The sequence below is a fragment of the Periophthalmus magnuspinnatus genome, chromosome 23 (genome assembly GCF_009829125.3).
Source record: "Periophthalmus magnuspinnatus isolate fPerMag1 chromosome 23, fPerMag1.2.pri, whole genome shotgun sequence".
NCBI classification, from domain to species: domain Eukaryota; kingdom Metazoa; phylum Chordata; class Actinopteri; order Gobiiformes; family Gobiidae; genus Periophthalmus; species Periophthalmus magnuspinnatus.
The window spans coordinates 4,146,875-4,291,053 of record NC_047148.1 but is presented as its reverse complement, the minus strand read 5'-3'; positions in this window follow the sequence as shown (position 1 = coordinate 4,291,053).

Here is a 144,179-nt window from a genome sequence, read left to right as displayed (position 1 = left end):
TATTTTTGTGTTTAGTTCAGAGTTGACACATTTTGTTGTTGTAACTGTGTGTTAACGTAACTGCTATGTGACACTTGGTTGCTATGCCAAGTTGATGTGCAGGTTCAACTCGACAGTTACCAGTCCATTTTAGAGACTGGGTTTACTGATTTGAGACTGCTGTTTTGTTCTTGTTTCGGCGTGGGTTCTGACCTACAGTAGCCCTTCAAAAAAGAAACCACCAGAAGAAATTTGGGGTGTTTCCCTACACCAGAATGCTATAATACGATTAGCAAATTTGTAAATACTCTTATGGTTAACACCAAATTTTGAATAGATTTTTTTATAGAATCTACATTAAACTAAGGCTTGTGAAAAAACAACAACAAAAAAACAAAACAAAAACAACAACCAAATACCTCTCAAAGCAGAAATTTCTAATAATTTAAAAGTGAAAATTTGACAAAAAGTAGTGTAAAATGACCCAACAGGACACAAAGGAGATTCTTGAAAGCTGCCATGCTGTGCTCTTGTTTATAATTGGTCTTACAAGTTTACCTGCAGACTGGACAACAGTGTCTGACTCCTCTTCCAAGAACAACTCTTATTCAAAGCTAATTACCAGCACATAAATCCTCTCCAACTGTCATAGTGTGACAAAGGAATGAGTGCATTTTCTTTTCTCTAATTACCACCATGACTTTTGCTGCCTGGTACAAGTACGCAAGCTAATACCAAAGCAGATCACAAAGGGAACAGACGCGTGTTCGTCCAGCTTCATTAGGACGGATTCAGAACAACTTGGCTTTTATTAGAACACGACAGGGTTCCAGTCACTGCCTCATTCTTCATTGTTTTTAATCTTGACTAATTAAATTGAAGAGGTCTTGATTAAAATAATGGGATTGTTGCTGAGAACAGAGCAAGCTTATATGAGTCCATGGTGCCTGTGCCCAGTTCACACACACTTAAACTTGTATTGTTATTGCGTACTTACAGAACAAAGCTGGCAGGTGTTTTCAGTAGTTTCTTTTCAATAGCATTATAATCGGTTTTTCAAAGTTTTTTGTCAGTCTGTTTGCTTCCATGTAATGCCACTTGGTGTACAGAACCACAGCTGTAAGCAACAGGTAGGCAATCTGATTTGTATAGAAGGCAGATTAACAAAAATATTACTCTAACAAGGATTTTCAAGTCTTATTAAAGATTGTATTGTAGACTTGTTTCATTTGCCTGGGATTCAGAATAAACTCTTCTCTATTATAGGCCTGTAACAATAAATACTATATAAACTTATTGTTCAAAATATGATAGATAAAATAATATTTTTGGGGGCTCAGTATTTATCATCTATTGAAATTTTTTTTGTTATTCTTTGGCTATGTGATTTGAGCCATAGAAGGTTGAATTAATAATTTCTATGACTCATTACAGATGCAAACTAACTACTTAACTTTTTCCTTGTGCTGTTTATTTATTGAATTATATATATATATATATATATATATATATATATATATATATATATATATATATATATATATATATATATATATATATATATATATATATATATATATATATATATATATATATATATATATATATATATATATATATATTTTTTTTTTTAAACAATACTGTACATTTACAATAGATAGAATAGTATAGATTTTGAATATTTTTTGTGGTATAGATCTGGTCTTGGCTTAGTGTGTCAGTACATAAATTAGTTTCCATATTATCTTTTATCGTCTGTATTTTCTTCAACAATATATTGCACTTCAAATTTGTTGTAATTTGTTACCACCTACTCTAATATACCAAATGTGAGTCGGGTCACTGGCATGATTGACAGGTGGATTAGGCAGTCAGGGAAGTATGATCCATCCATATCAAAACAAATATGGCTGCTTATGACAAAAAAAAAAAAAAAAAAAAAGAAAGGGAAAAAATATCACAGTATACAGGGTATTTCTGCAGAATTGAAGAGCAAACCAATAAACTGCTAATCGGAGTTGAGAGACATGTCATTCTATTTAAAATTATGACCAATGAGCTCCTTCAGTTCATGTACATCACTGAAATAAACCAATCTGATTGCAGGGGCGTGTTTGAGCTTGACTTGAGGTGCAATAGAAGGCGCTGGGACCAGACATATATCTTTCTGTATAAAAAAAAAAAAAAATACAGCAAGATATCATTTTGGACTTGCCAGACATACAGAGGAGCATTCTAGTGAAAATGTATGAAGCATTTTACTAAAATAGCATATTGCCACAGAAATGAGCTCTCTATAATTTTTTTTTTATCACCAAATCGCCCAGCCCTATTTGAGTGTGAACATTTTGGACTTGGACAGTGTGTGTTGAAATCCATTTATATAATTAGCCACAATGAAAGCCTTCCCATTACAGTTCATATTTGTATCTGGGGCCCCTGGAGATGGTGCTTATTTGCCCAGTACAGACAGGACGTTCTGCTCAGCTCTGTGCGTGTGTTTGTGTGACAGGCAGCGGCTAAAAGCTCATTTTGGGGACACGGTGCCAGGAAACATGGAACCTGTTTTTGGTCTCCGTGGGGACATCTCGTGCTGACAACAGGACGTCCCTCCAGCATCACTGCAGCTGGCCATGACTGATTTCTCCCAGGCAAAAGCAGCCACAGGAGGCTGCTGTTTTGGCTCGTCCATTTTGATTTGCACCAAATGCACGGCTGTTTGACAGTTTGTCGTTTAGTGTGGGCTGTCTATAGAGATTGCACTGCAGTAGTCTTGATGTAGCGCACAAGCTAGGTAAAAGAGGCATATTGACCAATCAAGTCAAGTGGTTTAAGGGTACAGCTCCAACTCAGTACATTGTGTGGTTGTGTCTTTTGTTAAGTGGCCATTTCTATTTCAGGGTTAAATGCTATGCTTGTCAGCCACCCATCTCTGAACTTTTACATTAAAGCTGCACTATGTAGCTTGTTTCCATGGAAATATATTATTACTTTTCCTTAAATGTTTCATGGTTAAAGGGTTCATATTATGCTATGCTCTGTTATGATGTTGTTTCATTCACACATCCTTAACACTCAAACCCTGCATATTTAAGCTGAGTTATTATCTTAGTGAAACCACTCTGTTCCACTTTGTGATGTCATGTGGTAATACAGGAAGTACTGTGTTTTTAAACTCTATCACTAGACCTTCACTAGAATCATTTGGATAATTTCTGCCAAGGAATTGCCAATCTCTACAGAAGTAAAGGCAAAAGGTAGCTGTTAATTTGAAAACTACCACTTCATAATATCACAAGGTGGAACAGAGCATTTGAGCTTTGGAGATGCAGACAGACTAATAATAAAGGATTACTCAAACATGTGTGAATGAAACAATACACCACTTAATTTATGTTTTTGTTGAGGTAACAGCATTATAGAATAGCTTAAAGCTAACAAGAGTCAGTTGACTGTAATATAGGACCTTTAATTTATGTATCTCCATTGAGACAAGCAGGTGATACCAAGGCCAAGTTACAGATCAGATCTGTGGAAAGGCATCATGTAGGTTAAATGCCATAGTGTGGAGCCCCACCAGAAAAATTACATAAGGCGCTTTTAAATATAAACAACTAAATCACTTTTTGGTATTCATTTAGCAAAGTTGGATACAATCAAGATAGACTAGATCATCACTGTTGCTATCTTTTTAAAAATTCATTATTTGAAAAATATTTTTGGTGACACTTGTGCACAGTATGTCCTAGTTGGCCATGTAGTAGTAGTCAAAATCTCCACTCATAGTCAGATGACTTATTATAGCTTATTTTACATTTACCTGCTCATTTTAAACACTGACGGAACATCATGAACTTGGAGGGAATGTAACACCCCCATTCAATGTAGAGGTACTTCATCCAATCTTAATCACCAAAAAGTCTTTAAGCAGACAGTGGTCAAAAGTTAGCATTGTAAATCTCAAATCAAATGGAAGAAACAAGTTTAATATCCTTATCTAGTAATTGCTCTTTGATGCATTTTATCTGTATTTGAAAGAAACGTTCAGTTTAGCCAGGAGGAAACAGACAGATCCCCACATCTTTTATCACATTTGTGCATCAGCTTGAGTAGAAAATAGGATAGTTATTTGCCTTAAAGTGCACTATAGGGGCATGTTTACTGCAACCGCCTGCCAATAACGCACTACACGTCATCAGGGCTTAAAAGCAAAACAACTTAAGCTGAGGGACCTTATAGATGGCTTGTCTTGTCTGTATCGTGGTCTACAAATCCCTGCAATATTTCCAGTTGTTTTTGCTGAAATTGAGGTGACAGATAGCGTGATGCCAGCAAGAAGTCCATTATTGATCAACATAAGACCCGACTTGTTCCCATTGCCGATGTTTTCCTATGGCAATCCCAGGGGCCTTGGATTGAGAAAAGCACAGGGCTATATCTAGTTTGATGGTGGTTTATAGGAGCTGTCACTGGGATGTGAAAGGATGTATGGAACAACAAGACAGCCCCTGGAGGAAAGGGGAGCAATGTGGAGGTCAAAGTTCATACAAAGGAAAACAGTAATGAAATGGTTAAGAGATCCAGGTTGATGCTTGTGATGGGTTAGTTTGGGTTTCTGGTCAATACAAGACAATAGATTTGACTGGTGACTTTGAATACATGATTTTTTTTTTTTTTTTTTTTTGTCCTTTACAAAATATATGTCTTGTAATTTTGTAAACTTGATTTAAATAGATTAGGTAGGCTTTAGATAGAAGGTAGAGAGCAATTTGATTGATTTCTGGTCTACTTCTATTATATTCTATATTTACTGTATAAGGCTTACTATTCTAATACATGTCTAGAAAGAAAGAAAACCAGTAAAATAACTAGACTAACTATACCTTTTGTTTGTTTTTTCCCTCATCAATGTCATGCACGTTTGAGTAATTTTGCCATCTTGCCCTATTCAAACCCTACTTATGGTTAGCACTAAGATTCTTTTGAATGCTCCGCCCACAAGCTTAAGTCACTCATGCGTCTACACGACATGATACACAACGGTACACAGCAACTTGACAAACTTGATGTGATGTGCAGTAGCTTCATTAGCACGCTGACCATGTTGTGATAGCACTCTGAAGGGGGAGTGACTTAATGCGAGAAAAGGGAGGGGACTCAGAGCATCAAAAATGAAAGTGAAACTTATAAAACATGTTAATGCGTTGTTTTCAGTGAATTTTCAAAACAATAAAAGGGAATATGGTGATCTAAATATGTTATGTGTTAGCAGTTAATACCCCATAGAACAAAGACTTAATTTATGATCAACAACAACAACTTAATTTACAAAAAAGAGAAACTTGGCTATAGTGCACAGGTTGCTAATTAAAATGAAAGGATATCGATTCGAAAAAAATAAAAAATAAAAATATGCATAAACAAAAAAGAGATTAACTTCAGTGAAAACTATTATGCTTTTGTATTTTATTACTCTTCAAAAGCCAAATAATTTTCTAAAGTGCTTCTTGGTGTGAAAAGTTTGACAATCACTACATTAGACAAAGTTGGGTGCGACGATATTGCGCCCTGAAGCTAAATCCATTACAAGAAAACCCACCAGTCTGCAACACTATATTCTGCAAGCCACGGAGAGAATCCATCAAATCATAGTGAGGGCTATTTCCTTCCCAAGTTACAAAGACTTTAGATAAAACCTCCCATTTTTCCTCTCATCCAACACAACAGACAAGCCCCTTTAAAACAAGAACCGGTGCAACACTCTTTTATAACCCGTACAGAGATGGCCTTCCCCCTTTTGCGGAAGATATATTAGACAGCCGATACAAAGCCAAGGTTCTTAATAAAAATCATCCATTTTTGTCACAGTAGACCAGGGAGATTTCGCACCGCTATCAATAGACGCTTTTTTCAGTCCTATCTTCTTTCTATCTTTCTCCTCCTAAGCAGAGAAGAGAGGGAGGCAGGATCCCATTGTCTGACACTATCTTCTATATCATCCAGTGTCTTTCTGAAGGCTGACCTCTTCGCTGTACGTTTTGGGGGCTATCAACTTCTCACCTGCAGAAAGGATGGCTACCCTGATGCCATTTATTTCTCTATTTCGCTGCGCTGTGTCGACGTGATTGAATCTGCAGCATCTGGTACTCTTGGGCACACGGGCCATCCCAAGAGAAGTGAGCCTCCCACACCCCAAAACAGAGCAGGGCATTTCTCAAAGTAGATTACGGAGATTTGTTAGTGTCTCGGGTTGGAGTTGATTGTCAGTATGGAAAACAAATGAAGAAATATTGTCCTCATATGATTTCAGATAATGTGCTGTTGTTGTTTATCATATTGACTGGATGTGATAAGACCGGAGGTGGGTGCATCAGCCAAAAGTTGTACTGTAAAGTTGTGGACTTGGGCTTTTTCTGGGGTACACAGAATCTGTTGGTAGGAATGTGTCATTTGAAAAGTTTGCATCTGATTATTGATATTTAATCTCATTCTTTTAAGTCTACAGGCAGGAAAACGGTAACTATCATACAAATATAGTGTTGGCCAATATAGACAAAATGTAATCTTTTGATTATCTTGGTTAAGGTTTACAGCGGATGTATTATGCAAAATCAACTTTTTAGAGCTTTTAACCGTGTTATAGTTGTTTCCCCTTCTCATTTATTCACTTGAAGTTGTATTTGGAATAATTCATGTTTGAGTAATCTTTATTCTCCTGTATTCAAGACGTCATTGCAACGATCTACACCAGTTTTTACCACCACTGGTACACATCCACTCTGCTATACTTACTTCGTTCTTCAATTTTATTTTCTTGACAGTGATACACATAGGATTCTGCAGCATAGCCTAAGCATTTTGGTGCAAATGAGAAAAAAACAAAAAAACAAAAACTTGCTAGGGTGATGTGCAGCTATCCATAGGAGGTGCCCACAACTCCGTGGCTCTTTGTTGTAATGATGTTTACGGCCATGTCAGCTCCAATTGAGCACCACAGTTTTTTTTACAAGGAAGTCAACGGATTTGTTTCTTTTATAATGATCCATGTCCTAGATTGTAACTATGTAGCAGACACAGCACAATATGTCTTGTTTAAGTATCACTCAAGTGAATGTGAACAGTAAAATTAAACACAAAAGTCCATATTAACTTGCCCTTGAAAGACTGCACTACAAGCTTGTTTGTTTTTTTGTATTGACTTTGCAAATGCTTTTGAAAATGTTTTACTAACGATGATATACTCAATATTCTAATTAACAATTCTCCAAAACAGAAATTAAATATCTGTTTTTGATATATCCCACATAATCTGATTGAATACCATGAATTAAATGTTGAGCCCCCACAATGACTGGTGAGACCTTGTCTGCAGACCCATGTCATAAAAAAACACACAAACATATGTAAAACATTTTGACACAGTATGATGTGTGGGTTGCCGCTTCTGCAAAAACATTGATTCATTAATCTGCCATATGCCATCGTACTCACTGATAATCTGTAGCAATCCATAGTGTGTCATATATTTGGACAATTAGTTTCCTCTTTCTCATCGTAATAACTTCAACTTTACTGCCCATCTAAATGCACCCTTAGGACACTGAATCCTAAATTATTCATCGGCTTGTCAAATTTTAGTTGCAATAAAGTTTCCCTAATGGACCTTTTCAGTCTGGAAATTAAACAATAAAATGCAACAGAATTAACAACTTGACAACCTATCTCACACTATTAAAATTCTATTCATGTTACCACTTTAAATTTTGTATTGAAAACCCTATACCTGATTCTGAACCATGAGGGAGGAACATGTTTCGAAATGTTAATCCCACCCATTTTCTTCACACTCTGGAGTAAGGCAAGTGCGGCGTGAACACGGCTGACCTCAGGCCAACCTAGGCCATCGCCTGTGACAGTAAAAGTGCTTGGAACTGGATTAATTTAATATCAGCGACAGACTCCTCCTGCCTCTGTCTGCGCAGGTTAGCCTGGGTCTGTCGTTCAAAAAGCTTTTCCTCCTCCACCACCATCCCTCATCTGCGTACAGTCCTCACTTTGTATTTAGCCACAGGTGAAAGAAAAGACCACTGGATATAGAGGAAGTGAGCGTGTGCATGTATTCATGAAGCTCTGTCTGCTTAAAGCATATTATGGAAATAAGTTCTTTGATTAGCTGATGGACTCTCACATGGCTCATAGTGTTTGGGGTGAATGATGTGTATGTGAACAAGGAACAAATTAAGTAAAGAGACCTAAATCTAGTGTGCACTGGGGTCGTTCCACAGAGCACACTAACATGTGAAAATGACCAGAGAAACTCCTGTCAGGCAGTTGTTTACTGTAGATGTGTTTTTTATCCAACAATATCTGTCCGTAGCTGTTGCTTCCTTATGGTTTTCAAATAATACAAAATATATAGTATAGTAGGGATGTATATAAAAATTATTATAGCGTATCGAGTAGACCTGACGATAACACATTTTGAAGGGCAAGTAAATAGAGACGCTAAACGATAATATTGAAACTAAACCATGAATTATCCCAAAAAAATGCTACTCTAAATGTACAATATTAAAACAAAAAAAAGTGATGAAATAACAAAATAGCTGAATGCAACACATTCTACATCTACATCTCAAATTGTATCATATTGCAAGAAAAAAATACCCCACTACTGCAAAGAAAAAGTACCCACGATAAATACTGACCGCCAAAAAAGCCTTTTCCTCAGTTTCCTTAGTGTGAAATTTTAGTATCGTGACACTATCCTGAAGTAGAATAGACAGATTCAGGTTATGACCCTTGAATAGCCAAGGTGTTTACTGAATAATTGTATACATTATTTTTCATTTAGAGCCTTTAGAGCATTGGTTTAATTGCTGTTACTTTGTCATTATACTGTGTTCTCACCTTCTAGCTCGCATCATGCCCCCTGTCTCTGCTACCATGGTTACAGTCAATACACACCTTTTTACCCCTCTGAAGATCTGTGCTACCATCACGCTGTATCCTTCTACACATGCCCCACACGTAGAAAGCACTAGCCGCATGTTTTATTCTTTTCCGCTTGTCAGATTGGATATGTAAATTCCCACCAGCTAAACTGATAGAGACTTTGTTCGCCCCTAACCTCTCGAAAATGGCCGCAAATGCAGTTGAAGCTCCTGTCTAGTGTGAAATAAGATGCAGCAGATGCCCACTAATATGATCTGTTCCAGTCTGTTGAAAGGCAGAGAAAATATGAGACACGGGATGGCTTACCTTGATAAGCAGAGCGGGGCTGTCTTGCTTTTACATGATTCAAAGGCGTACAGAGATGGCCCTCCTCCCACTAGGCGCATGTTTTTCAAAGCGCTATGGCCTTTCTAATGCTCTCCGCCCTCCACTCAAGCTGCTGTATTCTTCCCCATTGTCATCAGTTACTAGCTTTTCAAATGAGCCGCTCTCGATCTTTGCCTGTCCATGTAATTTTCATGAATCCATTAGAGTGAAGTGGGTATGCTAATTTAACCGTGTTTATTGTAGTATTGTTTGTTAGTAAATTTGTTTTGATTGCAAAATCGATAAATAAGGTAAGCTTGAATTGTTGTGAATTATAATGTAAGACTTATACATTATAGATTCAGATTATTATCAATCATTTGTATTATTATTAGTGTCTTATGTTTACTTTGGAATTGTGTAGATTTAAATTGTCAAACTTCTGGTGCTATCTACAACCTGAACAATTTCCACATCTCAAAAATAGCTTTTACTTTCAGTGATGCTTTTTAATTGTTCTATCAACCAATTCTGTGGCAGTAGGTTGTGGTTTTGGAGAAAATTACATATTTTGGAGGAACAAATGTTTTTCTTTTCTTTTTTAATAGCATAAAGCATTTTGTGTGCTCATTGACCTTCATATTTATTTATGAAATTTTGTACATGGAAATCATGACAGATCAGGTCAGGTTGGTGGTGTGATTCCAGCTCCCACAGATGATTGCTGATGTTGTGTTCTTGGGCAAGACACTTAGCCCACCTTGCCCCTAGTTTCTGCATACATTGGTCTATGAATGTGTGTGTGTGAATGCATGATTCCTTAACGCTCTGAGTGCCTTGAAGCTGGAAAAGTGCTATATAAAAATGTGTGACTATTAACCACGCAGCCAACCTGATATTTCTTCTTAATATGCAAAATACGGCGTACCATTTATACATTTTAGTCACTATATATCAAAGGTTTTGCTATTATTGTACTGCCTTAGTGGACAAAAAGCAATAAATCTAGACACAAGAAACCCCAGGCCCAAATGTGTGCGCCTGCTGCCTGCTGGGCCTGGTGACACAAAATGCAAATGGTTTTTGCAGTCTATCTTAGTCTGTGTCTAGACGCTCTGCAATCTCCTTGACTTTGAAGACACCTTTTGCCTTTTAATAACGATCAAATAAACTGTATGGAGAAGAGGTTCTGAAAGTCCATGGGTCATTCCTTCCAATATACGATACCAATCATTATGCAACCGGCACAGTCAACATATCTGGTTGGGAATCTTGAAAAGCAATAGAATCTATGTTAGATGCTAATCAATGAATTAATTACTTTTCGCTGTTCTCTGCACATCAGTACTTCCAGATGCAACAATACAAAGATTGCATAGGCTAGTTTTTGGTCATGACTGGAATTTAAAAGCATCAAACCTGTGCGTCTTATCACAACAATATTGACGAACATCTACATCCAATATGTTGCACGGCTGATTTTTCATTATTTTTATTCCCGGGACTGTTTCACTGAGGCTGAGTGCAGAGATGTACACAATTAATTTGCGCTTTCTATTAAAACGGAGTCATTAAAAGCATGCAGCTCAACAGTTTATAATTAAAAACAGCGGCAGAACCAAGAGGTGAATGCTCATTAGTATGATGTGCCATGTGCGATTCATTTCCTTGACTAATTTATGCTGTCACCATTCCTCTGATTAGGGGCCATATAGTAAAAGGTTTCTTATGAAAACTATCTAGGTCAGTGCTTCCTCTGTGTTAAGGGACTGGACGCCAAGCAGTACCACCAAGTATCCTCTGCATTAAGTCTGATGTATCATCTGTGTTACCTGTATTAAGTTTGATGTATCCTCTGTGTTACATGTGTTAAGTCTGACGTATCCTGTGTTACCTATGCTATGTCTGATGTATTTTTTGTGTTACCTGTGTTAAGGCTGATGTATACTCTGTGTTACCTGTGTTACCTGACGTATACTCTGTGTTATCTGTGTTAAGTCTGATGTATCCTCTGTGTTACCTGTGTATATGCTTCCTGCTTCTGAAGAGTGCAGACACAAACTTTGCTTGCTCCTGTTGCTTCCTTCTTTACTTTCTTTTTAATCATTTTACCTTTTCCAGTGCTGGGAGATTTGTTAAGTTATGATTTTCGTTTAAGTAAATCAAAACTTTTAAACCATTTTTACATTTTTTAACTACATTTTTGACGAGCCAGCGACATGTCCGGGGGAAGAAACAAAAGGAATTCTTTCTACAAATGCTGTCGGAACTATCAACAAATTAATGAGCTACTAGCACAGATATTTATTTTAGAGTCTGAAAAAGGACTTCACCGGATGCTCCCTGTGACTTCCAGTGGTAAGCAGCCCACAGTTGCTTTTAGAGAAGAGGATGAAAAAACTGCTACTTTCAACTTAAACCTGAGTGATACGGTGTCTTTTCCAAAACTTTGTAAAGACAAGAATGCCAAGCCAATGTAACAAGTGATAAAAGACAATGCAAATGTAGTTACATCACTCAAAATACAGCTTACAAACAGATTTTTTACCACTGTCACAGACTGATGTTGATGTTAACATACAAAGACAAAATGGATTTTTGTCACAAAACAAGAGTGATGAAGTTGGAAAACATGCAACAGGCAGACATGCGATCTGTGCCAAACATCAAGGTCAGAGATACACTGCTGCTAGGAGATGGTGTTATCAGAGATGTGAGCCACAGAGGAATCCAAACTTGCTCTTATCCCAGTCTCACTTATTTCTGAGATTACAAAACTCCTCCCAAAATTTTTGTCAACACACCGAGGAGTTAAAAAGCTGATTGTGCATGTGGGTGCAGTTGACACCGGAATGAAAGACTGAAATCTTGAAAAAGGATTTCATTGAATTATTCGAGGAGCTTATAAAGTGGAGATTAAGACAGTCAGTCATCAGTGGACCTCTTCCTAGCATAGACAGAAGGAAGATGAACAAATTTACCCGGCTGCTTCAGCTGAACACAGGGCTGTTCAACACATGTGTAGCCAGAGGACTGCACTACATTGAGAACTTTGATCTATTCTCGAAACGAGAGGACCTGTTCAAGGGAAATGGCCTGCACCTGAGCAGAGGTGGAGTGAGATTGCTGATGGATAACCTCCTCCACGCTCTGAGGCACCGGCCTGGACAGGGTCCTGGGCCAGTGAAAGAAAAGAGGAATGAGAGAAGCATTGCTGCTGCGCCAGCTAGAGACTGAGCCAATGTGTCAGCACCACCAGTAGCACCACGATTACCACAACCACCTCCCCTAGCGAAGGAGTCACCTCCCGCAGCATAACCATGTCCCCCAGCAAGGGATTCAGCAGCACCACCACCTCCCCCAGAGAACAAGTCAGCAGCACAACAACCTTCCCAAGTGAAGGATCCATCTCCAGCATCTGTGTGACAGCCCCAGCAGAGCTTTCAGTCCCAGCAGCACCCCCATCACCTCCCCTGTCCACAGACCAGCCCTGGGTCCCCTTTGCTACATCTACTCCCTCTAGGGACTCTTTCCTCTCTTTTCCTCCCCACCTTCACCTACAGTATGGCCCTCCCAACCATCTAGAAAGCCTCATCAGATCAGGAATTAAGATTAGATGAAGCTATATCTACAGTTACAGCACATGGACTGACTAAAAGATGGACAGTTAGACTGTCCTATCAGAAAAATTTAGTTCATAACCACAGTTAGTACATAACCACAAATAATCATCATAAAATTACCATTAAAACAGAAGAGTGCAACATAAAACCTTTCAGTCATATGAACAGCTAAACAACTCTTTTGAGCCTGGATTTAAACATTGTCAAAGTAGAGGCCTGTCTCACATCTTCAGGGAGACTGTTCCAGGTTTTAGCTGCATAAAACTGAAATGCTGATTCTCCAGCAGGAGGCCTGCCCTTGAAGTCCTCAGAGTGTGAGATGGTTCATATGGCACCAACATGTCAGAGATGTACTTTGGTGCTAGGCCATGGAGAGACTTGTTCACAAGCAGAGCTACTTTAAAGTCTATTCTTTGAGCTACAGATAGCCAGTGCAGAGACCTGAGCACAGGACTTATGTGCTCGTACTTCCTGGTTCTAGTCAGGACCCGAGCAGAAATGTTCTGGATGTACTGCGGCTGTGTTAACGCACATTTGGAGAGGCCAATGAGCAGGTCATTAGAGTAGTCTAACTTACTGGAGACAAATGCATGCTAAGTCTGGCTTTGGCAGTATACCTTTGATTTTTGCAATGTTTTTTAGATGGTGAAAAGCTGCAGATGTTACTGATTTGATGTGGCTTTTAAAGTTCAAGTCTGAGTCCATTTTTACCCCTAGGTTGCTAGCCTGATTTGAACGTTTTAGAGAGAGAGACTAGAGGTGACTTTCTCTCTGTTTCTTCCTGACAAACCCCACAATGTCGATGAAATGTTCTGCACAAATATCAGAAACGCTTTGGACTTAAGTGTTTCCCTGCACGGGGAGGCCGCCTCTGCGGACACAGCTGGAGCAGAGGCACATGAACAACAAAATCATCAAGGAAGGGATCTCCCTCTCTCTCTATGTATATATGTGTGTGTGTGTATATATATATATATATATATATATATATATATATATATATATATGTGTGTGTGTGTGTGTGTGTGTGTGTGTGTGTGTGTGTATATATATATATATATATATATATATATATATATATATATATATATATAAAATCTCACTCCAGACACGTCCTCTAGCTCCTCTGGTGGGACCCAAAGGCGTTCCCAGGCCAGATGAAAGACATCCAGCGGGTCCTCGGTCTTCCCCTTCTGGTGAGACGGGCAGCCCTGGCGGAGTTCAACATACACTGAGAACAGGTCTGACTTACTGCCAGCAATGCAAACACAGCTCCTGCTCTGGTCATACAGGGACCGGACAGCCCTTAGCAAATGGAGCTTACCCCATACTCTCGGAGCACCCCCCAAGGGACACCACGAGGGACACAAGGGTCGAATGCCTTCTCCAGGTCCACAAAACACATGTGGACTGGTTGGGCAAACTCCCATGAACCCCCAAGGACCCAATGGAGAGTAAAGAGCTGGTCCAGTGTTCCACGACCGGGACAAAAACCACACTGTTCCTCTTGGATCTGAGGTTTGACTATTGGTCAGATTCTCCTCTCCAGTACCCTGGAAAAGACCTTACCGGGAAGGCTGAGGAGTGTGATTCCCCTTTAATTGGAACACACCCTCCGGTCCCCCTTCTTATACAGAGGGATCACCACCCTGGTCTGCAAGTCCAGCGGTACTGTCCCTGACCGACACGCGATGTTGCAGAGATGTGTCAGCCAAGACAGTCCCACAGCATCCAGAGGCTTAAGGTATTCGTGACGGATCTCGTCCACCCCCCGAGCCTTGCCACCGAGGAGCTTGCCAACCACCTCGGTGACTTCAGCCAGGGTGAACGAGTCCACCTAGTCCCTAGTCTCTGCTTCCTCCTCGGAGGACATGAACGGGGTATTGAGGAGATCCTCAAAGTATTCCTTCCACTGCCTGACAACATCTCCAGCCAAGGTCAGCAACTCTCCACCCACACTGTAAACAGTGTTGGTGAAGCACTGCTTCACCCTCCTGAGGTGTCAGACAGTTTGCCAGAATCTCTTTGAGGCCGTTCGATAGTCCTACTCCATGGCCTCCCCGAACTCCTCCTGACCCCGAGTTTTTGCCTCTGCAACGGCCAGTACCCGTCAGCTGCCTCAGGAGTGCCACGAGCCAACAAGGCTCGATAGGACTCCTTCTTCAGCTTGACAGCATCCCTTACTTCTAGTGTCCACCACCGGGCTTGCGGATTGCCGCCGCGACAAGCACTGAAGACCTTTCAACCACAGCTACAAGCGGCCGCATCGACAATAGAGGGAGAGAACATGGCCCACTCGGAGTCCATGTCCCCAGCCTCCCCCGGGATCAGGGAGAAGCTCTCCCAGAGGTGTGAGTTGAAGACCACTCTGACAGAGGGCTCTGCCAGGCGTTCCCAACAGACCCCTATGATAGGCTTCGACCTGCCAGGCCTGTCCGGCTTCCTCCTCCGCCAGCGAATCCAACTCACCACCAGGTGGTGATCGGTTGACAGCTCTGCCCCTCTCTCTTCATCCGAGTGGCCAAGACAGAGGTCAGATGACAGACAGAGGTCAGATGTCACGACAACAATGTTGATCATCGACCTCTGACTTAGGGTGTGGACACCCTTGTGCTCAAACATGGTGTTTGTTATGGACAAACTGTGACTAGCATAGAAGTCCAATAACAGAACACCACTTCGGTTCAGGTCAGGGAGGCCGTTCTTCCCAATCATGCCCCTCCAGGTGTCACTGTCGTTACCCATATGGGCATTGAAGTCCCCCGGGAGAACATCGTCCCCGGTCGGTGCACTGTCTAGTACCCCTCCCAGGGAATCCAAGAAGACCAGGTACTCTGCACTGCTATTTGGCCCATAGGCCGCCACAACAGTGAGAGACCTGTCCCCGACCTGAAGGCACAGAGACATGACCCTCTCGTTCACCGGGGTGAACTCCACCACAAGGCAGCTGAGCTGTGGGGCTATCAGCAAGCCCACACCAGCTTGTCGCCTCTCCCCGCGGGCAACGCAAGAGAAATGGAGAGTCCCTCTCAAGGAGTTGGGTTCTAGAGCCCAAGCTGTGCGTGGAGGTGAGGCTGACTATATCTAGTAGGTAATGCTCAACCTCCCGCACAAGCTCCGGCTCCTTCCCCCCCAGCGAGGTGACATTCCATGTCCGCAGAGCCAGTCTCCATGTCTGGGGATCCGGTGCCTTCGACTGCCACCCAGATATCTCTGCACCAACCCCTTACAGATCCTCCCACCGAGCCCTGTGGGGAAAGTCCCGGCCACCAGGCGCTCGCTGTCGAGCACCCGCCCCAGGCCTGGCTCCAGGGTGGGGCTCCAGGGTGGGGCCCCGATAACGCCGGTCCAGGCAATGTAACTAGCCTTGATTGATCTATCGTCATAAAGGGCTTCTGAACCGCTCTTAGTCCGACCCATCCCCCTGGACCTGTTTGCCATGGGTGACCCTACCAGGGGCATGAAGCCCCCGACAACATAGCTCCCAGGATCATTCGGTTGCTCAAACCCCTTCACCACGTTAAGGTGGTGGTTCAGGGAGTTTTATATATATACATATATATATATATATATATATATATATATATATATATATATTTATATATTTATATATATATATATATATATATATATATATATATATATATATATATATATATATACGTTCCATGTCACTACACCAGCCCACCTTTGAGCCCATTGGTCAGAACCAATCACATAAAAGGAAAGACTACATCTTAGCCTAGGGCCACAGCTCCTATGAACCACACAAACCCAGAGGTCGGACACATTTCAGCATAAATACATTTTTGTTTTTTGTTTTCAAGCTTCCTCCATGTTGTTTGTTGGAAATATTTCTCCAACATCCCATTTTGAATTGTTTTAGTTAGATGGTGTTAACTGCATTGATTTAACACATCAAGAACCTTGGTCTACTGCCAACCAATCAACCTAACAATGATTCGTTAACTACTTAGCCACAAGCTGTTTAACATATGAATACAAAATAAATATTGCATACTCAATATCCCCTAGCTTTACAACATATGTTTGACATTAGCTTTGTTCTGTGTTATTACTAGCATTTGTGGCAAAAGGCAACAATAATTAGCTCTGTCTTGGTTGATGGATTGCAATTGAGCTGAAGTCAAATATGCACAATTATAACTTGGACTGCCTGTGAATGGTTAAAGTGTATATGACAGGTTTTCATATTTTTCAAATTACTATGTTAGCAACATCAAAAATTACATCCAAAATGTATGGAAAATTTACAAAGAAAACATTTTTCTGGCAGTTTAAACCTTCATTTAACAAAATAAAAGTATCATTTATTCGGCATGTTTTGCCCTTGTTAGGTAACACTTATAGAATTACCTCTTTGTATATTATGCCCGTGTCTGTGTCTAGTAATGTGACATTTGTGAATGAGTCGCCTCTTTTGAATGGTTCCTTAACGTGAACAAATGGACCTGGATCTCTGTTTTGAAAAGAGCCAGATATTTTTCTTGATAATTCTCATGCAATTTTCAGCTGATTAACACTGACTGAAACTTTTTATTTACACTCTCACTTTGAACCATTTTTAAACACATCTGAGCCTTGGGCGACTCTTTGTGATTAGTTTGCAGATAAATTGAGTTCTCACATTGGCTTCTGTCATATATTTTTTTTTTTTTTTCAAATCTTAAATCTAAATATGTTTTAGCTTAGAATACTCTTTCACTGACATTTGCACTAGTATCAGGCCTTTATATGTTGCTTGTGCTGAGTCTCGGATGTTCTAGCGGTGGATCCATGTAGTGATAATGAGTCAGAATTGATTAGCTTTGCTTCTTGAACAAGCCCTTCATGAGGTGATTGTAGCGCGCGCTAAAGTACATGGACATGATTAATAGTGTTTTCATGTGGGTTCTTGGGCTGTTTTCATAATCAGCAAAATGAAATTAGCCGTTTTCATTTCACTGTGAACAACGTCCTTCCACTAATTTGAGTGAGGCACCTGATTTTGCAGCGTTGTCATAAATCATAAAGTTGTGCTACGCGATAATGGAATTGGACTGTTTTCCTCTATATTGATACTAGACTCACCTAAAGGATTATTAGGAACACCTGTTCAATTTCTCCTTAATGCAATTATCTAATTTGCTCAGTTACTGGGATTTTCACACACAACCATTTCTAGGGTTTACAAAGTATGGTGTGAAAAGGGAAAAACATCCAGTATGAGGCAGTCCTGTGGGCGAAAATGCCTTGTTTATGCTAGAGGTCAGAGGAGAATGGGCCGAGTGATTCAAGCTGATAGAAGAGCAACGTTGACTGAAATAACCACTCGTTACAACCGAGGAATGCAGCAAAGCATTTGTGAAGCCACAACAAGCACAACCTTGAGGCGGATGGGCTACAACAGCAGAAGACCCCACCAGGTACCATTCATCTCCACTACAAAAAGGAAAAAGAGGCTACAATTTGCACGAGCTCACCAAAATTGGACAGTTGAAGACTGGAAAAATGTTGCCTGGTCTGATTAGTCTCGATTTCTGTTGAGACATTCAAATGGTAGAGTCAGAATTTGGCATAAACAGAATGAGAACATGGATCCATCATGCCTTGTTACCACTGTGCAGGCTGGTGGGGGTGGTGTTATGGTGTGGGGGGTGTTTTCTTGGCACACTTTAGCTTCCTTAGTGCCAATTGAGCATCGTTTAAATGCCACGGGCTACCTGAACATTGTTTCTGACCATGTCTATCCCTTCATGACCACTATGTACTCATCCTCTGATGGCTACTTCCAGCAGGATAAAGTACCCATCCTCTGATGGCTACTTCCAGCAGGATAATGCATCATGTCATAAAGCTCGAATAATTTCTAATTGGTTTCTTGAACATGACAATGAGTTCACTGTACTACAATGGCCCCCACAGTCACCAGATCTCAACCCGATAGAGCATCTTTGGGATGTGGTGGAACGGGAGCTTCGTGCCCTGGATGTGCATCCCACAAATCTCCATCAACTGCAAGATGCTATCCTATCAATATGGGCCAACATTTCTAAAGAATGCTTTCAGCACCTTGTTGAATCAATGCCATGTAGAATTAAGGCAGTTCTGAAGGCGAAAGGGGATCAAACACCATATTAGTATGGTGTTCCTAATAATCCTTCAGGTGAGTGTATATGGCACTGAACATATTTGATATCACATTAAATATTAATCAACATTAATTTGAATGAGAAAATGGAGACATTAATTAGCCTTGCAGTACACATACAATAATGTTACAAATTCAGCTATTTAAAGGGCCAATATAACACTATTTTCTGATCTAATGTCATAATGCTGTTTCCTCAGCACAAACATACCTGGAGTTTGGTTTTGTTTCATTCGCACATATTTAATGCACAAACCCTGCATATTTAGGCTGAATTCTTCTCTCAAACAGAAAACTCTCAAATACAAGAAGCGCTCCACTGTAGAATCATTTGGATGATTTCAGCTCTAAATTGCCTATTTCTATTGAACTGAAGGAAAATGGCAGCTGTTAACTTGTTAACTTAACTGTGCTTCATGACATCACAAGGTGGAACAGAGCGTTTTGAGCTTTGGAGATGTAGAGAGACTAATAATAAAGGATTACTCAAACATGTGTGAATGAAACAAAACACGACTTCAGGTGTGTTTTTGTTGAGGTAACAGCTTTATAATATGACTTAAAGCTCACAAGAGTTTTGCATAATATAGGACATTAATATCTGCTACATTTTGCTTATTTATATTTATGCCAGCAATAACTGCTGTTGCACTTACCAGTGTGTCTTGCTCAAAAGCACAACTATGGTACAAATAGAAAATGTAACTAACTCATCCTCTCCTCCTGCATTGCCCTTTTTAGGGGAGACATTAATAAAAAACACTGTATTTAGAGATATAAATATAGATTTCTTTTTCAGTAGTTCACTTTGCGAAACTATAAGAAAACATTGATGCGGGAACTTTTAATACAAGATCTCATGATTGTATAAGTCTAAGGACTAGCCACACTAGAACTGACACTGCTTTTAATGTTTTAAATGGACCTATACATTTATTAGTTTTGTTTTTATTTTTCTCTATTCGAACAGGGCACCCATAAAAAGGAGAGTCTGAATGTTTTCATTGGTCTCTCTCTGTACAAATAAAGATTTTTTTTTTTTTTTTTAAAGTTGGCATTTTAAGTGTAAAATGCCAAAATGAAGTACTGTTTAGTGCTAGATGTAAAATTCTTCGTTCAATTTGTTACCATATTAGATCCAAAGAAAAAAAGGACAGTGGCTGTTTCAGATGTCATATTTAGTATTTGAGTAAACTAAATATTGCTGAAAAAGCTTTAAGAATTTAATTATCTCACCTTATATATTTAAATGTATGATGATATAACTTAGCTGAGGTTCAGATGATTAAATGAGTAAATCTATAGTGCTGTAGTATTTGTTATGGATGGGCCAGCGGATTTACTATTGTCTATTACCATTACTCTCCCTGGCATTTCATATATCTTGGTGTTTTATTGTGCTTTCCTGTATCGTGTTAACTTTTTATTTTATTTATTTATTTATTTTTACTTTTATGTGAAGTACTTTGATCAGCTAAGCTAAGAAGTTGTCTTTAATGCTGTTACCTCCTCAAAAATATACCCATAGTTGTGTTTTGTTTCATTCACACATGTTTGAGTAAGCCTTTATAATTAGTCTGTCTACATCTCCAAAGCTCAAAATGCTCCCCCTCCCTGGAGCCACTTAAACAACCAGTCTCAGCCCTGGCTCTTAATGGGAGGCTACTGGCCAGGGTTACACATATTACCAATCTGGTTACCTTAGTCTTGTCCTGGAATCACCATGAAACCAGGCGCTTCTATGTCATTTCTGCTCCCACTATGCCGTTTATTCTGGGTCACCCCTGGCTGATAACTCACAACCCCATAATTGACTGGGCTAGGCGGAAAGTGTTGGAGTGGAGTTCTTTTTGTCCTGTGCGAACTGCCTACAATCTGCTCTGTCTCCAGCAGGGGGTGCCAACTCATACTCCAGTCGCCCTCCGGATATGGCGGACCTCTCCTTCATGCTGAGTTAATGCCATGACTTAGGGGACGTTTTTAGAAAAAGTCGGGTGCTGTCTCTTCCTTCCCACATACCATACGACTGCACTATTGACCTCCTGCCCGGTGCACCCTTGCCTTCCAATCACCCCTATAGTCTCTCCAAACCGAAATGGGAGACTATGGAACAATATATTCGGAACTCCCTTGGCACTGGTATTATCCGTCCATCCTCTTCACCCTTCACCCTGGATTTTTCTTCATCACCAAAAAGGATAAAACATTCCGCTTTCACGCCACCCATGTGGCCACCATCTTTACTAAGCTTGACTTTAGAAATGCACATCACCTGGTGCGCATAAGGGAAGGTGATGAATGGAAGACTGCCTTAAAAACTCCTCTTGGACACTTTCAATACTTGGTAATGCCTTTTGGATTAACCCAATGCTCCAGCCATCTTCCAAGCTCTCATCAATGACGTGCTACGGGACTTTCTCAATCATTTTGTGTTTGTGGATTTGGATGATATTCTGAAGTCCCCACAGAAACACCAGCGCCACGTGTGCCAGGTCCTTCAGAGACTACGAGAGAACAAACTCTATGTGAAGGTGGAGAAGTGTGAGTTCCAAGTGGATAAGGTCAGTTTTCTGGGATTCATTGTGGGATGCGAACAGGTGAAAGCTGATCCGGAGAAGGTTAAGGTGGTACCTGAGTGGCCTACACCCAACAACTGGAAACTTACATTGGTTTATTGGGTTTGCTAACTTTTACCGATGCTTTATCAGAGACTTTAACCGTGTCGTGGCTCCCCTCACTAAATTCACCTCTCCCTCCAACCAGTTCTGCTGGACTGCAGAAGGACAGTCTGCCTTCAAGAAACTGAAGACCCTATTCACCTCTGCCCCGGTTCTACATCAGCCCGATCCCTCTTGCCAGTTCATTGTAGAGGTGGATGCCTCAGACACAAGCGTTGGAGCCGTCCTCTCTCAAAGGTTTGACCCGCACAATCCGTCATATCCCTGCGCCTTCTTCTCAAGTCGTCTCACACCAGCAGAGAGTAACTATGATGTGGGAGACAGAGAATTATTGGCAGTTAAACTTGCCCTGAAAGAACCTATGTGTGGTTGCTGCTGTTCACTGGGAGCTTAAAGACATGGTCCAGGAGGCTCAACCTTATCAGCCTGACCCAGGTAATGGCCCCTCCGGTACCCTTTTTGTTCCAGATCCGGTTTGCTCCAAGGTACTTGCGTGGGTTCATTGCTCACAATTTGCGTGCCATCCAGGGGTTAATCGGACACTTTCCCTATTAAAATGACATTTCTGGTGGCCCGCGATCGACAGAGATGCTAGGGCATACGTTGATGTGCCAGGTCTGTGCCAGGAGCAAAGCCTCCCACTTGATGACCTCCGGCCCGCTGCCTGTTCCGAGGCGTCCTTGGTCTCACGTGGCAGTGGACTTCGTGACTGGTCTTCCTCCTTCTCAAGGTAACACAGTCATTCTCACAATCATTGACCGGTTCTCCAAGGCAGCTCATTTCATCGCCCTACCGAAACTACCGACCACCAAGGAGACTGCAGATTGCATAACCAACCATGTATTCTGACTTCATGGAATTCCGGTTGATATAGTTTGTGACCGCTGGACTCAATTCACATCACAAGTTTGGCGCTCCTTCTGTGACGGCCTGGGCGCATCAGTGAGTCTTACCTCCAGCTTTCACCCCCCAGACTAATGGACAAACCTAGCGTGCTAACCAGGATCTAGAGATGGCACTAGGTTGTGTGGTTTCCTCTTACTCCTCTGCCTGGAGCATCTTCCTCCCATGGATCAAATACTCTCACAATTCCCTGGTAAGTTCCGCTACCGGCCTAGCCCCTTTTCAAGCCTCTCTAGGGTACCAGCCTCCACTATTACCATCGGAGGAGAAGGACTTAGCAGTGCCCTCCGTGCAACATCACCTTCAACGCTGCCGCAGGGTCTGGGGAAGAACCAGGGCAGCTCTTCTCCAGTCTGGGGCCACTTTCATCAAAGAATATCCCGCTCAAAACAGACTCCCAGAAACTTTCTCCTAGCTTCTTGGGCCCCTTCAAAATCACCAAAATCATCAATCCATCCACAGTACGGCTTCAGCTTCCTCCTTCCCTGCGCATCCACCCTACGTTCCATGTGTCACAACTCAAATCCGTCCATTCTAGTGACCTAGTGACCAGTTGTTTCGACAGTCTGGTATGTTTATGTAAGATATTAACAGTTAATCAGATACGCTATGCTAACATAACCTATGCCGGCTTGTCCACAAATACTAGAGACACGGGAGTTCTTTTCACTGATGTTTACTGTGGTCTTACTTCTTCATCACAGTTCACACTGTAGAACTAGCAAACACATAAACTATAACATAAGCTCTGGTTCATATTACATAGACTCACAAAATTGCATTTGAATGCATGGAAAATATATGTACCACTTTGGCCTGCTAGTAAACAAACCGGTGAACCGAAAACTTTATAGTTTACTCAAATGTTTCTTAAATAGTGCTCTGTCGGGTAAGACTTCATATTAGCAGAAAGTAGTTTTTGCGACCTTAAACTACACTTATACAATATTTACAATTTTTATATATATATATATATATATATATATATATATATAAAATCACTTTTATGGTCTTTTAAATGAAGGGGAAATAAATAAGGGGAACTTAAATATGAAATGTATAAAAGAAAATGAGTCAACCACACCAGCGCCATCTAGTGGTCAAACAAGTCAACTGTAATATGTATAATCAACCGTTACCTAATGCATACGTAAACACGTACATGAAGCATAGACAGCGAACTGAATACATGTTTGGTATATTAATGTAATATATTATCAGTTAATCAGATAACTAAAGCATAAAAAACAAGCTTACAAGTTTACTCTCGATCTCACCCCAAATCACTAAATCCATTGAATTCTTCATCCTTGGTGTCGCTTCTGAACACCTCCGCCTGCTCCGGAAGTAGATAAAGCATCGCTCCGGAAGTAGATGGCTGCCATACTGGTACACAAGTCTAGAGTGCCCCTCACGCAGTTGTCAGGGTGACAATAAGAAAGATGTGAAATTATGTATTTTAATAATTTCAAATGTAAGTCGCATCCCCGGACAAACTATGAAAAAAGTAGTCCGGAAAATACAGTAAATATGCTGGACTTGTGTGTTAAACATGTGTGGATGAAAAAAAAAACACAACTCCGGGCATGTTTGTGATGAGGAAGTAACATAATAACATAGATCAGAAAATAGCATAATATGAGCCCTTTGAATGTGCTATATAAATAAACATGAATTGATTTGAATTGTCTACATTTTGTGGTGTGGAAAAAAGTGATCCAGTATATTATGAAATAGTATGCTATATTTCCTCTGTTTCAACATGTGTAGAGCGAGTGTTGCAGTGCGTTACAGCAAAGCCCTCTATGTGTGTGACACTTGGAGCTGACTGGAGCAGCTCTGTGCCCTGGGACGGCTCTCTGTCCTCTGCCTGTGCCAACGCTAAAGGTCACCAAGTGATTTATGCACCTGTTTGTGACGGGCACGCCGAGTGTTTGTGCTGTGGGCCACGGGCTGATCAACACCTGAAATATGAAAATGAAATCTTCTACATGATTTGATTTACAAGGTTGAGCAGGTATTAAGCGGGCCAGCTGGGACTGCTTTGATAAATTTGAACGTGGGTTTGGGCACATGTAGCATAACTGTGGTGTATCATTTGAGTTTGTACTACAGGGCAAGCGGCAATGACATACATGTTTTCTGTCATGTGTGATTTATGACACAACTGCATTATATTATAGTTTTATGTCATCTTCGTTTTGCATTATAAGGTCACAGGAGAGATAAATGTATACTATAGGTCTTAACATAAGAGGTGGTTTTTTGAGGGGTTACACAAATTACACAGTTAAATCTTTCTTCTAAAAAAATCAATGCTGTGACTTTTTACACATTTTTCGGTTTTTTTAGACTATCGAACTCCTTAAATTTGCACTATGTAGCTTTTCTGGTGGAGGATCTGTCATCTGCTGTTTCCATGAGAATGTAATTTTGTTGCCAAGAAAGTTTCACAGTATGCCATTAAAATGATGAATCTGCATGGAGACACCGCCAGGCCAAGTTACAGGTCAGATCTGTGGAAAGGTGATCTGGCTCACAGTAAGAATGTGTGGTTCTCGAGGTTTTTCTCACCAATAAAAGCACCTGTAATAGATTATGTACACAGCAGCAAATTCGCTCGCTCACTTTTATTAAAATCAGAAAACATAATTAAACAACCTGTTAAAATTCAAATTAATTAAAATAAAGACTACCCAATTATTTTTATGTCAAATACCTGAGTTTGTGATGTTGTTTTAATATTTATTATGCCTCAAAAATTGCATTAGTGTTAGCATTGAAACATTTCCCTTTCTAAACACACATTTCTCTTTCTAAACACAATTTGGTAAATTTACAAACTATTTTCACAGTACAAGTGTGTAGTTGTGAAGATGTCATAGCCCCATTTGTATTTGCTGCGAGACTGTGCAACATCTGTCTGTACACGGTGGCCGCTCTGTGTCATACATGTATTCTTTAACATGGCACCTCACTGGGGACTCGCACGAATGGTCCTGACTCTAAAGCAGCTGATGGACAGAGAAGACAGGATCCTACATGACAAGCTGAGCCAGATCTGGGCCAGGCAAGCACCCACAACACTCTATCTAATGTTTATTATGGGAATGATGGCTTCAAACTAAAATAAGACACACGTTTGCTTGTCACGGGAGACGCAGGAAACCTTCTAAAATCCTAAATATTAAATAAATGTCATTGTTAATTATAGATTATACTTTCATAATGCGTCATTTTCATTTATTTATTTATTTTTTTGTACCAGTGGGGTCATACACAATTGTTCTAGATATTTTTAAAATGTAATAACAAACTCAATTTAATAATCTGGTAACAAACTGTTATATTCACACCTGCCTCTGTTTTTAATGTTCTAAATGAACTTATATACTTATATGTTTTGTTTTTTGAACAGGGCACCCATAAAAAAGAGAGTCTAAGTGCTCTCATTTCATCTCCCTGTGTAAATAAAGACAAATAAAAAAAAAAAAATAATAATAATAAACATTAGTGAGCACTTTGTATCACACTTTTAATGTAGCATCCACTGGTTTTGAAAGGTATAGGCTTGTTTCCATAGAGATTTTACAGCTTTGCCTGGAATATTCTTCAGTATGGCATTAAACTTGTCTATCTTTATTATAGGTGTTTTTATTGTTAAAAAAATAACCTTGAAAAACATGCATTCTTACTGTCACCCCTCCACGGATCTAACTTGTAACTTGGCATATGGCGTCACCTGCTTATCTCTATTGAAATAGACATGTGAAACATTCTAAACAAAGCAATAACATCTTCATAAGGTTCCTCTACCAGGAAACATACTAGTGCACGTTAAGAAGGCCTATTGTGCTTGTGTTAGTTATAATCTATGACACCTGTGAATCATTATGTTGCAATTTGCACATTTTAAATCACAATAATCATCTAAAACGATGCAAGTTCACTGCGTTAGAGAACTGCGATGCCCAGTGGGAGCTGACGTCGCTGTAAATGTCATCATAATAAAGATCCGTTATAGCTGTCGATCCTTCCTATAGATAGCTGCAGATCACACTAGTGAGCAGCTGATTTTTTTTCATTTGTGCCAAAGTGACTACGTGAACCTGCTGAATTCTATGTGTATCGTTGATGAGAAAATGAAATTGGAGAGTAAAGTTTGTAAAGAGCAGTGGGCAAAAACAGGGGTTGATCAGCAATATGATGTCTGGAAAATAAGTAATTAAAGATTGCTCAGACATGAATGAATCACTCCAAATACAACTTTGAATGACTACATGTTGAAAAGAAACAACTATAACTATATAATAAGTTGATTTTGAACTCTTTTTTAAAAACTATACAGAAATTACTACAAGTTCTACAGTTTATTAAAAATAGCAGACACTAAAGAGTCTTAGCTGCATTACTTTTGTCTGTACACCTTTTCACTTCTGCTATGCTAACCTCAACATGTTTGCAAAATTTGCTGTGCCCATAGTTCTCACACAAGCCAGTACTTGAATATAAGGTGCCTTTGTAGTGTTATTTGCTCTTGGGTCCATTTGAAACTGCTTAGAAACTACCCCTGTGCGGCCATACTGCTGATGTTGTTTTTATGTGTGCCTTCTGTCACTTTAGAGGGTCAAACTGACTCTGTGATATCCGCTGTAGCACTTACAAGGCCAGCATTGCTGTAATGGAGGAAGCTTTTTGGGGACAGGACTGTAGGGACTGGATGGGTAACCTTTGAAATAGAGCAGGGTACGTGTGAGCTTATGTGTAAAAAGTGGGCTGCAATGAATGACAGATGAATGGCCAAGTGCAGGACACAGGAGGGGAGCAATATTTAGTACAAGGCCTGCAACACAAAGAGCAGACAGACGGATACATGGCAGAAGACCATAGCACGTACATTTCGCTTCAAAGACTTTATTTATACTGTGGTTTTGGACATTTTCATGAACACACACTCACACAATTGAAGTATTTTATTTTAAAGAGAGGGTATATTACTTCTATGGGGTATTAACTGCTATCACATAACATATTTAGATCACCATATTACCTTTTATTGTTTTTCAGTTTAGTTTTTCTACATTAAGTCACTCCCACATCACATTACAGCCAGCACCAATTAAACTACTGCACATCGCATCAGGTTTGTGAAGTTGTTATTAACTCTTTTGTATCATACGTTTGTATATTTATGGAAAGTGTTGATGATGTAGGCTTGTGGGCTGGACATTAGACAGAGGGTTCAAATAAGGCCTGGGAAAGATAACAAAATTACTGAAACATGCATGGATGACATATGGTAGAAAGCTAATTATTATATTGCATAGTACCTCCTCTTTAAGATCACACTTCACACATTCCTTGAAGCTTCAGTAGGATTGTGCCATTGTTAACATATTATCAGCCATTACTACTTTGTGTTTGTTTATTTATCTATTTATTTATTTATTTGAACCGGGACAGAGCGCATTACCGAATGTGTCAACAAGTAGCTTCAACATAAAAAGGCCGAGGTTAGCACTATTCATGGGTTTCAGAATGATGAAAAATGACGACTGTTGCCATAGCGATTAACAAATTAAAACTAAATGTTGTATCTTTTAAAAGCTTAAACCCATTGGATAGCTTTTTTTTTTTTTAATCCATTGTCCTGAAGTGAATATAAATATTAAACAGTCAATTAGATAACGAAATACACATGGCAAAACATTACACATTATCTATTACCTAATCAATTTGATTTAGACTTTTTATATCAAGTTTTGTTAATATTATTCTTTACTGCTTTTCAAATTTAAAATTACACAATTATCCCCATTACAATTGATTCATTTAGACAACAGCCAACACATGTGACCATATATTACATTATATATAGTGTAAAAGCTAATTAAACTTTGTTGTTGTGAAAAAAGTGCAGAATGTCTTGGCATTGGCTTTTTACAATAGTAAAACTTTAGAACTAGATCAGGGGTTAATCCTATTAATGTATCACTCAATGGGTTAACTATGGCATAACATATACATACATATATATATATATATATATATATATATATATATATATATATATATATATATATATATATATATATATATATATATATATATATATATATATATATATATGGACTAAACTGAGGCTAAGCACAATACTAGATCAGGATCGACCCATGCCTACATCAGGACTAAACCAAGATACCAAACCTTGTATAGCTGGATACTTTCATTACCTTATTCTACACTATGCCCTTGATATATCTATACTAAAAAGCCAAGGTAAATGAGGCACTGTAATATAATAATAATGAGATTCATAACTGAATGAATGCTGTAGTACATGGCCTTGTATCTACTACTACTACTACTACTACGTTTACTTCTTCTATTACTGCTACTATTTCTACTACTTCTACTTTTTCTACTAGAACTACTTCTTCTACTATTACTACTTCTTAACTTCTAAACTTCTACCACTACTCTGCTACTACCTAAAAGCTTTATGCTGTCCATTAATTTTTATCCAAATGGGCTGTTTTGCTAACACTCCTCGGGTTTACCAGGCCCTCCACGTCAGCTGTAGGTCCTGTCTGCTTCAGTGGCTTCATTCTGTGGTCACCTCTTTTGCTTAAGGCTTCCTGGCTCACTGTGCACACTTTAATTTACTCATTGTTGCTGTGGCTGCTCAGAGACTTCAAATCACATTTACATTCATGCATTTTGGCACTTCCCCAATGGCTTTAGCAACGGGCCAAGCTGCAGAAGAAAAAGGGAAACATGAGGTCTAAAGAAGGAGACCTGACTTTAGGTGGTCATGTGTCGTCGGTGATAAAAAGCTCTTAAGGAAACAGCTGTATTGTTGGGAGATTGCATTAGGGAGTCTACTCAATAAGAATGTGTAGGTGTCCGAGGCATTGATAAGCACAAGTTTATTGATTCTTAGGCTGTATGAGTGGAGCGTGGACATAATGATCATCCCCAATGGACCACTTAAACAAGAGTCAGACAGTGTAACCAACGTTGGCGAATCTTGATTTCTTATTTTTCTCAATTAGTTATAAAATAGTTATTTTATTTATTTATTTATTTACTTTTTCCTCTACTTTTAAATAAACTCAATACAGTCCAGTTTATATTCAATTCAATTCAATTCATTTATTTTTGTAACGCCCAAAATCACAACAACAGTTGTCTCGAAGGGCGTTCATGTTTTGGTTGATGGGGGAAACCGGAGTACCCGGAGGAAACCCATCCAGACACGGGGAGAAACATGAAAAACTCCACACAGAAAGGCCTGGTGACCCGGGGATCGAACCAGCCTTCTTGCTGTGAGACATGAGTGAGGCACTCAGTCACCGTGCCGCCAAGACACAAAAAACAAAACAACAGGAAGAATCAGACACAACAGGAAAATCAGACACAACAGGAAAATCAGACACAACAGGGAAAATCAGACACAACAGGAAAATCAGACACAACAGGAAAAATCAGACAACATAAGAAATCGGCCAGGCGAGGGGGAGGAAGACCAGACGAGGAGGAGGAGAGCCGGGTGAGGAGGAGGAGAGCCAGGCAAGGAGGAGGTCCAACTATCATCGGGGCATCTGAAAGAGATACACTCCACAGGGGGAGTGGGACAGGGGACAACATGTGAATAGCATTGCTGATGAGAAAATAGGGCAAAGTAGAGGATAGTGCTCAGGTTGCCATACTTCCCCCAGCTAGTTACTCCTACTGCAGCTTATCTTATCCCGGGTTTTAATAACCCTAACTCCCTCACTAAGTAACCTGGTCATACGCTATACCGAAGAGGAAGGTTTTAAGCCTGGTCTTAAATACAGAGACTGTGGGGGCCTGTTTAACATCAGCAGGGAGTTGATTCCGTAGCACAGGAGCTTGGTAACTGAATGCTCTCCCTCCCACTGTACTTTTGGACACTCTAGGAACCACTAATAGTCCTGCATTCTGAGAGCGGAGTGCTCTGTTTGGCTGGTATGGGACAATAGCATCTTGCAGATAGGATGGGGCCATACCGTTTAGGGCTTTGTATGTCAGGAGGAGGACTTTGAATTTGATTCTAAGCTCGACAGGAAGCCAGTGCAGATATTTTAGTACAGGACTGATGTGGTCTCTTCTTTTAGTTCCTCTTAGAACTCTGGCCGCTGCATTTTGGACCAACTGGAGGCTCCTTATAGTACTTTTGGGGCAGGCGGCAAGCAGGGAATTACAGTAATCAAGTCTGGAAGTAACAAATGCATGGATGAGTTTTTCAGCATCGTTTTTAGGTAAAATATTTCTAATTTTAGTTATATTTCGCAGGTGAAAGTATGCGGTTTTACAAGCTAGGTTTATATGGGCTGTGAATGAGAGATTTTGATCAAATAGGACTCCAAGATTTTTTACAGTAGGGCTAGAAGCTATACTCACATTGTCGACTGAGATTATCTGGTCTGACAGAGAATCTCTTTGACCTTTGGGACCAACGACAATGACCTCTGTTTTTTCAGGATTTAAGAGCAGGTAATTCAAGGTCATCCAGGTTTTGATGTCCTTCACACAGGCACTGAGTTTATCTATTTGATCAGTCTGATTTGGTTTCATTGATAAGTACAGCTGAGTGTCATCAGCGTAGCAGTGAAAATGAATGCCATGTTTTCTGATAATGTTACCCAATGGCAACATATACAGAGTAAATAGGATTGGACCAAGCACAGATCCTTGTGGAACACCACAGGCTACTTTAGAACAGGGAGAGGTGCTCTGGTTTATACTAACAAACTGGTACCTATCTGATAGATAGGATTTAAACCATTTGAGGGCGGTCCCTCTGATTCCAATGTCACATTCTAACCTCTGCAGTAGAATGTTGTGATCAATGGTGTCAAACGCTGCACTGAGGTCCAGTAGGACCAGGACTGAAGCCAGCCCGTTATCAGCAGCTAGTAGTAAATCATTTGTTACTTTAAGCAGTGCAGTCTCTGTGCTGTGGTGAGCTCTGAATCCAGATTGAAATTTTTCAAATATATTATTGTCCTGCAGGTGGCGGCAGAGCTGTTTCACCACAACTCGTTCTAGAATTTTTGAGAGGAAGGGAAGATTAGAGATAGGTCTATAGTTGACTAATTCATCAGGATTTAGGTTAGGTTTTTTCAAAAGGGGTTTAATCACAGCATACTTAAAAGACTGAGGAACGTAGCCATTTTCTAACGACATATTTATTATGTTATGGATGGAATCTATTATTAGGGGGAGGGCTTCTTTGAGGAGTCTGATTGGAATAGGGTCGAGCAAACAGGTTGATGGTTTTGACGACATGATGACTGAGGTAATCTCCACCTCATCAACAGGAGTAAATTTATCTAATATTATTAGAGGGTCCATATGGGATATTGGCATTACAGACTGGATTTGCTCAGAGCTGATTTTTGGAGTAGCTTTGTTAATTTTGTCTCTAATGGTTGTGATTTTGTAATCAAAGAAGTGAAGAAAGTCATCACAACTAATGTTCGAGGGGATAAGAGACTCATTAGCAGTGTGGAAGTTTGTCAGCCTGGCTACAGTGCTGAACAAAAATCTGGGGTTATTTTTGTTTACTTCTATTAGATTTGAATAGTATCTAGTTCGGGCTTTCCGCAGAGCGGCCTTATAAGTGAGCAGGCAGAGCTTCCATGCCTTCAGAGACTGCTCAGAGCGCGAGCGGCGCCAAAGCTTCTCTGTGCGTCTTACATGTTGTTTGAGTGTCCTGAGCTGTAACGTGTACCATGGAGCCGGAGGTCTTGGTTTAATGCTTTTCTGTTTTAGCGGAGCTACAGCATCGAGAGCAGATTTTAAGGTGAGCATTGTTCTGTCAACCAATTGATCAGTGACAATTGGATTAAAATTATTGCCATTGTCACATGACATATCTTTCAGTAATGGCTCAATAATTTCTTTAAACTCTGTAACCGATTTATCTGATAATGTTCTTTTCATTATAGTTTTTTTCTGTGGGGCTGGATAGTCTTTTAGTATAAATTGAAAGGTAATTAAGAAATATCTTTATTCTGCAAATGTTTCACTGTCCCATGTTATATTTCACATGTATTATGCACATGCTGTGTTATGCTGCCTCTTGTCTTTGCAAATGAGAAGGTGTTCTCAATTGACTTACCTGGTAAAATATTGAATAAATAAATAATATCATTTGTTTGGGCCAAATATTTTGAGTTTATTAAGCTGAAAAGTGAAGGAGTGGCGGCAAGTATATAATTATAAATCTCATAATACAAGTATGATTTGTTTTGTTTGTATTTTTCTGTATTCGAAAAGGACGCCCATGAAAAGGAGAGTCTTAATGCTCTCATTAGACTCTCCCTGTATAAATAAAGATTAATAATAATACATTTGATTGCAAAAACTATGTCCAGAAAACCTTCTCACAAACCTTCTCTACACTGTTACTGAATTATTATCTATGGACTTAAACTTACCAAGTTCATCCCTCCATGTCCTTAGGCTTGTCAGGATAACAAATTTTAAAGTACATCAGGATAACAATTTTTTTTAAATATAGACAATAAACGATAATATTCAACTCAATGCCATTATGCCACAGCCACAATCACACAATCACCTTAAACATGAGCTGCAATATATCAATGGAATACTTAATGAGTCGTAGAAGTTACTTAATGAACCTTTTACTGCTCAAATCTCCAGAAAAGTAATAAAAAAGTACCTAAGTAATAACAAAACAAGAAAATGTTCCCCACTACTACAAAGAAAGTCCCCACGATAACTATTGAGCCCAAAAAATATTGTCAACATTGCTATTATTGTTACAGGCCTACATGTCCTACCCAATTATTCAACAAAGTGTACCTCTTTTTCATTAATTTGAGGTGGTCACCCTAACCAGCAGAGACAAAACAGCAAAATGCATTTTACTGGTGAAAACAAAATGGTACCTAGTTCAAATCTCCAATCACTGTATTCTAAATACTTGGAATTCAGCTATAATACTTTCTACCACATGTCAGGCTTTACTCAAGATGCAGTCCATTTGTCCTGGTATCATAGCTTTGAGTTATAACCTGAACTGAGCCAAATTGTTAGTAGATATCCGTTCTGCTTTCGTATACATTTTTACTGCTGAACACTAGAGCTAAGCAAAACAAAAAAAAGAAAGTGTGAGAGAGAGACTGTTGTAGATGCAGGGGCAGCTCGGCAGGCAGCGACACAAGTAATGGTGTGGAATACAGAGGAGGGATTTGTGGGGCTCAGGCTCTAGATCCATCTTCTCCTGCTTAGAGCCCTGGCGCTGGGGTAATGGCGGCGCAGCGGGGGCCTTCGGAGGTCAGGACACTGGAGATGAGAGATCTGGGAGAGCACAGGCCAAACTGAGAGGTGATTTCCCCAGTAGAGCCTCTTCATTTTGGGGGTGTAGGAGACGACGGTGCTGCCTCTGCTGAGACAGAGGCCTGGAGCAAAACAAGCAAATTGCTCCCCACAGGAACCGGCCGCAGCGGCAACAAACTGGTTCTGACGGAAGAGAGACTTTGTGCCTCAGTGACTTTCATTGTTTTTATTTTATTCTAACTGTTTTAACAGAGATAAATTAACCAACGGGGATTATTCAAACAGACAAATCAGAAAGGGTAAGGGAGTATATTCTGAATGCAAGCATTTTGTTTGAAATAGGCACTTTGAAACCAGAGTCTAGTAATGACTGCCCGGGAGGGAAAAGTTTTACTACACATTATTCTGGAAAGTTTAAAAAGGGGGAAAAACATAACTGATAGTTATTAACTATGAAAGATGCACTGTTTTAAAGATCAGCTCAATTTGATACAAAAACTAATGTGCTCCAAATGTTATTTTAATAATGTACTAGATAACTACATATAACTTGTATCTATCAAACATGATATCAGCTTATGTATTTAATGTTTTTATATTTAGACCAAAAGGTGGGCTCACTGAATGAATGTTTCATTTTTGTGCCTATACTAATCTATCTATTTTAAGGGGCAGGTGTTTTAATATATTTAGCATATTGGTGAATTGTGGAGAAGCCCAACCAGGGACGGGAGTTGAGAATTAGCTTTTGCTATAAACTCTATATGCATCACATCAGCTGCAATGTTCATGTTGTAACTATGTCAGATTGCATTGTCCCTGTCAAATAAATATATAAATAAATAAATAAATAAATAAATAAATAAATACTTATTAAATCTATATCTATCTATCTATACACTACTCGCAACAGAGAAATATTGTGATAAACTATAATACTAAAATTAAAATACTGTACTGTACTTTGTCAATGACACAAAGCAGGATAATTCCACAAAGCCGTTTTTAAAATGCAGTATCATTAAAAGTCCTGAGCTGCAACACGTAAATGGCAGAATGAATTAGCCAAAGCAGTTATTTATTCTATGCTCTACAGCTCAAATCTTATATTATTAAACAAAAAAAAACAAAAAAAGCAAAAATCTCCCCACTATCGCAAAGAAAAAGAACCCACAAAATATATCACTCTAGCTTTAATTTATTGAACTATAAGTTGATAGTAGTAGTAGAAGTAATTATTGTGGCAGGCCTATGTATTGCAGTGCACCTTGAATTTTTTTTCCTGTTTTGATTTTCACAGAATATTAGGCCTAAAAGCACTGCATTTTAATAAACCAGAACTTGCCTATATTGTTTTTAGATTTTGTTTAGCACTGCAGGATGAATTAATCTTTTCTTTTTTTTCTACAGTGTTTGGAATTTAATATTTGTATTTGTATGAACATACAAGGGATATGCTGTCTTTTTCATCTAAGCAAATAGATGAGACGTGACTTAACCTATAGACTATGTAGTCACACCATTAATAAAAGCTTATAATAGATTCCTCTGAGCATGTGTATGGTAAAATTGTCTTTAATGCAGATGTATAGCCACATAGAAAATGCACTGCAGCTCGGAGCACCCACTCTCTTTAATGAGGTCAGTGTGTTGAGTAGAACCAATGCAGTCCCGAGCACATTCTAAATGATACTACACAACAGCCGGGGGAATATCTCCACTGGGTTTAGCATGAAAAATGGCTTGTTTCTGCTCCAGCTTTAAAGGCAACAGTTTTGTGCAGAAGGGGCCAACCTTTGTATAATGTTTGATTCGGGCAGTGGTTGGACTTGAAAGTCTGAGGGAGTGCAGTGGAAGACAATGAGGCCAGACATCAAAGTTGGCATTTTGTGTTTGAACAAAGAACGCGAATCTGCAGAGGAGCGGAAATGACTATGATTTTGCTGTATTTTTGTGTTGAAGAAGAGTGGAGTTGTGCTTTAGTGGGCCTCCTAGTTGTATTATATTCAATAGTAAATTTTCTGAAAAGCAAGCCATTTTCTAGCAGTTGGTAGCCCTCCTAATGGTCAAGATCAATATATTTAATACTAGTTCTGTTCCAAGTCATCCACCTCGGGTAGTATGAATGTTGTGCGTGAGTACTGATGGTGGTCGGAAGGGCCGATGTCGCAGATTGACAGCCTCATCAGTGTGTCCAAGGCAGCTGTGGCTACAGTAGTAACAGTTGCAATAAATGTAACTCTAGAGCAGTGGTTCCCAGACTTTGGTTTGTGGGATTTGAGTGGTCACATACGAGGTCCTTTGCAATTTCAGAATATTTGAACTAGGAGTAATTAGGAGTTTAATTCTTAGTTACCAGCAAACTCAATATTTTTATTTATTTATTTATTTTTTGCTTTACTTGGGCAAATACAGTTCCAAGAGATTCTTATTTGCAACATAGTTCAAATTAAGTTTCTCACAATATTAAATCTATTTATAATCTGTTGAAAATGCCCCATTTAAAGCTTTTAAGCTATATTACACAAGATTGACTCTTGAAAGCTTTAAACCATGTTATAATGCTGTTACCTCCTCAAAAACATACCTGGAGTTGTGTTTAGTTTCATTCACAATGGTTGAGTAACATTTTATTATTAGTCTGTCTACATCTCCAAACCTCAAAATGCTTCATGTCATGAAGTGGTTGTTTTCAACAGCTTTGTTCAGTAAAGACTGGCAATTCCTGGGCTGATTTTATCCATATGATTCTAGTGAATCCTATATTACCACATGACATCACAGGGTGGAACAAAGTGTTTTCTGTTTGAGAGAAGAATACAGTCTAAATATGCAATGTTTGTGTGTTAAGCATGTATGAATGAAACACAGATCAAAACACAGATCAGAAAATAGTACACTATGGGCTCTTTAAATTGTATTATGACTGGAGTGTTAGCCTCTTTGGTCCCTTAGCAAAGTTTATTCTGGTTACTTATAACCCCTTGCCGCTTAAAACTATGTCAAATATCCAAGTCACGCATGCTCCGTGAAGTGAAGAGTCCTTTGAAAATACTACCATGGCTCAGACAGACACAAACCCATTTTTCCAACAGAATGGGTAAATACAGTCGTCATTGAAAAGGTAAAATTAGCATAACTTCCATATTAACCCACTGCTGAGCGCCCTATGTGCAGTCATCTTTAATTGATGCTGATACCAAGAGACATTTTAGGATTCAATTAGTTCGCTGAAGGCAGAATTAACATTCAACTGTGGAAGCTGGGACGGACTTGCGAGCCTTGGGCCTCTCTGCAATATTGGAAATGAATATTATATAAAGGCTTGAACTGTAGTTATTAAAGCATGGATTTAAAGGCTGAATTGAAATTGCATTAGTACAAGATTTGTTTTGTATGTATTTGACCAATATGTGTCTTGTCAGTATACAGACAAGCGGTTTCTTGTCTGGGATTCAGGAAATGTGCAATTAGCATGCTAGTTGTTGTTAGCATCTGGCCTCTGATAGTTGGTAAATGCTCTTAAAATCTCAGAATGCTCAAAATGCATAAGGTAAGTGAGGAATAATTTTGGTCCACAAACTGTTTTAAATGAACTAGTTCTCACGTTTCATGTTTTTAAGACATTAAAACAGTACAGCATCTTTAAATTGCCTATAAAAGTCCTCACTAAAATGGAGTCCACAGCTCAAAGAAACAAATTCAAAGTTCATTCAAAAACTATAGCATTTTAACATGCTTGAGGAAAACTGTTGACACATTATAAATGAAAGCCATCTCATCCCGTCATCCCTTTTGTTGCATATGGGGTTTAAGTTCATTAGCTAAGACTGTTCATCCATGCCACCAATACAAAGGATTATTTTCAGGGAAGTGACAAAGGGCCTCTTCTGCCTCATAACCATGCATGATAAAAAAGTAAAGCCTTTGACAAGTTAATGAATAATATGGATAAAATCAACAGTTCTCACACACCCAGTCGCTAAAATTCAATTAACAAAAATAAATTGCAATACGCAGGCAGTGCACGGGTCTGTGAGCAAGTGAGACGAGCTTTGACAGCTTTTGAAAACTAGAAAAAAACGCCAACATTGGCTATGCTATCATTTTGTGTTTTTTCCTCTGTTTGCATTAAATAGGCAATGTTTAAAGGTCAATGCAATCTAAGCAGAGTATATGTTATACTATAATTGCTGCAGTAATGCTAAACAGATCTTGTTTGTTCTAGGTTATAATGTGCATTCATGATTGTGTGCATTTGCATTGCATCCAGGAGATCCAAAGGCTTTCTCCCATTGAGATCAAACTGCCTCTTCTGTCCATTGTAGCATTTATGATGGAAGATGCAAGCTACCACTATTTTAGCTTCATACTTCACTTAAATTTTCAGTATGTCTGTAGACTCAATCCTAGTGCCTTTAACGGGTGGTTTCGGATACATTTCATATCAACTCAAGGCTCATTTATAGGTCCTATGTTACGCAAGTGACTCTTATTTTGAGGTTTAAATCATGTTAGAATGTTGTTACCCCCTCAAAAACATACCAGGAGTTGTGTTTTGTTTCATTCACACATGTTTAAGTAAACCTGCATTATCAGTCTGTCTACAACTCCAGAGTTCAAAATGCTCTGCTCCACCTTGTGATATGGAGCACTTCCTGTATTACCACATGGCATCATGAGTGTTTTACTTTGATGTTAGTGTGTGTGGTTTTGTGTGTGTGTGTGTGTGTGTGTGTGTGTGTGTGTGTAGGTGTGTGGGTGTGGGGGTGTTTGTGTGTGGGTGTTTGTGTGTGTGTGTGTGTGTGTGTGTGTGTAAATGAGACATAACACAACTCCACGTATGTTTGTGATAAGGGAACAATCATTAATATGGGCCTTTTAAAGACCCATCCACTCCAAGAATACAAAGTGAAGTATGTGAAGCTTGCACATGGGGTGTGTTCAGTGTGTTCAAATTCAATTGACAGATTAACTAAAACAAAACAAAAAGAGCATTAAAGAACAAACAACAACAAAACATGGCAATATACTGTAGCCGTTGCATGTTATTTGTTGCAAAAGCGTCAATGACTTTAAGTATTCAGAACATTGTTTGTTTGTTTTTTTTTACATGCGTGTAAAACCTAGAGCAGTGTATTTCAACCTTTTTTGAGCCAAGGCACATTTTTTTCATTGAAAAAATCACGAGGCACACCATAAGCAGAAAATGTTAAAAAATGAAACTCTGCATCCTATATTTACAATATAAAGTAATTCTCAGCAGATTATTTTGAACAGGAATCAAATAAACACACACAAAAAGCATTTTATAATAAAATAAAATATTTCTACTCACTCAGTGTAAAACCTGATATTTTTTACCAGTTAGGTGTAATTGGATAATTTCCAACGGCACACCAGACAATATCTCACGGCACACTAGTGTGCCGCGGCACAGTGGTTGAAAAACACTGACCTAGAGCATGCAGGGTGTCTTTTTTTTTTTGTCTTTTTTTTTTTTTTACTCTACGGGCCAAAATGAATACATACTGTTATGGACCAACATAACACTTGCAAAGCACTTTTCATGCTATGAAAAGATACTTCACACAGTCCAAGGCAAACAAAACACAAATGAAAGAAAGAGATAACAAAGGAGATGAAGTTATTTGAAGGCAGTTTTGAATAGATGAGTTTTTAGAGCTTTTTTTTTTTTTAAAGATGGGGAGTGTGGATGAGTCTCTGATGTGTTTGGGCAGAGGGCTCCAGAGGGTGGGGGCAGCAGAGAAAGGTTTAGTCCTGATGGGAGGAGACATGCATATACAATATTTGTAACTTGAATAAGTAATAAATACAAAAATAGTTAATTAACAAGTTTAAAAAGTAGTTAGATTTATTTTACATCTGGCCATTTGAGAGTAGCCATTTTGCTGATGTGGCCCTCGGTGAAAATCTGTTTGACGTCCCTGGTTTAGGGTTTGGATATTTTCAAGAAATTAATTCAGTTATGGACCAACCATAGACGTTATATATAAATGTACATAGCGAACCTGCTAGTTGGCATGTTCCAAATAGGAAGTGAGCGTGGGCGTGCTTCCAGCTGCATCAACTCTGGAAAACTGTTGCCCCTCTGTCCATAAATATTGCTGTCAGGCTCATCATTTTGGTCTTAAAATGTTCATATTAACCCTATCTACATGATCCTGGTATTTTTATTTCTCTATTGTGTCTGTAACTCAAGATTTGAACATGAGTAACAGACAAAACAGGTGCCTTTCCCTAATGCATAATTACGGACATGCTGTATTTCGTTTTTTTGTTTATTCAACTTGACTTACATTTGTTATTTTCACCACCTAAACAACATTTTCTTTTCCATAAATTAATATAGCTGCCCTGTATATTTCTCTCCCATGTGTCCAATCTATCTTGCTTCCCCAATCTTGTCAGGATGGCGCTGCTCCCTGCTGGAACCAATAGATATTTTCCCTTCAAACTGGGCCTCTGCTTTATTGCCTGATAGGTTTTCTGTCAGTCTCCCAGTGTCTTTAACTGCCCCACCATGGCCCACCTCTCCTGCTCCAACCAATACCCGATCACCTCTGCCTCTGCATTACTAAACCTGATAGATGTGTGTTTTATAGAAAGTGCCACTGGTGTGAACAGAGTTGACACCGATCTGAATAAGTCACGGCCATGTTGTCGTATGCCTTGTGCCAGCAGTCTTTTAAAGCCATATGGAAACAGTAAAGAGGAAATATAGAGTGTAGACAGCCGCACGACGCACATGGGGATTGCCTATATTTCACTTGAAGGAGACGTTATGGGGACAGAGTAGTGGGTGCAGTGGTCTGACAGTGGTGATTGACATTGGTTCTATGTGCTTATACAAAGGCTCAGATGGACAAAGGGAAACTGACAGAAAGACAGGAGAGAGACAGGGATTTCAGCACCACGGACAGCGATAGCCAGAGCAATGGCTTTACTTCAGATGCTTTAGATCACTATTAGCTTGAGTTAAAGGTGCATTATGTAATGGTTAAGGTTTCTATGGAGATATTATACTATACCTGGGATGTTCCACAGTATGGCATTAAAGGTCGTTTATTACACATAATGGACATAAGTCATGTTTAAGTCATGTTATAATGCTGTTACCTCCCCAAAAACATACCTGGAGGTGTGTTTTGTTTCATTTACACATGTTTCAGTAATATTTTATTATTAGTCTGTCTACATCTCTCCAAAGAGGAGTTCGGGGAAGGCCATGGAGAAGGACTATTGGTCAGCCTCGAAGAAATTCACCAACACTGTTTACAGTGCGGGCGGAAAGCTGCTAACCTCAACTGGGGTTGTTGGGCGGTGGAAAGAATGTTTTGAGGGTCTCCTCAATGCCACTGTCATGTTTTCCGAGGAGGAAGCAGAGTTTGAGGAATCAGAGGCGGCTCGTCCACCACTCTGGCTGAAGTCGCTGAGGTGGTTGGCAAGCTCTTCAGTACCAAGGCTCCGGGGGTGGATGAGATACGCCCTGAGTTTCTTAAGTCTCTGGATGTTGTGGGGCTGTCTTGCCTGACATGCCTGTGCGACACCACCTGGCGGTCAGGGATAGTACCGGTGGAATGGCAGACCGGGGTGGTGGTCCGGTCCCCCTGTTTAAGAAGGGGGACCGGAGGGTGTGTTCCAACTACAGGAGAATCACACTCCTCAGAATTCCCAATAAGGTCTATTCCAGGGTGCTGGAGAGGAGAATACGACCGATAGTCGAACCTCGGATTCAGGAGGAGCAGTGTGGTTTTCATCCTGGTTGTGGAACACTGGACCAGCTCTATACTCTCCACCTGATCCTCGAGGGTTCATGGAAGTTTGACCAACCAGTCCACATGTGTTTTGTGGACCTGGAAAAGGCATTCGACCGAGTCACTCATGGTGTCCTTTGGGGGGTGCTCTGGGAGTATGGGCCCTCTCCTGAGGGCTGTCCAGTCCCTGAATGGCCAGAGCAGGAGCTATGGTCCTAAAATAAAAAAAATAAAAAAAACATGTGTGTGATGAGGAATCAACATTATGACATGAAAACAGTGTAATGTGGGGCCTTTAAATATACCTATCTCATATTTATTAAATTAAGGATCTGTTAATTATTATGAAAATGTTTGTACAGGAATAACATGAAAAACCTGCATTCTTGAGCAGATGAACCTTTCCACAGATCTGACCTGTAACTTGGCTTGGTGTTTGCTGCTTGCAATATGTCTATATGTGTGTTGATTCACAGCTGTATTTTTCAACATTTTTGTTCAACTTTCTTCACAGACATTTTTAGTTTGTTCTCATTATTGCTAATTAATTATTATTATTATTTCTTTTAGCAGACTCCTATAGCCCCAAAAGCACAATGCAAATATTTTAGTCATAGGATAAAGTGATGCTCCCCAAAGAAACAACTCAGACACATGGAGAACATTGAAATTACACCTTTTGATATTCCTTTTCTTTCTGTGAGACAGGCTAGCTAACCAATGTCCCACCTATTTCTAACTTAAAGTTCAAGGCTGAACAGTGCGGCCATGTTATAAACCATTACTTCTATTAATGGTAAAACATGTATTGGGTTCACTGCCTTTACCCCAAGCCATTTAGGAGCGTCTCTGGACTAAATGTGCCTGTTCCCTCTAGTTGAATTGTTCCTTTTATCTATTACCATTATAAGTTTATCAGAGTGTAAGCTGTGCCAAAGAGTAAGAATCAACCCTCTGATGTGTTCTGCTTCTCAAATGCTGTCTGCTATTAGCACATCCAATCTCACATTACTAAAAAGTTCGCTCATTAGACACATTCCCGCTTGTGTTAAGTGCTTCCCCAAAATCATGTTCCAAAGCTATTAGGGCTTCCTCTAAATTTAGAAACGAGAGTTGTACTGATTAAATTTGATCTGCCGGCTGCTTTGCTCTCAGAGTTGGGATAGTAGTCCATTATGAGACAAATTTTGAATGTCCACAATCAGATTTATTATGTTTTGTATTACCGTTCGTCACAAAACTGATCACAGTGACTTTTCGGTATTGTTTGTCTTTCCTCCAACTTTTTTACCAAATGCAAAAGTCAAAATTGTTGTGCCTGGTTGTTCTAAAAGGCTGGTCACAATATCACATTTTGAATTAAATATTAATCAAAAATATTAATTTATTTTCTGAACACTAAGGCTACTATAGGCAATAACCCACACCAAAACAAGCACAGAACAACAGCAGGCTCAACTCAGTAGAGCCACTATCCCAAAACTCACATAACTGATGAAAGGAACTTTTACTTAAACCTGTCGGCCTAGCAACCAAGTGTCACATACAAAAGCAGTACATTAACAACAACACAAACAGTTAGAAGAGCAACAAATGATATCAACCCTGAGCTAAACACAAAGTATCAGCTAATTACAATATTAAAGGTGTGCCTCTTTTTTACTACCTCAAAAACATACGCAGTTGATTTTAAACAGTTTGCAGTGATCCAAAGTTATTCCTCACCTTATGCATTCTGAACATGCTAATTATTCACCATGATGAGTTTAAATATTTTTCACAACTTTCATTGGCCAGAGCGCAGTTTTGTCATCATAGTAATGCTAACTACAACTAGCATGCTAATAATGTACTTCATGATTATTGGACAATAAAACACTTTCTAATTTGATGGAGACAGCAGTGGACTTGTGCTGGGGCAAGACACAGTTTGCATTACATTGACTTACATTCAGTTCCTTTAGACTGATCCAAACCTAAACTATAGTCATTACTTGCCTAACATTAACATAAACCCTAAAATAGCCTTTTTAACAAACTCCCTGAACTTTTAATCATGTTTACGATCCCCCCCCCCAGACTTTAGTCCCCACTTTCTGATAATTGCCACTCTGAACTAAACCTCAACTTGAACAAGACTGAGTCTACAGCTTTCAATTAAATTTAATTCAATTCAATTCATTTGTATTTACATAGCACATTCAAAAACAACCTCAACTGCCCAAAGTGCTTCACACAAAAGGTCCAAAAAAAATATATTTCCTGTCTCGCTACTATTAAATGCCAGGGAGAAGAGGTGTGTTTTCAGTCTAATTAATACCGAATACCAGAAAAAACTGTGGTCATTATTGCTTTTTTGCATTTTCTTTCATCATTTTACACATAAACCACTCACTCTGTTCATCAAAGTTTTCAAACAGGATTAAGCTGATGCTTGTGTTGAGAGAAAGCTGCAGCAAAGCAACTATAGAATTTCTGTTCCTCAACACTCTCACCGGGAGCACTATTCTCTGCGTCTAGCCTTATAATTACAAGCTAGTTCCATTTGTACCATTCCATCACCTATAAAAGGGAAGGTATGGATTATGTGAAAGCCAGCGAGATGTAATTACCATAAGTGTACTGCGGACGAAAATTATAGAGCCCATCTATCCCTGCACCATCTCTCATCATCCGGCTGTATTTTCAGTTTGTGGATCGCTTTTAACCTGTAGGCCCGATAGTTTTGACAGGGATTATGCGATTTTGATGAGAGACAAAGCTACACAAATAGAGCAGTGTGTTTGCAGAAATTAAGTAGCAGTGTCAGAGAATGATTTATGTGCGACTGGTTTCCCCTCATTCTCCTCTCTCCCAAAGTCAGTTCAGATTTCGGGAAAATCCAATTCGGAGTTGCCTCGAAGTGATCAGTGTACCATTTCAGGAAGTTTGTATTGTTTTTGTTTAATATAGTATCCCAAACCCTCCAGCGATGTTAGTGGTACTCTGCAAAACTGACAAGTAGTTTTCTTTGAGAGTAAAATGGAAAAGTCAAATGAGGAAAGCAGATACATTTACTTAGGTCCTTTGGGAATATCATCTTCTGGCGTTAAGCTAAACTATAGAAGTAGAATAGAATTACTTGGGGGTTAATGTACCTAGCAGGAGTAAATTTAAAACATAGTAGCTGTAGTAGTTGTAGTCATGGCTGTTGCGATACTAATTAGAACTGCAAGATTAATTGCAATTAAATCAAAATTGCAACTGGAATGGATGCTATTAGCAAATTGCAAAGGCTGAAATTTCTGAAGTTCCACAATTTGCTCCACAAACAAAATGTCCTGTCTTATTCTACATTCATGCATTTGTTCTGAAATGTGATTCTTGTAGTAGTTTGTGAGCTCATATTTCAGTCTTTTGGTACATCTTCTGGACATAATTGAAATGCATACAGGCATATTTAGGCAGCTAGTTGGACCAAACTGAATACTGGTCTCAACAGGAGTTTTATGGCCGATAACCGATATGCTAAAAGTGCAAGTGTTTGTCCAATGACCTCAAGGTTGGCGGTTCAAATGCCACTCTTGACATAAACATCGAGCGGTGTGTACACTGGTGTATGTGTGTGTGTGTGTGTGTGTGTGTGAGAGCGGTTCCTTTATGTAAAGTGCTTTGAGCACCTAGAAGGTAAACTATGTCTAGTTACCTAGACTCTAGATAATGTAGTTGCAGTAGTAACTGCACATGTAAGTATTTTTGCTGGTAGTTGTACTTAAAATTCTATAAGCAATACTCAAAAGATACAACGTGCATAGTAACTGTATAGTAGTCACTGTATTGACCCATTCTTCAAAAATTATGAACAGTATTATTTTGACTCAAAATGTACTGTATGTACATTATATTTATATAGGTAGAGACCTTTTTCTCTTGTACGTTAACATAAGAGTTGGAAAATAGAGTAAAATAGTTTAAATGTTCATGACTTTAACATACATTTTACATTGGGCCAGTATGAAGCTTGTTTAGAATACATTTTCACTCAGATTATCGTGCACGAAAACCCTATTATTGTGTCAGAGGCATGAAGTAGTCATAACACATTTTCAACTATGACATATTGCAAAAGAAAATGTTCCAGACCAAGGCAGTAAATTAGGCAAACTTTATTCTGAATACTTAAGTCAAGTAATCATGTATATGTTTGTAAATAGAAATGACATGCATCTGAGTGCAGATTTGGGGTATTTCACAAACCTTCGACAAGATGGAGGTCAGTTCAGTTCTAATTTGCATTTTTTCCTTGCTAAGCCTAAGACTAACCAATCAATCCACTTCCACTTTGATGCTTTGCCTCTGGGAGGATGCAACATTAAAGGTAATGTGTAGGCTGGTATGACAACCATTAATACACACTTACAGGATTAGGGCTAAATTTACCCTCCTTTTGCATAATATTTATATTTTTGACACTAAGCTGATATGTTTTCATGAAATGTTTTTTTAGAATAAGGCAAGAAAGGGTAGGCGTCTCAGTGCCAAAGGATAAAGGAAAATTCTATACTATTTGTAGTGCTATATGTGGCAGTGGTAGTACAGTTATATTGATCTAATGTATGAGATATTATTTGAAATTTTCAGTAAAACCAACAGTGACAACAAGAGATAGACCAATCTGTTCACCGATATATCAGGCCAATATCTGCACTTCTTTTCAGCCTTAACTCTCCTACCTAGGCTGATATATGATTTGGGTTTACCAATTGCTGTATAAAGCTTTATTTTAAGACTTTAGTGTGATAATGGCATTCACCAAATGAGATTACACAGGTCCATTATGGATTAGTAGTAAAACAGAGTTGCAGATATCAAAACATTTCCATTGAGATTATTTGTTCTTATTATAGTTAAATTATGCAGAGCAGTAAAAAGTATAGACAGTATTTTTGTTAGTATTCATTTCATATATCCTTTATATATTTACGAAAGAAATTATCAAAATCAGCTCTACATACCGGCCCAAAAATATTGGCAGATGTTATCAGCCATCAGTGGCTCTGGATAAAAAAAAATAAAAAAATGGCATCGGCATTAGTTATGAAAAGCACATATCGGCCGATCTCAAGTCAAAAAGTTTCTCTGTGTTGCATCATAAGATGAATTGCCAGTCATGATTAGTCTGTGCCTGTCTGAGTTATTCATTTGTTAAAGGTAATTAAGCTTTTGATTAAAACTAATGATGACAAGGACACAACATTGTGGAATTAAATCACAAAATTCATCAACTACCACTATGGAAGGAACAAAGGAAAAATACAGATGTCTTTGTTGTCTGCCAGTGTCTCATTGATAAAATGCATTAGAATATATATATATTAAGAAATAAGGTTATTTTAATAAAAACTCCCTTGTAAAAAAGACAGCTTGGTGAGCCCAGATGATGGTTGTCCAGATGATGCACCGGATTAGATAGTAATATCGACTGAGACCATTGTATGTGCCTAAAGTTTTCCAAAATGTGTTAACAATGTTAACTGTAATATGTTGTGTTTTCATATGTTTTTTGTATTACCGTATTTTCCGCACTATAAGGCGCACCGGAATATAAGGCGCACCTTCAATGAATGGCCTATTTTAAAACTGTTTTCATATATAGAGTGCACCGCATTATAAGGCACATAGAATATAAACTACTGTAGTAGCTGGGGTTGTGTAATGCATCCACGAGATGGAGCTGCGCTAAAAGGAATGTCAACAAAACAGTCAGATAAGTCAGTCAGTCAAACTTTATTAATAGAATTAAAAAAATAAAAAAAAGTTCTGAAAACTTTGTTCACTCACAAAACAAGTTAATGCATTCACAATATAGTAACTCTCGAAATAGTGCAAAGCAATAACAATAACTCAACGTTGTTCAAACATTAATGTCCATATTCACAATATCTCCCAGCCTTGTTTAGTTGTAAACACGTGAAGCTCACTTTTTCAGCTCATTCCTCATTCACGAATCTGTCGAATTCTTCCTCTTCAGTGTCTGAGTTGAACAGTTGGGCGAGCTCGGCATTCAAAGTGCCTGATTCCGTCTCGTCAAAATCGCCATTATCCATGTCGCTGCTGTTGTCTTAACAGTTCAGTGACAATTCCTGCCTTCGCGAAAGCTCGGACCACAGTTGAGACTGATATATCAGCCCAGGCATCTGCAATCCATTGGCAGATTGTGGCGTATGTCGCCCGGCGCTGTCTCCCCGTTATTACCGCTATTACTTCGCCGACGCCTCCTGACTACGGGTGTCATAATTGACCAATATTGATCCATATATAAGGCGCATTGGATTATAAGGCGCATAAAGTGGGTTTTTGAGAAAATTAAAGGCGTTTAGTTGCGCCTTATAGTGCGGAAAATACGGTAGTTTCTCCAGTTTACAGCATACATATATTATATTGTCTGTAATCTGTTCCATGCATTTGACCCATCCTTCAAACATTCTATTTATTTTTGTAGAGCCCAGAATCTCAACAGTAATGGCCTCGATCACTGGTCAATAAGACATAAGCTGATTCATATGAAACAAGCTAATGGATAACAGTCCCAGAGCAGCCCCTGCCCTTAAACCCTCATTCTGGGTAAGGAAAAAAAAAAAAAAAAGGAACCTGATGGAGAATCACAGAGAGGGAGAGATCCACTCTGGATGGACAGGGCTCATCCAGGATAAAAAAAAACCATCAGGAGCAGTGGGTATCTCATTTGGAGTCAGGTTCTGCCAGAAGCTGAAGGTTTTTGCTTATTGTGCAATATGGTGCATGTTTTCAGTTGATAGGCGGATTTATAAACCTGTCTTGATAACAAATTTTGAATTGTGATATATTGCTGAGGTAAATTTATATGATAAACAATAATTTTGAAACCAAACCATAAAGCAGAATTATCCATAAAAACTATTCTAAATGTACAATATTAAAAGAAAAAAACAAAAAAAAAAAAACAAAAAACAAACCAAAAACAAAAACAAACATGAGCTGAATTAACTAAATAGCAGAATGCAACAGTTAAGTAATTATTAGTTAGTTATTATTATTAGTTATTCAACCTTCTATGGCTCAGATTATATTATACTGCAATAAATAAATAAATAAATAAAATAAAACTAAAATATCCCACTACTGCAAAGAACAAGTACCGGTACCCACAAACAATTTAATCATGTGCTCAACAATAAGTCAATATAGTAATTATCATGACAGTCCTATAGCTTTATTAAGTATATATTTTGCGTAATATTATTGCTAATGCCTCTAGTTTTAATAGTTGTTTTTGAATCCTTAATTATCTTGCCACTCTGAACTGGCCCTGTTATAGGACAAATAAAGGTTCTCTTATTGTTACCAGACCATACAGAGGAACCTGCGTAGACACAGAGAGAACATTCAAACTCTAAAGTCCTTATTCTTCCCAGGAATAGAATCTGAAATGTGTTTTCTGTAAGGCAAGAGTGTTAGTTTGTTGGCAATGAAAGCAACAAATTGTCCAGAAAACCTATTATGTACTGATGCAATTGGGTTATAATTTGAGACTTTTTGTACATAGCCAAGACCTTCCAAATCCAAAACTTCAAAGGGATCTGTAGTGCATTACACAGCATTTGGTGGGAACACGGTCTTCTGAGTGGAGGGTTTAATTCTCACCTAGTATCTTCACACATGGCTTGCACCCATCCAACCGCTCTCTACATTGGGACTCAGCCCACACCTGGCTGATTCTAATCCCAAGCACAATCAGAGCTGTGGGGAAGTCCAGGGTCCAGCACACACAGCCAATGAGATCCTTTGTGCCCTCCTCGCTCGCGGTTCAACTCGGTGTTACTCTATGCCTACAGTTACATGCAGCTGTAGTTTTCCATTTGTCAAAAGCAGTTCCCCGTTTCACACAGGATGATTAGAAAAGACTGGTGGAATGTTTGGCTTTTGTGCTTTTAAGGCAGTTTTACAATTTAAACATAGCCCTGTTAAGAATATACAGTAGAGCAGAAAAAACCCACAATAGGTAAGGAGAGGGTATAGTGTAATGATATTTATTATACTTATTTATTAAAACAGGACAATACAGTGATGTCATTAACTATTTTTGGAGTACACTACACTGGTACAGAGATATACTGCGATAAACAATTACATTGATTTTATGCATTGACATTTACTTTATGCCACTGACACAACAACAATAATGCAAGATAAAAGACCCGAGTACTAATACATAAATAACAGAATGAACCAAGAAACCAATAAATAGCTATAGAAGTTATTTATTCTACCCTCTACAGCTCAAATCATGTTAATACATTAAAAAAAAATGCAAAAATCTCCAAGTTATTGCAAAGTGGAAAGTGGACACAATAAATACTGAGTTCCAAAATATATTGTTCCATCCGTCATATATTGAACAATAGGTTGATGTAGTAATTATCATGACAGGCCTAGTGATAATGTGACAGAAACAATCAAATAAATGCTGGATGGTCCACCTGTCTCCACAGATATTTTATTGCTTTGTCTGGAATGCTCCTTATCTATCTCCATGGACACATGCAGGTAACACCACCAGGCCAAGCTACAGGTTTGTTCTGTGGAGAAGCAAGCCCAGTCACAGTGAGAATGCATTCCACTCAAAGCAATAACTTCTCCCTCACCAGAGAAGTGCCATAGTGTTCCATTAAAAACAAGGTTCACGATTATTGATCCTGGTCATTAAATTGATGCTCTGCATTTGAATAGGCTTGTCCCAGTAATAACTATATCGACTTATCGTTCACTGTATGAAAGCTGGAACAATATATTTTGGGGGCTCAATATTTATTGTATGTACATTTTCTTTTATAGTAATAATTTTGTTATTTCTTTTGTTAATACGAGCTGTAGAGGGTAGAATAAGTGACTTCTGTGGGTAACTTTTGGTTCATTCTGTTTATTTGTTGCAGCTCAGGCCTTTTAATGATACTATCCATTTAAAAATGGTTTACTGGGATTTTCTTGCATTATTGTTATTGTGTCAGTTGCAAAAAATATTTTCAATATTATCATACATCTCTGTAGCGAGATAGTTTGCTTCAAAATGTGTTACTGTGATAGGCCTACATTTGACCCATTCTTACAACCACAATCTGTAAAATGTTGAGCTTGCCATGGTCAGGACAGTCTTAGATGGAGGACCTAGCCTTTTGTCTATGTTTTACTTATTTGGTATAAAACAAGTCATTTCTTGGCAGGGGCAGACTCAGACTTCAGTTGTTTTAGTTCACACGTACTATATCCCTCGGCTACTAAGAGAGATAGCATGAAGATGCCAGACAAAATAATATTGACAAACATAAAAGATTAGCATATGAGTTCTACACTATTCAGAAAACAATCTTTCTGTAGACTATCGCTGCATGGCTGACAGTTCCCATTCCAAAATACATATAAATCCAATGGATGTGGGAGTATTGTCTGAACAGCAGCAGACAGTAGGTGTGGAGGCGCCTGTGCTTTGTATGCGAAACACAGCTCCAGTGGTAATCAGCAAGAACAAACTTAACCAAGCTTTTAATTGTTGTTTGTGTAACTGTCTGATCCAATTTAAGTTGCACAGCCCGAGATGTGCACAATAGAAAGGTCCACCTGAGAGCTCTAACCAGGACGTTAAATATTATATCCACTTTAAAATGACTACAGGGCCATTGTGTGAATAGAGCTAACAAAACAATGTAGGCATAAAGGCATTATACCTGATTTTGTCTTAAAACCAAGAAAAACAAAACAATTTCATTTTAAATAGACCCTTTTTGCAGCCAGGTCCAGTTCCCTCAGAATGTGAGGAGCTCCTGCTGCTTGACTCTTGTGAACTTTTAGCCATGTTACCTCATCAAAAGTGACCTGTACTTGGGTTTTGTTTCATTTCAGAGTAACCCTCTGTCTACATCTCCAAAGCTCAAAATGCTCGGTTCCACCTTGTGATGTCATGAAACGGTAGTTTCCAAGTTAACAGCTACCTTTTACCTTTAGTTCAGTAGAGATTGGAAATTTCAGGCTTGAAATCATCCAAAGAATTCTAGTGGATATGTATGGAGTGTAAAAAGACAGTGGAATATCACAAGGTGGAACAGAGTGTTTTCTGTTTGATCAAAGAACTCAGCCTTAGCGTTAAACATGAGTGAATGAAACAAAACACAATTCCACATATGCTTGTGATGAGGAAACAACATTATAACATAGATCAGAAAATAGCATAACATTTACCCTTTAAATATCAGGCAGCGGACGGCAAGTGATGTGTGGATGATCACAGACAGCACATTAAGACCTTACAACAATGTGAGCACTTTAACGGAGGAATCTTGTGTATTTATAAAGAAAGTATTTGTGTCTCAAAGATAATCCTATTGCTAATCTAATCTAAATTTCAAAATAGAACACAAACAACTTTATGAAAATACATCTGACAATGACAAGTTAATTGTTTTTCTGTGCAAAATCATTCAGATTGCTAGCGCTATTTTAACTTATCATTTTAAATTTCAGTTAGCATTAGCTTCAGGACACAAATAGCTATTTTTCTAAACTTAGAAGCTTCTGGTGAAGTATTTACATCGTAGTAAAGGTCTTAACATGCTGTCCTGTGATTATCTAGCTGTGACTTGCAATCCGCTGCCTGGTATTTAAACATTGATTTATTTTAGCACGACTTGGCTAATTCCCATTACACAATGAAGGGAAAGAGAAGTGCAGCTTCGTGCTTTTTGAGAGACCCAGGACCAGCGAGGCAACTCTGTGAAAAAGGCTTATTGTTTGCAGTGGTCCAAAGTTATTTTTCACTGAACTTATGCATTCCAAGCATCCTAATAATTCATAGCAATGAGTTTATAAGCGCTTTTCACAAATTTCAGAGGTTGGAGCAGAGAAAAGCTGACAACATCTAGCATGCTAACGCACACTTCCTAGTGCTTTTTACAACAAAATGCTAATTACAAGCTAATTAGAAGAGATGTAGCGGGCATGCATTTTGACATCTATAGCTGCTTATACAATATATCTGTAAAGAGAAAAAAAACATATTTTGCTCAAATGCATGGGGATGAATATCAGATACAGGCCCTTTAATCAACATATAGAGCTTTAACTGAGGTGCTGGGATCAGATAATTTTTATCTTTTGAAAGCACAAACACAGTGGCCTTGGTGGTGCTATATCTGGAGTGTATCATTGACGACTATACAGTTCAGTTACAAAGTCTATACTCACTCTTTTAATGAAGAAGTCAAGGGTGTGAGAATTTAGCTTTAGTTTAATGCAATATTATGCAGTATGAAAACATTTATTTTGAGTGTCCACTTTCTACCTATGTACAAACAGGCCTGTCATGATAAAAACATTTAAAGCATGATATACTGGTATGGAGATATAGTGTGATATATTGTTCCAGCTTTCATACATTGAACGATAAGTTGATATTGTAATCATCATGACAGGCCTATGTAAAAAGATGCGTGGTTTTTGGCCAGGATAACATTACAGGGGAGCATATGTTTGTGCAGCAGTGGTTCGAATGTATAAGGTTGTTGTGTCCTTTGTTAATACACTTCACCCACCCTACCTAGTATGAATATGTTATGTGAGTGAGTATTGGTGGTGGTATAAGGGGCCGATGGCGCAGGTCAGGTCTTACCTCCTCAAAAACATACCAGGAGTTGTGTTTTGTTTCATTCACACATGTTTAACACACAAATCCTGCACATTTAGCCTGTTTTGATTACTGGTTTATAAAGAAATCACCAAACAGAAAGTGCTCAAATGTTGAACATTATCATTATCGTCAGGGACTGTGACCTTTAAACTTGTTGCAAAAGGTCTTTTCAAATGAATTAGGATTTAATAAATGTATTATTTAATCTTTGTAGAGATATAAATTATGAATATGTGCATTTTAACAATTAAAGGGCCCATATTACGTTATTTTTTTATCTATGTTATAATATTTCCTCATCACGAACATACCTGAAGTTGTATTTTGTTTCATTTACACATGTTTAACACAGAAACCCTGCATATTAAGGGTTCTTCTCTCAAACAGAAAACACTCTGTTCCACCTCGTGATGTAATTTGTCAAGTGCTCCACTGCGTTTTTAAACTCCAGACACTTTCACAGAATCAGCCCTGGAATTTCCAATCTCTACTGAACAAAAGTTAAAAGGTTTATGTAAAAAATAAAATAAAATAAAATAAAATAAAAATCATGACATCACTAGGTGGAACAGAGTATTTTGAGCTTTGGAGATGTAGAGAGACTAATATTAAAGAATTACTCAAACATGTGTGAATGAAACAAAACATAAGCAGGTATGATTTTTTAAATGAGATAACAACATTATAACACAGCTAAAAGCTCACAAGAGTAAATTTTGCATAATATAGGACCTTTAATATATATTCTTGGTATTCTTCCGCTTACAACACTGATGATGATTGTGCATTTTTTGTGTTATTTTTGCACCTCTGCTTTCTTCATCCCAACTTCTGACCCATTTTGTTTGCCCTACATACTGCCTGGCTTCTGTAAGTGCTATGTGTCCCCTGTGGTTAAGATTAGTCACAACAATCTCACAATATTGCATGATGGTATGATGTAAGAGCTTAAGTCGTACCTGCTTTTCATTTTCTGGCAGGTACAGATTTTTTTGACAACCTACTCAATGTTTCTGTTGTATTTTACATGCACATTTGGATTCATAATGAAAAGTATATCCCACCTAGAGCACGGTCGAGTGTAAAATTATAGAGTGGAATAATCCCATATTCTGTTTTGTCAAAGTGTGTCACTATTTGCTTGAGCACCTTTCTGTTACTGTCAAAATGATGTGCTTTATGTGCCTTTGTGAATTAATCCACTCTGCTTTTTTGGAGCTTTTGCCATAAATTTGAGACCTGTTGGAAATAATACAAATAATTTGAAAGGTGATTTATAGTTTAAAGTGTCCAATGTAACTTTAAATAACTCTAAAAAAAAAAACTCTAAATATGCAGAGTTTATGTGTTAAATGTGTGACTGAAACAAACACAACTCAAGGTACATTTTTAATGAGAAAACAACATAGATCAGAAAATAGCATCGTAAGCATCATAATATGTCATAATATGTGCAATAAAATGCACATATTCATAATTTATATCTGCAAAGATTATTAAATCACAAATGTGTGCTCTTTATTTGAAAAGACCTTTTGTAATAAGTTTAAAGGTCACAATCTCTGACAATAATGATAAGGTTCAACATTTGAGCATTTTCTCTTTGATGATTTCTTTCCAAACCAGTGATCAACTTGTGATGAGCCTCACCTGACTCAGTCAGGACCACCCACTCCTTTGGCTGTCTGCATGAAATATGGAGCAAAGATGAATTATACACCACACCTGCTCATTTGACATGCCAAATGTACATGACTTATGCCTCTACAGAGCTGCAGCGAAGGCCCACCTGTCCCCCAATGTGACTATGCCTCAGACAAGAAGCATGAAGAGAGTCTCTGCTCTGCTTGTAGTTATTTAATTAAAGGGCCCTTATTACACCATTTTTGAATTTGAGTTGAATTAAAACTAAAGAAAGAAGAAGAAAAGAAAGAACTAAATTCACTGCTCGCGAAATAGCATATCGTCACAAGGATGAGTTTAGATTTTCATGGCTTATCGCTCCAGCTCTATTATAAAGTTGTCATTGAGGTAGACTCAGCAGCAGCACACCTGTTCTCCATTGTGACAAGCTCTTACTTCCTCACTCCAGCTGAATGTATTATTGATATTTTTAATCTTCTCTTACCTCTCAGCGTTTGACCCCTCCTCTCAGTCCTTCCAGTGTATCGGAGTGTATCAAGGAGCTCTTTTTATTTCATGGTTTAATTTGTGGTTTGCAATGAGACGCGTATTGATTCAAGCTTGAGTGAACAGTAATCGTGCATTAGCATTGCACTTAGCTCACTGCCAGTCAGTAAGCTAACAGGTGTGGTCTAATGATTCAGAGATGTACAAAGTGAACAGATTGGACAGCGTTATACAGTAATAGGCTGTTGTGGTGTTGATTATGGCTGAACAATTTCCATTTAAATCAAATAGAAATTATTTTCTAATCAGATATCTAGTGTATATGTATAATGTATATAATAGTATAAAGTATATAATATCTGTATGTATCTATCTGTATATTATACATTATATACAGATATCTAGTGTATATTCTGATTCTGATTCTGATATATTGTGACTGAACAGTTGCCCATCAAGCCTTGTTCCAATGCAATCAAATAATAATAATAATAATAATAATAATAATAATAATAATAATAATAATAATAATAATAATAATAATAATAATAATAATAATAATAATAATAATAATAGATATGCACTCTGCATGTTAAAATCTGTCTATTTTATTCAGTATGGTGAGGTGGCTGGTACCTCAAAGGAACTGTATGTAGCCTCTACCAATACAGTTTTAAAAAAGGTACTCCAATCACAACTGAAACTGTGTTGCCAGTGCCTTAACCTAGCAACTGAAATGTGACAGTGTGTGAGGCTCATACTGCTTTCTGATTGGATATTTGACTTGAGAATCAAAACAACTAAGCCATCATGTACAATGTTTTTGTAAGTGAAGATTTTAAAGAGTAAATCATTGTTACATTTGTTATCAGTAAAAGCTGTATTTGATTTGAGCAGGTTTATCTCTTATCTGGCAATACAGGTCAGTCAAGATTATTTAATTTAAAACCAAAATGTTACATACAGTTCCTTTACGCCTCCATGTCCACAAGGTAATGTCTAAAATATTGCATTTTAATATTGTATATACAACTGTATCACAACCTAAAAAATATAAGTGTGCACTCTTGGAAAATTGTAAACTCCCAAATTGTTACAGCCAACTTTATGGTTTGGCTAAACTGTTCATACCCAAAATATTAACAAAACATATTCACAATTTGAACAGCATTTTATATCTTTGGAACTCAGAAACAATTTTTAGTTTTATTACATTTGATTGGAAATGTGTTTTGTTTTTTTTTTATATTTTGCTTAGTTACAATAAAACCTTTAGTTGTGTTTCTATTATTTTTGTTATTTATCCAATTTCTTCTGCCATCTATCCGAGTGCCTCTGAAACATGTCTCAGGAGGAAAAACTAGCTTTTCTTTGACAGAAAAGTTCCATTAAATCAAGGATATTGGCTCAAACTTTGCTGTCACACTGCGTTAGGTATTGTGTGAATTCAGTCTGTCAATACCTGCTATGATTGGGTCACTTTCTCTCAGGCTTTTAAGATGGCACTCACAGACAGTTATTTTTAACTGCAATATTTCAGTGTTCATGGTTTTGTTCAGCTTAGTTCTATTTTCTTCTCACTTTTTTTTCCTTAGTTTGAATTTGCTTTAGGATTATACAATTTTATATTAAAGAGGCACTTTGTAACTGTCACGATCTGCACTTTCCTCTCCATGTTTTACCTCCTGTCCTGCTCCTTCCCTCCCTCATCTGCCGGAGCTGGGCTGAGCCCCTGGCCACCTGCAGCCCATCAGTGCGATTACCACCACCTGCCGTGGATAAGAGGGGCCAGGACCAGTCACTCGGGGCCAGATCGTCTGCTTGTCAACAGCCTGCTCCCTGGACCGTCTTGGACCAGACACTCAGTGCCAGATCGTCCGCGTGTCTCACATTTGGTTCTCTGGACCTTCCCGGCTCCCGTGCACCCGGTACAGTCTTGCCTCATCTTGTTCACTGCTCTCTATGTCTCTGGACCCCGCTCTGCTCCCTTCTCCTGGTTGTGTCTCTGATTTCCCGTCCGCTCTGCCAGCCCCGCTGCGCCACTCGCCCTGCCCCTGGATCCTGACCCGCATCCCGTCTCCTGTTCCCCGCCTGAACTATTGACTTTGTTGAACTATTATTCATATATTGTAAATACTGTAACTCATTCGCGAGTCTCGCATTGCTTCGTCCGCTTTCCCAGTCATTACGACAGTAACTTTTTCTAGTGGAGGATTCACCACATGGTTGTTTCCATGGGACTGTCATTGCTTTTGCCTGAAATATTCCACAGATAAGCCCAGAAAGACATATCCATGTTTTTATTGGTACAAAAATATACGAAACACAGGCCTAGTGGTGTCTCCTACTTCTCTCAGTGAAAATGGAAAAGTGTCCTACCATACTGTGAAACATTACATACAAAGCAACACTGCACCATTATGGAGGCATATATTTGTAAGGCAATCTACACTTTATTGTCCTCATAGGGAGCAGAGGGTTCTGCAGTATTGCACCCGGGGACCCAGATCTTGATCTAGATTTGGGCAGGACGAGGGGTGGACACCAAAACTATGTTCCAAGTACTTGACCAAAAAGGTCCAGTAAGTACTGGCACCGGAGAACTTTCGCTCTGTGCCAATTTTCAGTTCCTTGTCTTTAAATACGCACATCAATGAGCAAATAAATACACTGCTCTGGTTTAGGCTATTTAACGGCAGAACATGTGCTCACAACTGTGCTCTGCACAAGCGGATGGTAGAAACAGCACTCATGTTTTAACATAGGCCACATGTCTCCACACAAAGTGCAGTGTATCATCTCCAGTCAAGTCTCCAGTGCAGGGTTTTTACAGTCAATGTGTGTAATAAATCCACATCCAGTCACACTCTGCAGTGTCTGCATAAAGTTGAGGCCAAACAGATAATATAAACCTAAACAAGGTAAAGCATATTTTTCAGTTTTCCAATATCATTTAATATTTTCAAAATAAACGTGTAGTACATTTCCAGTGTAGAGTGTGTGAGTGTAAAGATGCAGCCAAACGAATCATCTTCCTCTGTCCAGGTAACAGTGTAGTAAAAGCATAAACTTATTTACCAAAACAAAAGACAGTTATAATGTAATTCAAGGATTTATTCTTTATAATATTAACCATTAATTTACACTCATGAAGAAACATTCAGGAACTGGTAATGAAAAGCAGGTATCGTTACGGTACTAGTATAAAAAAAAAAAAAAAATCTAACTGTGCCCAACCCTAGTCAGGACACCCTTAACTGGATGATCTTACCTATGCTGCATGTTTTAGGTTGTGCAAAACCATTTTTTTACTTTTTCTGAATTGTATTTTTCAGTGATTCATGTTTGAGTACTTCTGTATTGTCATGCATTTGAGGTGGGAGTTCTCTGAAAAATTCCATTTGCACCTATGACCCCTATCCCCAATTACAACCCAATACTTTCTTTGCTTTTCTTAAAAATTCTATACCTTTAGCATTATATTGATTAATGAAATAGCCTCTATATCGATGTGAGCAGAAATGGAGATGAAATTATACCATCAATGAAGAGACTTTATGAGCATGAAGTGCATTGATTTGTGCTATAACATTTTTGAACAGGTCTGTGGAGCTGTACCTCCACATTACATATAGGACTGTCACGATAACACGTTTTGAAGTTCGATATATTGTTGAAGTAAATACACACCGTAAATGATAATTGAAATTATATTGAAACCAATTTATGCCATAAAATAATACTGACACAATAAATAAGAGCAGATGAACCACGAAAACTATTCTAAATCTACAATGTTAAATAATAACAATAATAATAATAATAATAATAATAATAATAATAATAATAATAATAATAATAATAATAATAATAATAATAATAATAATAATAATAATAATAATAATAATGAGCTGCAAAAATTACATAAATAAACAGCAAAATGAAACAATTTAGTACTTACATCTGTAATGAGTCATAGAAGTTATTAATCCTTTTATGGCTTAAATCTCATCATATAGACAAAAAATAACCAAAAGTTTTGCAGTAGTGCAGAGAAAATGTACACACAATAAATACTGACCCCAAACATTATCGTTCCATCTGTCATGCACTGAATGTCGATATAGCATTTATTGTGACAGGCCTAATTATAAATAACTTCAGAAACACAATGTGATTGACCCTATGTGGTGATATGAGTGACTACCTCAGTTAAATTTCAAAATGTGCAAATTTTCCCAAAACTGCTTCCTTTATAGTTTTCTGTTTCTAAATGGACTAAATGGACTGAGTATAAGCATACAGTCAATATTGTTCTTTAAAATAGAGATACACAGTAACAACCAGACAGTTTTCCCAGTTATACAGTGTGATTGAAAGTGAGGAAAGAATGAAGCTAAAAAAAGAAAAATTCAATCCATTTAAGGTTGTACAGATTTGCTTCTACTTTGCTAAATGTAATTAGGCCTATCCACTCAGTCCAAGCGACACCCTGAAGGCCCTTTAAGAAGTCAGCACAAATAGATCTCTGGCTTGAAGACAGAGGCAGCGGATGGCAGGGGATTAAGCAACAGTGCTTTAATTTGGCTTTGGAGGTTTTTCATAAGAGTAAAAGACCAGGGAGCAGCTGTAATGGTAATGTTGTGTGGAATTTAAATGAAATCTATGGCACACAGCAAATACAAAATCTTGTGTTTGTTTCCCCTAATGTTCCAGGTAATTTGAGCTTAGTTCAGGTCCATTATCACAAAGCTACTCATTTGTGTCCCAGTACTTTAAAGCACAGAAGTCATCTAGTAATGATAATATTTATATTATATTATATATTATATAATTCATTAGCAAAACATTCAAAGTTGCTGTACCAACTCTGTGCATTACTCATTCACTTCATATATTTGTTGGTAGTGAGCTACTTCTATAACCACTGCTGCCCTGGAGTCCACTGATGGAAGTAAGGCTGCCAATCTTCACCATCAGCCTCTCTGCCCACCTCCAATCACTCTCACACACGCACAAACACACACATACACGCCACATTCACTCAAACACGCCACATTCACACACACCTAGTCTGAGCAGGATTCAAATCGCTCTAACCATTGAGCCACAGCTGCCCTAGTCTATCATTGACACATCTGTCCACATTATTTCATGGAAACATTACTAAACCTCTAGACTGTATATATAAATGGACATAGCTAACCTGCAAGCCGTCGCATTCCAAATAGGAAAAGTACTCCCGTTGGGCTTGATTAACAGCATTGCTAAGAGCCTTTTCCCTGCTAAACCAGTGGTGCATGTGGGAAGGTCCATTACCTTCAGTAGCCTCGTTGCAGATTGGCTCTTTGGTTGTTATGATAGTTGCAATCGGAATTCCAAATATGGCACTCAGCTACAAATTCGCCCCATAACTGCTAGCCTTGATGAGCTTCATTTGACTGAAGCCAAACGCTATGGGTGACATTATTTTTCTGTTCTACAATGAGATTTGAGCTGTAGAAGGTTAAATTATGGACTTCAATGACTCATTATAGCTAAAACCATAGATTGTATAAAGATGGGCACTAAGTGAGTGTGACGTCACTCATAGGCTTGCATCGCTCGTTTAGCAGGGAGTGGGCACTTAGCACCACTGTTAATCAAACCTGTTGCTAAGGCTAGCGGGACTGACCTTGGGGAAAGAAAGCGCCTCATTTGTCTGTTATTAATGTTCATATCTTGATTTACAGACACAATGGCAAAACAAAAATACCAGGACCATGTAGAGCGGGTTAATATGAATATCAAATGACGAGTCTCACTGCAGCAGTTACAGAGTGAGGGGTGACAGTTTTTCACTGTAAACCAGGGGCTCGCGGGTTAATAATAATAATAATAATAATAATGGCTTACACTTGTAATGCGCTTTTCAAAGCCTCTCAAAGCACTACACTATAGTCATTATTCATTCATTTCCACACTTGGTGATGTAAGCTATCAGTTAGCTATGTCCATTCGTATATACAGTCTATGATCCAAACTAACTACTTCAGTTTTACATTCTGTTATTTATTGCAGCTAATATTTTTTAACAATATTGTACATTTAGAATCTATCTGTGTAGTCCCTCAGTCATCCAGGTCTGATCCATAACAAAAATATAAAATCTGTCAACTTGACAAAACGTTGTAGGAGTGAATCATTTTTGGGGATAATTTTGCTGGTTTGGTTTCAGTATTATCATTTGTCGTCTATATTTCCTTTAACAATATATCATACTTTAAAATTTGTTATAATGAGTGAACAAGAACTAACCCTACAGTAAAGTAAATAGACCTAATGTAGTGTGCACTGGGGCTGCTCTGTAAAGTGTAGAAACATTTTTAAAAACACCCCTAGTTCACTGTCTGTATTTTAAACTTTACGGAATCCATTTTGGAGTTTAAACTCTTTAGAAATTTCCTTGAACCATTTCTCAAGGGTGAATAAATGTGAGTAAAATACATTTATGGAAGACTGAATCCTCACTGTACAGCACTCCTCTGAGAAAGAAACATTGCATAAAACCCAAAAGAGAGACAGTGAAAATGAACAAGAGACTTGTTCATAAGTCATACTGTTATTGCTCTTCCCTTTATCGTGGAGAAGTAGAGGAGGCATGGTGCGAGCGAGGAGAGCCCCACTGAGATGTGCATCAAGTTATCACTCCCTTGTGTGCTTCTGAAGCAGATCAAACGCCTACAGACGGATAAGAGCTGCAACAGCCAGCAAGACAGCCCCCTTCCACCCGACCTTTTTAGATTAGATTTATTTAGATTCATTTGTGATAAAATTAAAGTGGCAAGTTGGACAAGTCATTTCACTAAAACACGGTAAAGATAATTATATTTAAGACTAGGCTAAAAATGTTACAGCTGTTATCCCAGTTTAGCCATTTTTAGGTTTATAATTTTACTTCCTGGTTTGTATCACACACAGACCCATAACAAGAGAATTGCTCATTGCACACTGAAGCTGCATTATAGCCCAGGATAAAGCGTTTGTACTTTGCATTATAGGAGACCTACTGTGCTTGTGTCTGCTATAAAGTTATAATCTATGACACCCATGGATCATTATGTTATAGTCTGCACATTTTAAATCGCAATATTGAGCTAAAATAACGTAATAAAAGAAACAAGTTGGCTGACTTCTGTATTACAAAACTATGGTACCTAATGGGAGCTGACGTCACCATAAATGTCATCCCAACAAAGAGCCTCGTGTAGCCACCTTTCATTTGCACTAAAATGACAATGCATTGCTGCCGAATCCTATGCGTATCATCAGTTAAGAAAATAAAATTGCTGAAAAAAGTAAGAACAGAGCAGTGGGCGTATGCTGGTGGTGGTGAAAATGGGGATTGATCGGTGATATGATGTCTTGAAAATAGGCAGTGCATTATTTCTCAAATATGCACACATCACTTAAAAAACAACTTTGAAAACAACTACTAAAAGCTCTAAAAAGTCAATTTTGCATAATGGCTCTGCTTTAAAGAGTCTTTTACAGCCCCAAGGTAACTGTTTCACTGTTTTCTTCAAATATTCAAATGTCTTCATACTATTCACTAGCAAAGTTTCATCTTGCATTGGTTTGATACAATGACCAAAGCTAACCCAGTGTTTCTTTGGGCTTACTTATCTGTTTTGTTTACTCACCAGCATTCCCATCTCTCCCAGCAGACTTGTAACCAGTTCTGGCTGTGTGCAGCCTGTGGGTCAGTGGGTGGTGTGGGAGCTCGCCTGTGCAAAACCAGGATGTTCAGCTCTTTGGACAGAAAAAGAGAAAAATACCACTGTCCAGTTTGGTTAGATTTTTCCAATTGAGTCCAACAGCTCAGCGACCCGTCATGGTACTGACTGTGCTCTACCATGAAACTGGACTTAAGAGACTACTGTATGTTGGTATTGGGACTACTGTATGTTAGTAAGTGGGCTGTAACATCGAAGCTATGATCCAGTTGACAGACTTGGCCCTGTTTCTGATGTGACCACTCACTGAGTCAATGTGTGCATGGTCTTTGGGCACATCCAAGAAGGAAAACCTACAGATCCAGATAAGATATTATCGCTGTTATGGGGATGGTCCAGAAAGGATTTTTTTTTTTTTTTTTCAGCTGAAACTAATATCTGATATTTGTTTTGTGGTAAGGCTCGAGAACCATTGTTTGCTAATGGATAATATCAATGTTTGAAATTTAAAATCTACTAAGAAAAGCCCCTTAAGATGTTTAATCTCATTTTTAGAAATTTCCAAAATAAGAAATACATATCGGCATTTTGGGGTAGGAAGAGCATGAATAAGACACACTTAAAATTCACATGTTGTTTTTGGTTACATACTTTTAAGGTTCTTCGGTTGTTGGTAAAACACTGTAAAAACCTTTAGAGAGACCTCATACTTATGGAGCATGTGGTTGGGAAAAGAACAGGCTAAGAATGTAACGCTCAAGCATGTGCATACAGTCTGTCTACTCCTGACATTTTTAGCTCTTTGTCATAGAGGCACTGCTTCAACCACGCACATGTCATGCAGTACTTTTCTTCCTTCTTGCTAAAGATTATATTCAGATTATTTTCACATTTGAAAATGTTTTGCCTGGCAAATCCAGAATATATTGTTTTTTAATATAGAGGGATATCAATTTGGTCACTACTCCCTCCGTTGTGTCTTGTGCTAGAACCCAATATGTTCGTGCAATCAGATTTTTTAAATTTGATTTTAATGTCTAAACACAGGGAGATTCAGTGGTAATGAGACTCACATCTCCGTGAAGTATGTAAAGCAGACCTATTCTGCAAAATCGACTTTTTAGAGCTTTTAACCATGTTATAGCTGTTTCCTCTTCTCATTTCCCTTCATTTCTGGAGTGATTTATTTTCTTAAGTGTCACAAAGTCATTATGGTACAAATGAAAAAACAAAAAAAAATAACTCAACTACTCTCTTGCGTGATCTGCAGCTATCCGTCAGTTGACCGACTCTTTGCTGTAATGATGTTTATGGCGATGTCTGCTCCCATTGGTCACCGCAGTTTTCTAACATGGAAGTCAGAGGACTTGTTTTTTTTATTTTTTTAATCGTTTTATATGAATATTGTGATTTAAAATGTTCTAATTAAACATAATGATCCAGAGGTGTTGTAGATTAAATAGCAGGACTATTTAGCAGGCTCAAGCACAATATCTGGTCATTAAATTTTATTGCCTGCGATCCAGAATACAAACTTCGACAGTTGCAGACATGTACAAAAAAACTGCTCAATTGCTCAGTCGCTGCTTCATCCTTTACTTTACTCCCAATATCTTCTCACACACAGCACCGTCCACCCTTTCCAAATTTCTCCTTCCACATCGTTCAAATTTCTGAATCTCCAACCAACACTCGTCCTGAGCTGATCCCAGCTGCAGTTTTCCCAGCCTCCCTGTAAGATCAGCGGACCTAAAAGCCCAGCGATGTCTTTAATCCCAACCTGTGAGTGTGCACCTCCAAATCCCCCTCTGAGCCAGTCCCTTAACGGGGCTCTGGACTCAGCTCAGTGTTACCGTTGGACCTCCTCTGGGGTAAGTCCTGACCCATTTCCACCCCCCTCATAGAGACTTAGGGCTTATAACATGGGAACTTGTTTACAGCTGAACAAGCAAGGGAGCAAGACAATCTTATCAGGTCAAGAGGATGTTCTAGAAGTGTGTTCAAATGCTACTTTTTAAAGGCGCTGTACAGGGGTTTTACTGACTTAAAAATTTTAAACAATTTTCAATGATCCAAAGTTATTCCTCCTTTGAATATAGTGTGGTACAGCATTTTTTGTTAGGAAAGACAATTTATATTTGAACAGGTTTAGGTGCCTAAGATGTCTATCTTATCTTCTATTTATAACTGCATCCTCAATATCCTAAATAAACATAAATATAAACATAAACAAAGAAAACAACAGGGCTAGCCTGTATGTTTTATAAGTGTGAGAGGACCCATTAGGGGCCTGAGTGATTGTGCTAAATATGACTCAGGCACAGTTCACACACATCTAATGAGTGTAGCTCAACAGATCTATCCAGCAAATAAAAACTGTAAACAATAGGTGTGTAGTTAGCTCCTCCCTTCAGATAGATATTAGGCAGTGTCCACCAGCAATCTGACCAGAACTGAAGAAGTGGCTTGAATGAGCAGCAAAATGTCAACTTTTTGTCCAGTTGACAGATTTTTTTTTTTTTGCAATTGCAATTAGTTAACAGGTAATAACAAAGCATTTCCTGATTTTAGGACAATAAAGTGCTTTTACAATATATATGTACTGGGGTTAGACCAATTTTACTCAACTACATGGAAAAAAAAAAAAAAAAAAAAATTGGGTACAGGCCCTTTAATTGTAACTGTTGTAAATTGTTGCACAAGGTTCTTCAAGGTGACACCATTTAAGTCTTCATGTCCACTGGCTATTTTGAGCGGCACCTCTTTGTTTATGTTCACGGCAAGATGAGATTTGCATAAAGAACAATTATTTCCTTCCTTCAAATGAGTTGCTTTAATGTAGCAGGAAAACTAATTTAATTATCTGAATAAAGCTACAGGCCACTAGTGAGGAATATTCTCGTCCTGGAAATAACTTGCAAGTAATATTCAATTTACATAGAAAATGAGTCTCATTCAGAAGCTATTGTCATTGACCTCCACATCCTCTCATGTTATGTTAGGCATTCGGGGTACAAGTCCATTTTGAGAAGCCTCTTTGTGAAGATTGGTAAGTTGTTTTACATATCATCCCATTTTCTTGTATTTGAAGAAAATGTAAAATCGCCTAATAGCTTTTTTGTATTGATATTTAAACCATTAAAATGTATATGCATTGAGAGAACATAACTGTTGGAATATATTAAAAACAACCACAACAATTTTGCAAAGCTTGATTAGACAATTTAGTTCATTGGTGCTTCCATTTACTTGTTGATCAACCGTTACATCCAAGATTTTAAATCTTACCTATAGAGAAAATGTGGCCCATCCCATGCATGTAAGGAGCCTATTACAAAATACACATATTAGGAATTTGAGCTGTGAAAAAAATACTGCACTTACTTTGTTCTTCAATTTTATTTTCTTAAGTAGGATTCGGTAGTATTGTGTAGTCATTTCAGTCAATTTTTTTTTTTTTAAAGCCATATGATCTGCAGCTAACCATTGGAGGGGCCAATACTTCTACGGCTCTTTGTTGTGATGATGTTAACGGCGATGTCAGCTCCTATTGGGCAACTCAGTTTTCTAACGCAAAAGTCAGCGGACTTGTTTCTTTTATTGGTCGTTTAAGATAAATATTGCGATGTGCAAATTATAACATAATGATCTACAGGTGTCAACTCCATAGCAGACACAAGAACAACAGGTCTTCTTTAAATCATGATACAGTGTTGATCAAATTTGGCATTGCCACAACTGCTTCACTTTGGTGTGGAAGTCCTTGTTCAGACTGCTGGTGCATGAACATGATACCTGTGATACTGTTTTCCAAATGTATCAATTATTTTAAGATGTGCAATGTGAATGTCCCCCAAACAAGTTCAAATGGAAAATATAGATGATATAAATACATAGACTATATCTTGCTTGTTATATAACTTGTTGTAATGGTACTTCATGCCAATCCGAGTTCATGCTTTAAAATAGAAACATCATTAGAGGAGCTATGTAATGGCAGATAATGATACGTTCACTGCTTTCATGTACTTAATTTCTTCAGGGTCAAGTGTGCTTAATAGCTTCAGCTGACAGTTCCCTGTAGCCTGAGCACAGGTGTTCTGAGTTGGAACCAGAATGTTCTCTGCACCCACAAAGTCCAACCCACTAAAACTGAAATACCCTGCCAGCATCTTGTGGTTTATCTTGCTGCTTAATATCATGGTTGTAGAAAGTGAGATTAAAATACAGTATTGACCTCAACAGCAGCTATGTTTATTTTTGGTAATATTATATTTAAGATAAAGTCTGGAAAAACACATTGAGTTATAATATTGAATAATAATGACTAGTATGCAAAGATGTTCATATTGGTTTCTATAGTTTATTGAGTAGACGCCACCATCTGGATTGTAACTTGTAAATTTCATGATCATTATGGCTCCAATATCTAGATAATACATTCATATTTTTTTCACTGGAAGGTTTATTTTCTACCATCCCCATTATAAGCCACGCGTCTTTGCACGGTTCTTTCCTTCCGCATTTCCTTAACCCTTCTCACCGTGCAGGAGTTATATCAATTAAAATGAAAACCTCTGAAGAATCTGTCTGTCTGCGTTTCATCCCCTGCTCCTTCCTGCGTGTCCTGTCTCTGCTTTGATTTAAACCATTCCACATCTTCATTTCTCCATAGGATATATGCCTCCACCTACTCCGACTGGCTGCAAAAATAAATATCTCTCCAAAGGGCCCGGCTCTGCCCACTCTAATCAATAGCCAAGCCTCTAATTAAAGACTACTTCAGCTTTTATACTCTACCACTTCAACCTGTAATTTTCTGGACCTTTCTGTAGCTGCTTTCGAAAATCTTTGGCTTCTGCTCTCCAAATTAGATTTCGTTTTGCCCCCTGTTCGCACCTCACTCCACACAGGAACAGCTATAAATGTCAAGAGCCTATTGTAGGTTTTGCTCACCGAAAGCAATAATAGATTTAGTGCTTACAATTATGTCAAAGTGCCAGAAAAAGGTAATGAAAACGGTGTCTTCGAGGACAGTAAACCCACCTCCCTCTTTCATCTATCCATATGAATCTGACTCAGGTTGTTTTATGGGCGAATCCATATTGTCCCTGTCACATGAGATACAGGTCATAAAGAGACACAGTAATGAATGTCTCTGCGATATAACTAAGAAATTAACATATATATATATATATATATATAGCTCAAGGCCCTAAGCTTGCAGCCATATTTAAACATCCTATATTACACAAACTGGACTCTTGTGAGCTTTAAGCCGAGTTATAATGTTGCTACGTCATTAAAATCATGCTTGGAATTGTGTTTTGTTTCATTCACATATGTTTGAGTAATTGAGTGCTCTGTTATTACTCTGTCTGTATCTCCAAAGCTCAAAATGCTCTGTTCCAATTTGATGTCATGAAGCAGTAGTTTTCAAGTTAACAGCTACTTTTAGTTCAGTAGAGATTGGCAATTCCAGCGCTGAATGACGATGACAGTGGTGAAGGTGTATTGAGTAAACACAGTGGAACAGAGGGTTTTCTGTTTTGGAGAAGAACTCAGCCTCAATAAACACAACTCCAGGTATGTTTTTGATGACAAAACCACATTATAACATAGATCAGAAAATAGTGTAATATGGGCCCTTTAAGTGTTTGCTAAATGTTTTTGATTCTCACTATTATTGAGCGCAAAAAACAGTTGCCGATCAAACCATCTGGACAATAATAGAGAAGTGTTATCTGTCCACAGCTTTTTACTCAAGTTCAGATATAAATGATACACAGGTGTACTGGCCAATCAGAGACATGCATTGAAAACATTGCAGCATCCAGTCAAATTAATAAAAGACACAACAGAAGAGGTAGTGACAGGACAGAGAGATCTTATAGAATATTGTAGTGTTCTGAAAACACGCCAAATTTCTAGTTGTTTATTTTCTGAACACAAGGGCTACTGTAGGCCGTAACCCACATCAATACAAGAGCAAAACAACAGCAGTCTCAACTCGCTAGAGCCAGTCTCTAAAATAAACCAGAAGCTGACGAATAGAACCTTCACATGAACTTGTCGGCATAGCAACCAGATGTCATGCACAAAAGCAGTTACATTAACAACAACACATAAACAGTTACAAGAACAACAAAAGGTATCAACTCTGACCTAAACACAAAATATCAGATCATTACAATATAGAGCGCCCCAATGCAACAAAAACAATAAACTTAAAGCAACATTTAAAGGAACAAGTTTAATTTAACTTTAAGATGTGTATTCATCTGTGCAATTACAGGTCTTCTTATATTGTAGCAAATTAATTAGTTTAGTCTTAATCGTGATTCCTGAAGTTGTTAAATCATAGTGGACAAAATTCTAAATTTACATCCCAACCTTTGTACCAATTTATGTAGTCATACTGTAATGCCGGACGATCAATATATATGTACAGTTTCTCTCCTTCAATGAACTATCTTGGTACAAATATACAAATAATGCACAAGTAAAACAAGCCACACCTGCACTATAACTTGATTCTTGCCAAACAATAGATATATGGTGAAGTAGAAAGTCAATCCTGTATGGTTAAATTACCATATGGTGGATGGTAGATATATATTTTTTATTTTTTTCTTCTCCAGTGGGCATAATTGGCAGTACATATTGTACCTTCAAAGGGAATTGAGTTTACCTTCAAAGAGAATGCAATTAGAAGTGTGAATATCACAAAGGTCAGAGCAGAGGTGGGGTCCCTGCTGAGGGCTGGCCACGGGAGACCACCTCTTCACAGAAGCCAACTGCAGTGTCAGAATGAATCAAGCCTGTGGATACTCTGGCATTTCTATCACTGGGGCTTTGAACAGGTGGTTGAAGAAAATCAGTTTTGCCATGTAACTAGACATGAGATACACAATACAATACACCGGTATTTGCTGGTGAATGGATTAAAGGGCAGAAATGGGCAAAATGGGCTTTTTTGAGCTTTTAACCAATTTATAGCATTGTTCCTTCATTCAAAACATACCTGGAGTTGTATCTCACTTCACACTGGTTTTAATAATCCTCTATTAAAAAGTCATTTGCCTTGAGTCTTAGGCAAGGCAAGTTTATTTACGTATATAGCACAATCCATACACAAACTAGCTGAAAGTGCTTTACAGAATAAGAAAGACATTAAAATCACAAGGCAAAAATCAAAACATAAGTAATCATCATAAAATGAACATTAAAAGAAAAGATTGTAGAATAAAAACCTTTCAGTCATATGTACAGCTAAACACAACTGTTTTGAGTCTGAATTTAAACATTGTCAAAGTAGAGGCCTGTCTCACATCTTCAGGAAGATTGTTACAGATTTTAGCTGTATAAAACTGAAATGCTGATTCCCCATGTTTAGTCCTGACTCTGGGCACCAGTACAAAGCTGGACCCTGAAGTGCGAGATCATTCTTATGGCACTAACAAACACAAAATACACAAATAGTATTTTCCCAAGATTCTTACGTCACAAGTAGAAGCCTTGCATAGTTCTTCAGTACGTAAATCAACAGCAAACTCTTTCAAATAATTTCTTCAGTCAAATCTCGTTCATTACCTCTGCTACGCTAGATCATGGTATGGGGAGTGCTGAAGCTGGGAAACAATATGTGGTTCTCAATGTCTATAGCAAAATTGCTGTTATTCTACTGTTATTGCTGTTATTTTCTTCTTCTTTTTTTCAGTCACTATAAAATACTGAGCTCCATCATCAGCCCAGTATCCAATATTCAAATATTTGGAGGCTTTATACACTGTAGATTCCCTGTTAACCTTACACTCCACCAAAAAAGTTATGCGAAAAGAAAGTCAAAATCATTTATAATTGGCTAAACTACAGTCCGATCTACTGCGCTAAATGTGTGTGGTTGCAGAATTTGTGCATTTTTTGTGCATTCTTCCCTTTGGCAATCAGCTCTCTGCAGGGACACCAGAGGAACGGGCTGTGAAAGGTTTCGCCTGAAGATAAATTGGGTAACCTTCTTCCGTCATTAGTAATACCTTTTGCACTGCTGAACATGTAGAGAGAGGGGTGATGGAGAGGAGAGGTGTGGGGGGAGGGAGGAAAGAGGGGGGAGGGGACAGTCGGGGCTAATTATCCATGAAACAAAAGCCTATGTGGATCAGTTAGGGCCCTCTCTAACACTCCAGGCTGTATATGTAAAAGTAGGTATTCTATCATTTTGCATATTTTTGTTGGAGTATTTGTAAACTTCATTATAGCCACACCTTAATTACCCTTTATAAAGCATGAACAAAGAACTTAAGATTATTTTTAAGAATGATTCATGCTTAGCACTTACTTAACTAAGGGATAAGAGTAAAGTTTCATATGAATTGAGTGTTTGTTCATTCTTAATTACAAGGCCCATATTATTATTTTCTGAGCTGTTATAATGTTTCTTAATCACAAACATACTTGGAGTTGTGTTTTGTTTCATTCACACATATTAACACTGAATATTCAGGCCTAGTTCTTTTCCCAAAAGAATGTGTTATTCCACCGCGGGATGTTATGTGTAATCTATACTGAACTAACTGTAAAACGTAGCTGTTAAACTTAAAACTATTGTTACATGACATCACAAGGTGGAACAGAGCATTTGAGCTTTGGAGATGTAAACAGACTAATAATAAAGGGTTACTCAAACATGTGTGAATGAAACAAAACTCACTTTGATGAGATAATGAGATAACATTCTAAAATTGCTAAAAGCTCACAAGAGTCCATTTGACATAATATAGGACCTTTAAGTCTATAAACTGTAGTTATTATAAAGTGTTACCAGAGTATTTTGAAGATTAATACATCTAAACGTATCTATAAGAATTGTTTGCAACCCAGAGACAACCAGGTAACACTGCCAGCCCCTATAATTACAGTTCAGCTCTGTGGAGAAGCAAAAAGAAAGAAAGCATGTTTTTCAAGTTTACATATTTTGCAATAAGAACAAAGTTAAATGAATACATGCATGGCCGTTGTGTTTAATCAGAATCAGAAGAATCAGAATCAGAAGACCTTTATTGCCATCGTCTGTGAACACAGTTCACAAACTAGGAACTTACTTCAGTGATAAAGTGCAACATAAAGCACACTGAATAAATACAAATACAAATAAGGGCATGCAGAAAGTAAAAAAAAAAAAAAAAAGATATGCTTAAAAAAAATAAAAATAAAATACTTACAGGTCGAAAATGTATACAACAGCAGCATCAGAACAACAGTGCAAACATGACTTATTAAAGTGTCCAGTTTTGTGCAAATATTATACAGTGTTCATGAGACAAACGGCAGAGGGGAAGAAACTGTTCTTATGACGAGAGGTTCTGGTCCCAATGGACCGTAGCCTCCTGCCAGAGGGAAGTGGCTCAAATGGTCCATGTCCAGGGTGAGAAGTGTCGGCTGCTATACGGTCTGCTCGCCCCCTAGTCCTGGAGAGGTACAGGTCCTGTAGAGATGGAAGGCTGCAGCCAATCACCTTCTCAGCAGAGCGCACAATGCGCTGCAGTCTCTGTCTGTCCCTGGTAGTGGCCCCAGCGAACCACCCAGTGATGGAGGAGGTGAGGATGGACTCAATGATGGCTGTGTAAAACTGCACCATCATCTGGACCGGCAGCTTGCCTTTCCTCAGCTGCCGCAGGAAGAATATCCTGTGCTGGGCTTTCTTGATGAGGGAGCTGATGGTCGGCTCCCACTTGAGATCCTGGGTGATGCAGGTGCCCAGGAAGCGGAAAGAGTCCACAGTGGTGATGGGGGAGTCCGTCTGGGTGAGGGGAGGCAGGGGGGCTGTGACTTTCCTGAAGTCCACAATCATCTCCACTGTCTTCTGGGCGTTGAGCTCCAGGTTGTTGCTGCTACACCAGGACACCAGCCGGTCCACCTCCCTCCTGTAGGCAGACTCATTGCCGTCCGAGCTGAGTCCAATGAGGGTGGTGTCATCCGCAAACTTAACCAGTTTGACGGAGTCGTGGCTGGAGGTGCAGCAGTTGGTGTACAGGGAGAAGAGCAGAGGAGAAAGTACACAGCCCTGTGGAGATCCTGTGCTGATAGTCCGAGTGTCTCCCTGGAGACAAGCACGTGGCAAAGCATCCAGAAATGTTACATATTGCAACTTTAAAAAAAAAATCTCCTCTTTATTCCTCTTCTCTAACCTGGTTTGTGTTATTTTACAATTAGGTGGGTGGCAGTGCTTTATAGTAATTTTAAACAGCAATATGACTGAAATGAATTTGTTTTACTGCACAGTCACATCTGTTTTGAAAACTGTTGCAAAGTTATGGCAGTCTTTGGAAATTAACTTTTACTTTTATGTTTGATTGAATGTAAATCAGCACCTGGCCCGTCTGGTTGTGGATGTGGTAATATTTCCGGTGCATTACCACAAGATGCCATAGCAGCTGTTCTCACACGTTTGTGGCTTAATGATGTAAGAAACCAGTTTGGACATTTCACTGTCACAGCCTCAGACTTCTATTAAATACTTTGAGTTGTGGTGATTATTTCTAATTGCTAAATAAATTGGATTTGAGACTTTATGATCAAAACTAAATATTTCAAACTTATCACACTTAACAGTTAGCCAGCTTAATAGTGTGGCTTCTGATTTCTAAACCATGTAAGAAGGAAGTAGTTAAGTGTCTTATTTATGATTCAAATTTGTGCCTGGCTATCCCAAAACCTTAACATATTGCAACATAATGTTAATCTTTAAGGCTTGTATACAGCTTTTCAAGGTGGTGAGGTGAAGTAGGTTGGACCGTCCTCACACATTCATTCCCCAAACCCAACATAGCAATGTGTATATGCTGTTTCTTCTGGGTTTGCAATCAATAAAACACTTTAAAATTAGATACAGACAACAGGCAGTGGTGTCAAGTGTGATTCTTTTAAAAATAAAATAAACACAAGACAAAAATAAGCACAAGACAGAAGTGTCCAAGTCTCATTCAACCTTGCGGAGAAAATTAATTTGAATGATCTTTTGGTACTCTTTTGTATCATTTTGACTGATAAAGAATTTGATTTACATTTATTTTGTCTTTTTGATACAGATTTTTAAAAGTGTCACATTTCATTTTCAAGTTCTTACTCTGCTCCAAACCATATACTTTAACTGACTTTAGAAAAGATAACCGATGATTACAGATGGCTGAATCTCTCTTTCAATTCAGATTTGATTAATTACACAGTACTTTATATATAGTAATTCACTTACCAGGTGTGCACTGTAGTGGACCAGATTACATAGCCTCTCTCCCATCCCATATGTAGATCCAAAGGTGGGCCTCTGCTCCTGCTTCTCTCCCCTTTCGGCAGCTCCTGTTTTGGGGAACGACTTCACGTTGACAGCCCTTTCATTAGAGTCTTTGTCCTGGAAGAGCCTGCTACATAATTAATGTCTACGTGATGGATTACACGGTGGGTTGCAAACAGCAGAGAGGTCGACAGAAACCGGAGAACTGATGCAGGGCTATTTTCCCTATTGTACCCGCCCACTGTGTGCCGTGACTGAACTCACACCAAAATTGCTGATTATGAAGTCACAATATTTACAGCAGTGAGAAGTACACAGGTGCAAAATTAACCCTCTGCGTTCTGTTTCTGTGCGTAGTTTTCTTGTGGGAATGGGAGACATGCCAAATGATGATGGTGATTGCCAGTGTGACAGGTGGGGCTCTGGGTGGATGTTAACCATTTATCAAAGGCATGGTTAATGAAGCAGAAAGCACAGTGGAAATGATGGCCCTTCTGTTCGCCTGTACTAATGCTGAGTGCTTGGTATTAGATAGTGGTGAGAAGTATCATTTGTATTACTGTACTGTCAGATCAGTATCCCTAAATGCCATGATATTGTTTAGATTTAGTAGATTTTGTGTACTGGTTTATAAAGCAACTTTCAGTATACTCACAATTCTTTACATTGGATCATTTATTTAATCTACACCATAGACTGTACAAAGAAGTGGACTAAGTGAATGTGACGTCATCCGTAGCATTCAGCTTCAGTCAAATGAAGCTCAGCGACACTAGCCGTTATAGGGGTGAATTCGGGCTGCGCGTATCATAGCAACCAAAGAGCCAATCCGGAGCGAAGCAGTTAAAAATAACGCTTTTTCAAACCCGCACAGCTGGTTTAACAGGGAGCGAATACTGTCAAACCTGTTGCTAACTCTAGATGGAGTGACCTTGGGGGAAAGAACGTGCCTGATTTGTCTTTTATTAATGTTCATATCTTGATTATACGCAAGAGCAAAATAAAATACCAGAATTATGTAAAGTGAGTTAATATGAACATTTTAAGACCAAAATGACTAGCCTGACAGCAGCAGTCATGGAAAGAGGGATGATAGTTTTATAATAGAAAGTCAATTGGAGTTGATGGAGCCGGAAGCACACCCATGCTCACGTCTTATTTGGAACACAGTGGCTAGCAGGTTAGCTATCTCTATTAATTTATTTTTCAAAAGACAAAATCCATTTTTTGAAACTACCTTAAGCATTCTTTAATTCTGAGTAACACACATTTTTCTCTTGCATTTTATGGTGTCTCAATGTTCCAGATCTTATTAAGGTAGTCCCCATAGCGAAATTTGTCCTCGACATTTGACCCATCCTTTCCATTTTACACACTGTGATAATAAGCATAAGCATGATCTGTTCACCATTACACTTCTTACCTCTATCACTGATACCGTCTGCCTATGAGGACTGCCTGTCTCTATATGCCAGATAGGTTCACTTTAATGATTTCTACACTTGACAGTGTTATCTGAAAACGGGGAAAGCATCAGTGTGTTCTTTGCTTCTTCACATCCTTCAGCCAGTGTATTAATATAACAAACTAAATCCCGACTAATTGCAGCACGTGCCTTTTCACATAAAAGATCAAGTGAGCTCAAGTAGAATGACGTCTCATTGAAAGTGCATGGTTTGATCTTTTAATATTGTCCCAAGGGAGAATCAGGAAAAATATATTCAACCATTTCTACAGCTTTGGAAAGGTTGACAGCACTATGTAAGCTGACCCAATTTTATTGTTATAGTTGTCATAAAGATTGCAAGAGAGAAAGTCAACCTTAAATAACAAATACTTCTGGCTGGGTATAGCTAAAAACAATATTTGGTTGATTTTGCTAAATTTTACGTATGACAGAACATCACCCGCACAAAAAACAAAACTTAACTTGAACTAGACAAAACAATCAAAGGTCTTTGGTGTCTTGTTGTAGCATAACAATATTGCTACCATTGTATTGCTCCATCATGCTTGTATGACTCTATCAGTGGTGTACTAAAGAAGTTTTCTGGTGGAGGGTCCAACACCTGCCATGTAGGAATGCACCGATCCAGCTTTTTCAGTTCTGATACCGATGTCTGTGTAGACCCTCAGTCGTCCAGGTCTGATCCATAGCAAACAACGAAGTTAAATCTGTCAACTGGACAAATCTTGTAGGAGTGAAGACGTTTCGCTGCTCACCCAAGCCGCTTCTTCAGTTCTTCAGTTCTCCCCAGAACTGAAGAAGCGGCTTGGATGAGCAGCGAAACGTCTTCACTCCTACAAGATTTGTCCAGTTGACAGATTTAACTTCGTTGTTTGCTTCTGATACCGATGTCCATACTTTGGCTATGGCTATGGTATCAGCCAATACCATTAGCCAATACAGACTGAACAGACTGAATTTTGCATTTTCCCCTTAATCACCAACAGCGTATGGCTAAAAAAAATATCCAAATGTATTTTGTAACTGTTATAAACAGCTTTGTAAAAATACAAGTTTAATATTATGAGTTGTTCTGGGAACAGTATATTGTCTTATTTCACCATTTTATAGACCTAAATGGTCATTGGCTGAACCCATATCTTGGAACTAATATCTATACCATCAGAATGCTCAACATCAGGGCCGATATCTGATACCAGTATCGTATCGGAGCAACTGCCATGGAGAGAATCAGGTGACACCACTAGGCCTATTACAGCTCAGACCTGTGGAGAGGTCATCTGTTCTCAGTAAGAATGTGTATTGTTTTTATTAATTAGAATTAATTAGACCATAATTGAAACTGATTGAATTAATGCAAGATAGAACGTTTAATGACTTACTGTATGGCATTTCAAGCAAAGCAATAACATATCCATGGAAACAAGCAAGTGGTGGATCTCAGACCAGAAAAGTGACATACTGCACCTTTAATATGAATGACTAAACTAAACCGTAATAGGCTTTTACATGTCTTTTATTGGGCTTGGTACAGTCTGTTGCCCTTGTAAATGGAGTGACTTGTTCAATTATACATTCACTTAGATGAGTAATAAAGTGCTGCCAGTCTGCTGCCAAAGGCAGGTTGATTATGGTGGCATAGTACGACCTGTTTCACTGCCTTCTCTTCCTCCACACTAATGAAGAGGATTTTGCCCATACAAACAACACAACTCCCTTAATGAAAAGTAAATCACATTTGTTTTGTTTCTTCCACTGCCAACCTAATTGTTTGTCATATGGATGCAGACCAAGTTACTGATTGAAGTAAATCCCTGTTTTGTTCTGTCAATTTTCATTTCCAAGTGAGAAAATCTGCACGTATGTAAGAGTTTATAGCGTGCATGTGTATTTTTAGCATCTTGACATTATCAGTGAAACGTAGACGTAACCCATGTTTGATAAAGATACTGTCCCATGTTTTTATGCTACTTTCACAGCAACAGAAAATCTGAGACCAAAGGGGAGTATCCAAAAACTATACTCTAAGGGGCGACAGAAGCTGAGATGTTAGAACGTTTGTCCACTGATCTGAAGGTTGGCAGTTCAAATCCAATTCTTGACATTGGCTGAGCAGCATCCAGCTAGCTCCCCCAGATACAAATGCTGGTACTGTGTCCTTGGGCAAGACACTTAACTCTCCCAGTGTCTGTGTACTTTGGTATATGAATCTGTGTGCAAATGGTTGAGTGGGTTCTTGATGCGCTTTGAGTGTCTTGAAGGTGGAAAAAGAGCTAAACAAAAAGGTGACCATGTAAGAGTAGTGTTACTTCACCACAGATCATAAATATCATGTCCTATGATTTAATATATATGAAATCATATGATGAAATCATGTTTAAGTATCAACAGTGTTTGAGCTTATAATGCCTGCTGTTTTCAATCAATACAATACTGCGTTTGTTTTAATGCAGGGCTGAACTTACTGACTTCACTGATCAATGTATAAGCAGCCTTTCTCACGTGGCAAACGCATTATTTTCAACTTTGCAGACATCCTAACAATATAAACAGATAAAATGAAATGGTTTAGAAAAGTAATTGCCTGTGGATTAAATGTAAACTTCACTTCACCTGTGAATCTACCTTTTGCTGTTTTAGCCTTTGTTTTATCCAAGTAGGCTGACTGAGAACCAAATTCATTTTTTTCTGTCATGTACTCAAAAATCCTAATGCCTTTCCCCCTCTATATATTTTATGATAACTGCACTTGAAACACACGAACAAAGACTTAATTCATAATGAACAGCAGTTTTTTAAAGAATGCTTGAGGCTTAGTAACCACATTTTCCCCATAACCCCAAAATCATAGCCTTAACCCATAAATGAAGTAGTTCTTAATGATTGGCTCATTATTAATTAAGTTTAATTAAAGCTAATTAAGGTGTATAAGAAAGTGGTGCCATATATATTTTAATCCAGTATGTTAATAATTATTTGAGGACTGAACCCAAAACTACACCTGGGCTAAAACAGAACCAAACAACATCAAGGTCAAACCAGGACCGAAACAGGACTAAACCAGGACTAAACCAGGACCAAAATAAAGGACCGAAAACAGTACCAATTCAGTATCAATCCAGTACCAATCCAATGCCAAACCAAGACCAAACCAGGACTAAAACAGGACTAAACTAGAAATAAACCAGGACTAAATCTGAACCAAACCAGGAACAAACCAGGACCAAAAACAGGACCGAAACCAGTACCAATCCAGGATCAAAACCAGCACCAATCCATTATCAATCCAGTACCAATTCAATACCAAACCAAGACCAAACCCAGACCAAACCAGGACCAAACCATGTAGGACCAAAACCAAACAAGTATTAACACAGCAATTGATCTTTTATAACAGAACTAAACAGATAAACAACATGCTGCATTAATCAACCCGTCAATCCCAACTTCTTCTTAAGTAACACTTTTTACTTCCTATTCTGTGATATGTTATTCTTGCAGTTACATTTACCAAACCTTTCTTTCTCCAGCTCATCAGAAAAGCAGCACCATAAGGCACTGGCTCCCCTGAGAGTCCCCGGTCCCCTCCCTCGCCCCGATGCAGCAAAGAGAGAGAGAGAGACTGTCATACTGGGATTGAACTGACAGCTCCTGAAGACTGCTGCCAGCTGCACTTTGCAAGGAGACGTTTCATTCCCAAGGTAACACTTTGTTAATTGAACACTGGTGAATATAAGTATTACAGAGGTGTGAGCCAGCTCTATTCTGAAACCTATGAGGAAACTGGCAGAAGTTCTCAAATGTGAACATTGTAACTTTTTTACCTCAAATAATCTATCCTGGAATCTTTAGGTCAGTGGTTCTCAACCTGTGGTACATGCACTTATGTGTGGTGCGCTGACTCCTCTTCACTTTTGGTCTTAACTTACTAACATTTAACCAACATTTTCCAAGTTTGGATTACTCTTTCTTTTTAATTATTTCCCTGTTTGACTGCAGTATATTGCAGTACTTTCTTGAATGTTATACTTGATGTGAAACGTTTGAGAACCAGAGCTTTAGGTTAATGTTAAAGATGTTGTATGCAACATAAATTCTTACTGGTTTAGGAAAAGGACTCCAATCACAACTGCAGATAAAGCACACATACAAGTTGTTTTTTTTCCCTCATTCTTAGACAGGTCATGCGTCATGTGAAACCTCAGAGCCTCCAGAATTCACTCTGCAGCTGCAGGGGCTGCACTAGCAATGATTCATGATTGGCTGCAGGTGTTGGGGTTGAAGAAGTGGCGATTCAGGTCAGAGAGGCATTTTAGGTTGAAACCAATTGGATCCCAGCACAGAAACTGGCAACCCAGTGAGAACCAAAACACCAAATTATAACAAATTATAGCAACTTAGCTTCATGTCCAGTGTTTTTGTAATTAAGAATAAATCAACAGTACAATTGTTATCAGTAAAAGCATTAATTACCTTATATCTGGGGGCATAGACACAGAGACAGGTCAAGTTTATGAAATTTGAACATGTTTGCCCCCTTCAATCTCTCCAAAGCAATGTCATGTTTTGGCATGAATATGGAACACAAGCCATACGAAATAGCTTTTGTTTTTGTTTAATATAGCTTCTCCATCTCTATCAGCTCAAGACTAGATAATAAAACATTGGGTAAAGCTTTCTTCTGTTCTTGGTGGTTCTTGCTGCGTATGAGTTGGGAACAACAGGTCTGCCAATTAGCACTGCAGTGGATGTGGGCGCTGACGATCCTTCAACACCTCAGTATAATGTGTGTTTATGGAAATGGATACCTGGAAATGTGTTTGCTGTGAGAACCATCTGCTCCCAATCTGTGAAGGCGCCTCTGTTAGAAAGAAACTCAACTTGATAATATTTAAATGAATTAAGTTTGTCTATTAGCAAAGTAATTCAAAATGTCAGATTTGAAATAGGTTAATTAATAGATCTAGACATTAGAAGTATACATTTTACCAATGCCTAATCCAGACATTCAGAGTTGTGTGTAGGAGGATTTTAGATCTGAAACATCTACCTATCTACATGATTTAAAGCTATTGTTATTACTGACCATTTGACCTTTATAACGTTAATGACACAAGTGGTGCAGAGCCTCTACTTTAAATGTTGTTTCAAGGTCCTATATCACAACAAAACACAACTCCAGGTATGTTTTTGAGGAGGTAATAAGCTCACAAGGACCTTTAATATAATTTTAGACTCTACCAACATACAAACTCAAACTAAAAGCACAATAAGGAGCAAAAACCCCCACCAAGAAATTGGAGCTACCATATAACAGTTCCCAGTCCCACAATGTTGTCTCCAATAAACACTCCATTTACATGCCCTTTACTGTCATCTAAGTGGTATATTTCAACTAGCTGTACACAGAACAAACAAGTCCGACAACAAGGGAAAGATTATAGCTGGAACAGAGCGCTGATGCCCAAAGGAATTGTACTTTGCACTGATGCAGTTACAGTGAGGACTTGGCCTGGCTTCAGAGCTCCAAGTCTGTTTCTTTATCTTGTCTGCTCACACAAGGTGAAGCTGACGTGCGTGGCCAATGGGATCAAGCAATGCACTGATTCTGACTGGAGGGGACTGACTCATGTATGCAGATGGACCAGTGCCATAGTAAAGGAGAGAGGAGGAGGAGCATGGAGTTACAATCTTAGGATATATTAACAAATTACCCTATAAGTTACAAGTTAGAGGTTTGTATACCAGGGTAGTTGATGGCTACATACTAATCAATATTATTTCTAGTATCAAAACTAGATACTCACCTATTATGCAAAATCCTTGTAACAGCTGTTTTCAAAATATTTTCACCTTGATCATAAACTGTACAAGTCAACCAGTGTAGTAAGCCAATAACAAATATATTTAAATGTTTCATAAATGCAATAAAATGTCCATTGTATTTGAGAAAATAATCAGTAGCAAGTTACCTTCTGTTTTTTTTAGCCTGCGCCAAAGGCAAATTATGTGAGAGTAAAAAAAGCAAAAATTGTTAGAAAAAAAAAAGTAAATAAATAAATAAAAAAAATAATAATAATAATAATAATAATAATAATAATAATAGGGATACAAGTAATAATAATAACACAGTCTTGGATGCATTTGTTGCATTTTTTTTGTTTTTTGTATTGTCTTGACTCACGTACCTTTGCTCGTACACATCAGCCCAGTGACATTTGGAAGCAGATTAACTTTGATCTCTCACCTCTGTGTTGTCACTTTTCATCCTGTGTTCAGATATTGAAGTGTGAAGAACCATTTTTGTTTCATTCATACACTGGTGTACTCAGACACTGGGGGTGTGTACCCAAACAGTGGGGGTGTAGTGGGTTCTTGCCCAAGGACACAACAGCATTCATCTGTGGGAGCTGGAATCGCACCACCAATCTGTGGGCCAGTGAATCTGACCTCTCTACCAACTAAGCTACTGTTGCCCATTGTAATTGCTTGATGGCAATTTCTGCCATAATACAAAATACAACTCCTTAGATATCCACCCTTTCAATATAAGAAAACATTTCATTATTTTCATAGTCCTTCACTTCCCATTTCCTTCACATTTCCTTCACATTTCCTTCACATTCAAGGAAAAGTCTATATTTGTCCATCAGAAATATGTTTACTCGGTAGCTGTGTTTGTCTGTGAGTGTGCTTTATTTGATTTTGTGTCCCAAAGTCCAGTATTCATGGTGTGTGGTGGGTGTAAAGCAGCAGGCATCTTCTCCATAAATCGGGTAAGAGCAGACGGAGGTTTGGCATTTCTATAGGAGCCTGCGCAGAATGTGGAAAGAAAATGGAGCCGTCTCAGAGGCCATGAAATACCGCAGAACTATGTCAATCCAGCACTCTCCTGCATTAGCATACAGAGATTTGAGGTGTCTATGGAAAAGGTTTACACACTCCTTACCCAGTCTTTGTCTTTTTATATTTTCTTATTGTTTGTGAAGAGATTTGGAATGTCCAAAAAAGCCTTATACAACAAAAATATAATAATAGTAATAATAATAATAACAACAATACTAATACTACTACTACTACTACTACTACTACTACTAATAATAATAATAATAATAATAATAATAATAATAATTATTATTATTATTATTATTATTATTATTATTATTAGCACTTTTAACCATAAATGAGGAATAACTGCAAACAGTTTCAAATGAATGAGTTCTCTTTGACGCCTAAGACCGTACAAATCAGGTAGTGTGCCTTTAAAACCTGTTCTAATTGGAGGCCCTCAGAGGCTAACTGGTCCGATCGCTCTCACATGTCAAACAGCGTCTGTCAGTGATATGAGGCTGAAATGTGGAGCCATCAGTGCCGCTGCTGCTGTAGGCACTGGTGGTGGTGATGTTGTGACGAGAATGAGCTAGAAATGTCTCTCTAAACTCTTGTTCTGGACTATTGACCTATAGACCACAGTATAGAATGGATGGGTTTTGGCAACTTTTAATAATTCATTCTAATTCATTCATTAAGTAATTAAGAGTAAAATAATTCATTAAACTAATTCATTAAATAATTAATGAATAGTAGTGGAAATATTTGCTGTTTGTAGAAAAACTATATAATAATTCAATCCAAATAATACAAATAAAGCCAAATGGATGAATGCCATGAGTTTGTGCAATACTGCAAGAATTAAACTTCCTACACAAGGTTATGTAAAGCATTCACCAAAGGAGTTTCAACCTTGCTTGTTCATTCTGTAAACACTGTGTGAGGAAGGATATATGTCTGCAAAAATCTTCCACTATAAAAATGTTTGCAGTTCCAGAAAGTGAAACAAATACATATAGGCATCTAATTTACTTTCTAATTTATTTTTTTATTTTTTTTTTTATTTTTTATTTTTTAGAAAATTTGAACCTACATTATACTGGCAAATGGCACTGTCTAGTGAAAATACAGTGGGGCAAAAAGTATTTAGTCAGTCACCAATTGTGCAAATTCTCCCACTTAAAAGAGATGACGATGAGACAATGTAATTAAACAAAATGAGGAAAAAAAATCCAGAAAATCACATTGTCTGATTTTTTAAGAATTCATTAACAAATTATGGTAGAAAATAAGTATTTGGTCAATAACAAAAGTTCATCTTAGTACTTTGCTGTATACCTTTTATTGGCACTGACAGAGGTCAAACGTTTCCTGTAAGTCTCCACAAGGTTTTCAGACACTGTTGCTGGCCCATTCCTACATGCAGTGATCTAGAGCAGTGATGTTTTGGGGCTGTCGCTGGGCAACACAGACTTTCAACTCCCTCCAAAGATTTTCTATGAGGTTGAGATCTGGAGACTGGGTAGGCCACTCCAGGACCTTGAAATTGTCAGCAAATTGTCATGCTGAAAGATTCAGCCAAGTTTCATCTTCAGTGCCCTTCCTGATGGAAGGAGGTTTTCACTCAAAATCTCACGATATATAGCCCTATTAATTCTTTCCTTTACACAGATCAGTTGTCCTGGTCCCTTTGCAGAAAAACAGCCACAAAGCATGATGTTTCCACAACCATGCTTCACAGTAGGTATGGTGTTCTTTGGATGCAACTCAGCATTCTTTATCCTCCAAACCAAAAAGTTCTATTTTGGTTTCATCTGACCATATGACATTCTTCCAATCCTCTTCCAGATCATCCAAATGCTCTCTAGCAAACTTCAGTAGAGTATTACTGATGGTATCTTTTGTTACTTTGGTCCTAGCTCTCTGCAGGTCATTCAGTAGGATTTTGCTCACCGTTCTACAAATTTGTTTCTGATGTCCTCTGACAGCTCTTTGGTCTTGGCCATAGTGGAGTTTGGAGTCTGACTGTTTGAGGTTGTGGACAGGTGTCTTTTATACTGATAAGTTCAAACAGGTAACCAGTGGAGGCCAGAGGAGCCTCTCAAAGAAGTTACAGGTCTGTGAGAACCAGAAATCTTGCTAGTTTGTAGGTTACCAAATACTTTTACTGAGGAATTTACCAATTAATTCATTAAAAATCCTACTATATATATATATATATATATATATATATATATATATATATATATATATATATATATATATATATATATATATATATATATATATATATATATATATATATATATATATATATATATATATATATATATATATATATATATATATATATATATATATATAATTAGATATTTATTAGATAACTGCAACACTGAATAGAACTGACCTAGTCTGATTTTGGTTTTCACTCACTAAAACCATATTAATCCTAGAGGCAGCATTTGTTGGGCTTACATTGCATTTTTTACCCAATAAAACGGAAAATAAAATAAAATAAATAAAACCCCTTTCATTTAATGTTAGACCAAAAGATGTAAAATTAGGCCTTTCACGATAATTACTATATGAACTATATCAATGCATGACAGAATGACAGAATTTATCCATGATACTTTTTATAGTACTAGCAGTAAAAAATGTGGTTATTTTTCTGTACTACAATGAAGTCCAAGGGTGTAGAGGGTTGAATTATGAACCTCTATGACTCATTATAGGTACAAAATAACAACTTAATTGTTGTATTATATTATTTATTTATTTTATTTTATTTTATTTTTTTATTTTTTTACAATATTGTACATTTAGAATACTTTTTGGGGGATAATTCTGTTTTATAGTTTGGTCTTAATATAATTGTTTGTCTATATTTACTTGTATAGCCGTATTTTTTCACACACTAAAGCAATGATTCCCCCTTCCAATTCTTTCTCTGACAAAGACTAGTGTGTTGGTTCTATTCGCTCGTGCCTATACCATCACAAGTACACTAGGTAAATGCCTGGGGACTTGTGTAGAATCACACTTGACTCTTGTTCTGTGTAGCTGTGCTGATTCTCCTGCAAACTATCTCTTAGATTCATTATGAACTGGGTAAATATATCAGAGCTGGTACCAGGAGGGCTTTGTGGAAGGTATGAGCGTTGCCATAGAAACATGAAGAGATGGTGATGTGTGATGCGCAGTACAGCTCTCAGCAAATGAAAGCACAACCATCACAGGTAATTTTATCAACAGCACAAATGAAATTAATATTACATTGCAGAAATTGCAACATAGTAGTTATTTGGTCTGGATAATTAGATTTGAGACACATGTGAAGCAGTAGAATTATCACATGTCAGCTACACATACCCATTTTTTTTTTTTTTTTATTGAAAAAACGTTTTTTGTTTTCTTTTGTTTTTTAACAGAGACTGGATAATCATCACATTTCACGTCAAGTAAATTTTTCACTGTGAGATTAATGCTGTTCCATCTTATCTTCTATTAGTAGGCTACAAGTATAGTAATAGCCAATAGTGGAATGTGACAAAGTAAAAGTAATAAAGTACTGTACATAAGTATATATTTTAGGTATTGTCATGATGCCTGTTTTTCCTGTCCTCCTGTGCTCTCTCTCTCCCGTACCTGTCTGCCTGGAGCTGGGCGGAGTTCCTGACTCCTCCCTAATGCACCTGGAGCACATCAGCGCAATTATCGTCACCTGCTGCCGAGTATATGAGGGCTCGGCAGAATACACTCAGAGCCAGACCGTCCGTGCGTAAACGTCAATGCTCCGGCTCAGTTTTGCATCTTTGTTGCCCGTCTGCATGCTCTTACTGGATTTTTTCCACCTTCTAGATTCCTGTCCTCGCTCGTTCCTGCTCCTGCCTCTGCGCTCCGGCTCCGGTACAGTCATCCCTCCGTCTTGCTACCTGTCCTGTGTTGGTCTCCGGCTTGCTGCTTGCCTCCTGCCTTGGGTCCCGCTATCTGGACTACGTTGGCCCTGCCTGTCCCGGTCTCGTCTCGCTCCTGTTTTCACTCCGGTCCTGGCTTTCCCGTCCCCGACCTGCACTCCGCCCGCCTGGCCTGCCTCCCGCTCCCTGGTTCCTCGTGTGTGTGTTTGAATGAACTGCTAAAGACTAATATTCACTTTTCTGTAAATAAACACTGTCAACTTGCCCTGAGTCTGCACTCCTTGGTCCGCACCCGCACCTGCACCATTACGACAGGTATCTGTACTTAAGTACATTTTAAAGTGGATACTTCTTACTTTTACTTCGCTACATTTGAGAGCAGGTATCTGTTCTCTCTACTCCACTACATTTTGAACTGAAAAGTAAGAGTACTTTATGATTTGAGACCTGCTGAAAAAGCTGAGGGTTTATCTTCAGTTTGTGCATGAAACTTCTTCATTGAAAAGCCATTGCGGTCAATAACTTTGTCAAAAATTGGAATTGTAACCTTTATCCGATGATGATTGATAAATACTCAGATGTGTGCAGTTGACTGTCACCTTTCCACGCTCTTCCAAAATGACTATGTTTAGTAATGCATTATGTAGCATTTAGCATCAGACTATCGCTGCCAATCTGATTACCGACAGGATCACGTTGATAATATTACTACAAAGTGACGTTACTCTGATGGTACTGTTACCCTGGTAGTCAAATGTGTGTGTAACGTTGATCTTTGTGTACAGTCAATGATATCCCCTATAGCCCATACAGTCTGTGGACTAGACCCCAGCCTATGTCCCAATTTGGGTGAGTTAGAATCATGAGTTTTATTGTGCTGATAAACATTGCTAAAATGTATTGATTCTGTTATTGACATATTGACTTGAATCATTGTGCACAAACTACTTATTTCTTATTTTATGTATTTGTAAAGGGAGAGCACATATTAATGAACATTAAAAAATGTAAATATGTAAAGATTATAGCCAACGTAGCTAATTTCATCTCAGTCCCTCTGCAGATTGATGTAAAAGAGATTGCAGGACAGAGAAAGGACAAAAGCAAATGTAAAGTAATATAATATGTCTTATTTTATTATACAGTGACATTTTATTGCTACATCAGTGCACATATTATAGAGAAATACTGTTTTACTGGAACATGTGTGTCTTACTGATTTTAATCAGTCTTTTATTAAGGTTTCTACAGAGATGAGGGGTTTGTTTTACTTGGCCTGATACTGCTGCAAGGAAGTATTCATGGTAAAGACTTATAGATATGATTTTTTTTGTTTTTATTATTATATCCTCACATGATTTATCAATTACAGTTTTGCTTTGAGTGTTCTGTTTTATTGGTGAAATGTACAGATACTTCATTTTTTATGTGTAAATCTTACAGTACCTGTAGATTACACTGCATCATATGTTTGCCTGCTGGCATGGTCTGGAGGAGGGGAGGATTAAGATGTGAACTCCAAAGGGCTTAGCAACCAATTGCTCCGGGCACTCAGTGGTTACTCCGAAGTATTTCTTCAGGTAGATTTTCTACAGCTAAATGTACATTCCTGCCCAAACAGCTCTTTTCTTTTGTCCTTCCTATATATATATATATATATATATATATATATATATATATATTTTACCATAGGTTAGCCATGTAGCTCTTTAAGAGCTACATACATATGTGTGGATCAGACTTGGCCGCTGCAATGACGGCACTGATGGAGAGATGGCATATAGGCTTGAGTCATTTGTCAGACCACCCAGTACTACAGTAAAATCAGGGTGAACATTTTCGTGTAATACCTAAAACATCTGTTGACATAGTGTTCTGTGCGCGATTCAACAAAACAATGATACTTTAGAAGGTACACTTGAATGGATTAAAGTTTCAATTATGTGGAGGACCATGATGTTCTGTAATATCCAAATGCTAATAAACTTATACATTTGGGTGAAAGCTTACGTTTGATTTGACATGCTGAAAGAAGTTTTCTCAGAGACGATGTCCAGTTGAGCGACTGTGGATGAGAGGGCTCTGCTTTAGGGGAACCAGGTCAAAGGTTGTTGCCTGTGCTAACAAGATCATAGTTAGATATTACTTTACCTTTGAAAAGTACAATGTTAATCAAAACCACATTTGCAGAATGTGTAAATATAATTGTAGAACTGTGCTAAAAGTAAATATAGGCAGTGCCCTTCAGTTCTGGAGGGATATTATAATAGTCTAACACCTGTGGCTGGAAACGTGACAATAAATAAATAAAACAATATTCCCAAATGTGCACTTTCAAACAAAAATTACATATCAACAATATTTATTGTTCAGAATTTTCTGTCTAGTACAATAACAGAACAAGACAAAAGTATGTAGTAATGGGCCACTGTAGACCAGCATACACACCCGAGACGGACAACTCAAACAGTGTCTGTCCCCGAAGCAAGGTTCCTCAGTGTTGGACCCTCGCTGCACTCTGGCTCTAACCACACGTGTATTGCAGCTTATGAACAAATCACACATAGATACTTGCACCTACACTCCGTGCCAACACCCAAAGGCTCCTCTTCAAAGCTACATGCTACATTTACTAGCTCGTAGCATGTTGCAATACTATTCAAATCAGTCCTGTAGCTTTCGGCTAAGCTACTTTGCTACTACGAAAGTAAACAGAACTCATGCGACCTAACGGGCGCGTGCACGAGTGGAGCAAGAGTGAAGCAGGAATATGGGGCTGGTGGCGCATGTGCTCTTTACAAAAAACTGACTTCTATTACATTTTTTCTAATATGCCTTTAAGCAACAAAATTGAGTACTTACTTCTACCGCCACTGGTAATAGTAATTGAGATTTTTTAAAATTAAAGACTAAGTTAAGTACAGTATTCAAAGTCATCTTTCTCAGTGAAAGCAAGCAGGTGATGCACCCACGTAAGATGCAGATCTGATCTGTGGAGGGGCGACTCCACTCTCAGTAAGAATACATATTTTTTTATGGCAAAAACATCCCTCAACAGAAAAGTTACATACTGCACCTTTAGATTGGCAATTGCTTTAATAATAGGATTCTGTAGGAGTTTTTTTTATTTGTTTTTTTTAATGCAGAATAAGATGGGATATTTTGTTTTTGTGAAGGAAATTATGGTACTTGCTAATTGCGTCCTTTTATTTATATTTGATTGGGATTAATCTTGCAGCCCTTCCTGCACCGGAGCTACATACATCACATTGTTTTTGAGCTGTTTTCACTTCACTGTCTGATTCAGTGCTGTGTGGGTGTTTTGGTTTTGTTCTAGGTCCAGTACAGTTGGGTGCTGTTGGTACCGCAGAGTGCCCCAGAGCACATTGTGTAGCAACCTGAGGTGAAGGCTAGAGGGTGGGTGCGCTTTGTAACAACAGCATTCATAGGACATACGCAGGGCAAGGTTCAATTGGCTCTCCGTCCCGTGTACTGCCTCCAGGCCCGAGTTGGTTGCTTTTTTGTAGTTGGTGTGTTTTTTCTACATACCCACCTCAGTACTGGCTCTGCAACAGTGAAAACAACAGCCCTGGTAGTGAGCAGAGTCGAAGAGGGCTATGACTCACTACTTGTTGGTTCTCCACTCCTACAAGAGCAGAGAGGGATTTTCCTCCAGATAGCATGGATGAGACAGAGAGCCTCACTGCCAATGGAAGATAGCAAGAGTGTAAGCACATATTGTATTGTTCTCTCCAATGGTATTTTCTATCTTACGTCACTATTTTATACAATTTTAATGTGATATTGAAATAAATGATTAGCAAATGTAGAACAGAGCAAAATGCTACAGCTATAGAGATAATATGGCATAATATGATAATCAATACTTATTTCTGAGTTGCATTAGTTAAAGGCCCTGTACATGATTTTGACAAGCTTAAAAACATGAAAAACAGAACTAGTTTATTGTAAAGGCTTTGCAGTGGTTCAAAGTTATTCCTCACCTGAAATTCCGAGCATCCTGATTAAATGGTAAATGGTCACATTTTTTTATTAAGTGCTTTTCCACCACACACATCTTCATACACCAGTGTATGCAGACACTGGGGATGAGATGGATTAAGTGTCTTGCCCAAGGACATAAGGACATAAGTTCAATTCAATTCAATTCATTTATTTTTGTAACGCCCAAAATTACAACAACAGTTGTCTCGAAGGGCGTTCATGTTTTGTTTGATGGGGGAAACCGGAGTACCCGGAGGAAACCCATCCAGACACGGGGAGAAACAAGAAAAACTCCACACAGAAAGGCCTGGGCGACCCGGGGATCGAACCAAACCCTCTTGCTGTGAGGCATGAGTGTTGCCACTCAGCCACCGTGCTGCCTACACACAAAAACAAAACAACAGGAAAAATCAGACAAAACAAGAAAAATCGGCCAGGCGAGGAGGACGAAGACCAGGCGAGGAGAAGGAGAGCCGGGCGAGGAGGATGAGAGCCAGGCGAGGAGGAGGGCCAGGCGGGGAGGAGGAGAGGGTCCAGCTGTCATCGGGGCATCTGAAAGAGTTACACTCCACAGGGGGAGTGGGACAGGGGACAACATGTGAATAGCATTGCTGATGAGAAAATGGGACAAAGTAGAGGATAGTGCTCAGGTTGCCATACTTCCCCCAGCTAGTTATCTCCTACTGCAGCCTATCTTATCCCGGGTTTTAATGTCCCTAACTCCCTCACTAAGTAACCTGGTCATAAACTATACCGAAGAGGAAGGTTTTAAGCCTGGTCTTAAATACAGAGACTGTGGGGGCCTGTTTAACATCAGCAGGGAGTTGGTTCCATAGCACAGGAGCTTGGTAACTGAATGCTCTCCCTCCCACTGTACTTTTGGACACTCTAGGAACCACTAATAGTCCTGCATTCTGAGAGCGGAGTGCTCTGTTTGGCAGGTACGGGACAATAACATCTTGCAGATAGGATGGGGCCATACCGTTTAGGGTTTTGTATGTCAGGAGGAGGACTTTGAATTTGATTCTAAGCTCGACAGGAAGCCAGTGCAGATATTTTAGTACAGGACTGATGTGGTCTCTTCTTTTAGTTCCTGTTAGGACTCTGGCCGCTGCATTTTGGACAACTGGGGGCTCCTTATAGTACTTTTGGGGCAGGCGGCGAGCAGAGAATTACAGTAATCAAGTCTGGAAGTAACAAATGCATGGATGAGTTTTTCAGCATCGTTGTTAGGTAAAATATTTCAAATTTTAGTTATATTTCGCAGGTGAAAGTATGCGGTTTTACAAGCTAGGTTTATATGGGCTGTGGATAAGGACAGCATTCATCTGTAGGAGCTTCTCCTCCTCCTCGCCCGGCTCTCCTCCTCCTCGTCTGGTCTCCTGGCCGATTTCTTATGTTGTCTGATTTTTCCTGTTGTGTCTGATTTTTCCTGTTGTGTCTGATTTTTCTTGTTGTGTCTGATTCTTCCTGTTGTTTTGTTTTTTGTGTCTTGGCGGCACGGTGACTGAGTGCCATCACTCATGTCTCACAGCAAGAAGGTTGGTTCGATCCCCGGGTCACCAGGCCTTTCTGTGTGGAGTTTTTCATGTTTCTCCCCGTGTCTGGATGGGTTTCCTCCGGGTACTCCGGTTTCCCCCATCAACCAAAACATGAACGCCCTTCGAGACAACTGTTGTTGTGATTTTGGGCGTTACAAAAATAAATGAATTGAATTGAATTGAATTGAGCTAGAACTGCATCACCTACCTGTGGGTCAGTGTATTTGACCACTCAACCAATGAAGTTTATGTAGAGCAGGGGTGTCAAACACATTTTGACCGAATGCCACATCAGCAAAATGGCTGCTCTCAAAGGGCCAAATGTAAAATAAATCTAACTACTTTTTAATTTGTTAATGAACTGTTTCTGTATTTATTACTTATTCAACTTACAAATATTGTGTATGCATTTGGCTAGATGTAAAAATATGGCTGTGTAACTATCTCTCCTGATAAAATGACATTTTAAGATCATCATATCTTTTAATTTACCCTGTCGAGGGCCACATAAAATGATGTGGAGGGCCACATTTGGCCCGCGGGCCTTGAGTTTGACACATGTGATGTAGAGAGTAGGACTCGAACTGTCAACTTTCGGATCAGTGACCAAACACTCTACCAACTGTCGCTCACGATGAGTTTTCACCTTTCAGAGAACAGAGTGCTAAAGTTAACAACAACTAGCATACTAATGTGCACTTCCTGATTCTCGGACGGTAAAATGCTTTCAAACTAAGTTAGATAATTAGATTCAGACAGTACAGGACATAAGGACATAAGACATAATTTGACGTCAACAGTTGCTTATATGTACTGGGGCAAGGCAAATTTTGCTCAAATACATGGGAAAAATCTGGTCCAGGGTCTTTAAATATAAAAAGTAACAACAATAACAGTGAAATTTATTTCTAAATGATTTCCTGCTAATTAACGATAATTACATTTGAGACACGCATGAAGCATCAGAACTATCACACCTTGGCTACATACCCAGGTATTTTTCTAAATCAAAATTATATTTTTTTTTACAAATTATGGAATATCCTCCTGACTACCAGAAGAAAAAAATATTGTCCAATCACATTTATTTTAAAATTCTCTAATCTTTGTAGGGTAATTAGAATACTGAAAACTGTTTTGTTTTTTTGTTTTTTTTAAGTTTTTATTTTCCAGATATCATGTGTCCACTACAGTGGACGTCAGAACGCCATACATGTGAAACTGACCCTTGATGGCAATCAATTAGTGCCACAGAAAATATCAAAAAGTCATCATAACTGTCAATTAAAACTTTTGTTTGTTTTATTTTTGCTTTGTTGTGCTTATTTGCTCTGATACTTCTAAAAGTAATCCCCCTTCTTGGAAACACAAAGGAATACTTTGCACTGTGCACATCACATATGTTTTGCCCTTGCAGCCAGATCTCCAACACCTTTATGCATGTGTTTCATTCACCATCTCTGAAAGATGGATGGCACCATAGTGTCTCACAGCTGCATTTGGCTGCCATTTCCACTTTTGACGTGGGGGAGTGTGTTCATCTTCACTGCCCCTTATGATTCCTGCTTGAGCCCGGTTAATCAACTCTTCAGCAAGGAACAGTTTGAAGTCAAGAAACTTCAGTGTTTTGTTTTTTGTTTTTTTTCCAGACTGGTAGTCACTTTTATACTGAAGCCATGAATTGGTGACTGCCAGGTCAAAAAAGCTGAATTACTACACGCACTGTCCACTTCCAAGTGTGAGAGGCTATCCTGTAGAAACTCAACATTCGGTCAACCAAGTCCACGCCACCCATGTTGGTGTTGTACTCAGTGATTGCCAGTAGCCTTGACACCTCGACAAACCTTCTCTCTTTCTTGAACCATCTTCTGCGTGTGTCCTGAGGTTCAATGCCATAGGCTGAGGATCCCATGACAACGGGCTTGTTGTCCAACCACTTTATGACAGCAAGTTCAGGAGGGTTTCGTCTAACTACCATCTCTGATGTCCCTCTTCCTTTGTTTTTGAAGGGCTTATCCCCTGTCATCTTGCACTCCTTTGCAACCCAGTTATGCATGAGGGTTCCAGTTCCTGTCAGCCCTTTTCTCATCAGGGTGTCGAGGAGGTTGACTGAAGTACAGAACCTGTCAAAGAACAGGTGGGTTCCTTGGGGAACAGACTCTGCCAAATGAAGAACAGCTTGTTCTCCAATGCCCTTTCCTCCCGTATCTCTGAAAGTAGTCTTGCCTTGGTAGACTACAAAGTCCAAGACCAGGCCATTTGATGCAGCCAAGACAAACACCTCCAGTCCATTTGGGTATGTTTTAACTGGTACACACTGGCGCACTGGGCAGAGGCCAGTAAATGGAACCATTTGCTCGTCAATGCACAATTTTCCTGTTCTAGGCAGATTTAGACATCCTTGCCTTACTTTGGTCATGAGGGGCCTGACTCTCCACAAGAGATCACTTTTTTCTCATACTCTGGAATGTCAATGTGAAAAAATAGAACATTTGAAAAAATAGAACAAAATGGAGGAAATAACTACAAATGTCCACTACAGAGGACATTTTTCAAACACTTAAGAATTACGCTAAAAAACTATTAAAATTAATTAGACAATGTTTAAATGTGTTGTTAAAAGACTCACATTAAATATGCCACCAACATTTCAAGCCAAAATTTGCTCAATAAAAAGTAAAATGCATTTACTTTTCCTCTTCCCATAAAATGTGCTTGCAGCGATGGACGCCATTTTCGTTGATGAAAAAAGAAAGGTAACAAAGCCCCACCCCTTCACATTTGGTATCACTGAAAAGCTCTAAATGTCCTCTGTAGATGTCAAAAGAAGTTATTTCAGTAGTATGCACTGGGTTGGAGATATTCAGGTTTACATATGTCCTCCATAGAGGACAAATTTGAACTACTGGTAGTCAGGAGGAAACACATTTACCAAGAGAACTTTTCTTTTTTAAAACTCATCATCAAAGACAGACATCAGACAACACCACCAGGCAAGATGCAGGTCAGATCTGTGGAGAGGCGACCCAGCAAGGCAACCTGCAATTGAATAAATGCAAGGTAGTTTAATCTGTTTAATGCCATAATGTGGATTATTCCAGGCAAAGCAATAACATATCTATGGAGAAACGTATTTTAAAAGTCTAGGCTGTACTGGAGATCTTTCCCTTTTATTGTGATAAATATATTTTTAGCACAATTTTATATTTAAAATAGTAAATAGTATCGTTTTTAAATTCTTTCCACTATATTGCATACATAGCCTTAAATGTTCTATTGATCAAGAAGATTTATTATTACATTTTATCTGCACATTTAACAGGACACCCAAATACTATTTTCTAGTAGGATAGTCACTGTTGTGCTTTGCCAAGAAGTGGGAAAGCGTCAACACTGCTCCCTGACACTGTGCCAAGATCTGCATTGTTTTCTGTGGGAAGAATTGCACCAATACAAGAAAACAGGAGCTGTGGTGTTGCTGTATACCACAAACAAACAATACAAATAATGAATATTTATTGAGTTGTGAAACCCACTCCTTGCCCCCACCCGCTAAATAATGTGCATTATTTTTGGCTTAAATATGTGCATATTCTTTTAGTGTCATCATGATCAAGGCTAAATGTAGACTTTTGCATATACATTTTTATGTTTTATTTTTAAGTTTTTTATGTTTTGATTTGTGTGATTTTAATGTCTTTATTATTCTGTAAAGCACTTTGGATTACTTTGTGTAAGAATTGTGCTGTACAGATAAACTTGCCTTGCCTTGCCTATAAATACTTGACTAGTCCAATTGATGTTAAACTTTTTTTTTTTTTTCTTACCAACTAAATAAAAAAAATGAAAAAAAATAAATCAAATGTTCTAATATTCTTAAAAATGCCTTGCATAACCTTTCTGGTCACCATGACCTGATGGTCTTCATGGAGATGATATTACTTTACCAGTGATGTTCTACAGTGGCATTAAACTTATCCTTTTGGCATTTATTAAAAGTTTTTTATTGCTCAAAAATGAAAAGCATTCATTCTTACAGGCATTCTTACTATAAGCAGGCTCACTTCTTTACAAACATGACCTGTAACTCAGCCTGGTATTGTCACTTGCTTGTCCCCATGGAGAAAGGTAAGTTTCATGCCATCTTGTAAAACATCCCATGGCAGAGTACTAACAGGTCTTTATAGACATGAGCATCAGAAATGTTACACAATGAGCCTTTAAAGCAGACTTTTTCTGCGTAATCGACTTTTCAGAGCTTTTAACCATGTTATAGTTGTTTCCTCTTCTCATTTACCATCTTAAAGTTATTTTAGTGAGTGATTCATGGATCAAGCAATTGAGCAATCTTTAATCACTTATTTTTAAGACACAATATTACCGATCAGTCCCTGTTTTCATCACCATCAGTATACGCCTCCTGCTCTGTACTTCATTCTCCAATTTTATTTTCTTAACCATGATGCGCGTAGGATTCGGCACAAAATCATTTTAGTACAAATGAAAAAAAAAAATCAGCTGCTCACTAATGTGATCTGCAGCTCTTTGTTGTGATGATGTTTACAGTGACGTCAGCTCCCATTGGGCACCACTGTTTTCTAATGTGAAAGTCAGCAGACTTGTTTCTTTTATTACATTGTTTTAGATGAACATTGCAATAAAAAATGTGCAAGTTATACCATAATGATCTGTGGGTGTCATAGAAAAGTTTAGTCATAACATTATTCAGTTATTAAGGGAGCGTGTTCCCTAATAGATTGTAAAGTTTTTGTAAAAGCAGTGGTGCTGTATTTTGTGTATTGTGTATTTTTACTCTTCGTGTATTGTGTATTTTTTCCTAGATCCAGTTTAGCTGATTCTATAGCATAAATCACCTATAATGTCTGTGCACAGTGGCTCATTTCCTGTCTCTTATTAAAACAGAAATTCCGATAGAGATGCCTGAAGGCCTTTGCTTACACAGCGCTGTTTGCCTGGAACCAACCAGCGACATGGCCCATAAATCACTCCCTAATATTTTTATGCATCCAGTCCATCCAAGTGCTGCTAATGTTTCCTCTCCTGTTCTTTGTAACTCATTTGTGCTGAGCGGCCACGCATGACAATGTGTGTGCAGGGGGGACACATTTGGCAAGCGCACTGCCTCTTGTTTGCATTGGCTTAAAAGTGCAGCTCCCTTGACCTTGCAGCAGTGTGTATTGTAAAGATTATGTTAAAAGAGGCATTTGGAGATAATTCACATGCTGTATGGAATTTTAATGCTTCACGTGTTGCAGAAATGGAAAGTCCTGATACACACCGGAATACATTGAGTGCAAATGTGTACTTTTACACAATTTATTCATTCAGCTGTTTCTGTTTATGTCAGGGGTCACTACAGCAAGGAAGATAGCCTTGTCAGCCAACTTTTCCTAAACACAAAGACAGTTAATCTGGGACCAGGTCAACTACAACACAGTTGCCAACTTTAAGCAATAAGATATAGAAGAAGTATATGAATAGCCTACTAACTGCAGTATTAATAATATAAAACATGGTAAATAATCTTAACATAAAGCTTAATATTATTGGATATAAATAGCTTGATTATAAAATATGACCTCGTCTTAATGTTGGCATGAACAGAGTTTAGTCATGTATGTTTTGGTTCGTTTGAGTACTTCACCTTTAGCTTCCACCCAAACCACAATGTCCAACAGTAGAAACCTGGCTAGATACATTCTCATTAGTTTGTGAATTCAAGAATTCATCCTGATAAGGTCAGTATTTAAAGCTAGTATGCAAAATTTACTTTTCAGAGGTTTTAACCATGTTATAGTTGTTTCCTTTGCATTTACCCTCTCAAAGTTTTATCTGGAGTGATTTGTGCATCTTTAATCACTTATTTTCAAGAGACAATATTGCTGAGCAATCCGCATTTTCACCACCACCGGGATCTGCCCTCTGCTCTGTATTTACTTTTTTTTTCCAATTTTATTTTCTTAATTGATGATACAAGTGCTTGCTAGCGTGATCCGAAGCTATTGATCGAAGGTGACAAAAGTTTTCACGGCTCTCTGTTGTGATGTTTACAGCGACGTCAGCTCCCACTGGGCAACAAATTTTTCTGATGAGAAAGTCAGTGGACTTCTTTCTTTTATTAAGTTGTTTTAGATGAATATTGCAATTTTAAATGTGCAAATTATAACATAATGATTCACGGGTGTCATAGATTATAACTATAGATTATAACCATACAGTGGTCCCTCGCTGTTCACCTTTTGTGGTCTCGCTGTTTTGTGAATTTTTTTTATTTTTTTAGTGCAAATATGCATGCTTTTTTTAAAAAGTGTATGAACGTGCATTGTGTTCTACATCCTGATTGGCTAATGGTGCGTTCACACCGGGGTGTAAAGAACGCGTTGGACGTCTCTAGTTGGACGTCTCCAGTTGGACGCCTTTGTATTTGAGGACAAATCCCTCCGACATGAGTCATGGATGCTCTGGACGCACGTCATCTTGACGCATGTCCAGGGCGTCTGTTGCGGTTTGCGAGTGCCTTTGGATGTTTTGTTTTCCCTGAGTCTTTGTAAATGCTGCGGACCAGTTTGAGAGAGTGACTTTAGTGTATATATAGTCTCTGATTGATTGATGCTGCATGTCAAACGGCAAAAAGTTTAGCTTTTTAAACTTTGGGACATGCGAACAAGAGCGTCTGACACGTAAACGCCCAAGACATGCTGTGCCAACACCAGATTTGCGCCGCTCTGACGCTTTAAAACGCACCGCAGAAACGCAGGGTGGCCAAGACGCGCGTCCACTAGAGACTTTGCATGTAAACCCGACACCCCTGACTCCCTGGTATGAACGTACCACAAGGGACATGCCGTATCTCCTGTACAGTACAGAATTTGTTCAGCCAAATTTACATAAATGTTCGATGCTAGCAGTGTGACTCTGAAGTGCTGTAGGTTTGCAAATTTTCTCCATGACAAAACTCACAGTGTTGATGAACCGTTTCAACAAGGATGCAAAAAGGGTTGTAACTGCCCACAACAAGACCATAAGACCATATGGATGGAGTCTGCTTTAGCTTTGTGGATCAGTGACTGCAGGAAAAAGAACATTACGAGACATTACAGCGGAGCGGCGGCAGGACGAAGAGGTGCGGTCAGAGGAACTGTGAAATTCACATGAGTCACTATTAATCATTTCTTATGTGTCCAACCTAGTAGGTTGATCATTAAAATTAAATTTGTTACAGCATTTCTAAAAGCTGTCAGTTTTATTTACAGTACAGTATTGTATTTGGTTTTGTTCTAGAATACTTTGCTTATTATTTTTTTTTAAATCTACGAAGGTTTGAATTTTGAGGGTGTTTAAACAAGAGATAAATTTGAGAAAATAAAGCTTTCTACTTTGCGGATTTTGACTATTGCGGGTTATTCTTGGAACGAAACCACCACGATAAATGAGGGAACACTGTACAGACAAAAGCACAATAGAGCTTCTTTAATGGCATTTGTAAACATGTATTATTCCATTTTTTAGATAATGATTAATACAGGGTGTTACAGAAAAATTTACTAAGTCCTAATCAAAAAATCGAAAGGTACCTCTTTCTAGACTGGTGTAATTTAAATAAGATTAACTAACTGTGCCTTAGCGTGGGAGGTTATTACATAGTTCCAATTCTATTAAAACACTACCAGTCTGGCACCAGCGCAGACTTATTTGGCTTCATAGATCTCTTCCTCTGCTCTTCTCTATTCTCACTAATTGAAGCCGGCACTGAGCCACCTGCCAAACTGTAGTGAAATGAACGCCATCGTGTGTTTGTGTGTGCAGGTGTCTAAGCAGTAGAAAGAGGAGGTGTGAGAAGAAAGAAAAAAATATTGGACATTTACAATCTGTTGTTTGTGCTGCTGTCAGATAGGCTCACTGTATATGTAACAGAGAGGAGGGAAACAAAATGTAGTTCATTAGTCGTCATGTCATATATGTACAAATTAGTATAAAAAAAAAAAAGCACAATTGTACAGTACAAAATATAAATAAAATAATCAAAAGCAAAAAATTATAGAAAAACTGGTAACATAGAATAGCTACTATTTGATTATGCAAAAAAACTTTATTTATTGTTGTTGAGTCTTCCTGTCCTCCTCTGTTCCACAAGGGGTTCCTCAAGGATCCATCTTGGATCCTATGTTCTTTTCTTTGTATCTACTGCCCCTGGGCTCAATCTGTAGGAGACATGGCATCTTCTTTCATTGTGATCAATGTGGCAAAATCACCCAGATTTTATTCCCCCTCCACTGGATCCATTTTAGGATACATTTTAACAGCTTTTATTTGTTTTTAAGTGTTTCCTCCATTCTTGCAGTCCTGGAGGGTCTCTCAGGTTGGCTGAGCGGCTCAGTCTGCTCGTGCCAAAGACCAGCTGGAAGCTCAGATGGGACCAAGTCTTTGTGGTGGCAGGACCTAAACTTTGGACTGAGCTGCAGGGTCCTCTTCTCCATCTGCTTTTAAATCCCTTGGCCTCTGATACAGTTTGAGATGTTGACATTTTTATTTAGATTTTATACTGTTTTAAATAGTTTTATTTATTGTTTTATTCAGTGTGTTTTGATATTGTAGGACTTTGTTCAACTTGGTTGTTTTTGAAGACCATTATGCATAAAGTTGAGGTTGCAGATGATTTCCAAAAGCCACTAATGGGAGAAAAATACCTACAAATACAAATAAAATTAAAGCTGGGACATAAGACTAATTTTACAAAAAGTATAGTTATTAAATACATTCAGACCATAACAAATATTTTTGGTAAACAGATAAAATAGATCCTCTATTTTAACAAGTTGTATTATTCTCTTGGTAAAAAGAAATTCTAATTGCATGGACAGAGAAAATTAAAATATTAGTCATCTGAGGACATGTTGAAAGCACTTGAATGAGTCTCTCCACTCCATGGCACTCATGGGCTGCTGTGATAACAAGTACTTCTATGACCATCACCTTAAAAAGTGCCTCACGTCCTGTTGACCACTGCTTTCTGAATGGCCACTTCACTCAAGGAGGGTAAATACAACATAATTCATTTTATTTAGAATAAATTTATTTAAGAAAAGACTCAATATATATAGTATTAAAGTTACCTATTTGTGTTTAATACTAGTGGTTTACAACAAGTCTGATTGGACCCATCTATTTAGTTATATTAAATTATTTAAAAAATGGTAATGGTAAAAAAATGATAACATAATAACTACACTAATTAGCCTAAGTAAAGAAGAAATACTTAATTCAGAATGAACAAATAGTTTATTAAGAAGATTCAGGCCTAACTACTATATTAATACCCCAACTGCGAACCTTAACCCCCTTAATTTAAAGTGGACTAAACACCTAAACTCCTTATACAATCAGATTTCAAGGGCAGGTCTTCTAGGACTAAAGGGAGAGTGAGGAAAAAGGAGGCTTGGTGTCTAGCATAATAAGGAACAGTATGATTGGTCTAACAGGTATCCACATTCTGCCCCTGTAGCCAGGAGTTTGTAATCAGAGCAGTCATGCATGATGTCATGTAGTACTTTAAATTGCAATGGCCACTGGAGGCAGCACACATGATTTCTGATTGTGAGGCAAAGCTGAAAATATGCCAGGTTTACACTAAAATTGTCAAAAAGGACTAGGAGCAGTACACCATACTGTTATGAGACTATACATAGAGAATCTAGTGTTTAGTGTTTAGTTCTACTCTAGGTAGTTACTAAGCCTGAATAATTCTTAATAAACTATGTAAAGTTTATTATGTATTAAGGTATTGAGGTATATTAGGTCCTATATTACACAAAGTTGACTCTTCTGAGCTTTAAGTCATGTTGTAATGTTGTTACCTCCTCAAAAACATGTTTGAAAAATTCTTTATTAGTAGTCTGTCTACATCTCCAAAGCTCGAAATGTTCTGTTCCACGTTTTGATGCCTTTTACATTTTTGTTTAGTAGAGATTACAAAAAAACAAAACTTCAAAATGATTCTAGTGACATGTATTTAAAAACACAGTGGAGCACTTCCTGTATTACCACATGACAGAGTGTTTTCCGTTTGAGACAAGTACTCCTAAATATATAGAGTGTGTGTTAAACGTGTGAATAAAACAAAACACAACTCCACATACGTTTGTGATGAGGAAACAACATTATAATATAAATCAGAGAATGCAGTAATATGGTTCACTATTACATGTAAAAATGGGGGTTATTTCACACAGTGAATATGATCTATTATCAATGCAATTTGACATGAGAACACCCAGTACTTCCACCCACATGCTTGTTCACTCTGCTCAGCTTTTCAATAAGAAATGCTCTGAACACTGTGTACAGGATAACATAGAACCTGCAGTTGTCTAATTTTATCAAAGTATTTACAGTGTGTGCTGCTTGTTGAATAGAAACCACAGAGAGGAACGTTATCTCCGCTGACATAACATATAGCTTATAGGTATAGCTTGAGAATACATCAAATACATCAACGTATTCTTCTAGAGGCATGGCAACGCAGGAAGGACTTACACGGTAGTAATAGACAGCGGTTATTTTCTTAATTTGTTCTGACCTTTGTGTTTATATAATTCTTTTTTTTTTTTTTTTTTTTTTTTTTTACCATAAACCAGGTCAAAACATCTGCAATTTGGGTTTAAGATGTGTTAGAGTAGTGGGTCTCAAACATTTCACACAGTACCACCAAAGAAAAGATTTGGCTTCCCGAGAACTACCAGATTATAGGTAGTATAAGTAAATAATGAACTTATTTCAGGCCTTATCTAATGCTAAACCAAGTCTAAAAGGGGACTACATAATTTGTACTGCAGTTCTAAACAACAAAGTACTGAAAGGAGGACAAAAAATTGGATGAAATTAACTTTACATTAGGCAAATCAACAAACTGAAAAGCTGCCACATGAAGGATCTTATGTACCAATGTGACCAATGTACAGTAAACAATATTATAATGTCACGTGAACAAAACCTATTGGAAATGGATGAGGTTGGGTCAGTTACTATAGACAAAATGTGCATTTATTTGTCATGGAGGTGTTGCATTAGCAGGGCTATGACCACACAGATAGGATCTGATTGTTGTGCTGCTCTGGGCGCTGCACAGCCATCAGATAGGCTTTGATAAGGCTTTGACAGCTGCTTTGACAGGAGCTTTGACAGGAGCAGGCGGGAAGGTCAGGACCCACTGCCACAGAGGCCAGAGCGGCTGCAGCCTCAGAGGAGCGGGACAGCGAGCAGACTGAAAACATGATCACCTTGAATTACTGCTGTTGGTAAAGCCACACTTTTGGGCACTGGGGAAGTTTTTTTTTTTTCTTTTACCAAAGTAAAACAGTCATGACTGTCAAAGAATTTAGTTCTTATTACAAACTGATAAAACTATCCTTAAAAAAAATGTAACAACTTAATGGTTATAATTACCCTTAATAAAACAACAATGAATCTATTAAGAATGATTCAGGCTTACTAACTCATGCTTTACTAAGGCTGGTTAAGGTGTAGTTATTAAGTGATACTAAATATTTGTTTAGTTTGTAATATTAATTGTTTACATTGTGACAAAAAACTATGTTGTTACAACTCTGTAAAACAAGCATGAGGGCCTAATTTGTTGGCAAAAGCAGGAGCTAATTCTGTGAGCCACATTTCTAACTCAATGACAATAGTATTTGTGACAAACGGCTGCAGATTTAATCAGCTGCTACACAATGGTGTGCTGATGCCAGCTAAAGTTAAGTATTTCTTTGAGCAATAAAAATACATGTTTTTGAATGAAAGCGTTTCCATATAATGCTATACTGTCTAACATTCCAGCATGTCTTGGGTCAGTTTATAGACTTGCATTCAATTTTCAATCAAATAAATTCTGTTTTTTCTGTGTACAACAAAATAAAAATTAGATAATTGTAGGCTCTGCTCTGTCTCAAGCTCTGTTACTCAAGTTTGACTTTAATCTGAGCTTTGTTTTAACGCAATCTGATCAAAAATAACTGACTTAGAACTATAGCAGAAGAGCTACTTTTGTACTGTTAAACAAGTCTCTCTCAAATAACATTACAGTAACAAGCTAGCTGGAGAGTTTTCAGTTAGTCACTCTCACCGTGAGCGAATTCTATGAGCTACATTTCTAACTAGTAATGGTAGTATTTGTGACAGGGCTGCAGATTTAACCAGCTGCTACAGGGTGCATGCAGATGCCAGCTAAAGGATAGTACTGAATGTTATTTTGTAAAACTTAATCAATTTAATAGGGTTTTAAGTAAGGTGTTATTGCTTTGGATGTTCCATGCATGGCATTAAATATATACCTTGCATCTATTTTGGGAGTTTTAATTTTTCAAAAATACTTTACTGTGAACGGGTTATCTCACCATCGATCTGACTTGAAGGATAGATGGATAGATAGATGGATGGATAAGTTTAATGCCATACAGTTAAACGTTGTAGTACACTTTAAAGAGGCACCATGCCCCAGAAAATGGTTCAGACCTATGCAGGACAGCAGTGGGGACAGTGTGTCTCCTTGGTATATGCCACATTTGATGGTTACCTGTGCAAGTGGCTTGCCCTTGGCCTCAAGGGTGGTTTTCCACAACCTCATCAAGTTTGCAATGAAGGTTCTTAGAGTCCTGTTGGTGTTGTGTTGATTCAGTGATCCATGTGTGTGGCATTGAGTCGTAAGCTTTCTTGTAATCAATCCAGGTTATGCACAGGTTGGTCTGACAGATTCTGCAGTCTCGGGCGACTATTCAGTCTACTAGGAGCTGGTGTGTAGCTCCCCTGGTATCTTTGCCGATCCCCTTCTGGGATGTGCTCATGTATTGATTCATAGGCCCACTTAACTTATCCTCAATGATGCCTGACATGAGCTTCCATGTTGTGGAGAGGCAGGTTATTGGCCAATAGTTGGATGGGACTGTATCCTTTAAAAGTTCCTTTTGGATGAGGACTGTACGCCCTTTGGTTAGCCATTCAGGGTCCCATCTCTTAAGTTTCATTCGCACTCATCATCGTATAAGGTAGGCAGTAGCGTGAAGAGTCTTGCTTAAACACGTTCCAAATAGGAAGTGAGCATGGCCATGAGCATTGTCACCCTCTCTCTGTAACTGCTGCAGTGAGCCTCGTTATTTTGGTCTCACAATGTTTGTATTAACTCGCTCTATATAATCCTGGTGTTTTTATTTCGCTTTTATTTTTTGTAAAACAATATATGAACATTAATAATAGACAAATCTGGTGTCTTCTTTCCCTGAGTTCGCTCCCACTAGTGTTAGCAACAGGTTTGATTGACAGCGTTGCTAAGCACTGCTTAACCCTGCTACACCAATGGTGCAGGAGGAAGTTACCTTCAACAGCCTGGCTCTGGATTGGCTCTTTGGTTGCTATGATACTCCTGATCGGGACGCTGCTCCAAATTCGCCCCTATAATTGCTAGCCTCAAAGAGCTTCATATAACTGGAGCTGAATTCTATGGGTGACGTTACACTCACTTAGTCCACTTCTTTATATAGTCTATGGTAAATACTCACAAACCTCCTATAATGCATATGTGAGCGTTCACTAAAATGACTGTTCAATGCATAGCTCACCTTCAGCTACCTTTCTGTTTTACCGTAATATTCTGCTGTGAGTTTTTGAAACCATTTTTCTTTTGGTCTTTTTAGTGCGCACTCAACCTGAAGCGTTTCGCTGCGTACTTCGACATATTGGGAGCCACAACCGTTTCCATCTCTGACCTTGCATTTTGTATCACTTTAGACAAACTGCCAAAGCCCTTAAAGACCTGTCCTCTCCCTCAAAGGCCCATTCTGAGAGCTTGTGGTTTCACACACACTAGTCTCTCATCACACTCTACCAGGGCCTTGGTTTTATGCATATTACAGAAACACGTTGGCTTTTATGTTTGGAGGAATGGGATGTAACGTTGGCTGGAAGAGGCTGGTTCATGGACCATTTGACTAGCTCGTATTAAAGAGACTTATCCTTCAGACTGCTATTGGGCCAGAGAAGAAATGTTCAAAGCCTGTCTTGTTCACTCTAGAGGAATTTATGCAGCACACACTGGCCCTGAGAGAAGGAGAGCGGAATATATATAAAATCAAATAAGATTCATAAGGACTGATGCACTATCCAGCAGATTTTATGATCTGTGATACTTGTAGAAGATTCTATTAATCTGCTGCATAGATTGAATTTAAAGGTAGACTATATCACTTTTTTGGTGGTGGTTCACTATGGAGATGATATTGTCAGTTAGTCACTCTCACCTTTTTTAGTTCAACATGAAACACCTAAATGGGACAATGAACAGTTGCATTTATCACAGGATTTGTTGTTTGAAGCTGCTTTATTTTTTTTTTCTTGTGTTCAGACTGAAAACTATTTTGCCAGTGTTTGCTATTGCGCCACCATGGGTAACTGCTGAATATTTTGCCATGGACATATATGCTGATTGACATCTTATATGCCAATAATACTTGACATCCTAAATAGCTGTTTTCTGTTTTTCTAGGTCTCCTCCAATAAACCACAAACAACCAATCTCTGAAAAATTTTTGTAACTTACTCCACTTGAAAATCACAGTTTTTACTTGTGACCACTCCACATACCTGCCATTTTAAAATCTAAAATTACATTCCTAGCTGGTGCCTGATTCTCATTAACAAACATGTTCAGCATTGCGGTGCTTGGCCTTGGTCCAAACTTGAATAATGCATTGGATCTATAATACATAATAAACTCAAAGACCAGATCTGATAGATATTAGCCTCTGGTGCTCTTGTGCATCTTATGTTAAAGGACTGATGGCTGACTTGTTCTGAAAAACTGCAGGATAGAGGACTATATTTGATGCTAGCTTGTGGGTAAATTGCTTGTCACAATCTCCAAGCTCATAGATGTAGGGAACCAAGGACTTTCTTCCTTTGTGCACTTTCGCTTTCTGTTTAGCCTAATTAGGACCACCGGGTTGGATAAATGTTGCAGCTATTATGGGATGGTGAGGCCTGCAGGTGTATAGCTCCACATGAAAGGTTGTAGAGAAAGAAAGGAGAGAAGGACAGGCGTGGTTAGCCATGCATGAATCCAACAACACTGGGCTAATGCGTCCAGACAGACAAAGAAGAGGGAGAGGAGTGCTCACAAGGAGCAAACAAAAAAGGAAGAATCATATGGCAGAAAAGGGGGTCAGCTTGAGGTTTTAGGAAAGGAAAATATCAAGAAAGTAGAAAGTAGAAGTGGCATTTTAGCCTTTGCGAACTGTGTCCAATCAAGGGAAATCTGGACAGCCGCTCATCAAAATACGAGGTTAGGAAACAGAACCAAATGTGATTTTAAAGTGGACATGACATAGATCCTTTCAAGCCTTCACTTCAGTTTTTTCACTCCACATAACTAGGCTTGCTTCAGTCCTTGGATGTTCTGCCATTTAAAGAATACCTATTGTGCTTGTGACTACTATATAGTTATAATTTATGACACATGTGGATAATTTTATTATAATGTGTACATTTTAAATCGCAATATTCATCTGAAATGACTTAATTAAAGAAACAAGTCTGCTGCCTTCCGCATTAGAAAACAGAGGTGCCCCTCATATGGACAGCTGCAGATCACATTAGCGAGTAGCAGATTTATTATTTTTGGCATGGGTGTCATGATTATCATGATTATTAACGATTATATTACGATAATTGTTAAAGTTGCTGAATGTTATGGATATGAAGAATTATCATTTTAATATTATGAATTATCATTTTAATATTATGAATAGGTTCCATATTTAAAAAAAAAACTGTTATCGTAAGTGGTAAATGGTCCCATTTTTTATATAGCGTTTTTTCAGCTTCAAGGCACTCAAAGCAAGGAACCACTCACCCATTCACACACATTCATACAAAAGTGTACACAGACACTAGGGGCGAGCGGGGGTTAAGTGTCTTGCCCAAGGACACAATGACAGCAGCATACTATTACACCTACTACTGCCTACTACCAACTGAGCTATTGTGGCCCTTTCTTAAGTAAAAACGACAATGATCTAGAAGAGAACAATGTATCATTTTCTGCACATTCTGCTGATATAATGGCAATGATCTTTGTTGGCAATTATTACAATTAATGTCCCAAGAACGATTAATGTCTACCCTTTTTATCACGATAAACAATATAATTGTTTATTGTCCTATGCCTAAATATTACTATCTTTTATGTACACATGTAGTGTTCACTTCAAAATCCACACACGGCATTTGAGACTTCTCACTTGTCTCCATGGTGATAAGGGTTCAGAATAATTGTAAATGGTAAATGGTCACATTTTTTTATAGCGCTTTTCTACCGTCAAGGCACTCAAAGCGCTTTATTGTTTGTTTGGTTTTTTTTTATCATTGTGAGCTACTGTATGTCTGAAGCAAAACTTATAATTGCGCTCAAATAATATATTACACTTCAGTTTTATGATTTTCAGGTTGACAGGGGTGCAGCATCAAATTCTGTGCCCTGGGTACAAATCATCATGGTCGGCCAGCACTATATGTAATGAAAAATGCTCATTACAGACTATGAGGGACCCCTCTCTGCACTGGGTCCTGGGTAAAGAGTACCCTTTACCCCCATAGCCCAATTCCCCTGCTATAAACAGAGATTTGAATGGAGAGATGGGTACACATTTTAGTTACTGTGTCTCTAGACTCCTACCTGGCAATGTGCCTGAATAGCATCCAAAATCTTTATCTCTACGCATATCACTGTCTGCAAAACACTTCAAAGATTATGTCCTAACCTCACTACAATGCACTGCACAGCATCACACCAAGTAATAGACACCTCCGTAATGTATTTTCCCGCTTTGAGGTAACGCTTTTCACCATGAAGTTAATCTGTAATCACTGTAGCCTGCTGCACCCAAGAAGAGTGAATTTCAGTTTAGGCATTCAAATGTGAAATCAAACGGGGCGCATTTTTCAACTCTGCAAGAAAGAGTAGCTCCAGCAAGAAATAATGTAAGAGGAAGGGATTGGAAACACCAGTATCAATGTGTCCTGGAGTATCCTTGTTGTCCTGCTGTTGTATGGATAAAAAATGAGTTCTTCTGAGTTAGGTAACAGAGAAATTCTTTAGAATAATGGCCAAATTAGGATTGACATTGACAGAATGTCAGGAAGTAAGAGAAAATCAAATCTATTTAAAAGATATATTGTATAACTTGCAACTTGGATTTATTTAATGTTTTTGTTTTTTTTTTATTTTTATAATTGCTAAAAAGTGAATTGGAAAATTCTTACGGTCAGCAGAGTTGCCTCTCTAGATCTGATCCGGTGTTTGGACTATTAGTGTCACCTGCTTGCCACCATGGAGACTGATATATTTAATAGTATATACTGTGGAACATAGGGCTGTATCCAAAATATCTATACGCCAATATATTGTAACGGACATCCTGGCAATAATGTATCAATACAACGATGCCTCCCCTGGCACTTGGAAACTGCATGAAATTATTATGAATGGCAGAGTTATAGGCCTACACTTAAATACCTGCTGACTCCTGCATTAAAGCTGAATCTGCTGGGTTGAAAAGGTCATTGGAAAATTGTTCTGATATCAAGGGCATTGTAAACCTGCCAATGCATTTTCGTATTCCACATAATCAGTCAACATCAATTTAGTAAACACATCTTAATGGAAATTCATGTATCAGGAAACATCATCTCCAGGTACGACTATCAAGATATGTATCGTGAAGTCTGTATTGGTAAATGGTAAACGGTCACATTTTTCTATAGCGCGTTTCTACCTTCAAGGTACTCAAAGCGCTTTATTGGCAATACCCTGCCCTAGAACATTCTAGGCAATAATGTAGGGACATCTTTGTTTAGATAAGTAGGTGGTATTTGCCCGCACTAGAAAAGTTACATAGCGTGTCTTTAACCCTTTCATGCATGAATTATGATAGGCTACTTCAGGATTTTTTTCCAAAGTGTTTTTATTACTCTTTAGGCATGCAAAAGAAATATTCATCTTATTTTTTTTTCAAACATGCTTTCTTCAAGGAGTTGGTGACGTGTCCACTAGGGTGGACAACGCGCATTTGAACAATGAATGAAATATGTGTTTGAGAAAACAAATATTAAAAAAAAAATACTGAAAACACTATAAAACATGTTGTTGTATGCTCCCTAACATTGTGTTTATATATTTGAGCCTGAATAAGTGGAATGGCGCAAAAGAAATTGTCAAAAAACACCTTGTGATTCTTTTGCTGTATGTCATCACAAAGGTGCATGACAACATCTGCCGCCATTCCCAACCCACTGGCCACACCAGGCCCAGCCAAAGCCTGACACACTTCAAACCTGTGCATGTATCCAGAGCTCCCTGCTCTAACCCACACTTTCACACCCCAGGGTTTGGGTTTCTTTGGGATGCACTGCTTCAGAGATAAAAGTCCCTTGAATGGAATGATCTGTTCATCAATTGGTTAACAGAATTCTTTGGGATCCACAGCTAAACGGAAAGTTCTTTTTAGTGTATCCAACACTGGCCTGATTTTGAATAGCTTATCACTATTTCCCTGCTCCTGTGAGAAGTTATCAACAAAGTGAATGTATCTCAGAATCTGCTCAAATCGATTCAGTAGCATGGCATTTGCAATCAAGACGCAACCCTTCCTCTGATGACCAGTACATTCTTGATCTTGGGTATCTGAGGTATGACATGACCAAACTGATCCCTAGAAACTGCTTCATTTGACCATTTGTAATGGCCAGATTTTCTTTGACTTTTTGCAATGCACAGAGGTTTGATCTGAGCACTATTTCATCTATCAGCTCCTCAGGAAATAGATGCATGAAGAAATCTATTGGTTTTGTTCCTTCAATATTCACCTTCCACTCTCCTAAAAAGGAGGCAAGTCTTCCTCAAACTCATTATCTTTGGGTTTTTTTTAGACATGTCTGCTTTTTTGTGTCCTTGAGGTCTGTCAGGTAGGACATCCTGAGCACCCTCAGCTTCTTCCTCAGCCTGAACTTCCTCAGCATCCTCTGCTTCTTCCACATCCTCAACTTCACTCTCACTACTGCTGCCATTTGCCAATTCTCTTTTCTCTGGTAGCCATTCATCATCACTGCCACTAACATCATCTTCACTTGAGTCAGATGGCATTTGCTGGGCTATCCTGTAGGTTTTGGTAGCATGATCTGCACCTGACCGCTACATAAACACAAGGACAAAGATAATAACTCTCATGCTAGAACTAATATCCACAAATTATTGCTATAATATAAATTAAATTGATTTTCATCCAAAACATTACTGCAAATGGTGAATTGAAAAAAAGAAAAAGAAAAACAACAGTGACAGCAATACTATGAATTGTAGTCTAAATATAGCTAGCGATGCATGATGTCCAATTGAGTGGACACATGATTAATCACAATTTCCTCAAATCACAAAATCAAAACTTGGATATTTTAACAATTATATTGTTCCTTAGTTGTTGCTTGATGTCCTCATATTTTTTTTACCTGCAAGGGTCTCCTACAATAGAAGGAATTGACAGAAATTGCTCCCCTGCGAGGCACATGTGCTCTTCTGTCGGCCATCTTGTTTTAGAGATTTTTTTTTTACTCTTGCCAAAGTTCACCAGTGGGTGGCAGTGTATTGTGTGACACATAAGCGTCCACTGTAGTGACTGATGTGCAACTGTGATATTCAGACTCACTTATATAGGAGAAAACAACAATTGAATAGCTGTCCACTGTAGTGACCACTATGCATGAAAGGGTTAAGATGTATGGATGTGTATGTATGGATCTTTGACATATGGTTATAACCTTATACCTTATCTGTAATGTCTTCATTGTTGCTGGTTGTTGGAGGTGAGCTGTCTTTTTCTCTGCATCTCCTGTCTTCTCCGTGTGTTCAGACCTTATGTTCTCAAGGTATCTGCACTTGACAGCCTCAGTCAGGGGGGACATTGATTGGCTCAGTGTGTGTCTGCATATGCACTCAAGACAAAAGTACATTTATTCTTAATGCAGCATTTATTTGATGTTCACCCTGTTTCTTAATATTCTTTTGCTAAAGCTGTGAGATGTTTTCCAAAGCCCCTTCATGTGCCATCTGCGTTTGTTAGCATACACACTAGGTTAGCATAGCTTAGAGACGACATTAGTGACGATGCCCTTGTAGATAACACGGATTGCGCAATCAGTTTTCGGCACACGGGCCTCGGAGGGCGGATTAAAGGATAATGGGAGTGGCGGGCTCCTGTCATCACTCGGGATGGGGCGGTAGGTGTCCCCTCGGAGCTTGTAGGACAGATGCAAAATGTTGATGTGTTCAGATTGAGCAGTGGTAGTGACTCACATATAACACTAGTCTTCTTTTATCTGCATTAACACATGTGACGGCCTGATGAGTGGGGAGTATACAGTAGAGGCAGCCTGCAGCTCACTCCAGCACTGTGAAGAAGAGGTTGTTAATCTACACTGGCACAGTTTAACTTTTCTCTGTAAATACTAAGTATTTACTGCTCATTCTGGCTAATAGTGTCGTGTAGATTGGTGTTTGTTTTCAATGTGAGAAGAAGCAGAACAGATTTTCTTTCATACCAAATAACAAAAATATTACTGTTTGAGCATAATATAACACAGCTGGGGAATTAACAGACATCCCTATGTACTCAGGACAGTGCCAGTTTTGAGCCCCTGTCCCTGCAGATTTATCCAAAATCATGGATTTGTCCCAGTTTTATACAAGACATGTCCCAGGTGTCCCTATTTTTCACCAATCTGATCCCCTCCAATAGTAAATTGGGGATATATATATACAGTGTTTAGCTAATATACAGAAAACCTTGTGCCTCAAATTAAGGAGAAGGCACAAAATTGCACCAACAGAAGTTTTTACAGTTTTATTTATACCAAACATTCAAACTCACGTGTGTCCCGGTATTGAATTTTGAAAATCTGGTCACCCCAAACATGGCACAGATGGCATGTGTGGCATACAAATTTGTGAGAAGAGTAAGGAGAGGTGAAATAAAACTAGAGATTGTGTTGTTTCGTGAAGGCGCAACGAGGAAGGTAAAGAACACAATTTCAAAGGTTTTAAGATCTTTTCCTGAGTGTTTATTTATAGGTTACAATAAATATGTACAAATGCATCAGTCAGCGGACAGAGTGGCCAGGTGGAGCAGCCAGAGGAGCAGTAACAGGGCACAGTAGGTGGGGCGTTTTAGGAGCTGGGATGCGCTGAGTCCTATGAATCTATGGTCACCTCAAAACAGATAATAATTTGTTACAACAAAAACAAAAGCAGAACTTTATATTAGCCTAACCAATGACGATTTTAAGATGCAAAATACTTAACTTAGCAAGTATTTTGACTTATAATGTGACCTAATTAATACTTTGACCATGTTTAAATCCAGGCTCAAAACGGTTCTGTTTAGCTATGCATATGATAAGGTTTTAATTCTGCATGCTTTTTTTTTTAATGTTAATTTTATGATTATTTATGTTTTGATTTGTTTGTATTGTGATTGTAATGTATTTCTTATTCTGTAAAGCAATTTGAATTACTTTGTGTACCAGTTGTGCTATACAAACACACTTGCCTTGCCTTGCCTATTTTTACCAAAAGTGAGTTTATCAGGTCCATAGATCATTTGTTTACTTGTTTAGATTTTGCTTATGTATTTTTATGGACATTTGGCATGTCTGATAAAAAACGTGATTTTTTTTTTTTTGTTTTACGTTCGATCTCAAGGTCTATAGGCAAAGCTGGGAATCAGTATTGCACTTGTGAATTAAGTAAGCATATCAACTTCTAGCATGTGTGTTACAACCAAACCCCATTGCTCATAGTATAGCTCTGATTTGTATAAATCCAGCTCGCATTCTGTCTTTTCTTCAACCGATTTTTTCACCCACATATAGTTGTAGAGCAGGGGTGTCAAACTCAAATTCACAGAGGACCAAAATTAAAAGCTGCGACTAAACTAAATATTTATTGAAAAATTTTAACATCTACATATTTTGTCAGAAGTGGTAGGGACAAAGCATTCTAGGATTTGTAGTATTAGCGGTGCATGTGCTATACTGACACGGCAGCCGGTGGGGCAGCTCTAATATATATTTGATATGATTTTGTGGGCCAAATATCATTATATCGAGCGCCAAATTTAGCTTGTGGGCCTGAGTCTGACATGTCTGTTGTAGAGATGCCTTTTATGCTCTTAGGAATGCAGTCTGTTCTATAGGCCCCTCCTCCTCTCTCCATGATCTCAAGGACACTCAGTCAACATTTACAGGGGCTTTGATGGCTTTACGGCACATATTACGGCTATCCTCCCCCTCTTCCCTCTTGGTTTGTCCTCCTCCTCTTCCTCATACCATCAGCGGGACTCAGTCTGTGCATCGCGGTGTAATTAACAACATGACAGGGAGCGGCACAGCATCCAACTTCAGATTTAAAGGAGAGCCCACAACCATCTGCTGCTGGTATATTTAGGAGGAAGAAGACAGGATAGAATTTGGACAAACTGGTGCTTTTGTTTCTCACCAAAAGAAGCTCTTCCTACTTTTCATTTGTATCCCAATGCAATATATTTATTTATGTATTACTTTTCATTGATTTTAGCACAAGAGTTACCAAAATCAATGAAATATGATATTTAGCCTTTTCTTATTGGACTGAGTTTAAGGGTAGAACTTGCCTGGGATCCAGAATACACATTTATTTAATATTTTGTGAAAATATGTTTCTGGTCACCAGTGAATCTTACCATGTTCAAATAGCCATGATTGGCATGTGGATTAGCCAATCAGGGACATGCATGGTCTGCCTGTATTAGAAAAATACATTTTAAAAATTGTCACAGGGAAAACATTGTGAATTTCTGCAGAATCACTAAGCAGAGCATTACACTCTGTTTATCTGAAGTGAGATAATTACATTTTATGAGTAAATCATAGGTGACCAATGAACTCCGTTTCACATGTTTCACTGAAAAAACAAATCTGATTTCACAATCACATTTGGCCAGCCTTGAGATGCAAGAGATGTGGAGACCAGACTGATATCAATCTGTATAAAAAAAATACAGAGGGAGATCATTTTGGATTTGCCAGGCAAGGATAGAGCTGCATTTTAGGGGAACATTACTAACTGCATTTTTCCCTGAGGGGCATTACCATTGTGATTGGATCTGTGTTTAATGATTGAATAGCAGCATTCAAGGTTCATATTTTAAATGTGTCTAGAAACATCAACTTATGAGAGAAGAAATATGAACTGCTAAACTAACAAAACATTCCTGTGCATTTCAAGGGTTGGCAGGTAGTTTGTCGAGGAAATTGTACATAATTTCAGTCTTTGAGATGATTACGATTTGCTATTTTCAATTATTCATAGCCATATTTTGCAGTATAAAAAGGAAAAGGTGACCATATGTATTTATGAAGCATATTTAAAATAACAGATATAACTGATAATTGCAAACTATGTACTTCTATTAAAATACATTACAAAAACAACAAAATGCACCATATTAGCTCAATAATGAACTGAAAACACAGGTTAATCTGAGGATATACTTTTCACTTTTCACTACATAAAATTACTGATAAAATTCTTAAAGTTCAAAACAGACCTATTAAGCAAAATTGACTTATTAGAGCTTTTAACAGTATTGTACAAACTTAAATAAATTTAAACACACACACAAAAATCTGCGTCTCGCTAGTGTGATCTGCAGCTATCCATCAGAAGTGCTGACTTTTTGTTATGCATCACGGGAAGTCAGCGGACTTGTTTCTTTTATTAAGTTGTTTTAAATTAATATTGCCATTTAAAATGTGCAAATTATAACATATTGACCCACAGGTGTCACAGATTATAACCATGTAGCAGACACAAGCACAGTAGGTCTTCTTTAAAATATATTCCCTATTGTGTATTCACGAACATTTTTTTTTTATCTATAACATTGTACACTTGACTGATGGCTTGTCATTCTTCACAAATATCCCATGTTTATTGGCTTATTCCTCCATAGAATAAAACCAGCTTTTTGTATTTTGCTACTGTTAGAGCACTGTGCCCTTTCTTTGAGCATTGTATTATTTACAGTAAAAGGCAACCTCGAGATCACTTAGGAACTTTCAGACCCATTTACTCGTGGTATGTGCTCAAATCCAGCCTACACTCATTATTGATTGGGCTTCGTTCTTGTTACATTTGCTGAGCTTGTATAACAAAAGTGACTACAGGGTCGTGTCTACTTCTCCAAGATCATTTTCTCACAATTTTAATGTAGCAGAAGTTAGAAAAATATTGTATTTCTTCACATTTTGACTCTTTATATCTGTAATCATTTGTGTTGCCAGTGTACATTGTTTTCATGTATTAAAACAAGAAGTGATTGTGCTTAGTTTCATTAACCAGCCACAGTATGCGAATCTTAAAGCAGGTCTATGCTGCAAAATTGACTTATTAGAGCTTTTAACCATGTTATGTTATGTTTTTGGAGTAATTCATGCATGTTTGAGCAATCTTTAATCACTTATTTTCAAGACGCCTTATTGCCAATCAATTCCCATTTTCACCGCCACCGGCATACGCCCACTGCTCTGTACTAACTTAGTTCTTTAATTTTATTTTCTTAATCAATGATACGCACAGGATTCTGCAATGTCAGGTAGTTATTGTACAAACGAAAAAAAAAAAAAAAAAACAAACTTCTGCTTGCCAGTATGATTTGCAGCTATTAAGTCATTTTAGTTGAATATTGTGATTGAAAATGTGCAAATTATAACATAATGATCCACAGGTGTCATAGATTATAACTATATAGCAGACACAAGCACAATACATCTTCGTTAAGTATACTAATTGGCATATTACTGCAATGCTTAATGTGTAAGCTGCCATTGCTAATACAACTGCATGTATTGTTAATATAGTCAATGTTATTATAGTGTGGGTGAGTGGTGGGTGGAGGGGCTGATGGTGAAGATTGGCAGCCTCACTTCCACCAGTCTGCGGGTATCTGTGGCTACAGTAGCTTACCGCCACCGAGTATGCAGCGAATAAATATGTGCAAATGCAATGTATAGCATTTAGGTCTTTTAAAATGGCAATGGCCGTTGTTCTCCTGGGGGACTTCAATGCCCATGTGGGTAATGACAGTGACACTTGGAGGGGTGCGATTGGGAGGAATGGCCTTCCCGATCTGAACCCGAGTGGTGTTTTGTTATTGGACTTCTGTACTAGTCACAGTTTGTCCATAACAAACAACATGTTCGAGCACAAGGGTGTCCCCATCGGTGCACGTGGCACCAGGACACTCTAGGTCAGAGGTCGATGATCGACTTTGTTGTCGTGTCATCTGACCTCCGACCTCGTGTCTTGGACACTCGGGTGAAGAGAGGGGCTGAGCTGTCAACTGATCACCACCTGGTGGTGAGTTGGATCTGCTGGCGGAGGAGGAAGCCGGACAGACCTGGCAGGCCCAAGCGCATCATGAGGGTCTGCTGGGAACGTCTGGTGGAGCCCTCTATCAGAGGGGTCTTCAACTCCCACCTCCAGGAGAGCTTCTCCCTGATCCCGGGGGAGGCTGGGGACATGGACTCTGAGTGGGCCATGTTCTCCACCTCTATTGTTGATGCGGCTGCTCGTAGTTGTGGTCGTAAGGTCTGCAGTGCTTGTCGCAGCGGCAATCCCCGAACCCAGTGGTGGACACCGGAAGTAAGGGATGCCGTCAAGCTGAAGAAGGAGTCCTATCGAGCCTTGTTGGCTCATGGGACTCCTGAGGCAGCTGATGAGTACCGGCGGGCCAAGCGTGCTGCGGCTCGGGCAGTCACAGAGGCAAAAACTCTGGGTTGGGAGGAGTTCGGGGAGGCCATGGAGGAGGACTATCGGACGGCCTCAAAGAGATTCTGGCAAACCTTCCGACGCCTCAGGAGGGGGAAGCAGTGCTTCACCAACACTGTTTACAGTGCGGGTGGAGAGCTGCTGACCTCGACTGGGGATGTTGTCGAGCGGTGGAAGGAATACTTTGAGGATCTCCTCAATCCCACTGTCACGTCTTCCGAGGAGGAAGCAGAAACTGGGACCCGGACCCGGACCGGGACCCCATCACCCTGGCTGAAGTCACTGAGGTGGTTGGCAAGCTCCTCGGTGGCAAGGCTCCGAGGGTGGACGAGGTCCGTCCTGAGTACCTCAAGTCTCTGGATGTTGTGGGGCTGTCTTGGCTGACACGTCTCTACAACATCGCGTGGCAGTACCTGTGGAATGGCAGACCGGGGTGGTGGTCCCTCTGTATAAGAAGGGTGTGTTCCAATTACCAGGGAATCTCAGTCCTCAACCCTTCCCGGTAAGGTCTATTCCACGGTACTGGAGAGGAGAATCCGACCAATAGTCGAACCTCGGATTCAGGAGGAGCAGTGTGGTTTTCGTCCTGGTCGCGGAACACTGGACCAGCTCTATACTCTCCATCGGGTCCTTGAGGGTTCATGGGAGTTTGTGTTGCTCCTCTGACCAGCGGTTCAGAGGGCATATGCCTCGCTGAAATAAGCCTGTAAGCAGAAGAGTAGACAGAGAGCACGTTTTGAGCTGCATTTATTTCAGAGAGGATTGATTCTTCCTCTGCACATCACATCACAATCCATATATATAACATTGATATTTACACACATTGACAACACAGTGAACACACATTTTTTAACACCAATTTTACAAAAAAATGGATTCATGTTTTCATCTTTAACTCATTTGAACTTTTCTAACAATAACCCATGACATGTTCAGCCAATTCACCCCGTTTCACAATTTGACAATCCCGCAAGTGTCCACAAGATGGCGCCGGTGTCTTCCCGCCCAACATGACCATGTGCTTAACATACCTCTGCCACAGCCCTTCAGGTACCTGGCCACAAACTCAAAATGTACACTCAATGCCACATAAACCATAAAAAGAACATTTCACAATTGTCCCAAATCACATAACTCCAGCGTGTCCTTTGTCTTAACTGTTTGACCTAATTTGACCCACGCTGCACTTCTACACATGACCCTTAGCTCCACAGGCTAGCCCAGCACCGCCAAAATGTGCTCCAAACCTCTCAAACTTTTGTTCCACTCCTACCACGACACTCAGTTCAACCTTCGACCTCCCACACTCTGATACTTGACATAAAACTAATAATCCTGGTGTTACAAACCTGTAAGCAGAAGAGTAGGCAGAGAGCACGTTTTGAGATGCATTTATTTCAGAGAGGATTGATTCTTCCTCTAGTCTACTTTCTGCTACACTGCGCGATATTCACCATCTGAAGGAAATGCACTTTTTAACTTGAAATAGATAGTGGGACCACATGACTTAAATAAAATTTTAAAGGGGTGTCTGGTTTTCCAGCCTGTACACTCTCCCCCACTTAAATTAAATGCCTCCCGACATTTCCCGCACTAGGATGACTTAATGTACAAGAGTGTACCAGTTATAGCCATAAGGTTGGGGATGGAATGGGTATGGGGATGGAATAAAGGTCTGAGGTACATCCGTGGGAAGTAAGAGAGGTCTTACATCTGCGTTCCAAGGTTGGTTTGACGGTTGTCCCAAAGTGTCATAAGTAAGTCTCTCTATAGGTCTTACTGTCCTCTGTGTCCTTCTCAAATCCTCCTGTTCTCCATTATTTCCATTCACATCCAGTTGTCCATGTTCCTGCTGCACCACAACTGGTCCATCCATGTGTTCCTCAATAGCCTGTTGTAAAAGCACAATTTCCTGTCTCTCAGGTGGACGAAACTCTCTGGCAGTGGCATCAAGTCTGGTATAATTCTGAGGAGTTTGCTCTGGCCTGACAGGTACTGGTTGCTGGGTATTTTGGTTTGGAAGGATCGGTTCAGCCTGCTGGGGGTTTACAAATCTGTACACTGGAATCTGGCTGCGAAGGTTGTAACGATAAGTGTACTCTTCATCCTCTGAGCTTTCATCATCGGTTTTATCTTTGTCTGGATTTGTCTCTTTTCTTTTGGGTCTGTTCTGTTTTGTCCTTTTGACCAAAGGGAGTTCCTCTTCCAAAGGCAAGTCATTTACAGGCAGCAATAGGTTTCTGTGTAACACGCGCATCACCTTATTACCTCTCTCTGCTTGTATTTTATAGACCGGTCCCTCTCCTACTCTCTCCACTACTCAGTGTATTGCTGGCTCCCAGTAAGCGCGCAACTTCCCTGGACCTCCTCTTTCAGAGAGATTTTTCACTAAGACCCTGTCACCTGGTTGTAGTGTGACCCCTTTAATGCCTTTGTCTGATGACTTTTGGCTATTGTCTGCTGCTATTTTGTAAGCTACACGCATCCTATCAGCCCACTTTTTAGCATAGGTCTGAGGGTTTTGTGTTTCTGTCTCGTTTTTGTGGTCAAAAAGCAGGTCAACCAGCAACCTTGGCGCCCTACCGAACAAGAGGAAGAACGGCGAGTAGCCTGTAGACTCATGCATTGTACAATTGTAGGCATGCACTGTGTGAGGTAGGTGATCTTTCCATTCACTTTTTTTCTCCTCGTGTAGAGTACGGAGCATTTGGAGTAGAGTACAATGGAGTACAATCACAACGGGTGATATGGAGTAGTTCGTGAGTGAGCTATACCAGACAGTTGCTGTAACCTTTGGAAAAGGCTGTTTTCAAACTCACGTCCCTGATCGTGATGTAATTTTTCTGGAAATCCAAAACGTGGTATGAAATCTTGGAAAATCTTTTCTGCAGCAGTTTTACCTGACTTATTTCTTGTAGGGTACGCCTGAGCGAAGCGAGTGAAATGGTCAACAAGCACCAAAATGTACTCGTATCGTCCCTTGCTTGGCTCAAGGTGCAAGTAGTCGATGGAAAATAACTTAAAAGGAGCACTGGTTGTGATAGTTCCCATAGGAGCTCTCTGAGGGACATTTGGGCGTTTTTGTTTGATGCACAGACATTTCTTAGTCACATAGTCTTCAATGTCTTGTTGCATATACGGCCAATAAAAACGTTGACGGGCCAAATGAATCACTTTGTCATAGCCAACATGGCCCGTGTCATTGTGTAAGCTCTTTAACACTAATGGCCTTAACTGTTCAGGGAGGACAAGTTGTCTGTTGCGTTCCGTTTTTCTGTACAATAGCCCATTGTCAATTTCCAACTTTTTCCACTCATACAAAAGTCTCCGTGTTTGTTTACTCATTGTGCATTTTCCTTTCTCGTTTGGAGTCCATCCTTTGAGTTTGAGTGAAATTATTTCTTTGATTGTCTCATCTTCCTGTTGAGCAGCTTTGATGTCTTTGGGTGTCATGCTCAAAACACTGTCTGTTGGTGCATTGTTGTCATTAGAACTTAGTTGTAACACAGCTATCCAAGGCACATCATTGTTTTGGGCTGCCTTACTACCCTGCCATACTGCGGACACTACTTCTGGCAAAACTGTTTCAGTATACTCGCCCATTTGCTGATCATAATCTAATGGGTGTCTGGACAACATGTCAGCATCTGCGTTCCTTTTCCCTGGTCTATATTTAATATCAAAATGGAAGTCTGCTAACTCCCCGACCCACCTATGACCCATGGCATTTAACCTGGCTGAACTGAGTACATAGGTTAAGGGATTGTTATCGGTATAGACGGTAAAGGTTGGAGCGTAATACAGATAATCACGGAACTTATTGCAGATGGCCCATTTTAGGGCTAGGAACTCGAGTTTGCCGTGAATGTAAGTGATAATTTTTCTCAGCAGGTGTAAGAGTTTGTGAGCCATAGCCAATCACTTTGAGTCTGTTTTCTTGTTTCTGATACAAAACCGCTCCCAAGCCACTGTTTGATGCATCAGTGTGTAAAACAAAAGGGAGGTCAAAATCGGGATGGGCTTGGTTAGAATGTCCACAAACTTTGACACAATTTCTTGATGTTCACTTCTCCAAATTATTGGTGTGTGGGAAGGCAACTGGTTTTTGTCTCCTTTCTTTATCTGTCATTTACCATTTTTTGGTGCTGATTTGTATCCACTGTTTGGGTTCTTAGAGCTCTGGAGGAGTTCAAACAAAGGCCTCGCCAGTCGTGAGAAGTCCTGGATAAATGAGCGGTAATAACTCAGGAATCCCAGTAGGGTTCTGAGCTCTCCAACTGTGCGGGGTTTCTTATCTTTCAGAGCGATTACAGCATCCAAGTCTTTTGGATCTACGTGTACCCCATCACTTGACACTAGCCTACCAAGGTAACGTATTTTCTTTTTGAATAATTCACACTTGGCTGGGCAGAGTTTTATGCCATGTTGTCTCATTCTACAGAGGACTTGTCTGAGATGCTCTACATGCTCATCAAAGGTTTCAGAGTAACACAGTACATCATCTAAGTAAGGCACGCAACACTCATCTCTGATCCCTTCTAACACGCCTTCCATGCACCTTTGGAATGCGGCCGGTGTGTTAGTTAAACTGAACGGGATCCGCACCCACTCATACAGACCCCAGGGTGTGCTAAAAGCAGTTAAGTGCCTTGACTCCTCGCTAACAAAACCCTGATGATATGCACTCCCCTGGTCTAAGATGAAGAACCAGGAATTTCCTCCGAGACTATCCAAAAGATCCTGTATCCGTGGCAACGGATGTCTGTCAGGTATAGTTTTTCGGTTGAGCTCACGAACGTCTACACATAAGCGTAAAGCATTGTCCTTTTTACGCACACACACCACTGGTGACGAATGAGTGGACACCGATTTCTTGATCCAGCCCCTGCTTAGAAGGTTTTGAACGTACTCCACTTCGTTGTACAGTGGTCTTGGAATGGAGTTTTAACTTTTTTGCACAGGGGTGTTGTCAGTGGTGTTGATTTTTAACTGCAGTCCAGGAATACATCCGATGTCCCCTTCCTCATGAGCAAACATCAGACTGTTCATAGAGGATTTGGCGGACGACTTCTTGATCAGTCTCTGAGAGATGGTCTAAATTAACATTTGGATGCCATCTCAAGGATGAAGGAGCAGCCTTTAAAATCTCTTTATCCTCGCTTTGACTGTCACATGCCACTTGAGTTGCACAACAAAATGCTTGGTCGGTTTGTTTGACATTTCCAGGACAAATGTTTATCGGTTTGTATTCAGAAACCTGCTCAATAACCCCTAACAGAGTCTTTGGATGCAAGACAATGTCATGTTTCGTTGAGTTGTGGATTGGGATTTTGACAGTCTTAAAAGTACCAGGGGGTACGTCAATAAGAGCGGGGAACAACTCCAATCCCTCCATTAAGTTACACTTCACAGCTGGTTCAAACAACATTTCACCTCCACCAGGAAATGCTCTGACATGACATTTGACCATAAGGATTTGGTTACTGTGGACAGTGAGCCCTTTTTTCCTACTCTGACTATTGGACATTCTGGGTCATTTTCAATGGACCTTGTGTGGACAGCAGAGATAAGTGACTCAATATTACACTTCTGGGCCTTCAGGGTCTCTGACAGTAAATCCACTAGTCTTATATGGTTACTGTTGTCACTGTTTCCCATTATTATCTCTTGTATTACATTAAAGCCCAGGAGAGGCGTGCTTACACTTTGTTGGCTGACAAGCATTGGGACATAGAGGGATACAGAACCATAATGCGTACTGGTGATCTCGAGTAGAACTTTGATCCACCCTTCAAAGGGAACATCTGTCCCATTTGCTGCAGTGACTTCGAGTGGATGGTCTGACAATAAACTTTCAAGTGGCTGTATTTTCACATTTGGCAAAGCTGTTTGTACCCATGACTTTTCCACAATGCTAACTTGTGCCCCACTGTCTAATAACATCTGTAGTGGTACTCCATTTAACTGACAACTGATCATACACCTACTGCCAATAAGCCGTGCCACATGCTTTTTGTTGTTTACCTTGTGTAATTTCTGGGACTTAGCAGTAGTTGGGGTTTGATTTTGTTTCACCTTTTCAGTGGGGTGGGACTCTAATAGCAGAACAGTCACTGGTGGTCCCTCCCCAGCGACCTCCTCACGTTTCCCGACACACTGCTTTTCTGGAGGCAGCCTATTGCTCTGTGCCCCTCCTTCCCGCATCTGAAACAGTGAATACAGTGTTCAATCTCTTGGATGATACATTTTTGGTACTTTCCTTTAATCTCAGGTTTTGTACTTGGCTGTCTTATGTATGTATTTATTTATTTGATAGGGACAGCGCATATTAATGAACATCTGTAAACACAGTGTAAATATGCCAGATTATAGCAAAAAATACTGATTTCCATCTGTTGTCCCTAGGCAGGTACAAAGACAACAAATATAACATAGACATTACAAAAATACAATAAAAGCAGCTAAAAGTGCTCACAGACCTGGTTTCCCTTCAGCCACAGTTTAAGGTGCAGTTTGAATGTGGACAGAGATGAACATTCTCTTATTGTCAGAGGAAGACTATTGCAAATATGAGTCCCTTTAACAGAGAGCACGGTTTGTCCAAATTTAGTGCGTCTGTGTGGTACATCACAATCTCCTCGAGATGTGGCCTTGGTTCTTGAGGCAGGGGCTGTAGAACGGGTGTTATCAGTTGCAGCATTGACCATTGGGGTAAGGGCCTTTCCTAAACTTTTGGTTAGAGAGGACACCTGAGCTGTGAATTCTTGTATAGCAGCCCGATTGGCTTGGACTTCGGTTTGCATTTCAACAGAGTTTTTGTCTTTCTCTCCCGGTGCTGTATTAACATTGACAGTTTTCGGTTTTTGACTTTGCCCCAATCTACTTTGTCTCTCTGCATCTTCACTAACAGCTTTTGAAATGAGCAATGAAAAATTTTACAAAAAAATGGATTCATGTTTTCATCTTTAACTCATTTGAACTTTTCTAACAATAACCCATGACATGTTCAGCCAATTCACCCCGTTTCACAATTTGACAATCCCGCAAGTGTCCACAAGATGGCGCCGGTGTCTTCCCGCCCAACATGACCATGTGCTTAACACACCTCTGCCACAGCCCTTCAGGTACCTGGCCACAAATTCAAAATGTACACTCAATGCCACATAAACCATAAAAAGAACGTTTCACAATTGTCCCAAATCGCATAACTCCAGCGTGTCCTTTGTCTTAACTGTTTGACCTAATTTGACCCACGCTGCACTTCTACACATGACCCTTAGCTCCAGAGGCTAGCCCAGCACCGCCACAATGTGCTCCAAACCTCTCAAACTTTTGTTCCACACCTACCGCGACACTCAGTCCCACACTCTGATACTTGACATAAAAATAATCCTGGTGTTACAAACCTGTAAGCAGAAGAGTAGACAGAGAGCACGTTTTGAGCTGCATTTATTTCAGAGAGGATTGATTCTACTTTCTGCTACACTGCGCGATATTCACCACCTACTGGCCAGGGAAGGAAATTAACTTTTTAACTTGAAATAGATAATGGGACCACATGACTTATAAAATAAAATTTTAAAGGGGTGTCTGGTTTTCCAGCCTCTACATTTGCCCAACCAGTCCACATGTGTTTTGTGGATCTGGAGAAGGCATTCGACCGTGTCCCTCGGGGTGCTCTGGGAGTATGGGGTCCGGGGCTCTTTGCTAAGGGCTGTCCGGTCCCTGTATAACCAGAGCAGGAGCTGTGTTCGCATTGCCGGCAGTAAGTCAGACCTGTTCCCCGTGCATGTTGGACTCCGCCAGGGCTGCCCTTTGTCAGCGGTTCTGTTCATTATATGTATGGACAGAATTTCTAGGCACAGCCAGGGGCTGAAGGGGGTCTGGTTTGGGAACCACAGGATTTCATCTCTGCTGTTTGCAGATGATGTTGTCCTGATGGCTTCTTCAAGCCAGGACCTGCAGCAGGCACTGGGGCGGTTTGCAGCGGAGTGTGAAGCGGCTGGGATGAGAATCAGCTCCTCCAAATCCGAGGCCATGGTTCTCGACCGGAAAAAGGTCGTTTGCCCTGTACTTAAGCCATCCAAATATATATTGACATACTTTTTTTTTTTTTTTTTTCATATTTTCTTCATTTGTCATTAATGTGTGTACACTAGTTTATTCACCTCAGCTTGACTCAAATCATGACTGTAGGCATGCGATTTGTGTACACGACCAGAACTGCAAATGAACTCTATTATATGCTGTAACCCACCAGACTAGTCGTGTTTTGAGAATGCTATTCACTTTTTAAATCCAGCCAAACCCATTTCATGCCAATTCTTATTAAACATCATGATTCTGTTGGGAATTTCACACTTTGCGCCCAAAGAGCCCCTTCTCTGAGCAAAAGTAGGGTGACAATTCATTTAATCCTCCCTCTCGTCTCCAGGGTGATGGTGAAGAGATGCTCCGGGCTTTTTTCCCTTCTGTAAAGAGCCAAGCACAAGTACCCCAGGGAAATATTTTATTCAGTCGATGCCAAATTTGTACTAGTATACACAAACAGCAGTTTTTTTAATAGTTTTTTTTTTTTTTTTTTTTATGAAAGAGGCTGAACCTGGCCTATATCACTAGTATATGTACAGTATATCATCACACAGTGGAGGTTATGCTCGAAGTACATGAGGTTAATTTGACCACTTGAGCCCACATGTCCTCCTTTTAAGTCACTGTGAAGAATAGCATAGAATGTATAGAGTGCTATCTCCACCTTAAACAGCAAGCCACAGAAAACTGCAAACAAAAATGCATGGAGGTAAACCATATTCAAAATACATTGATTTTTTAAAGTCTCTTTTTTCTTTATGGGATTTCTTCTTATTATGCAATTTGATCTCTTCATCTCCAGATTTCATGTTTCAATGCTCATGTTAAATATGTCAGGCAGCTCCTCCCTCAAACAAATTAGTTTCCATGGATATGTCATTACTTTGTCAAGGATCCAAGATAGCTCCGCCCTGCGTTTGGATAAAGTTTGATTTCCAACAGTTAAAATATTAATAGTACTTGTCTTATTATTATTTATTTTTCCTTTACATGCTCTGTACTGTCCAGCTGCTTCTGTGAACCTGTATGCTGTTATGTTCTGTTGACAACAGAAGCACAAATTCACTCTCAAACATTGACTTGAAAGTAACACATATAATAACAATATCCAGATTAATGCATTGACTTAAATTGTCCAGTTTGTTAAATTGTCCAATTTGGCAAATTTGAGCATTTGCTCCTTGTTACTTTGAAATCATTATTGTACATCTACTGTAATGTACAGGCCAGTGTTTTCTCCAATTTGACCATGGGAACACAAAATTTTTCCAAGATCCGAGCTCCATCCTCTGAGCATAAATGTTACACAGCATGACTTTGCTATCTTCATAAATTCAAGTGTAGAACTTCATCAGGTCAAGTTACAGGTCAGATCTCTGAAAACACAAGCCCAAGAGATTCGTTAGTGATAAATGCAAGATATACAAGTTTAATGTCATGCTAGAGCATGGAGCATTAGTTCAAAGCAATATCATCTCCATGAGACAAGCAGATGTCCTAATCAAGAAAAGTTACTTGGTAAGTCTGTAAAGACTTCATCACTCAGCAGCTCTTAATATTGTCATTGTTCATTTTCTTTAAATATAAGGAAAAAAAGAAAGAAAAAAAAAGTTCTACAACCACATCAATCCTGTAGGCATCTATGCCCTCTTGCTTGATGTCGTCGTGGCAACTATCTGTTCAATGGTGGAAACACACAGCGCCTGCATCAGTAGTGCTTGTTTCCGTGGTCACCTGGGGACTGGTGATTATGTTACAAACAAACAGAGGCTCCGTCCTGCTGCCTTGCCTCATTACACGGAGTCCATGTGCTGAAATACATTGTCCTTTCACAACTCACCAAACACAGCCCCACACCACGGCTAATAGAGCGAGAACCCCTCCATGGTGAGGCCAAAGTAGAGTTAGACTGTACTGTACTGTTTGGCATTTGCCATGTGTACAAATGTATCCTTAGAATTAGAGGCTTATATCTGTATTCTGAGTAATTCTGAGATATTTAAACTTAAAGTTCCCATATTGTGCCATTTTCTGATCTATGTTATAATGTTGTTTCCAGGGGCTGAAATCATCCAGATGATTCTAGTCAAGATGTGTAGTGTTTAAAAACACAGTGGATCACTTCCTGTATTCTGTGTTTTTTGGTTGAGAGAAGAACTCAACCTGAATATGCAGGGGTTGTGAGTTAAACATGTGTGAATGAAACAAAACACAACTCCTGGTATGTTTTGATGAGGAAACAACATTGTAACATGGATGAGAAAATAGCTTAATATGGACCTTTAAATACAGCATTGCGGGGCATTTGCAAGCCCATAGTGTTACAAAGATATGTTCTGCATTTTTGTATTACAGTAATATCTTGTTGGAGGGCCCCTTACGATGTTTCACTTGTGCCTCTGCAACCATTCTACCAGCCTTTACCGAGTATACTATTGTACTGTCAAAATTATGACCTATTCTGCAAAATTGACTTTTCAGAGCCTTTAACCATGTTATAGTTGTTTCCCCCTTCTCATTTACCCTCTCAAAGTTGTATTTGGAGTGATTTGTGCATGTTTGAGCAATCTTATATTCAAGTTGCCATATTGCCAATCAATCCCCGTTTTCACTGCTACTGGCGTACGCTCACTGTGACGTACTTACTTTGTTCTCCAGTTTTATTTCCTTGATCGGTGATACGCATTGGATTAGGCAGGGTTGTGCAATCATTTTGGTACAAATGGAAATAAAACTGGTCCTCAATAGCGTGATCTGCAGCTATCCATAGGAGAGGCAGCTCCACTGCTTTTTACTTTTATAACGTTTACACCGACGTCAGCTCCCATTTAGCACCACAGTTTTCTTGAGTGGAAGTCAGTAGACTTGTTTCGTTATTAATTAATTTTAGATCAATATTGCAATTTTAAAATGTGCAAATTATAACATAATGATCCACGGGTGCCATGGATTATAACTATAGAGCAGACACAAGCACAATAGGTCTTCTTTAAGTTACAAGAACCTTCTCATCATCTTATTTTTATTCAAAGCAACACTCTGTAGGTCTCTATATTTTCCACCATTTTGAAACAATACTGGAATCTATGATTATAAAAGGTGTGAATGTATCTCAGCTTATTTATACCACATCACAACCTCCATTTTGTTCTAATACCAACATAATTAAATAGACACAACTTGTTTGTTATCTGAATGTTTTATGTGCAATCAGAGAAAGTACTGCTCTGGTACAGGACCCGCGGTGCCTCCTGCCTATGCTTCCTCAGCTCTTTCTTCTCCTCTTCCTCCTTCCTGTTCTCATGTGTAATGGAGCTCTTCCTCTATGATTTATCACACAGATCTGAGGTGCATGGATGAATACACAGCAGTGTTTTGTGTTGGCTTATTTGCTCACATTAGCTCAGCCTAAATAATTGATTAATCTAAATGTGATTATCCACTGTAAACTCATGATAGCAAATTTGACTACAATCCAGCAGCTAATGTACAAACTCTTGAATATTACAAAACAATAAAACAAATGAATAAAATTAAATCACTTGTTCATATAGATCTGTCAAATGTTATGGCTTGCTATTAGTTTGCTAGTAATTGGCTGGTTTAATTAATTTCCACTAGCAAATTGGCAATTTATTAGAATTTGTTGTAAAATACTGCTTTGGTTCTGGTCAATTAATCAGCAAACTCCAAATAGATATGAAAGAAGAGAGTCTGTGATGTTATAGTTTTGTCAGCCAACTCTTGAAGGGCCTGTACCTGATTTGTAACCATGAGTGAGGAACGTCTTTGAGTGGGAACTGTAGCCCCGCCCACTTAGTCCTCCCTACCCACTTTGATATTGCACGGTGACACAGAATTAACAGTCTGAGATGGTCTCTGTAGTTGTTTCCACATCTCTACCTTCTTATTCTTGAATATGCTCTATGACAAAGAATGATGAGTCTGACATCTGAGTCTGTGTTTTCCATTCTTAGCAAACTATGTTTCTGATTGGATGAAATTAAGTGACACTGTCAGTAACTGCTGTGTTAGTTATTACCAGTGATGGAAGAAGTACTTAATATTGTTACTTAAGTAAAAGTACTGGAGCAAAAAATACAAGAAAGCTCAAATTATGAACATGTTAAAAATAAACCCTCAGCCTTTTCAGCAGGTCTCAAACTAAAAATACTTTTACTCTTGAGTCCTGTTAAAAAATGTGGTACTTTACTACTTTTATTATGTTATGTTCCACCAGTTTTTTTTTTACCCAACATAATGCTTTGTAAAAATGCACAGATTAGGTATTTTAGTCTAATTAATTACCCTCAGTTATCTGCATTTACAATACACTGCATACTATTAAGGCCTTTTTACTTCCTGCTTTTGAAGAGTGCAGATACAAACCTTGCTTGCTCCTGCTGCTTCCTTCTTTACTTTGCTTTTTAATCATTTTACCTCTTCCAGTGCTGGAAGATTTGTGGTACTAACATCTAAAGACTTTTAAACCATTTTTGCATTTATTTTTTATTTTTTACTAAATTTCTGACGAACCAGCGTCCGGGGAAGAAACCAAAGGAATTGTTTCTGTGACCACTGTCGGAACTATTAACAACAAATAAATGAGCTACAAGCACGGATATTTGTTTTAGAATCTGAAAAAGGACTTCTCTGGACATGCCCTGTGACTTGCAGTGGTAAGCAGCCCACAGTTACTTTCAGAGAAGAGGGTGAAAAAACTGCTACTTTCAACTTAAACCTGTGTGATACGGTGTCTTTTCCAAAGCTTTGTAAAGACAAGAATGCCAAGCCAATGTAACAAGTGATAAAAGACAATGCTAATATAGTTACATCACCCAATTTCCGGCTTATAAGCAGATTTTTACCACTGTCAGAGATAGGGATGGGACGATATTAAATTTTAGACTCACGATTATCGTGGCCAAAATAATCACGATTAATGATATTATCGCGATAATTATTAACCTGTTAACGTTCCGACGGCCCGGGCCTACTTTACAACTTTACAGCAATGTACATACACTTCTGCGTCACCCACACAAACAATCTACACATCAAATGAAAGCTGCGGCGCTTGTCTTTCTGGATATGCAAACCATTTTCACCTGCAATCACCACAGTGCTGACAGGAAAGACGTTTTTACAGAAAAGTCACAGTCAAGTGTGAACCTGGACTTCACTTACCATTGAGCGCTCTATATGAAATTTGCTCCGTCACTTCTTTGCATTTCTTTTGTCGATTTCAGGCATAATAAACTTCTGACAGCACCAACTTTGTTCCCCAGTGCTAAACACATGCGTTAGCTTGTGATTGACACCAGTGTTGGCCAGTAAGGTGGGGGTTGTGGGTTACTGAGGCCGCAGACAGCGAATCAGTGCTACGGATGACGGATGTTTAAGCCCCACTCTTCCCCTTGTAGAATCAACCAATTACATTCCACACATTTAGTGACATTTTCCCCTTACAGCCTATGAGCAGCGGGACAGGATGATTTATCACATGCCGTGGTTTTCCGTAAACAGACATACCCGGAAGAAAATGTGTACTCCTCAATGCTATGTTCACGAAATGGACCAGTCCTTGTTGCGCTGGAAGTGACGTGAATTGGGAAACGAGTGGATGCAGAAATGTGTGCATAATGGCGCATTTTACGCACTGTGGTTCTGCGTTTTAAACATGACGAAACGGACAAAACAAAAGGAGTATGTGATCGAGGACACTGTGGATGTTTGTACAAGTTAAACTAGACGCATCTATGACCCGGAGCGGTTCATGGCAAAGAGTAAAGATCCCACAGTGGACTCAGGAGTAAAGGACCTTATTTTTTGATGGATTGGATGCTGTTCTCGATCGGTAGGCGTGGTTTATTCTGCTATTGACTTAATTGTAGGTAAAATATACCGTATATAATCATTAGCTTTGCTGTTCACATAGTGTGCATTCGGACCATGCGCTCTGGCACATTTGTGTTCAGCTGTATGAATTACTTAATTTGTCTATTGTTTAAAAGGTGTTGTTTTATTCTGCAGCTTGCATTATTGTAGGTAAAAATATAAGATGTGCACACATTAGCATCTCATCTGTGCGCATGGGTGAGGCGCGCACTGGTACGTTCCTGTGGAGAGTTACGGATCAGACTTTGTTTACTGTTGATATCTGGCAGAAGCACAGAAGCTACAAGTGTCATTGTTGTCAGAGTGGGCAAACACCAGAACTAACATCTAAACGTTGTATTGGAACTGGAAACATGAGGCAGTGTGGTGCTGTAAAGGCGATTATAATCGTGCGCAATTATGGCGATTATAAAAAACAATTAATTGCGGACCTTTTTTATCGTGATTAACGATCTTATCGTATATCGTCCCATCCCTAGTCACAGACTGATGTTGATGTTAACATACAAACAGAAAATGGATTTTTGTCAGAAAACAAGAGCAATGAAGTTGGCAAAAGAGCGGCGGCAGACGTGAGATCTGTGCCAAACGTCAAGGTCAGAGATACTCTGCTGCTAGGAGATGGTGCTATCAGTGATGTGAGCCACAGAGGAATCCAAACTTGCTCTTATCCCAGTCACACTGTTTCTGAGATTACAAAACTCCTCCCGAAAGTTTTGTCAACACACCAAGGAGCTAAACAGCTGATTGTGCACGAGGGTGCAGTTGGCACCGGAATGGAACAGACTGAAATCTTGAAAAAGGATTTCATTAAATTATTCAAGGAGCTTGATAAAGTGGAGGTTAAGACATTCATCAGTGGACGTCTTCCTAGCATAGACAGAAGGAAGATGAACAAATTTACCCGGCTGCTTCAGCTGAACACAGGGCTATTCAACACGTGTAGCCAGAGGACTGCACTACATTGAGAACTTTGATCTATTTTGGACAACAAGAGGACCTGTTCAAGGGAAATGGCCTGCACCTGAGCAGAGGTGGAGTGAGAGTGCTGAAGGATAACCTCCTCCACGCTCTGAGGCACCAGCCTGGACAGGGTCCTGGGCCAGTGAAAGAAGAGGAATGAGACAAGCATTCCTGCTGTGCCAACCAGAGACCGAGCCAATGTGTCAGCACCACCAGCAGCACCACAACTACAACCAACCACCTTCACCAGCGAAGGAGTCACTACCAGCAGCGCATTCATCTCCCCCAGCAAGTGATTCAGCAGCACCACCACCTCCCCCAGAGAACAAGTCAGCAGCACCCAAGCTTCCCAAGTGAAGGATCCATCTCCAGCGTCAATTCCCCCAGGGCCCTTGTCACAGGCCTTGAACCTGTCTGTGACAGCCCCAGCAGAGGTTTCAGTCCGAGCAGCACCCCCATCAACCTCCCCTGTCCACAAACCAGCTTCCCTTACCAACCATCTAGAAAGCCTCATCAGATCAGGAAGCAAGATGGCTCCCCTTACACCTAATATAGCGCGATCAAGAATTCTGGCATCAACTATGCTGAACTCTTCCCCGTACCCACCTATCTCTCCTCATCTCAGGTAATTTTTAATGAATTACTTTATTTCGTCTTTAAATTTTAACTTTAGGTTTTTAACCGAAACATGACTCGACAAAAACACAGGTAATGTAATTCTAGTAGAATCAATTCCACCTAACTTCAAATTTGAATCTGAGACATGAATAAACAAAAAGGGTGGAGGTGTGCGTGCATTTTTTAGAGGTAATGTAGTTACTCATAAGTTGCCATTTGGGGTGTTTTTATCTTTTGAGTATGTTTCCTTTAAAATGGAACTAAAACAATCCCCCTCCATACTCTACTTAGTCATATACAAACCTCCCCAGCACTGTTTAAGTTTTATTGATGATTTTACTGAGATGCTTTCATTCGTATGCACAGACTTTGATGGTTTAGTCATTACAGGTGATTTTAATGTACATGTGGATATTGTGTTTGAGAGAAGCACTAAAGAGCTCAGTGCTTGTCTGTTCTTGAAACCTTTGGTCTGACTCAGCATGTCAGCGAGCCCATCCACAACAGAGGGCACACCGGTTTATTACAAAAGGACTAAATATTTCAAATGTCAATGTGGTGGCTCTGTCTGATAATTTCCGTGTCTTTTTTGACTTGTCTGTTATTCCCAAACCAGCGGCTGGCCCTGCAGTTGTTCGAAGGAGACACATAAATGATAAAACAGGTGCACTGTTCATAGAAATGATACACTTTGAAAATGCCTCATGTTCTAATGTTGATGATTTGTTGAACTCGGGACTTGGGACTTTAAGTGTTTTGAATTTCCTGGACACCATTGCCCTGATGAAGGTTAAAATGGTTAAAGATGAGCTGAAAGCACCATGGAGGAATGATGACTCGGTGAGGGCACAGAAAAGGGAGTGCTGGAGGGCCAAGCGGGAATGGCGCAAGTCAAAACTCCAGGTTCATTATGAGATTTACAGAGAAAAGATGCACATGTACATCCACACTTTATGTAGAACAAGGGAGAGATATTTTTCTGACATTATTGGAAGTTGCAGTAACAACTCTTGTGTCCTGTTTGCAACAGGAAACAGATTAACAAACCCTCCACCTTTGCTTCCGTTAGAACTAATTGCCACGTCTAAGTGCAATGAGTTTACAGTATTCTATAATGACAAGGTTCAGGGCATTAAAAATGCCATCAATTCTATGACGCAAATAACAACCTAGTAACCAATTAGGCACTGTCCAAGGGATCATCACCAGCCTGAGTTCATCTACATACTGCCTCGATGTGTTACCTACTAAATTTCTAAAGTCTGTGCTCAATATTTTGCTGTCACTACTCATCTGCATAGTTAACATGTCATTTTGATGTGGAACATTTCCAAGAGCTTTGAAAACTGCGTTTATCAAGCCTCTCCTAAAGAAGAGCAGTCTTGACGCCACAATATTGAACAATTGCCTTTTTTAGGCAAAGTCCTTGAAAAAGTTGTTTACCAACAACTTATTAACTTTCTCCAAATGAACAACTCCTTTGATGTTTTCCAGTCAGGTTTTAGACCCCACCACAGCACTGAGACACAACACTCTTATCAAAGTGACAAATGACATCCGCCTGAACACTGATGCAGGCAAAGTCTCAGTCTTGATCCTCTTAGATCTGTGCTTTTGACACTGGATCATGGGATCCTCTTACAGAGGCTATAGGATTGGGTGGGCATTTCTGCTACAGCACTAAACTGGTTCAAGTCCCTGACCTGTGGGGTGCCCCAGGGGTCAGTCCAAGGACCCCTGTTGTAAAATCTCTACATGCTGCCCTTATCCAGCTAATATGCAGCAATAATGTGTCCTACCACAACTATGCAGATGACAGTCAAATCTGTTTCTCACTGGCAGCAGATAAATATGGACCAGTGGATTCACTCTGCCAGTGCATCCAACAGATCAGTGTGTGGATGCAAACCCCGCCCCCCCCCCCCTGTAAACTTCTTTCAACTCTCTACCTGGTCTGGAATCTCTTCCTTCATGATTACAGAAACCTTGGGGTAATAATGGACTCGGAGTTGAACTTTAACAGCCACATCAAATCAATGACATCTGCAGCTTTTTATCATCTAAAAATCATTACAAAAATCAAAGGTATACTGTCAAAACCTCAGTTGGAGAGATTTATCCATGTATTTGTCTCCAGTAGGTTAGACTACTGTAACGGCCTCTCCAAACGAGCATTAAGACAGCTGCAGTACATCCAGAACGCTGTTGCTCGGGTCTTGACTAGAACCAGGAAGTATGAACACATAAGTCCTGTGCTCAGGTTTCTGCACTGGCTTCCTGTGGCTCAGAGAATAGACTTTAAAGTAGCTCTGCTTGTGTACAAGTCTCTCTATGGCCTAGCACCAAAGTACATCTCCGACATGTTAGTGCCATATGAAACATCTTACACTCTGAGGACTTCAGGGACCAGCCTCCTGCTGGTGCCAGAGTCAAGACTGAACGTAGGGAATTAGGTTTTCAGTTTTATGCAACTAAAACCTGGAACAATCTTCCTGAAGATGTGAGACAGACCTCTACTTTGACAATGTTTAAATCCAGGATCAAAACAGTTCTGTTTAGCTGTGCATATGACTGAAAGGTTTTTATTTTTGAAACGTTTTTCATTCTGGACTCTTCTGTTTTAATGTTAATTTTATGATGATTATTTGTGATTATTTATGTTTCGATTTTGTGTGATTTTAATATCTTTCTTATTCTGTAAAGCAGTTTGAATTACTTTGTGTACGAATTGTGCTATACAAATAAATTTGCCTTGCTTTACCATTTGTCTCAACCTTAAGAAATTCAAATCAGGAACAGGCTCTACTTCAGTCAGTAGTTGTTTCCATTCTGGGGCAGTGCGTGTAAAAAGAATAAGAAGAGTTTTTGCACTGAGCCATTTTAATTGCTTGCTTGTGCTTGTGTCTTCTATATAGCTATAATCAATGACACCCGTGGATCATTATGTTATAATTTGAACATTTATATCATAATATAAATCTAAAACAATGTAATTTAATAAACAAGTCTGATAACTTCCATGTTAAACTGCATTGCACAATGGGAGCTGATGTTGCTGTAAATGTCATCACAACAAAGAGTCAGCATCTCTTACGGATAGCTACAGATTACACTAGGAAGCAGCGGATTTTTTTTAATTTTTTTATTTGTACCAAAATGACTGATCAACAGTATTGCGTCATGAAAATAAGCAATTAAAGAATAATCAAACATGCACAAATCATTCCAAGCACAATTTCGGATGAGTAAATGGTGAGGGGAAATCTTAAAAGCTCTAAAAAGTTGATTTTGCAAAACAGGTCTGCTTTAAGGTCAGCAAGATGATTAGATCTTATTTGGTAGTCAGCTGGGGTGAGGGGGTGGATGGCACTAACAATTGACAATTTTACAAATCAGATCATGTTGTTGATGTTTTCTTGATGGGACATTCCCTATATGATAAAAAATGTACATATTTCTTCATAGAGTCGATCTGTAAGAACAAAACTAGACCAGTTGAGAATCACTTCTTCAAACCACCGCTCATTAAAACTAGTCCTCTTTTTAGATCTTTTTTCCTCAGATATTAAAAATGCTTCCATCTGTCTGATTGTGCAAGTGTTTCAGGGTCTGTCACATCATCCTTCAACATTCCCACAGTTTTTGATAGTCCCCCGTGGCCCAGAAACCATTTTAAACCATCCTTTGTAAGTGCTGCTAACAAGCTGACACTTTTTAGGTCAGTGACAGCGGAGGCATGTCTCGTACGACCCAGGTCCTTTCAGTATATCTGGTGCAATACTTGGACTATTTTCTCTTGGGCTTTAGTGCCAAGAAACACTTCGAAATAGTTTTGTGTCTCTGAACTAGGCTGAATGTAGCATGAGTGTTTTTTTCTGTATTGTTTTTGATGACATCCAAGTGATACGCTATAAATCCACAGAGATGGTTGTCCTCAAGGTCCATCTGTGCTGTCCGCTAATAATGGTCAAATCAAAATGCAATCACAAACCCAATTCTTTTTCCACACAGAGGAGAAAGTCATTTGACCTGGTAGGAGCAATAACAAAAGGAACCTATGAGAGTACGTGCTTGTTTGTGAATGGTTGGACATTGTTAATCTATTTCTATGCTCATAGTTTTAAAAAGGAGTAGTGTAGAGATTAGAGTTCCATTGTATTCCTGAGTTTCATGGTGAGGAAAAATTGGGACTGTTGCCATAGCAATTTCAATAATTCATCATTTGTTTTAGTGGTGTCCTGTTGGTGAAAAAGTAATCCACTCAAAATTTCCCACAATGCACCTCAAAAATTTGTGTCCAGTGCTGGTCACTAGAGCAGTCAATATAGACCACAATGCATTCTGGGAGTCGGATAAACAACAGCCGACAATGACAGGTCGTTAACGGAATACAACACGACTAAATGAAAGCAGATACAGGAGCTGTTTTTTCACACTTCTAAATAAACCATTTCTATGTAAAGTTGCTAGCATTGTTTTTTTGTTGTTGTTTTTTTACCTTAGCTTGAGCTGTTAAGAGTGATAATTTCCACATCTCAGACAAAAAGTGATGAATCCAGTCCGTTTACATGAGATCCAGTTTGACAAAAACGTGTACGGTTATTATTAGTCCATTAATACTTGTATGCCATCCAATCTGAACATTATTTATTACAGAAATCAAGTTTTATTGTAGTTTAGCCTTCAGACTTTTTTCACCAGAGTCGCACGATCCGAATCATTCTGTAAGTGAGGCACTATAGGGGTTAAGGATTAGGGTGGACATTCAGACACAGCCAATGAATAAGGCAGTTTTTAAAGATACACAATGTGCATTTTCAGGTAGAGGGTCACCCACTTGATTTAATGTACCAGAGTATGGTATGAACATATATGTCTTTCATTTGATTTGTAAAATGAAATTACAGTCATTTGTATTGCCAATGACTACATAAAAAAACATTCCAGATCCTAGAAACTAGAACCCCTTTAAGGTTCTAGTTCAATCCAAGTTAATGCAAAGTTTCTTAATTTTGTTATGACACTATTTATCATTAAAGCTCTTATATTGCAGATAATTCATTCATGTGCGCGTTAAGTCATGTTACAATGTTGTTACCTCATCCAAAATATACCTGGAGTTGTGTTTTCTTTTATTCACATGTTTGAGTAATTCTGCATTATTAGTCTGCCTGAATCCAAAGCTCAAAATGCTCTGTTCCACCTTGTGATGACATGAAGCAGTAGTTTTCAAGTTAACAGCAACCTTTTACCTTTTGTTCAGTAGAAATTGGCAATTCCGGGGCTGAGATTATCCAAATGATTCTAATGAAGGTATATGGAGTTTAAAAACACAACAGAGCACTTGCTGTATTACCGCATGACATCACAAGGTAGAACAGAGTGTTTTCAGTTTGAACTCAGCCTAAATATGCAGAGTTTGTGTGTTAAACATATGTGAATGAAGCAAAACACAACTCCAGGTACATTTTTGATGAGGGAACAACATTATAACATAGACTAAAAAAAAAAAAAAAAATAGTACAAAATAAGGTCTTTTAGGACTTTTATATCCAATTGGAATAGTCTGTAAATCAGTGTTGTTTTAGATTACTGACAACATTTTCCCCAACATATTCCTTGACTTCTTTACACCCTCGTATTTTACTGGTTAGCATAAACGCATTTTTGGTAGCAGTCTCCGTGGTGGACTTTATCACTGCTTTCCAAAATGGCTACTTTCTCCCAATTACAGCTATAACTTCTTCTTCAATAAATGTATAAAGACTTTTGTGGCTTTTTGCACCTCTGGAGAATTTAACTATCCCCATTTTCCTCAGTTTTACCGTGTGTGGTTGGGAGAGCACTGTTTTTCTCTCTCTGTCCGGCATTTTTACTCCAAACTTTCCCTTAGGTGAACCACTTATTATAGAGCACAAAATCGCCTAATGTGCTTATTTCTAGCGCTAATGCAGCAGCTAGCAGGAAGACAGTGCAGCTCTCCAAGGGGAACAGTAGAGTACGATCCGGCCTGTAAGCACAATTTAAGTAATTAGATAGTGTGGTTGAAATTAAGGCCTGCCATTCACAGCGTGCCAATGCTCAATACACTGGACAAATAAACAGCAAAAGACCCCTACGATTTATGGTACACTTTGGAGCATTTTTCAAATGATTTCATCAAATATAATGAAAAACAGCCATAAAAGACACATTATATTATGTGTCCCAGATGCAAATTAAAATTCTTAACAGCCGTCTCATTTTGTGTATAGTTTAAACTAGCTTAGATACCTGGGCAAATGTACTCCCGGATGCTTACGAATGAGGAAGATATTCAGAGGTCTGAAATCAAAGCTAAGATATTCTACAAACTGGGAAAGAAAAGCATTTGGATGTTTGTGTCCAGAGTTTGCATTTGAAGCATGAATATAAATATGTCCCTTTGCACATTACAGAGTTAGCTAGATAAGGCTAGCAGAACATGTCTTTTTAAAAATATATATTATAATATTGCTTCTGAAGCTGCTCACATACTAGAGCAATTTTATTTGCTCTATCTCACAATAATTATAACACAAACTTTGTGACATCTCTATTATGAAAACTTGACATTACCTCTAATTTGTCTATGACGTTTATGTCTCTTTAAATGTACAAAATAATGCCAACATAATGCCAATCAGAAAACTTTCTCACTTCTGTCCTGCCAAACAGTTTTAAACAAGATAATGAACTCCTCCCCTTATACCAGCGACGTGCGGTCAGAGAAGGCATTTGAGGCACTGCCTCAAAAACCCTCATGAGAGAAAAAAAAACATAATTATTTTCTCTTGTATTATTTATTTGTTCTTTGAAAATTGATTGTCTCTGTTTTAGTCATATATAATAGTTTTACTTTAAAAAAGTTTTTTTTAAATGCCAATATGGGTATTAGGTGACTGAATAGGTGAAAGAGGCAAGGGGTGAGGTGAGCTGCACCTCAAGGGCAAAGTGGGATATTAAATCAATGAATAAAGGACCTAAGCTAGCTTGATTTAGAACAGGCTCTCTCTATCTAATTGAAAATATATTTTTATACACTTCATGCAAGTTCCTATGGCTTAAATAAAATGTGGACTTTGTGTTAGGGTATTTTTAGATGTGCTGATATGGTTTAAGACACATTGAAATAGTCTGAGGTGTGTCTAGCCTCACACTGTGCCTGGGCTTTGCTTCAGGAGGCAAGCTTTTATATTTCTACTGCTTTGCAGAGAAAAGGGCCTGAAAAATGTGTATTTTGCACACAATTCCAATACTATTATTAATGTAAAGATTAGATTAGTAATGATTAATTGATGGACAGAACAAAGCTATACATTTTTTGGGAAGTTACAATAATATTTGGAATTAAATACATTTGTAAATAAAGGCATTATGAAATATAAACAACTATAAGCATATACAATTTATTATTATTATTTTTTTTATTTTATTTTATTTTTTTGTAAATTTGTCTCTGAAAAGGTCAATGCCTTACCAGTCATAAACTTCATTGCACATCACTACCTATACTTATATCATGCAACTTTCTTCCAAAATTGAGAACTAGGCTCCTGGATTTGAGTTGAACTGTCCTGAGCTTAAAACTAAATAAATACCTTTGAACCTATACTATAAACCTATAAACAAAACATAAGTAAAACAACATGAGATGAGCACAGAGGTCCTGGGCAGAGCTAGAAAGTAGGTATTAATGGTATGTGTTCACTGTGCAGAGGTAGCAGGGGAGCAGAAGGTTGGGACTGAAGGAAGGGAGGTTGGAAATGAACAGGAGAATGTAGTGGGAGGGAGCTTAAAGAACAGTGGGGAGTTGTGATTTATGCTTGGGGAGTACTGGTTCCCCTGGTGAGAATGCCTACTGTAACTCTAACCATAGCACAGAGCAGGGGCGGAGGCTATTGTTATACTAGAATAGGGGCATTAAATCTATAGTGAACGTAGGGACCAGACAAGAGGGCCCATGTCAAATATATACAACATTAATATTGATTCATACCTAAGTCTCTTCAGATAACATTACCATTTTGATCACACTGGTTATATTGTTGATGTTATATTGATGAACTACCTCAGAAACTCACCCTGGACTCATGCATTTTTCATTGTGTGGTTACATTACATGGAACATATAGATTAATTGTCTTTATATTGTTTTTCCATGTTTGGCTGCTACACCAGTAATGCATAACATTGTGACCTATGCAGTGACATATATAAAGTTGCATTATGGGTTCTGTTTTCTGGTCGAGTATCTAGTAGGAATGCATTAGTAAAGTGAGGAATAACTTTGGACCATTCGCTCATGTTTTTAAGAGTAAAAATCAGGTTAACGTTATAGTTTCATGTCCCAAAGAGGAAATGTATCATCTGCATTTATTTATCTTTATTTCAACAGGGAGAGCCCAATGAGAGCACTCAGGCTCTCCTTTTCATGAGCTTGCAGACAGAAAAATACAAAATAACAAAACAAAAACACCAGATTATTAAATTGCATTTGTGGCACCAAAATATCCAGTTTTGCATGTCCTTCAAATATATTCATTTTTTGGGAAGCAAAATAACCAAAGGCTTTTCTTCCTCATTTCAGTTCTAGTGCAGCTCATGTTTAGACGTAGACAATCGTGAGATATTCAGGCAGTCTATCAAGTAGTCTTTATGAATATATTTTATACAGTGTTTTTCTCTGTGACAAATAGGGATGGCCAACCTACTTTTTCATAGTGTAGATGATAGGTTTTAAATTCATCACCTGTTATGAAACGAAGGGCTGAGTGAAAGAGTGTAGCTAAAGGTTTCAAAGTAGAGGCTGATGTCTCCATGTCTATATCTCCATAATCCAGCACAGAAAGAAAGGTTGCTTGAGCAATTTCATTTCTGTAATTCAATGGGACACAAGATTTGTTTCGATAATAAAATGATAAATTTCATATTAAACTCTTACATAATTCTGAGATATGTATTTAAGCCATCCTTCAACAGGTTACATGTTTTGTTTTGTTTTTTTAAGATTCAATAAAGGTATGCAAACTCAACACACTTAGTCTGAGATTTGAACCCAGAACATTTTTGCTAGGAATTTTGCGTTGGCTGTCAGTAAGTGTTGCCAACATAGCTTGAAACAATCTATCAAAACCTTAAATGTCCTATATTACACAAAATTCACTCATTTGAGCCTGTTGGCTGTTGGTTCGAATGTTGTTACCTCCATGTTTGAGTAATCCTTTATTAGTCTGTCTACAGTTACAAAGCTCAAAATGTTCTGTTCCAACATGTAATGTCATGAAGTGTAGTAAAAGAAAAATTCCAATCTGTCAACTGGACAAAAAGTTGTAGGGGTGAAGACATTTTGCTGCTCATCCAAGCCACTTCTTCAGTTCTGGTCAAATTAATGGTGGATACTGCCTTCTATCAATCTGAAGGGAGGAGCTGACTACACTGAAACTTATTGTTTACAGTTTCTGTTTGTTAGTTAGCTACAACCCCAATTCCAATGAAGTTGGGACGCTGTGCAAAACTTAAAAAAAATACAGAATACAATGATTTGCAAATCCTTTTCAACCTATATTGAACTGAATAAACTACAAAGACATGATATTTAATGTTGAAACTGATAAACTTTATTGTTTTTATGCAAATATTCACTCATTTTCAATTTGATGCCTGTAACACGTTCCAATAAAGCAGGGACTGCGGTAACAAAAGAAAGTTACACCTGTTTGGGACATTCCACAGGTGAACAGGCTCATTGGGAACAGGTGAGTGTCATGATTGGGTATAAAAGGAGCATCCCCGAAGGGCTCAGTCATTCACAAGCAAGGATGAGGCGAGGTTCACCACTTTGTGAACAACTGTGTGAGCAAAAAGTCCAACAGTCTAAGAACAACATTTCTCAACATACAATTACAAGGAATTTAGGGATTTCATCATTTACAGTCCATAATATCATGAAAAGATTCCAAGAATCTAAAGAAATCTCTGCACGTAAGCGACAAGGCCGAAAACCAACATTGAATGCCCATGACCTTTGATCCCTCAGGTGCTACTGTATTAAAAACACAAATTAATGTGTAAAGGATATTACCACATGGGCTCAGGAACACTTCAGGAAACCATTGTCAGTTCACACAGTTCATCACTACATCTCCAAGTGCAAGTTAAAACTGTACCATGCCATATATCAACAAAACCCAGAAACACCACCGGCTTTTCTGGGCCCAAGCTCACCTGAGATGGACTCATGCAAAGTGGGAGAGTGTGCTGTGGTCTGATGAGTGCACATTTGAAATTGTTTTTGGAAATCATGGACGTTGTGTCCTGCAAGCCAAAGAGGAAAAGGATCATCTGGATTGTTATCAGCCCAAA